The 144,179-nt window shown below is 39.5% G+C and overlaps 5 protein-coding genes across 13 annotated transcripts; 4 read left to right on the plus strand and 1 right to left on the minus strand.

Moving 5' to 3' along the window:
- The first annotated feature begins 4,215 nt into the window (after positions 1–4,215).
- On the plus strand, positions 4,216–6,117 carry sf3b5 (splicing factor 3b, subunit 5). Its single transcript, XM_042433816.1, has 2 exons — positions 4,216–4,326; positions 5,385–6,117. The coding sequence occupies exon 2, from the start codon at positions 5,386–5,388 to the stop codon at positions 5,644–5,646; it is 261 nt and encodes an 86-aa protein (XP_042289750.1). The 5' UTR covers positions 4,216–4,326; position 5,385; the 3' UTR covers positions 5,647–6,117.
- Positions 6,118–16,535: 10,418 nt separating this feature from the next.
- Positions 16,536–70,717, minus strand: phactr2 (phosphatase and actin regulator 2). Of its 4 annotated transcripts, XR_006099820.1 has the most exons (14): positions 70,686–70,717; positions 67,560–67,714; positions 36,432–36,617; positions 34,348–34,422; positions 33,862–33,990; positions 29,693–30,236; positions 29,315–29,493; positions 27,985–28,141; positions 27,526–27,581; positions 24,379–24,440; positions 23,929–24,066; positions 22,262–22,338; positions 20,831–21,009; positions 16,536–20,718 (listed from the first exon to the last, which is right to left on the minus strand). XR_006099820.1 is itself a non-coding variant. In XM_042432615.1 (13 exons), exons 1-13 carry the CDS (start codon positions 70,700–70,702, stop codon positions 20,994–20,996), a joined length of 1,791 nt encoding a protein of 596 aa, XP_042288549.1. In that variant the 5' UTR covers positions 70,703–70,717; the 3' UTR covers positions 16,536–20,993. The 4 variants fall into 4 exon arrangements, 3 of the variants coding, with proteins under 3 accessions (XP_042288549.1, XP_042288550.1, XP_042288551.1); XM_042432615.1 differs by having other exon boundaries at positions 16,536–21,009; XM_042432616.1 differs by lacking the exon at positions 70,686–70,717 and adding an exon at positions 70,012–70,065 and having other exon boundaries at positions 16,536–21,009.
- On the plus strand, positions 70,023–88,644 carry LOC121911291 (pleckstrin homology domain-containing family A member 1-like). 4 transcript variants are annotated; one of them, XR_006099821.1, is made up of 13 exons: positions 74,297–74,521; positions 75,504–75,560; positions 75,693–75,738; positions 78,908–79,005; positions 79,471–79,602; positions 80,675–80,815; positions 81,374–81,442; positions 82,088–82,152; positions 82,291–82,354; positions 82,456–82,545; positions 84,458–84,531; positions 86,057–86,355; positions 86,479–86,569. XR_006099821.1 is itself a non-coding variant. In XM_042432619.1 (12 exons), exons 2-12 carry the CDS (start codon positions 74,381–74,383, stop codon positions 86,842–86,844), a joined length of 1,269 nt encoding a protein of 422 aa, XP_042288553.1. In that variant the 5' UTR covers positions 70,023–70,142; positions 74,291–74,380; the 3' UTR covers positions 86,845–88,644. The 4 variants fall into 4 exon arrangements, 2 of the variants coding, with proteins under 2 accessions (XP_042288553.1, XP_042288552.1); XM_042432619.1 differs by lacking the exons at positions 84,458–84,531; positions 86,057–86,355 and adding an exon at positions 70,023–70,142 and having other exon boundaries at positions 74,291–74,521; positions 86,479–88,644; XR_006099822.1 differs by lacking the exon at positions 84,458–84,531.
- Positions 88,645–94,286: 5,642 nt separating this feature from the next.
- LOC121911736 (serine protease HTRA1A-like) lies at positions 94,287–119,981 on the plus strand. Of its 2 annotated transcripts, none has more exons than XM_042433535.1 (9): positions 94,287–94,973; positions 103,206–103,305; positions 103,545–103,749; positions 116,212–116,406; positions 116,511–116,543; positions 116,656–116,770; positions 117,459–117,516; positions 117,666–117,761; positions 119,331–119,981. In XM_042433535.1, the coding sequence occupies exons 1-9, from the start codon at positions 94,511–94,513 to the stop codon at positions 119,497–119,499; spliced, it is 1,434 nt and encodes a 477-aa protein (XP_042289469.1). In that variant the 5' UTR covers positions 94,287–94,510; the 3' UTR covers positions 119,500–119,981. The 2 variants fall into 2 exon arrangements, with proteins under 2 accessions (XP_042289469.1, XP_042289470.1); XM_042433536.1 differs by lacking the exon at positions 94,287–94,973 and adding an exon at positions 95,917–95,960.
- Positions 119,982–124,188: 4,207 nt separating this feature from the next.
- On the plus strand, positions 124,189–143,061 carry wapla (WAPL cohesin release factor a). 2 transcript variants are annotated; one of them, XM_042433533.1, is made up of 20 exons: positions 124,189–124,452; positions 125,101–125,513; positions 125,652–126,363; positions 127,473–127,780; positions 127,973–128,097; positions 129,259–129,354; positions 130,001–130,165; positions 130,919–131,055; positions 131,930–132,041; positions 132,571–132,801; positions 133,471–133,582; positions 133,763–133,860; positions 134,179–134,255; positions 135,659–135,834; positions 136,044–136,159; positions 136,264–136,494; positions 138,876–139,092; positions 139,701–139,789; positions 139,915–140,010; positions 140,927–143,061. In XM_042433533.1, exons 2-20 carry the CDS (start codon positions 125,126–125,128, stop codon positions 140,990–140,992), a joined length of 3,552 nt encoding a protein of 1,183 aa, XP_042289467.1. In that variant the 5' UTR covers positions 124,189–124,452; positions 125,101–125,125; the 3' UTR covers positions 140,993–143,061. The 2 variants fall into 2 exon arrangements, with proteins under 2 accessions (XP_042289467.1, XP_042289468.1); XM_042433534.1 differs by lacking the exon at positions 124,189–124,452 and adding an exon at positions 124,459–124,704.
- The last annotated feature ends 1,118 nt before the right edge of the window (positions 143,062–144,179 follow it).

Consider the following 144,179-nt stretch of genomic DNA (forward strand, 5'->3'; position numbering starts at 1 on the left):
CACTGTTCTTTGTTTAAACGACGTGTACAGCAAATCTTTTTTTTTGCAAAATGCAATCAGGATGCTGAATGCATAGCCTATAATTTCACAAAAACTTAGCTGATCTCTCGTTTTATTTTATTGTAATGTATTTTTGCATTTTAACTATTTTCTACTGTAGTTATCTATTTTAAATTATGCTGTCTGTAAATACGTTGTACTGTATTGTCAATTGTCCTGTTCTGTGTTATTTTTCAGCCTTGTGTGGTGAAACCAAAGATAATTTTCCACTAATCCATTTAAACCCAAATAAATATTCATTACTAGAAACTTTAATTTCCATGTTGAATTGTATACTCGCCTAGATACAAATTTAACATTGTTGCATGTTCAGCTGACCCGTTGTACATTGACTTAAATAGAGTTGATTGGAATGAATTACTTAAACGTGTACCAATTTATCACCTCTCCATTTCCCAATAATTATAATTCCCAATAATTAGTACCAAATTAAATTATTGTTTCCTGGAACCTTCCTATGAATTAGAGTTAGATATCAGCTCCTCTCTAAGAAATGATATAGGAAACTCTGTGACCTTTAAATGTTTCTGTAATATTTTTTTCAATATATAAATTGAATCGTAAATTTGCATCTTAACAAAGACGTACTCTCTCTTAAATAAGGCCATAACACTACATGATGTAACAGAGCATATTTATTCAACAATATCTCCACAGTGTCCAGTAATTAATATGTAGTACTTATTATGCAAACTCTTGAGTTTTTAAGTTATGGAGAGCTACAGACTGAAGTATAATGGAAACTCAAGGAAAGGCCTGTTAATAATGGTCACGATCACATATACACAAACACACACACACACACACACACACACACACACACGCACACACGCACACACGCACACACACACACACACGCACACACACGCACACACACACACACACACACACAGAATGGAAAGAAGTAGCATAATGTAACAGGCTGTATTAGCAGCACACATCATTATTTTCCCCTTCTATCTCATGCCTCCTTCAAGTGGGTGTCGGAAGACTAATTACACACATATAATTGTACCTTTATTCTCATTCTGATGTAAATCCCACATCTTTTCAACTGTACACCGTTCTCATTCTGTATTCAGCTTCCTTTAGGCCAAGGGGCTATAGATACTGTCCAGTTTTATCCCTTGAACCGTGCTGAACTCCCTCCTTTTTCTATTTAACCTCGAAATAAACCTGAATACATTGTTATAATACAAGACCATAAACGAATGGAACCTAATCAAGGCTAACACAAGACTCTGGGCATTCTCACTTTTTTTCTTTAATGAAATCAGGACAGTATCTCATCTCTCAGTGGTTTCTGCCCAGACATGTACAAGAAGTGTAATCTCTATCCTTGTAGATCTCCTTTGTGCAGTGTGATAAATGGACCTTCCTCTCTTATTACTGTTATCCTTCATATCAAATGTAAGATACTGTCATCGGGTATTTTTCACACAGCACGCAAACTATACAGATAATCAACACTGATGAACAGCAGTCCTCGTGGGATCTAATTGAGCAGTTGTCTAGTTTAATCACACTTGATGAAGTAATACAACATTTGGTGGAGGCTTTTTCCAAACCTAAAATTCTAAGACTTGTAGCTTTTAGCGTATCATTGGGAATTAACTTCTGACGTCAACATTGTTCTGCTCTTAAAAAGTTCCATTATAATGGCAAACTTTATTGATTCTTTCTGGATTTCTAGTCATTTCTATTCATCACAGGCTGAACACATAAAACCAGAAGCAGCACCACCATCAACATTTCCACACAATTCAGGCCCTTTACCACATGTACCTTAACCTGTAAATGCTCAGGCAATTTTCTCCTTGTGTGTCTTGTGGGAACAGAGGCTGATGTCAATTTTCCATGTACAGATCAAGGTCTAAATCTTTCACAGAGGCTCTAGTGGAACAGAGGCAATAACATTTCTAGGAAAAGGTTACAACATTTTTATGTAAGAGCAGTTTATGTAGCCATATGTATGTTGTGGAGGCAGTCCAATGGATGTCAGTGGATGTGGTCTGCTGAGGACAGCAGCTCATCTGCTATTGCAATGACATTTGAGTTCTGCTGCCTTCTGCTCTCTTGTCACATCTCCACTGCTGTTACCAAGGAGAAAACACAAATGAGTTGACTCAGCTAACAGCAACATGCTAATAATGAAAGACAAGAAACCGAAAAACGACACTTATGCACAAGGCAAGTATTTATCTGAAGTGCAAAGTGTTACCATTAAGAGACTGGAGATGGAATTAAGCTTTGGTTATAAAAACATATTAAACACATTCTGCTACAACACTGCTATTGCAAAATCTTATGTGACTTACCTTCAAATAACACTAAATAAAACCTCTCTTGTTTTCATTATGTTTTTATAAATTGATGTAATATTGAATATATTATATTATATAATATTAAATCCCAATTCCCTCAGTAATATTAACTGTATGAGTAAGATTAACAACAAATCTATTTGTCTACTTTCTTTGTGTACATGAAGCAAGACTATGCAGCCATGCTAGACATGAATGTCTACAAAATTTCATGACAATCCATCAACCTAGAGGAAGAAGAATGTCAACCTAGAGGTGACGCTAGAGGAAAACTCTGTAGGATTCGTCCTCCAGGGATGATGAATGGCAGTACAACATTTCACCTTAATCTGTCCAATAGTTGTTGAGATATTTCAGTCTGGACCAAAGTGGAACAACAGACCAAATGACAGACGTTGCCATCCAGAGTGCATCTAATATGGATAAAGACATCAAAAGTGCATTCAGCAGATTTAGGCCAACATAACTTATGTTGCTATTAATATTCAAGAGAGTACTAAATTTCTCCTGAACATTTCGTGAATCTAGTTCAACAAACAGCATGAGCTATGAGTTGTTAACAGTTCCACCAGGTAGTGATTTTTCCCTCTAAACTTCTCACATGGTTTCATTTCAATAAAAGTTCAAATGATCCAATATTTCATCAATAATCAAAGATTAGAGAAAAGGTCCAAAAATTGAAAACAGATTTATGTATCAGAATTTGTCATTTCACAACCCCTCAGATTTATCTAGGTTGGGAACCACTGAACTAAACTAGCTAACTGTATATAAAGTAGTTCAAACTAGGTCCACCTCCAGCAGCTACAACAGTAACATGCTGCTTACACACTGATGTTTCAGTATTAATAATCTAATAGTGTCATATATGATAATATATCAGTCAGAGGGACCAAACCACTACTTTTACAGCAATACTTTAATGACATCAAGCTCGTAACACTTATGTACTTTTACTTAGGTGGGATTTTTCATGCAGGACTTTTACTTGTAATGGAGTATTTTTACCCTGTTGTATTGCTACATTTACTTAAGTAAAGGATCTGATTTAGCACAGACATTCAAACCCTTTTCTTTCATCTGAATCAGAATCTGAATCTGTTTATTAGCCAAATATGAAAGCAAAGAAAGGATGTGTCTTGGTGTTTTCTCCCACAAACGCAACACAGAAGAATAAAAATAGAAAATAGAATGAAAAATTGAAACGTAAGGTAATAATAATAATAATAAACATAATCATAATAATGAAATAAACAAAGTAGTACTAAAATTAAATTTAAAATTTAAAATCTATTTAAAGAATGGAATAATAATAGTTTTGAAATGGAATATAAAACTTGAAATGAAATATTAACTGTACAAAGGAAATATGGACTAATTAAGTGTATGAAATATATGAAGGTGATAAGTGGTGTGCAATAAATAATTAAATTATGTAACAGTGAAGGTTGAATGCAATGTTAAGTCCATTTTGATGAAATATATGAAAGTGACTAGTGCAGGGATTAACTGAGGGATGTGAAATGTAAAATCCACTTTCATGACAGTACAGTTCAGCTATTTAGTAGGGCAGCAGCTTCTGGAAAGAAGTATCTGCTGGAGGTTTTTATGGATCTCAGCCTTTTTCCTGAGGGAAGAAGTTAAAAGAGTCTGTGTCCAGGGTGGGATGGGTCGGAGGTGCTGGTATGGTATATAGTAATCTGATAAACACTAACTTTATCTTGAATTCTAAGTTATTATGCCTACATTGTAAACCTGGTACATCCTGGTTTGGCAACACTGTACTTAATCATGGTATGAAAGCGACAAAAGAAAGTTGCAGCCTGTTTCCCCCCGGTTCATTTTAAACGGCGAACGTACCGGAAGTCGTCACTTTGTTCCAATACGACGAAGTGCGAATATTATTTACACCTTTTATCTAAAACTTCTAACATCAAATCGAGTAAGTGTGTTTTATATTTCGTTTTAAAACTTCTTCATCACAGAGAAACTGATAATCAGCTATAAAGGAGCGTCTTTATTAGGCTAACATCAGCTAGCAAACAGCACGTTATTGCTGGCTATAATTCTATTGAAACCAACGTTAGCATGCTAACTGTCTCTGTGTAAAAGCGAAGAAGGTAACGTTATTTACCGTTTATTGTTGTATTTAATGAAGTACATGAGGAGAACGGATAGAGAAAGCCATCCATGTCCCCCTTTGCTAAATAGCTGGTAACGTCATGACGGAAAATTCAACCAGGTTCACAATTTTTCAAGTATGTCTTGAAACAACAGTTGGGTTCCCATATGAACAATGAACTGTTTCCCTCGCTGTAATAATTCCTCATGTTCATACTGACTATTAAAAGATCCCCTTCTAATGCATTCTGAGTTGTCATATTAAGTGGATATGTGTTTGTGTTTCCCTGTTGGGCTGCGGTGGAAGTATAGTAACAAAAAAAGGGGGATTTCGGCTCTAAAAGGGCTGTAACATTGAAAGATATCTACTTGATTTGACTCGCGTGGACGGTTGAAGCATCACATAAGCTTCAGATAAACTTTTAATACATTTTTATACAGAAGGAGGCTTGTGGATTATAGCCCCCATCATTTACATTGTAAGTGCAGTATGAAGGGATCTTCCAATGGCGAGTATGAACAGAAGGAATGATTATGGCAAGAAACATCTGTTTCATTTGAGCAATTGACTGCTGTTTTAAGATAGACTTGAAAAATTGTGAACCTGTCCTTATTATTCCATATTCTTTAATCTCACTGTGCTGCCTCTGTATGCAGGGTACAATATTAGCAGCAGCCACCAGCCAAATGTTGGTAAAATATGCAAGTGGCTGGTAAATTTGCTTCACTCACCAGCCAAAAAAACAATGGTAATCTATTGAGTGGCTGGTAAAATTTGAACATTTACTAGCCGTTTGGCCAGTGGACAAAAAAGTTAATTTTGCAACCTGTCTGTATGACTTCATTCACATTATGGCTTTTTGTTCCTTCTTTGGTTAGAATGACAGACAGATACAACATCCACAGTCAGCTGGAGCATCTCCAGTCTAAGTACATCGGCACCGGACACGCTGACACCAGCAAGTGGGAATGGCTGGTCAACCAGCACCGAGACTCTTACTGCTCCTACATGGGACACTTTGACCTGCTCAACTACTTCTCTGTGGCTGAGAACGAGAGCAAAGCGCGTGTCCGCTTCAACCTGATGGAGAAGATGCTACAGCCGTGTGGACCACCAGCAGACAAACCAGACGATGCCTAGGTTACACTGGAGTGAGCTGTGGAAGATTTTTTTTTTACAGGATTTTTGGGGGGTTTTGATGGACATTCAACTTGATTTCTGCCAAACATTTTCAATGTTGTGCTCTCTAAAATTTCACCTTTCCATAAAATTAGGACGGCTGTGTTTTTAATACTGAACGGATGGTCGACTTACACAACAGAAGATACCTGGACTCAGATCTTTATATTTTTTGCATCTGGACCACTGAAAAACATTGATTCTTGCCTCTTACAGCTCTGCAGCTGTCATGGAAGTTAGCATCAAAAAAGTCAGAGTGAGGAAAGTAGGAAGGTCTTCAACACCTTTTTAGAGAAAATAATGGAAATGTTTGTTATTGCTACATTACAGAGAATAGAAATTGTTAAGCGACACACTCATCTGTCATGTGTTGGTCGTTGTATTCTTGATTGAAATTTTTGTTTTGATTTAATTAAAATTCGTATTTCTCCATGTTGACTGCATTTACATGTTTTAATATCTGGTGTTTCATGGATCAGATTAGTTAATAAGGTAAGGTATAAGATTAGGTACCTGTTAAGTCTCAAGTGTGTGCCTAAAATATGAAATAATTTCTCATCAGAAGGTCTGAGTGAAAAATGATTACATTTATTCTCTTGACAGATTCTTTTGTCCAAAGTGATGTACAAATGAGGTGCAATCTGAGCTGCAGTAGATCAAGGAAATTCATTTGAGAATAATTGTTCTAACACTCATCAAAGGCTTGCCTAGCAGATCACTTTTTTGAGAGAGATAGAGAGAGAGAAAGAGCATATTAACTGAGTATTTTTTGAAGACAAATAGATTCTGCTGACCAAATTGAGTTTGATAGCTTGTTCCACTACTCAGGGACAATAAAGGAGTTTGGATTGAGATTTCCTGCCTCTTAGTGAAGGTAAGACTAGTCGTCCGTTTTTGAGCGTGAAGGTACGTAAACTTGAATGAGGGAGTTCAGGTACACAAAGTGTAGAACATGCCGGGCCACTATAATCCTCCAGAACACTTTTACTGCTCCTTAGCTCAGAGTCTATACCACTATTCTTTTGGAAGATATTCACAGATTTTATGTTTCGGTCAAGGTGGTGAGAGAGTGCTGTAGGTGTTCAGTTGGGTTGAGATCTGGTGACTGAGGGCCATATAGCCTTTCATGTCATATTTATACCCATCAAACCATTCAGTGAGTCTCATGCCTTGTATGGGAGCATCTGTCATGTTTCTGTATTCATTTGTTCAGGTTTTTTCTCAGAAATGTCCCCTGTCTTCAGATTTCATGCTAATTCCCATATACAGTATGATGTTCATGTTTGATAGAGCTAAAATTGCCGGGTCTGGTGCTTATAATTAACATATCTTAAAAGCAAGTAACAGCAATTAGCTTGCAGAATGGATATTAAATTCTCATGCAGTGGCAGCAGTTTAAAAGCTGTCATGAAGCACAGCTCAGGGTAGACATTAAGAAAATTATTCCAGTGTTGAATATGAATCAGTGCCTTTGATCAACAGTGTCAGCTTTATAGTCTGGTAGACGTGAGAAAATATTTTGATACTGCAAATATCTTCGGGGTAGTTAAAGTTGGATAGATGTTTGAAGCTGCAGTTTGAACTGGAGCAGGCAGCAGGAACAGTGAGACAGTGAGAAAAGAGCAGCAGGTGTGATTTGACCTGCTGACTTCAGGTGATTTTAAAAGCACATTGCTGGCAAAATTCACACACACACACACACATGCATACATATGCAGAGACAGACAGTGGGAAAGGATGCAATGCATGACTCATTGTTGGATTGAGTGATTAGTCAGTGGGTGCCAAGGAAGTTCTTGTGTTGTGCATCATGTCTGAGAGTGTGCGTTAGAGGGTTTCTTAGTAGGGTAAGTCCTTGCCATCTGTCCTCACTGTGAGAGTCGTGGAGACGGCGCTGCCAAGTCAGGCATGAAAGCAGCATGAGGTCTGCCGTCACACACACACACATATGAAACACTCACATAAACTGCTTGACTTGTTCTCACAGAGAAACAAGCACATAAATAGATGCCTGCTCTTCAGTTTCCAGCTAGATCATAGAGGCGGTCTCACCTTTTTTTAATGGTAATAAGGTTCACAGGAGGGTGTAGTTTGATTCTAGGCTTCAAGTACAACTGTAGGTCAAGCACTATGAGAGAAACCTTTCCTAATGTTCTCTCTGAAGAAAAATCCAAACATTTCTTTACATTTATTGTGTTAAGTATTCTAAGAAAAAAATCACCTGCGGATGGGAGAAATGAGAGAATAGGTGGAGCAGGACGCAGTATTCATCTTGAAGGTTGTTCGTTTGCCTTGGTGAGAACCATTCTTTGCTTTTTCAACAGACCTTTTTGTAAGAGAAGTATACTTTTACTGTACTAATATGTAGAGCAGCAGATGCTTTTTTTTCTTTAAAGCATATTTTTAAGGCACAAGTGATAGAGTGTCTTCATTCTGCTAAGGGGAAAAGCAGTGGAAATGAAACAGCTTGTTCTGTCGTTGTTGATTTCTTCTGGAGTCCTTCACAGTGACTATAAATACTGTGTCCTGCCTGCCAACACGCACACACACACACACACACACACACACACACACACACACTATAAAGTGTGTTACAAAGCAGGGACATAAAAACTGTTTTATACACTCACAACAAGCGTCTTGTATTCGCAGTTAAAACTGTTTTGATTATGTCCTGGAAATAAACTGTCATATATAAAATGAGGTGAATAAAGACAATACCAATAGACCACAAGCAAAGGAATGCCCCCTAATACTGTTCATCTGGAATAAAATGTGCTTGGAATATTTAATACTTAAATTTCTGACTTCTCTTGGTTTGAAGGTGTTGATCTAAATCCACAAAACACAATACGACAAAGAGATAAAACTACAGACAAAACTGGAACAAGTAGAAATATAAATATATATAAGTATAATATATAAGTAAATATAAGTATAACACACAAAAACAAAATTGTCTTCCTGAAGATACATGTATATATATCATATATATATCATATATATATCAAAAGTTTGGACACACACACACACACACACACACACACATATATATATATATATATATATATATATATATATATATATATATATATATGCCCTTTTATTTTTCTTTTATACACACATATATATGTATATAAGCTTATATATATATAAGCCCCCAATTCCTGAAGATATTTTGACCAGATGGTTTAAGTTAGTGTGTATTAGTGTAATGCCACAACAACAGAATTCATTTAGGTTTAATAATTGGATCCCTGCTGCATAAACTGCTCATAAGTGCTCATTTATTATTATGATTATTATTGCTTACACCCTGGTATAGAGGATCACACAAGTGAAATACTGCAAGTTGCCATTTATTCCCAGTATTTTCTAAGAAAAAACCCCCAGCTTTGTTCTTTTTCCAATTTACAGTATGTTAGCTTCATTCAGGCCTCAGTTACCAGAAGGACAGAGGTTTAAGTCGTGGAAATAGTTTTTCAAGATACCAACCTTTGTGTATTTAAAAAGACTAGATAATACCCAAAATAATATGTCTGTAAATCTAATTCTATTTTGGCCTCATTCAGACCGTCACCAGGGTCTTTACCTTGAATTATGTTATCACCTACCTATCCTCCAGACCATATATCAACAAAGTCATGTGACTGACCTTAGCAGGCTTGGCTCACAGTCTATAAGAGCAGCCAGATGACCAGGCCTCTTCCTCTTTGCTTCACTTGCCTCATCTGAGACCTGTAGGTAAGATGTGTATGTTTGGGACTCCACTATCAACAATCCTTTACTGTGGTGCAGGTGCCTTGTGTCCCTGAGAATTATACGTGTTTTTTTTTCTCTCTTTCTTGTTTCACTTGCATTTATATAGCAGAGGGTTACACTGGTTGTGTTAACTTCTTATTTTCATTTCAGGTAGCCTCATTTGTTACACCTGATGCTAAGCAATTCCTGTAATTTGCAGCTTCGGGTAAATGCTGTTTGTTTCATACAGTTTTTCCCTCAGGAGTAAGTTAAAGAAAAATATTTGGGTGTAATTACCAAGTAATCTCTTCATATACTAATTTGAGCAGGGTTCACTTATTCTCCCTGTTTACTGTTTGCAGTGGGTGGGTTTTTTGAGTTTACCCCCCCTCATGCATTTGCACAGGGGAGGTGAGTTTTGAATAACTGTTCCTTTATATGTAATTTGCTATTGGCAATTTCCCTTTTTACCTCTGTGTGCAGCAGGTGGGATTGTTTTGTGGGATTTCTTCTCCCTGTATATGACATACATTGGTTGGTTATTATTATTGTTGTTAAGTGCCCTTAGCCCCTGTTCACAGTGGGTGAGCTTCTGATTGCTTCCCCCTTTACCAGTACACACATACAATGGGTGTTTTCAGGTGAAGTACATTTTTTCCACCTTTTATTTTATTGTAAGTAATTGTGGCCATCTGTGAGCAGCCTGATTATTGGTTCCCCTTTTTATCCATGTGTAGCTGTTGGGCACTGCTGAAAAAAAAAATTACTAAGAAATGGCCTCAAGGTTATGTTATTTTTGCCAGGGCATCATGGACCCCCGTGATGGCCATTGTGAATGACCTTCTTGTTTGGGCATGGCACATTTATTGGAGGATATTGAGAACCCGTGTGGGGCAGCAGTTGAACTGCTTGTGGAGGAGCACATTCAAAGAGCCAGTGGGTGGGGCAGTCTGTTCATGCTGGGGCAGTGCAGCCTCCGCCCACCCAGCTAAGTGAAGGGGGACAACGCTCCTTCACTTGGTTCACGGTCAACCTTGACCTTGGGCCCTGCCTGTCAGGGTGGACCTTCTCTCCCAGGCAGAGGGTCAGATACAGCATACCAAACCAGCCGTCTTGCAGCTCTGAGCAAGGCCCCTTCTCAGTCCTTCTCTCAAGGGTTAGATGAGGCTGTCATGAAGACCATAGTCAATGCCAGGGCTCCTTCCACTCATGTTTACCAGAAGTGGAGGGTGTTCTCTGCGTGGTATCACAATAGGCAGGAAGATCCAGCCACTTGCCCCATCGAGCTGGTTCTCTGCTTTCTTCAGTCACTCTTGTACTCAGAAAGGGTGACTAGTACTATTAAGGTGTAAACTGCCGCTATATCTCTCTTTCATGAGGCAGTGGGGGGTGTTACAGTGGGGGGACATCCCTTAGTGTCTTAGTTCATTAAATGAGTGTACCACCTGTGACCGGGCAGGACTCTCAGAGCTTCATCATGGGATGTCCCTTTGGTGCAAAGATCCCTGACTCAAGCTCCTTATGAACCCATAGAGCAGTCCAACCTTGAGTTTCTATATCACAAAACAGCTTTCCTTTTGGTTGTATGTTCTGCCAAGAGAGTGAGTGAGTTATATGCTCTGTCTATAAGTGAGGAATGTTTTAGATGGAAGGCTGATAACACTAGTGTGTCTCTCTGGCTGATTCCCTTATTTTTGCCTAAAGTGATAAACCCTCAGACGGTAAACCAGGTGGTTGAGATAGCGCACTTCAACTCGATCTGGCTCTCCCACAGGGGGAAATAGGCCTGCTTACTTTGTGTCCAGTGAGGGCACTAAGGGCTTATATTGCATGCACTTCTTGCTCCAACTCTGTTATTCGTCTGTGTCAAAACAGTGTTTATTCCATTGGATTGTTAACGCTATCTCTGAGGCCTATTCTAGGTAGAACCTCCTAGTCCCAGGTAATCTGGTAGCTCACTCCACCGGAGGTGTAGCCACTTCCTGGGCTGCTTTAAAAGGGGTTCCTTTTTCAGAAAACCATGCAGCAGCAACATGGAGTGCTCTCTGTACATTTCCAGGTTTTAAAGAGTCAATGTGGCATCCCCTGCACTGTTGGGTTCTGCTGTTCTGCTCCCAGCTGCTGGGCAAGGAGGACGTGAGGGAGTGGAATCCTCTGTTCCTTGCGACGCTGATGGTACTAGTCATCCAAGGTAAAGACTGTGGTGGCGCTCTGAGTGAGGTTGGAGTAGATTATGACTACAACTATGGATCTATGAGATCAAATGATGACCGTCACCATCTCTTGACACTCAGAACAGGCTGAGCCATTCCAGGCAAGAGGAAGAGGCATGGTCACCCGGATGCTATTATAGATGGCAAGCCAAGCCTCCTAAGGTCAGTCACATGACTTTGTTGATATATGGTCTCGAGGATAAGTAGATGATATCATTCAAGGTAAACACCATGGTGACGGTCATCGTTCGGCCTCATAGATCCATAGTTATAGTCATGATTTACGTTATTATTGTGTAATTGGTATTTCTCTTGGATATGCAGAACTTTTTCCTCACCTTATTTCACTTTGTTTCTCTACTCTCCAGAGCTACTCAAGCTAAAACGTAAAGTAAAATTAAGTTCAGCCCCATTTTAAGCAGTTCAACTATGTTAATGCTTGTATTTTGCTGGTGAGGCTCCTTCTTCCTGGGGTTGAGGTCAGGAAGTACTGGCCTGTCTGAACATCTCACAGCCCAACACCCGATGAAACGATCTAGTCTTGCATGGCAGCTCATTATCACCTCACCTCTGTCACCATTCAGGACCCTGCATTGTCCTGATAGTTGAGGCAATTAATTCTGTTCCGACATATGGCCTGTTAAAGCCACTGTTTGAGTGGAAACTGCATTGGCATCGATGAGTGTTTGCATTTTTAAATGGTGCCTGACAGAGTGAATGGCACCTGTTAATAACCACTTGGCCTTTCTGTGTTCATGCTGATGTGAGCGTCTCGTTTGGCTGCTCGTCCACATTAGCTCTCTCCTCTGATTACACAGGAACTCAGCCAAACGGTGAGAAAGTCCAGGAAAAATGTTCACCCTCGTCAAATGTGAATGCCCCCACAATCCAATTATCTCTGCCCTTCTCTGCCACCCACCTGTTTTATCCGTCTATCTCCATCTTGCATTAACTCTTCCTCTCCATTGCTCTCTTCACTTTCATCTTCTTTACTGCTTACACCCTTTCACGCAAACCTCATCTTCTCATACATTCAGCTCCTTCTTTCTCCCTCCATCTCTACAGTTCTGATGGGTTTACCAGTGGAGTGGAAACATCCAAGATAAAACACACCAGTAATCACTCTGCAGCGGGGAAAAACATGTGAATATTTTGTGTGAAGAAAACAGGAGTGCGTGCCTAGCATAATTTTCTCTATTAAATGCAAACAGAAATACCCTGAATAATGGCATTTAGAAGATGAAAGTAAACCGACCTTTATGGCGAAAATACTTAAAGGATTTGTTCATAATTTTTCAAGTCTGTCCTAAAACAACAGTCAGGAGCCCAAATAAACATTGAAAAAGGTGTCCTTGCCATGAACATTCCTCCTGTTCATACTGGCCATTAGAAGATGCTATCATAATGCACTTACAGCGTAAAGGATGGGAGCCAAAATCAACAGTCCTCCTTCTGTGCAAAAATGTATTTAAAAGTTTATCTGAAGCAAATATGAAGGGAAACACAATGAGGTCATTTTATGATAAAAAAAAGACTATAAATGTGGCAGATATCCACTAGATATGACTAACTCAGATTGCTGAAGCCTCATACAAGCTTCAGATTAACTTTTAAATGCATTTTTGCACAAATGGATTTTGGCCTCCATCACTTACACTGAAAGCGTGTTTGAAGGGGATCATTTAACAGCCAGTTTGAACAACAAGAATGAGTACAGAGAGGAAAGCCTCTTTCAGTTTTCATATGGGCACCTGACTGTTGTTTTAAGACAGACTTGAAAAATTGTGAACCTGAAACGAGGGTCTGGTCTTAATGGCTTTTGAAGCGGTTTCCTGCAATAAATGTGCACATTAAAATCACATTTGGGTTAATAAATATGGTTTAACTGGATGTGAAACAACTTTTTGTGAAACACAGGTTATAATCCACCCTTTTTACTGAACAGTTACCTTTTTATAAAATTTCTGAGCACAGAAAATTAAAATCTGACTTGGTTTTAGTTTTTCCCCCTTTCTTTCCTGCATTGTTAAACTTTTATAACCTTTCACTCATTTTTGCAAGTGCAAGTAATTTGAGAAGTGGAACGATTGTAATATGAGCAGTACGACGGGGCGGAATAAACCGTCTCATAATCACATTTTTTGCAACCTAGGGTGGCATCAGACCGATGATTAATCTCCAGCCTTTTCCAATTGAGTAGTAGACCTGCATTACAGCCGAGACCTCTGGGCAAAGTGCCAGGGACAAAACTGCCTTCCGATCCTGCCCGCGAAACTCCATTAACATGGTGTATATGTGTGTTTTACAACTAGTGGAAACTTTTTGGAGACAACTGACTGTTTAATACCTTGAAAAGAGGGCTCAATTTAGATTTAAGGTTTTAAGTTTAAAGTTCAGGTCCTGAAAAATATGGCCATTGTCAATTTAAGGATAAAGTTTAAGATAAAGGTGAGAATTTAGGGGGTGACTGTGGGTCCTCACAGGTAAAAGATGTGTGAGAGAGAGCAGGAGGTTTATGATCACTGTGGGACAGAGGGGCATCTTTCAGATCTTGCTGTCCTTCTTGTGCTCTATAAAACTGATTATCACCACTGTCAAAATGATTTATACCGAACGAGGGAGCTGCAAAGTCGAAAAGTGGGCGTACACCACAAGAAAATCAAAAACCTCAATTTACACCGTTCACCAAGGTCAAGCTGTAGCACATATGTGTCATCAAATCAGTTTAAGCCAACAGGTATTAGAGAAGGCCTTTTCAAGTTGAGCATAAGCCCAACTAGTGATTCACTTCTTCAACTGTCTCTCATTTCCTACCACGTCTGTCCCTTCAGCCCCTTCCTGACTGTCCTCATTCATTGTATCCTTCAATTTCTAGTTCTCATTTCCTTGTTCTCGTCTTCAGAACCAACTCCATTACGCCCACATCCTCTTTAAAAGCGGGCAGGCTCGTATGCTGGATGAGGCTGACTAGATAGGGCTGAAATTCAATACTTTAATGGTCATTCACGTGGAAACCTCTCGCATAAACCAAAATACACACTGGCTCAAAGGTTCAGAGATGTTTGCAACACATGCATTAAGATGACATGCACTCTAAGACCACAAAATCGTACGTACCAGCAAACATGAGGTCATGTATACATTACAGTACAAACAAACGGCATTCACAGAGGTCACATTCATCTGGGGAATTTATTGGAAATCTAATTGGCAAAATGTAGTTTTAATGGCACGGTAGAGTAATGCGGTTCATCTTTCAGTCTCTCAGTTTCTGTCAGATTTTGTTTGCATATTTAGACTGAAAATGTATTCTGAGACCCTGTTTGGGAAGCAACTATTAGAGTTACTGGAACCGTCTTGTTTTGCATTTGTCAAATTAAACTGATATGTATCATGACGGATTTGATTAGACTGAACTCAGTGCACTTGGTTTTATTTGTGTTCTTCCTTGCCATGTGTGAAAAGATAGAGGAGGAAAGACGTAAGCAGACTACCAAATGAGTCAGCTTCAGGGCACTTATTTTTATTTCAGTACAGAGTGTCATTGGACAAATCACTTTTGAGACAAAAAGAGAGAGAAACTGGACATTAGCCTACAGCCATGCTAGCGGCTCCATGAGGCTGTACTTTGAATTCTAACGTCAGCACGCTAATGATCAGCAGGCTAATGATCAGCAGGCTGATGTTTAGCAGATTTAACTGATTCACCACCTTAGTTTAGCCTGTTAGCATGCTATCATTTGCAAATTATCACTAAAAACAAAGAAGGGTCATAAACCAAAGTATTGAAAAAATGGTAGTGGTAGATGAAAAAGTTAAAGGATATGGCTGGCAATTTTCAGTGCTTCACTATGTTGTTGTGCTAAGTTACATATTACAACCTCTTTAACCACTTTATACTATAGCACAACAAGCTAGCGAAGCACTGTAAACTGAACTGCATTCCCACGTATGTGCAGTGGCGTATGCTGTACAAAGAGCTGCTCTCCAGGGACTGAAAATATCATCACTGTTAATTGTCTTTGGAGCTGTTTCTAAACAAACTACAGTACAGTTGTTGAGATATTTCACTCTGGACCAAAGAGGTAGATCAACAGACCCACTGCATCCATAGAGCCATAATAATACAAGTGTTAATTTCACTTTTTGCGTAATCGTTGTTCTATAATTTCCTTCTTTAACCAAAGCAGAAACCCTGCAAGAGCCAAAAGGCACAGCAAGGTTCAACGCAGATTTCTAAGAATAATTACGCTGTCATCCAAGACAATTTTTCAAAACCAGGGCACTTGGAAGGTGATTAAAAAAAAAGCTGAGTTAACGGCTGTATTCATTTTTTTCCCCTTAATATCCTAGAAAGGGCTCAAGTGGCACTAATTGCTGCACCTTTGAGATGCCAGATAGGGTATACATTTTCCTCTTGGTCGTCCTTATAACCTCAGTGGCCATTTTTAAAAAAAAAAAAAAAAAAAAAGGCAGTTTTTAATTATTTTAGGAAATTTGCAAGGAATGATGAAATGTATTTAAATATAAAACTCTCTTTCATTCTTTCCATTTCATGTCTTTGAATAGTGAATAAGGAGATCGGGGCCTTCAAGGACACTGAAATATGCTCCAAGGACTGCAGCCAGCAATAATACAGTGGTTTTGCTTACATGCTATTTGGGCATGTGTAAATGTAATATCTGGAGAGGAAGGTGTGTAGTTCTCTCAAAACAGGTCCCTTTTTTGCACAATTTGCTTTTCTTTTATTCAAATACTTCTGTATTTGACGTATTTTTGCATTTATAAACTGTCCATATGTTTGTGTTTGTGTCCTTATTACACATTTACATTTATACATTATTGTGATATTACTATAAAAGTAAGACTGAAAAGAAAAACCAGTATGACAAAATAGATGTTTTTTCACGACTTTTTATATACAAAAACAATATACACAGTTTGACATAACAGTAGCTGTTTGGGAGATAAATGACATCATTGTATGACTTCAAAGATGAATCTTTTATGTGAAACATACAGTAAAAGGTGTTTGGAGTCAGAGTGAAATATCCAGTCCTGGGTCACATACAGGAAGATAATCTGTTCAGCTGCTTTGAGCGTCTTGCTGCTGTTGTGTTGTTACAGTTAGAAGGTTAATAGTGTGAAGCAAAACAAAGAGTACTGTGAATTTCACAGGACCAAGAAAAAGATTATGTTGAAGATAAAAGGCATTTTATGAACAGCAGCAGCAGTTTGATTATGGCTCCTGTCAAAAGTTAGAGATTTGTTTTGGGGAAAGTAATAAAGGAAGCCTCAAGCACCATTAAAACAGCAAATGTAAACATTTTCATGAACTGGTGGAGCTCTCCAGCACTGCTAATTAAACGCAACAGCCAGGAAAGTAAATGTGGTTGTGAATGTTTTTAAACCAAGTCAACCGGAATTTTAGCAAAATCCTTAATATTTCAAATTTAATGGCAGGAATTATATGTTTGATAATTTTAATTTCACATATACCACATCATCAGCAACACAGAGAAACGTGGCGTATGTAATAACTCTTAAAGCTTATTTGGATCATAATCTTTAATGAGTTTATTTTACGTTTACGTACATATGAGATGAAACAGACTGCAGCCATAAAAGTTTTTACAGGACTCGCTCCGTGTGATTAATACTGACTGGTTATGACTAAACACCAACCTTCAAGGCTCTTTCACGCTTTCAACTGCTCAGTCTAGATGCTATATCTAATTCTGGACTAAAATGTCGAATGATGCATGAGTGTCACAGAAAAAAACAAAAAAACATTTAAATGTTGACCAGGACTCCCTATATGTAGTTTCATCATTAGAAAGTCACCATTTTAAAGAAATAACAACAAGCTCTTGGTAGGATTGGTAACCCTGGTAACACTTTATTTTAATCTCCCCATTTCTTATTTCTAAGCAGTATATAAACACTCCATATTAGAAAGTATTCATGTTTATACAACACTTACAGAGGCTTCATATAAGGAGTTGGTTGCTTAAAAATACATAAAAGTGTGTTTAACTATTCATTAATTATATAGTGCTTATAGTAAACAGGGATGGAGGGTTAAAATAAAGTGTTATCCTTTGTTTCTATTAATTAATGTCTTGTTTAAAGGAAAATAATCTTACTCCAAGCAGCACATTCATGTTTATTCAGCTATGAAGGGATCAAAGCTGCATCACCATATAAAACCTTTCATTTGTGTATCTGAATTAGAAGCTGTCTCGTCTTTTAATGCTGTATTTACTGTTGGTGTGAACTATTTTCGCCTTTGCAGGAGCTAAACACCCACTGAACTGACTCCTTATGTTTACTTACTTATTAGGTGGAACTAGATTATATACTCAAACTAATGGAGTTAAATTTGAACATGTTTAAACACTTATCGTGATTATGGCAACAATTTAAGTCACATTTTGTACTTTGTGAAAGGTGAACTATGGTCATCTGAAGGAATAAATCAAAGTGAAGTCCAGAATGGATTAGAAATAGCTTTTAAACTCTGTCACCATCCATAAAAGACCTGCTGCAATGCACCTGCTGACTTTCAGTTTAAGTGAAGAGATTTATCACTACCTAAATAATGTCTAGTTCCGTATTTGATATGCTGCCCGGAAACAGCACTATATATATATATATAGTGCTAGACCGCTCATTGCACCATCAGTGTCTGGGGATGATAACAGTTAAAAAATAAAACAACTATAATCAGAGCTTAAAACATTCACATCAAATTGTATTGTTTCATATTGGTAGTAAAATTGATTTCAATGTATGCACATGCTCGATATACATTCTGTACAAAACAATCAATATATAACAACATAGAAATTGAAATGAATGAATACTGTTGGTTCTTTCCCGTCACTGTACATAATTTCATGTTACAACCTCTGCACATTCAGAAGCAGAGAGAATAAAGTCCTTTTCAGTTACTATTTGTAAGAACTGCATTGTGGAGGTTGGAGGCCTATTGTGACAACACAAGCCTCAGGACGTCAGCAAGCTCGATCTGTCAATCATTTTTCAGCCAACATCACATATGCTGGGAGGGAAAAATTACAAAAACCCTACTCTTTGATTTGTTTTTATAGGAACATCCAAAGAAATGAGTTAGCCATCAAGTTTTCTTTCCTGTCTCAGCTTCTTATATCATTCACCCTTGTCCTTTTGTAACAGCTCAGCCAAAGATTCTGGCATTCACACAGAAACAAATCATTATTAATTGATCTCCTTTACATTTTGCATTAATATGCAGCTTAACTATTTGGATTTTATCCAGACAGACCACTTAAGAGCAGAAAATCTATGATTGCACCAAAGATGGAAAGAGATCCAACTGCTCAAACCACCTCGGCTATAAATCTACACCCAACTAAATGTCAGTGTATCTGCACATTTAAACAAAGGCAAATACTCTCATGTGTATTCAAGTTGTTGTACAATTGTGTTATCATCTTACAGTCAATTCTGACTTCTAGAAGACACACAATGCATACAAAATATAGTTTTAATCCCAAAGAGCAGTGAAATATAAAATTGATTAATCCCTGTAGTGTGCTAACTGACAAATCAAAGAAGTACCAGATCGTCCCTCAGGAAGTATGTTTACTACATGTAAAAAGTGATAAGTAATAAGATTTGTTTCTGTGTAAATGCCAAAATGTTTGGCAGAATTGTTATCTAGCTTCAAAGGTAAAAAAAAAAGCCTAACAGCACCTCTACAGCTTACAAATTAACATGTTTAATCACCTTAGTTGAATTTGTACAAAAACTAAAATGTATAGAGCCAGGCTAGCTGTTTAAACCTGCTAGCAAGCAAGCTAATATCCTCTCCTCCTGACTCTAGCTTCATATTTAGCATGCGGATGAGAGTGATATCGATCTTCTCATCTAACCCTCAGCAAGAAAGCAAGTAAGTGTATTTCCCAAAATTGTCAAACTATTCCTTTAGAGTCTCTGGTTCATGGTACAATTCTATAGTTTGGGAACAAAAAGACAAAACTGTGCGTTGATAAGAACAGATCCCGAAGTGCTTGATTCAAGGTGCATGTTAAGGCAAGATGTAAAGGGGGCCACTTGTCAGCAAGTCTGTCCTTAAATAGTTATCACCGGCAGACAGATTAGACGGCAGAAGCATGTTAAAGGAAACGGAAAATAAAGTACTCCTTCACTTCTTTGAGAGGGCAGTTGATTGCTTCAGTGGTGGAAATCTCAGTGCCTGTTCTTTATCATAAAACCTTCATATGAAGTCTACCCCCCAAAAAAGAAAAAATTAAATCAAACCAGTAAACTTTCAAATAAAAAAATACCAATGTATAATCAAATGATTGCTACTTCTTTGGCACCAAATCACTCTGAGTAAGAGCATCGGCCAAAAATGGGAAACTGAATTTTAAGCTTGAATCCTCTAAAACAGCGAGTCCAACACTTGGTGAGCAGGACTTTTGCACTTAGTATCTCAACACAGGATAAATGACAGTACATGAGTTTCATGTATCATCAGTGTGCTCAGGGATTAGAATTGGTGTGATGACCATTGCACTTCACTGTTAAAGCCTAAAGTGTCCACCTCTCCCTCAGCTTCAGCAGTTATAAATATAACACTCACAGGTTATTCTTCATCCGCAAAAACACATCTTCATCCTTACACCCTATAATTCTTATGATATAATGCCCTCTAGTGGCAATATTCTTTAAATATCTCTAAAAATGAACTGCAGTATTTCAGATTCAACTCCGAGAGGCACATCGGAGCAGAACAAACTGCCTCTCCTCCCCTCTGAGCCATGACATAGGCACTGACATCAGCACACGATCCTCCAATCACTCCATTTCCTGTCCTAGAAGGATGTCCTTATTTGGCCATTTGGCAGTTTAGGACAAGGCATACCTTGTGTTTTACTTAAAAGCTATAGTACACTTGGGCCTCATTCATATTTACATGGTATTTTTTGCCCATTTTTCTTCATCCAACCTCTCATTGCCTGAAGCCTGAGGTGATCCAAAGAACAAAAAAAAAACAGACAAAAACAACATTTACCAGCAGGTTTCCGGCCATCTACAATAAATAAATGGTTCTAATCAGAGCGCTATACACATCACTGTATTGAATATAGATATGTGCAAATGTTTCACTGGTGGCCACGAATGGCCGAAACCTTAAGACGCACCTGTAGCTCTTACTATAGACATAAATACATATCATCAGGAGTAAGAAGATCCCAAAGCAGAGTGGACTGAGCTGTGTACTGTGGGTCTGGAGGTCTGGGAGATTTCTGGGAGCTGGAGACTGGAGAACTTGTGGTGCTGACGTCCAGCTGGCAGTGAGAGTGCTTAGGGCCGATGAAATCTGAAAAAAACAAACACACAGATCAGACAGAGTAAGTGGCTGTGTGGAAGTACAAGGCCTTTAATTAACCTTACAGTATTTAGAAGTGATACAATTTTGTAAAATGTTTATATAGAATTAAAAAAATATAAAATATATCATCTTGTTTATACAAATTTCTTCAAATTACTGTCACTGTCGTTAAGTTTGCATAGCCAAACAGTTTTTTAACAGGTGCAGGATTAAACAGGAGATGTTCAGGGCAAAAGTAGAATCTGCAGAATGTTTTATAATCCAGTGATGCATTTAATTATCTACTGCTGCGACATTTTGATCTCTTATGGATCAAAACACTGTACAAACAGCTGCAGTTCCAAAATGAATTTCTGTTTACCTTTAGCTTGAAAAAACAGTGTTAATGTAACAGTGTTTTTGGAGTGTTTTCGTGTTTAAGATTTATGACTGATTGAAATGTCGCATCATTAGATAAAGATGTCAGTTTCATGTGATATTACGGAATACAAAACAGTGTTTGCATTTTATTTATTTCACAAATTGTGGTCATAAATTGTATTCACATGCAGTATATTAGGACTTATGTGCTCCTAATACAGTTTGATATGTTAAAAGCAGTTGGAGAAGCCAAAATGTTCCTCCGAGGGATGAAAAAGATCTAAAGGCAGTATAACGCATGCCAGAGAAATTTGCACAAACCCAGTGATATTCACCCTTAACATTTGAAATACCCTTAAAGAGAAAATGTAAAAATATTGACTCTTGAAGTCAGCGAAAACATGAAGAATTGATGCCATGCAGAGTGCAACTACTAAGGTAAATGGACCTTTTTACTCAAGGTAAAACTGAAACCTTGAACTTATATTTGTGAAACCTTATTTTGTATTGTTTTGAAAATATAATTTGATTAAAAGGTGTAGTAGTTCTTCTTACATGAGTTTTACTGGTGGACTTATTCCCGCTCTGCACTTTGCACAAATACAATATAAAATCATGTCACACAGATCTAATAACATACAGGAGAGTGAACCTGTGCTTTATTGGCTATCAATGCCTGAGGCTAATGAACCAGAGTCGACCCCAGGTGCATGATGACTTTAATGTGGTTAGTGGAAATGGGTTTAAGGGACCAGAATAATATAAATATTGATCAATGTGAGCTAATAAACAGCAGTATTTATGGTGATACATTATTAATTAAGCGTAAGTTATAGTCAGGGTCAGGCTAAATGGTTGAGATGATCGACCGCTTGAGTACCTGGTGAACTGTTTGCTGTCTTCATGAACCTCCATCTCTCTGCTCTTAAACTCATTCAGCTCCTTACGGATAGCAGCCTGAGGAGAAGAACACACAAATAAAATGGTAAAAAATACACCCAGCAGTACAAGGCTACCTGTCCTCCTACACAAACACACTGCTTTTATCTCTTTTTGTCACTAATTGTATATAGTATATTTAGGAAGTGAACAACAAAAGCTCAAATTTAATGAACTATACATGAAAAATAAGACCAGCTACAGAAATCCCGACCCTTTCCTCATTCAGCAGGAAAAGCACAGGTGTGATTAATAACATTAATACTGGAATTTCAAAAATCATGGCGACACGAGAGCAGCCTTCACCCAAGTCTTTTACCGGCTGACGCCCCCTTATTGGATATCAGTTATCGATTGAACCGCAGCTGATCGGTGTGATCTGATACATCACAACATCACTGAGTGGAGACAGATTAAACTCAAGTGTATGACTCCCAAGTTTTATATTGTATTTGTTTTATGATTCATTATCTACTTAAATATCTGTTGTTGTCGGTCCATAAACAACTTTCTTCGCTTTTTAGAAAGATTTTTTCTTATTTCCCCCATTAACTTTTATTACGAATAAAATAAATTAAAGTCAGAGAGAGTAGAGGAGTCCATCTGTCAGCAAGAAACACATTTATATTTTACATCATTCATTGTCATTTCCATTTAGTCACATATGAGGCTGAAAATTCCTAAGCGTCGGGTTAGTCGGGTAGTCTAATAAATAATTTCCAGTGTTCAAAAGAGGCCCTAATCATATTACGGGTTATTAAATAATGAATGAATGACAATCAGAATATCAATAAATACAGACGCAAATAATGAATAAATATTATAAACACATTCTGCCAGGAGGAATGATTCATGTGCCTCTGAGCAGGACACAGTATAAATACAGAATGCAGATTTTTATTCATGTGCAGATGTTTGTCAAACAGGTAACAGGCTGCAGAGAGAAAACAGCTGCTCTGGCAGTGATAACTGTGCACCTTTATTAGTATTAGGACAGTGCACATGTGCGCAGACACAAACTCTGTCTTAAGTCGCTACAGCTGTTAAAGCTGCCTGACAGCTGATTCAGCAGCCGCCGTCATCAGAAACACGTCGCTTCACATGACACTTCAGAGGAAAGAATGTCTCATTTCTCTAAAAAAAAAAATATATTTCCTTGTTTCCTCTCTCCTCGCATGGTTTCCTTGTGTCTCGCCATGCATCCACGGTGGGAGGGACTAAGACGCAAGGAAAGGACACGAGCGAGGCCATCGTGGATGCAATTTAAGGGAACTGAGATGCACTTAGTGATTATAGAGTGGTGGTGAGAAAAATGTTATGACTGAACTTTTTTTTTTTTTACTGGTGTCCTGGTTGTGCAGCGAAATGACGAGTGATGAAGGCGCAAAGTCACCCAGGGGGGTCCGTGTAGTGTACATGTAGTGTACTTTGATGTGTTTTAATCACCTGTAGTTCACTTGCATTGTCAGGTTGATATAATGAATAATGAAACAAACTCATAGAATAACTAGTGTCAGGTTGACACGAACATAAAAATGAAAACAACAGTCAATCTATCAAACTAAATAAAAATCAACATTTCATAATGAGGTCTGTAGGCTGTAGTACCTTGTCAGCAGGAGTGAGCCGTGTCCAGGGTTTGTCTGCCCGCCGGTCATAATCCTTGGCGTCCGTTACCTCCACATACTCGTTAAAACGCAGGATCCTGCGAGCGATGAGCTCTGCCACTGTAGGCCGAACACTCAGCTACACAAAAAGAGATTTTTTTTTTAAATTTCTGCACATGTAAGTCAAAAACTTTAATCTAAATGTTACTTTTGTTATCCTGAGAGGCACAGAGACAAACAGGAAACAATGATTTCTCAGCTGAGAGATCAGTTTCCTGCTTCAGTTACAGCTGTGTCCACTAGGTGGGCTAGTTTCACCACACAAAGCATCTTTTCTGTCTCCTACCATGACTCATAAGGTGGAGCAAAACATATTAGCAGCTAATAATAGACTCACTCTGTGCTTTCTGTACTTGCTAATGTGCGTGTGTTCGTTTGGTGTTTACAGTACCTTTCTGGAGAGTCTCCTTTTAATCTCCTGCTTGGCTTCTTGCTCCTCCACTTCATTCTTTTCTGCATGCAGAGGATCAACAGATTCATTTCACACGTACTGTGCCTGCAACAAGCTTATGCTACTATTTATAACAGCGAGATGTGATTCACCTTATTAAAGCATGTCTATGGCTATGTAGCCGTGTGATTGCTATAATATAAACAAAATAAAAGGGGAAATTATGTCCTTTGATTTTCTGCGTGGGTTGAATGAATCATCCAAGCTGATCTTATAATGATTCTACTGTTGTAGATTCTTAATGGATGTACAGTTTACAGTATGCGTGTGTAAACAACTTGAGGGTGACTTCACCTGGGATGTTGGTGAACTACTTGACCTCTGGTGGTCCCATCAGAGAAACATAAGCTGTCTGGGATCTACAACACAGACACCAGCCATCTACAGTAACTCTTCTTTTCCAGAACCAGAAAAACTGTGTAGAACTACTTTTTCTTTCTGTGTTTTATCCTAGATGATGCCAGTTGTTGGTCCTGGTGCTTTATTTTATCTGCATTATAACCACATATAACATACAAAGGCTTTAGCTTTAGCTTTAGCTTTAGGTTTTAGCTCAAATTTGACACATTAGCATAGCTCAGTATCATTACACCAGTCAGTTGTGAAGGGGAAAGTTCATTCTAGCAGTTTACCAGATGTAATTTATTTAATGAGCTTCGTTATATCCTCAAAGAACTGGAAGTGTCCATTAATGGATAAACAATGTTCAGATAACAAACATCTTTCGTAGTCACGTTATACTGTTCTTGTAATTAGGTTTTGTAACAATTCAACTTTGTCACAGTTACTGTGGTTACATATGACCTGGATAATGTGCGGGTTTACTTTTGATTTCACTGTTTTTCCACTGCGTGTGAAGCAACAGTATTACATAATTACTCAGTCTTAAGCAGGAGAAAAATGTATTTGAATGAGTTCGGTTCTTTAAGTCTCAGCAAAAGCAAAAGTTGATCAGATGATTTAAGTCCTGCTTGGACTATATTTAATATTTATCAGTTCTAGTTTGTAGTGTTTATATTGTTCACAGAGCAACAGAACTATCTGACCTATACAAACTCGACTGTTATCTCTGTGGTGTGCTGTGACCAAAGCAGTGAGAAAAAACAAATCGTTTTGAGGCAATCTCTGCTGAGCCCTCTAAAATAATAGTGTGACTGACCACATCAGCTCAGTGTAGGAGACGCAAAGCTTCCAGCAGGCAGGAGCTCATAAATTAGACAGACATATCTGTCTCATCTATCTGATAAATGAGACACACAAGGTCATATCTGTCGATCTGAAAGGGGCAGCAACAGAATAAAACTGGACAGCTGGAACACAACAATACTCAGGAATATAACCAGGAACATGAATTTTCTTGCTCACATATGGAACATAATAGTGTTCTTGCAATTATGACCTACTGTATGTTGTGTGGACGCTCTCTTTGTCCGAAGAATACAAATAGACAGCTTCTCATGCAATGAAATCTGAATTAGCAAGAGTATTTTATGAGTCACTTTTACTGAAGCCATGATGAACCATGTTCCCAGTTTTATGAACTAGACCCCCACAGTGCTCCCGTTGTGTGCAACATGAAGCTGCATCTAGGGCTGCAACTACCAATTATTTTTATTGTCTATTAATCCGCAGGAGAATAAATGTCAGAAAATAGTGAATAAAGCCCTTTATAATTTCCCACAGCCCAAGTTGATATCTTATTATATGCAACAGTTCAAAACCCAAACATTCAGTTTACCATCACAACCGACATAGAAAACCATAAAATCCTAAACTTTGAGATGCTGGAACCAGAAAATACTTGGCATTTTTGCTTAAAAATGACTAAATTTGATCATCAGAATAGTTGAAGCTTAATTTTCTGTCAACTAATCGTTTTCAGCTCTAATGACGTCACAGGAAACCACAACAACAAAAGCAATTCTTTAAGCAAATAATATAATCTTCATTAAATAAGACAGAGGCTGGAAATCTTAACAGTGCTTCCTATACTGTATCTACTCACTGTATATGGCATGTTTACACACCTCCACTATGTATAAACACACTGTGATTAATATGCCTAATATTCTAAAGCCTCTGAAAATTTGGCTTGAAATAGTAAAAATACATATATGATATCAAAGTTGAGTGTCTCATCCACAAAAATCTGATTAGAAAACCTAGTTATAAAAAAACAGCACATTTTGCTGCTTAGACCATCTCTCAAGAACATTTTGATTGACACCCACACAAGCTACTGAGGGCTGGGTAACTACAGTAGCTAACAACTAGGTTTCCATGGTGCAGAGCCGCGCTTCTAACTCACTGAGCCTCGCCTCCAACACGGTAAATATACTACATTTACTACATGTACCGTTATCACTAAAGGAGGCAGAGGAATAGATAAACATAAGACACTCCGAGCAAGAGGGCGCAGGAGAGGGAGAGGGCGAGAGGGAAGCCATCGCTAACTGCTATGCTAAAGTGATTAGCAGATCTGAATAGCATGTAACCAACTGTGGGATTAGCGAGAAAGTTGCTAAAAGACAGAGAGAGCTCAGAGTGCTTGAGCAGAACTAGTGTAAGTTTAAATGTACAGCAGGTAATTAGCCGCAGTAATGAACAATATGGCAAAATTAACTGGGTTGAGATGCAGAAACGCAACCAATAACACAGAAACTGCGGCAACCGGAAGTAAGACAATACGCTTATCGCAGCACATCAGCATGTCATGTCATTTATGATTGGCTCACAGAATTAATTGCATAATTTAAATAATAAATATTTCAAATTTGGATTGAAACTAATTTCTAATACTTGCTTAAAGATGCTTAATATTATGTACATAAGAACCAAAATGACGTAGTTAGAAGGCTTTTGTGGATTTGGTTTCCAGTGGCTTTAAGTTTGTTTTTTTTGTCAAAATGTTTGAAAACTACAGTAGCGACAACTGCACATCCATTTTAACGCGCCTATGTTGATTCATGATATTATCAGAGATATAAAATTACATGATATTACTATTTATGTATTCAAACATCATGATAATCATAAAATAGTATGTCAGAGCACCCTGTGCTTAGGTAATATATTTCAGTAACTTACGTTTGAGGATGTTCCTCTGCTCCAGCTCCTCTGTGGTGGGTCTTTGGCTCAAGCGCCTGAAAGGAGAAAGCTGTGTTCACATACTTTCCTACAAGGAGCAGCAGGAAATTATTTACACATTACACTAACTTCTACAGAAAGACAAGACTTATCACAGTAATATTTATTAAAAAAAAATAAAAACATTTTCATAATTTTACACCCTTTTTTTTCTTGTTGTTAATAAAAAGGCTCTTTGCCTCCAGCCTTTGTGCCTCATCTGGTAGAACAAACTAAACTTCAGCACAGATTTTCACTGTGTATCATTTGTACCAGAACATTGCCCAAAACTATAATTAAAAAATATTGAACAATCTGTTATCACCGCACAGCTCAGCCAAATCTATGATGAAAATTCACACCTAGCTACATTTTCAAAGCATTTCCAGTGCATGTGTGTGTGTGTGTGTGTGTGTGTACCTGACTAATTTGGAGCCTATCTGCTGGCGTAGTTCGTGTCTCTCTGTCTCGGAGCTCCGTGGCAGAATATTTTTCTCTTCCAGCTCCTTCTTGCTGGGTCGGTTCCCCAGCTTGATGTTCAAGGTGTCTCGTCGGCGGATCTTGCTGGCCAGAGAGCCTGAAACGAAGACGCGAAACAGCAAAGTTCAGCTGCAGATAACGATGAAGGCATCACTGAAGCAAATGGCAACATGGTATTTAACTGACAGGTGTAAAAAGGAGTTCAATTCTGAAGTACTTTAATTACAAACATTGCTACAGAGGTGAGTCATATTGGATTAAATGTGCATCCGCCCTTTGATATGAGAGTTTTCAAAGCAACAGCAACTACAGCACAGCGAATCAGTTAAAAGAAGAAATCAAAACAAAAAGGAGATGAGATAGATTTCAAAGAAAAAGACTATAGAGCAGAGACTTGTGGACTTCTTCATTGGGTTGAAGTTAATTGTCAGAACAGCTGATAACAGTACAGCACAGGAAGTGTGGTTTTGGTGATTTGTAAGTCAAAAGACAGTTTTGTGTTTAACTGAAGTGGAGTTTTCTAGATGTTTAGATGCATTTCAATGACTACATGATCTCTTGACCACATTTCTGAAATCCTACACAAACACCAGCACAGATTCACGTTTGTTTACAACCCAGATTAGTAAAACGGGTCGGCACGATAAGCTGTAGCTTTAGCAAACACCTTTTTCAGACTACAGAAATAATTATGTTCTGTTATTGTGTTGTGTTGTTTCTCTTTATATCTCTTTTTTGCCTCTGTTATTGATTGCAGACTGAAATAAATTGCAATTTTTCAAGTCTATAAATCGAGATGACAGTCAACTAGGAGACGCTAGAACCGGTACGGCTAAAAGGCACCATTATAATCACTATGGTCACTTGTTTTGCCCGTTTCAGTGCTCGGCTTACTGATGCTTAAATCACAGGTCTGCCAGATTTATATAACAAACTGCAGGTGCACATGACTATGACTTATTGCAAAGTAGAGGATGAACCTAATGAACTGGCAACTCAGTGTACACTGAAGAGCATGAATCACTGTGTCAAATGTAAATAAAAACCCAGAGCTGCTTGTTTCTACCGTCTTTGTCAAGCTATTCATAAGCCCGTATTGGAAACAATTACTACATGAATGATATATTCTCTATTCTATTCTCTATGTTAAATGTCTCACAAACAAAGTGCACGTTGTAATGTCACAGTGTTTCATTTGTACATCTTTTATCAGAGACGCAGTTTTTTCTCTGTAGTTCCATTATTGTGTGTTACAAAACAAATGCCGTACTGCTTGTGTACTCGTCTTCCTCCTCCTCTTCTTCCTCCTCGTCGCGGTACAGGATTGGTCCGTCGGAGTCCGAATCGCTAGCTTGACTGTCTCTTGGCCTATCGGGGATAACAGTCACCTTGGCCTGCTCTACGTTCACACTGTGGCCCTGCGGCTTTTCAGCTTGGACCTCAGCTGACCTGCAGGACACGTCAATGACACAGTGTGAGATTTGTACATCTGCGACCACCAAATGTTCATATTTGCACATAATTAATTTAAGTTATAGATTTGTTGTCAGTTCAGCACTTGTCATGTGACTCCAGTGAGACTACTGTGTGAATGTACTCTAAAAGGCATAGGGAATGTTTCACCAATGTGGCCTAACTAGATTTTTACCTCGGGCTATTCTCCCCAGCAGTCTCCAGTTCTCCTTTTCTCTTTTCTTCTTCTTCTGCTCCCTCCCCTCCCGTCCTCCCCTGTTTCTCCCCCTGTGAGCTTCTGTCCATTTCTCCCACTGTGAAGGAAGTGTCCTCTGTAACAGTGTTAATATGGGGAGATTGGACAGTGGGCTCCTGGGCTATACCCCTGTGGTTCTCCCCATCTGCGGTAGATGCACCGGTAGCAGATTTAAGCTGTGGATCAGCAGCATGACTGCCCTCTGTCTCAGTGCCCAAGGCTTTAGATGAGCCAGGCTGGGTGTCTGAGGAAAGGGGCGATGATTTTAACTCCCCAGGCTGGCTAGGAGTCTCTGTGGAAGCCTTTTGAGGTACAGAGGAAGAGGTGCAGGTGTCTGCTTTCCGGTTGGTCTTTGCATTTGTCCCATTAGTCTGTGCTGCAGCGCCTGCATCCTTAGACGCACGAGAACGAGGGGTGGTGGTGGAGGTGGAAGTGGAGGTCGCTTTTGTTGTGCATCCTGTCTTCTTTGGATGAGAAGATTTGGCTGAGGAGAAGCAGGAGCAAGAGAGATAGAGAGGGACAGAGACAGAAAATTTAATTTGTCTGTAGGTGTGAACGTGGCTGTGCGTGTGTTTTTGCAATATGACAGACTGCAGGCCTCTTCCACTTGCACCCTATCTCTTGCCCAGTGCATGCTGGGATAGATGGATGGACAGATTCTTTCTATATATTCTTCATCTTCTGAGGTCCAAAGTTCTTTTTTCACTCTGCTGACAGAAGTTGATAAAATAATCTCACCTCAAGGTCCATTTAATAGCTGTTCTGCACAGCTTTCAATCATATTCCGTGATCTTCCTCAGCCGAGGGTTGCTCAACTGTCACTGAATTGTAGATGTTTAAATTTCCATTTTTTTTTAGAACTTTAAAGGAATAGTGCGTAAATACACTAAAGGAGATAATCAGCTTATCTTGGCATAAGGATTAGTTTAGTTAAGCATAAGGACCTCCAGTCTTATGCTATGGAGATGCGTAAATCTTGTAGAGGGTACAACAAAAGTGGTGTCAGTCTCCTCAAGTAACTCCAAAAAATGTTGAACTATTCCTTTAAAGACTTCTTATCCAAATTGGCTTAAAAGAAGATCATGATGACGATCATGTGATATGAACAAAAGTTCCAAAACAGCTACGAAATGTACTTTGGGGAACAATTTTCATATATGATTTCTTCTAATCAATCATTTAATCATTTAAGCCAGAAAAATTGTGAAATTGTCCATCGATATTTCCCAGTAGAGTGTGAGCCAATATTTTATTGACTTGTTTGTCCGACCAAACCCAAATATATTCAGTTTATAGATTCTTTTCATCACTTAGTCACAATAATAAAGGCTTTTTAACTTTTTTACCTTGATGAAGCAGTGTGTTTTGTTGGTATGTATTCAGTTGACAAATATAATAAAGCATAGAACTGTAGCTGAAATCAGAGTGTTTGGCATCTATTTTCCTGATAAATGACTTAATGATAATCTATTATCAAAACTATAAGTGATTAACAGCCTAATTGACAGTATATCTGCATTCCAAAGCTTATATATTTTGACACATACGTAACACGGCTCTAATGGAACATGCTGGCAGCCATAATATTTTAATACTGAATTACCATTTCTTATCACATCTCAAAACTGAGACAAACATAGAATACCTAAGGTAATACTGACTGAAGTAGCCATTTAAGCGTCTGTGAAGTGTCTTTGTGTGTTGGTAAAAGCAGCCCGAGGAACTTAAAATGTTATTCAAACTAATGAAACAACTTTTGTACCGCTTCACCAATAACTCCACATAAAATACACAGAGGCCTTCATAAAAGACTGCATGAACATCACATGCAATATTCTGGCCTTCTGTGCTGCTTATTTTCACCATGCTGTAGGTTAAACAAGTACACACACACACACTGGATGAAGGGTGATGATCATGCCCTAGCATCATGCCATCAATCAAAACCACATGAGTTTTTCAGAGTTTATTTTATGAAGGCCATGCTACACTGACCTCACTCACACCCGCATGCTCTCTTTCTCTCTTTTTTTACTGACAGGAATCACTCATCAATTGTTTTCACTTCTGCTTTCTCAGAAAACAGGCAGAGATCATAAACAAAACACTTCTACGCTTAAATCACATGACACATGGAAATTCCCTCTAAAGAGGAAAGGACACTATCAAAAGGAAGAGACAAGGAAATACTATGTTGACTTGACTTCATGCCACTTAAGTGTACATAAAGCCGTGGTTCACAGGTGCAGAGCGAGCCAGGGCTTTTCTTTCCTCTCTAACAGAGACAGAAGCACATTTTCCATGCAGGCAGGCAGACAGGCAAGACCATCTATCAACTGGCTTCAGTCCCCTACCAGCTGAACTTACCAATCCCACGACTAGTGCTGTTAATGCTGCGCGGGTTAGCTTTAGCTTGTGTGGATGAGCCTGCCTTGCCTGTGGTTTTAGCAGTCTTTTTAGTCCCTGCGGCACCGTCTTTGTGCCTGGTTGTGGCTGCAGTGCCAACTGCCGGTTTGGAAGAAGCAGGCAGAGTGGCACTTTGCTGTTTTTTAGCTTGAGCGTCTCGGGGTCGAACCTGGTTTGCCTTGGAGAGCGGTTTAGTATCACGCCTCTCTGAGAAGATCAGCGGAAGCAGGAAGGAAAAAGTATGGTATTAGAGGTCAAAACAGATTGAATGCAAGATAAAAGATGCACATTTGTGCAAACAGATGCAGAAATGGACATGCAGAATGGTAAACAGAGAGAGGAGATTGTGAAAGATTAGGAATGAGTCAGACAAAGATGAAAATGACGAGAGGATATTTCTATCTGTAGTCATGAGCAGTTTCATTTAGGACTGTATGGAAATGAGTAACGTATCAGGGTTGGGAGGTGAAAGATAAAATGCACCCATTAACCTTCCCAGTGTGAGGGCGTATCACTGTATTTTGCAGTGTTTGTTGCCTGTGCATTCCTGATTATTGACAAATGAACAAACATATCTGCAAATGGCTCAGAGTTCAATGCTAACAGGGTTGAGATGAAAACAGCACACTTAAGGAGCATCAGACAGGAGAACAGCGGCTCGTCTCCTGAGGGAGAGCGGAGCATTAGGAGATGGCTACCGCTCTGTTCAGACTGCGAATTCCTGCTGCAGGCTGATATAATGGGAATATCTATTTGAACACATTAGACTCGGTCAGACATCCCACAGAGGATTCAATGTCAGCCAGAGAAACTGTTGCAGATAGAAATGCATTCCACGACCAAAAGGAAAAGACTTCAAAGCAACCAATATCTAAAAAAAGCTACATTTAGTTCTAGCATATAAAAATGGAATTGCTAAAAGGCTGTAAAAGTCCCACATTCTTGAGTACCACGACGTGTTTCAACAATCTGTGTGGAGGAGTAAAACCACATTGATCAACAATTACAATCCCACGATCTCACAACTTTGCAGCTGCTCTGCTGTCTAGATATTATTTCTAGTGCAGTACGAGCTCATTAGCAGACACAGTAAATAATTATACCAAGAGCAAAAATACAGTATGTCTTTTTACTGTGAATCTTTACTAAAATAAGATAAGATAACAATATCCTAAAAAAAAACATAAATGTTTGCCCTGTGGACACATTACTTTGGATCCAGTTTGTCTTCATGTTCCAGAAAAAGAAAGTCTATACGTAGAGAAGAAAATGGCTGCGCTCGAGGCGTAAAAATATTATCATGACTGGAGAACGAACTGGAACTGGAGAGAAAGAGCATCTTTGTAACAAATCTTAGTTTTTTCTGTCTTTTTTTTTTTTTTGCCCTCTGAGCTTATTTTTTCTTTCTCTGCGTATGCCAATATCTCTGCGGTGGCTTTCACGTTGTATCGCTTTTTGTTTAATCAATCAGCCACTTCTAATTTTCGAAAATGGAAGTTTACCACATTCAAAAACAGAACAAACCCCTGAATAAAGTTCATTGTCACTGACATTTATAATATGCCAGTCACAAACTATTATCCCCGGGCTAAAGCCTCAACTAGAACTGAGATCCGAAGATTAAGGACTCCAATCAGCTTTGGATTAAAGGTCACAGTATAACAAAAACTCATGTTGGACACAATAACTAATCCAGATATTACCTGTTTTGTCCTCGGTGCTGGCCTGTTCCTCCAGCTGTGTTTCTGTTGACTCGATGTCAACTGTGACCTCCTCTGATGTCACACTGGATGTGGCATGGCCGTTCAGATTTTCACTGCTGATTGGTTCATCTAAAAGGGAAATAACAACATTTACTGTAACTGAAATCCTCTGCTTTTTAGTACTACTCAGTTGCTCGAAAGCAGAGTTCAAATTCAAATTCATTCACACTGGAAACACAATCCAACGAGCAGTTTTCACCTACATTTTCATTAAGTGATTATTACAATGAAGTTGAAACTCAAAAGGTGAAGGACTTTGAAAAACACTAGAAAATGGATACGAAAAACAAATAAGTTCCCCATCTGGGTCAAAAAGTTTTGTTTTTTTAATCACACAAGTACTGTCTGACATTTTGCATTTGGAAAAAAAAAAAAGTGGTAAAAATAAATGAATGAACAAACACTTGAATGAATGATCAGACAAACCTTGTTCAGGCATGAGTACTCCTTTCTTGATAAGATCCTCCCTCGTTTGTCTTGTTGAGATTTTTCTCTCAAGAACTGAAAGATCAAGATCAAGGTCAATGTCTGATTCACTGGGGGAACTGCACTAATCAATGTGAAAAAAAAAAATACCTTAAGAAAAACACATAAAACGTGGCATTTTATGCAATTAATTTACTCAGAAATTCACAAAAGCATTGCACAAGAGCCAGGGCACAAAATTAGTACCGGCCACCAGCCAAATGCTGGTGAAATATGCAAATAGCTGGTAGATTTCCTTCACTCACCAGCCAACAAAAAAACAATAGTAGTTCAACAATCACTAGCTATTTGGCCAGTGGACACAAATTGTGCACCATGACAAGAGCAATGTTCCTCTTCCTATTGCGTCATTGCTATCCCCGCCCCACGCTGCACACAACAGCACCACATATAGTCATAGAAGAGGAACTAAGCTAGTTCTTTCCTGCTGCTTTTTTCTCTAAAAGCTCTTGAGAATGAGAGCCTTGTGCTCAATGACAGCTGTGTCACTAAAATCAGATTAGACTCAATGAAGCATGCTCAGAGTTGATCACACAATGACGTTTAAATTGATTTGGTATACCAATCTATACACTAAAATGAGGCTGTGATATTAAGACGGTGTTAAATAAAGATGGCTGGAGCTGGACCTGAGCTGACTACATCACAGGAAGATAATCAGCGGAGACAATACTTCATGAAAAAACTAAATTGAAACACTAAAAAAAAAGAGGGCATTGCAGTTGATGCCCCAGAGTGTGGAGAACAGGTTCAGAGGTTCAGCCATTGAATGTCTACAAACTCAGGGCGTCACGGCTATAGCTAATTCTGACCTCTCACCTGATCTACTTTTTTGCTTTGCACCTTGACAGTAACCTGACACCTACCAGTGGCACATTAGGGATGGGTATCGAGAACCGGCACTAAATTGGTACCAGTTCCTGACTGGTCGGTACCGAAATATCGATAAGCTCCTGAACAAACGGTGCTGCTGTCAGTATTTATGTAACACTAATTCATTCTAACATAGCTGGCGTAGGTGGTAGTAATGCACCTTAACGCTGGTTGCCATCTGCCATAAACCGGAAGAAAGAAGACGATAGTGATGCACAGCCAGCAGCAGGCTGAGGAGACTCACTCTGACCAGGGTGAGTCTGAGACTGAGGCGGGAGCAGGAGAGCTGCCCAGTGGAAGACTTACGCTCCAAGATAACAATATCTTCTGCCTTCTGCTTACAAATGGTGAATTTACAGCTCACAGCAACTTAATATCTAGTCTCTTGTTTGATATCTAGTGTCGGCAAAAAATGTTGCTGACACTAGATATCACAGTGATATCACCTGCTAAGTAGTTAGCAGGCATTAGCTCAAAAGTCTAACTTGGCTTGTTTACTATATTACGTGAAAGTCACTTTTTTTCCTCCATTGACCAATCTGTTAGTTGAAGAGTTGGTAGAATTTCAGTCGACCAAGATTTTCTTCGGTTGACTAATCGTTATAAAAATAAGTGTAGTTATTAACTCAGACACAGCGCTGGTTTTAAGCACTTCTGATTTAACTGTTATATTCGTAAATAAATAACTGTTGAATCGTTTCACATTTTTTCACATCATGTCTTTATTTTTTGCACCAAATTATGGAGATTACTGTCAATAAGAGTATTGATTTTTATTGATAAAGTCCTAATGATACCCATCCCTATGGCACGTGCATGTATGAGGACTCGAATATAACTAGCAGCCATGGAGAAAAGGAGTCTTTTCTTTTTGGATTTAGCTCTGTCCTTTTTTATTTCCTAGCCAAGTCTTCAGGAATGAATCAGTGAGAGCTGCAAACAAATTGTACACTCTTTTCAATTTAAAGCTCTCCTGGGACTCTAGGAACACAAGAACACTGCTCCTGTTCACACTAAATATTCAGCACAAATCCAAAAACGCAAGCTGTGATGCTGTACAGACACTTGATTGAGGAAAGTAAGTCAGAGGCAAACACACACACAAACACACACACACACACACACACACACACACACACAAGACGTCCAACCTTTGGAAAGATCCTGGAACCTGTCGCTGGTCTTCTTCTTCCTCCACTTCCAGGGTTTGAACAGTTTTCCTAGTGACGACAGCTTGCCTCGCTGCTGCCGTGATGCAGGGGCATTCTGGGTACTGGTGGCAAAGTCCACCACCACGTCACAGCTGGCCAGCGATGGTGATTTCTCCAACCCATCAACTAGACACAGAAAAACAAAAATATAACATCAGATCACATCATGATACAAACTCAAAACAAGAACTCACACTGCAGTTCAGTTCTGTGTTTGCACCAGATCAAAGTTCATGTCTTGTAATACATGAAGATAATAAACACACTTGATGAATCACATCTAATTCAAGACAGACTAAACACAAACTCTTTTTATTTCTATCATTCTTTTAAATGTGTGTTTACATAGTTTTAACACTCAGTTTGACATCTTTTTTATTTATTTTAATTTGATATGCTTTAATATTTTTTTTTATTATCCTCACGCTGGAATTTTTATCTAATAATTTGAATTGTTCTGCTACAATATTCTTTTATTTCATTTTCTGTAAAGCACCCTTGAATTGCCCTGGGTATGAAATGTGCTTTATAAATAAAGTTGCCTTGACTATTGAAATACTGTTGTAAATAAATAATTTTAAGAAACAATCTTGTCTACGTCACGTAATGACGTCAATGATAAGCAAATTAGCGGATTATGTCATCTAGCAACTTTTATAGGAGGTTTTAGCTACTTTCCAATGAAAATAGTTGGCAACACTGGTCCAAATCAATAACTCAGCTTTCAAAAGCAAAGCAGGAATACATTTCCAACTCTGTCTCTGTACAGTATTTGTACAGTGTTTGTGTGTGTGTGTGTGTGTGTGTGTGTGTGTGTGTGTCTTGGCTAGATCCATGTCCTTCCACAACTCCTCCTCTTCCTGTTGGAAGATTAGAAGTGCTGTGAACCTTCTGGGTTACTGCACACAGTGTGTCCGTGCTGTATTTGTGTTTATGTATGTGTGTGTGTGTGTGTGTGTGTGTGTGTGTGGGTGTGTGGGTGTGTGGGTGTATCATGTCGGAACATCACAGAGGAAAGAGAGGTGCTGTGTGATTCCTCAGATTCAAGCAGAGGAAGGTTTTTGTTTTTTCAGCTACATAACACTGCTGAATCACTTAGGCCTTCTGACTGTATGGAGCCCAGCAGGGATCAATTTTTTTTTAATCATTTCTGCATGGAAAGTTTTAGTATTTTTTCCCTGAATCTCATAATTTCTGCCCTTGAATTACTTAATTTATTCCCTCGAAAAAATCATTGCCAGTAGGAACTGAAGTTGCAGGTTGGCTTGTCTGGTCAGTTAAGGAGGAGTGCAGGAGGAGGAGTGTTAACAGCGAGTTAGCATCTGTGTTTCAGTGTAGAGGTGTCCTCAAATGACCGATTCCATTCCCTAAATTTAATATCGCTAAGTTATGACATGCGTTCAGAGTGAGTTTGTCCTCTCCACACTCTCTCACACAGTTTGGATGCTACATTAGATCATGTTTTAGCACTCTTGGTTTGCTCAACAGCTTTGGCTCATAGGTGCAAACATGCAGCTGTGTATTCAGCAAACCTACAAATGTGGGATTCAAAAATGGGATTTTCCCATCTTACAGTGTTTTATGGGATTTTTTCTGTTGTTCAAATAGGTTTCATAGATGTTTTCATGTGCAAGGGACACATAGAGGACATGGATTGTGTCTGAAATTACTTCCTGTTTCCTTTATAGAGCACTATATTTACCCTCCACCCTTTTATTTGATTCTGAGTGTGAAATCTATGCACTATATAGTGTCCTCAAAGATTCCCGCAATGCAACAAAAATCAAGGTTTTTTTTGCTAACAATCCCAAAATAGAACGTGTTACATTGCAGGTTACCATAGTGTGACTACACTTGTCAGTGATGATGCCAAATGACAATAATTCATATGTCCGACATCTCAGTTTACTCACTGAGTCAACCACTGCTTGTCCATTATATGGGCAGCAGCGAAAGAGTGAACAAGGGAGTTATTTCCGATACTGCCTTGCAGTACAATGTAGGGCTGCAACTAAAAATTATATTCATTATCAATTAATCTGTTGTTGTTTGGTCTATAAAATGTCAGAAAATGATGAAACATGTCAATCACAGTTTCCCAAAACCCAAGATTGAACTAAATTAAATTAAGCTACTTGTTTTGTCCCAACCAACAGTCCTAAACCCAAAGACATTCAGCTTACTGCCATAGAAGACTAAAGAAACCAGAAAACATGTTCATTTAAGAAGCTGGAACCAGAGAATTTGTACATTTTTTCTTCTCAAAACAATTAATCGATTATCAAAATAGTTGCCAATTAATTTAATAGTTGGCAACTAATCAATTAATCAATTGCAGATCTATTACAATGGCATTAAACAAATTCTTGTCCCTACCATACTCCACTTCCTGGCTTCTCTATGTGTGTTTATATAGAAATTAAATCATTACACCTGTTGGAATAATACATTACTGTAAAAGATTAGTTGTGTGTGTAATTATCTACAGTATGTCTGTGCATTTATTGTCACTCCTTTAAGTGTAGACAAGCAGGCCTGCCCTCATCTCTTCTACAAACACACACACACACACACACACACACACACACACACACTTTTATAATCCAGGAAACAATCTATGAGAGGAAAAAGAGTGAGATGATGAGAGGGATTTCTTTCATGGCTGCCTTCATGGACCGATTCACTCAACATTTGGCTGTTACAAAAATGAGCACACATGCAGACTAAATCAGATGTTCACTGTGGCTGCTGACGATGGGTAAGATGTGACATTCAAAAGTGCAGACAGACCAGCTGGTGATCTCAGCTCATGTGCCTCCAAATAACTACTGACGAAAATACAGTAAAGGTTAGTTGAAAAGGCAACAGTGCAGTTTTGTTCTATTTAAGAAGCTTAAGCAGCAACATAGTCGGCTAAAAAATCTCCCACATTTCAAACAGACCAAAGCTGAAAACACACTCAAATTTGTTGGGATGATCCAGATGTTCATCACATTTAGCTAATAGTAAAGAAATCATTAGCTATTAGGGGTGTAACAGTACATGGATTCATCCTGAGCCATTCGGTTCGATACATGACTTTCCTTAGTTCAGTATGCTCCGTGACGCAAACAATTACTGTCAAAACAGTTTAATAATCCACTTACTCCGACGTATGGAACAATAATTCTAGAGCGCAAGTTCCACCCGGAACATTTTGGCAGCGCACCACTTAGCTGTAGCATGCTCATGAATGTATGCTGGCCGGCTTAGCCAAGGTAGCCTGGTTACCCTGGTTACCATGTAGTGTCTTTGCCGTCAGAATGAATGGGTTAAAATGATCACCTAAAATGTGGTTTCTACTTCCTCAAAGTTATGCAACCTTCATCGACATGGCAACACAGTGTTTCCCCTTGGTCAACTGCTTTAGGGGGGCATGGGGAGCAAATCTCTGGAGAGACTCAGCAGCCGGACATTTCTCTGCTTAGGATGAGATTGACACTAATACGAGAATATCTGGTCCACCAGGCTAACCCATTGTCAGGGCTAACTTCCCTTCAGCTGCAGCATTTATTAACTGACACACTGCAGCCTGTACTGTACATTTACTGCCAGACTGACAAGTTACTGCTAACCTCACATTCACCATCACTGTTCTGCCGCTTGCTCAACCACACAATCGCTACGCACACACATTATGCACTGCCCTATTCCTTAATACGCTACAACAGTACCTTTCATGTAAATGTCCTTCGAAGAATAAAGAGAGGGAGGATGACTCAAAACAATTCCACGGTAACTAGCGTGTTACAGGGTGCGAATGAAAATCATTAGTAGCCAAACTGATATCAATGATCATGTGAAATTTTAGCAGCAACACTCATGAAATTAGGGGAAACACTAGAACAGTAAACACCATGACAGTCGTCGTAACGTTTTTTTTTTAAATGTGCCTTTTTGCCATCTAACTAACTATCTAGCCATCCCCCCAACCTGCCTCCTCCTAATAAGGAAGTCACCCTATATTGACATCATCTAAACTGCATCACTTCCCCGGGTCATAATTACTACAGTCACTAGATAGCGTGAATGTAACTATAGGTCATTTTTGCTGGCCTGAATTTTAGACCTAGAATTTTAGATCTTTGAAGACAGGCTGTTGGCTCCGCAGTGAAACAATATCACGTCTCCCTATCCACTTCCCCTCTCTGTGACGGTCGGCATTTCACTCTGCTTTTGAGTGAAGCCGTTCAGAACAATGATAAAAACGTCGAAAGAACCAGTTCTGAGAGAAAAATGTAGTTAAAAAGTATGAAAGTACAAGTATTGGACTGATATATTATTATATATATGACATCATTAGAATATTAACATTGAAGCATCAGTGTGTAAGCAGCATGTTAGTGTTGTAGCTGCTGGAGGTGGAGCTAGTTTGAACTACTTTATACACAGTATAATAAATCAGCATAAAACAGTTGTCAGCAGGTGTCCTGAGTCCTTGCAAGAAACAGAAAGTTTGTTTTCCTTTTCCACTGCAGCACAACTAAACTGTTTCAGAAATAGTTTGTGTTATTTTCTACCTTTTTTCCTGCTGTTTTTTTTCCTTCCTGCCAAAATTGCACCAAACTGAACTGAAACCCAAAAACTGAGGTACATACCCAACCATGAATTTTGTGTACCGTTACACCCTGATAAGATATTCTATAGGATACGTTTACTCCAGGAAACGAAGAATAAAAATTTAAACTCTTCTGTAATATTTTCTCAAGGGTATATCCGGTGGCACAAATCCACATCCTAACCTTCAGCTCAATTGAAAACAATCAATGCCCCGCTGATTGGTCGGCTCACACCATTACTCACAGACAGCTGATGCCAATATATGATGTTAGCGACCATCTGGTGCTAAATACGCCTCACTGATGAACATCAGCTGAAACTGATGACTCTCTGTTTCAGTAAAAGAATATGATTATTATGTCAAGAAACAGATGTCTCATTATCCTAAATTATAAAGCCGGGCTCCAATAGTGAGAAGAAATAAAAATCAGAGGATGTAATTACTGAAGCAATTTTCTTTTGTCAAAGGTTCTATTAGTAAGAATCAGAAATTCCTTCTCATTAGTGACACCGGTGGCCATTAAGTGAGCTGCAGTCAACATCCTGTCGCCTTTGCTCGATCAGCGGCGCAAGACTATTCCAGCTGAAGTCTTTTTACTTGCTTACACTTTTTTTTTTTTTTTTTTTTTTTTTTTTACCAACCATGTGTACCAGACACTGGTGGGCTCAGTGAGCTGTGGCCAGGGAGCAATGCGCTGCGGTTTTATTGTGAAATATGCGCTTATGACCTTTGGACCACCAACAGAAAAAAACAAAAGGGGTAAGCTATGTTCTGCTATTGCTCTGGAGTTTGTTTTCTGCTCCTTTGTTGAGGAAATAATGTTGTTTTAGCTGTGTGTGCTCAGGAGCGGGCGACTTGTCATTGCGGGGTGGTTGTGAAATGTGTAGTGGTTGACGGAGGCAGCTAGCCATCTCATTAGCTGGAGAGCTAATATCTGCAGTGTGTTTCGAGTCGGATAGCACCGTTTTTGTTGTGTTGTGTTGTTGCGTCGTTATGGCGGTCATTTGTTGATGTTAGCTGGAGAGAGGCAAGGTACTCGGGGGCGCGCAAAAACGTCACATCCTTTGGATTTTCGCAGAAAACCCAGCCCGGGTAGAAATCAGTCCACTGACTGTTAAAGACAACTGAGAAAGTTGGGGAAGATTTCATTTTTTAGATTATGTTAAAACCTGTTCATTCATTGACAATAAAAAAATGATTAATACACATAAATTACTTCACAATTCTCACATATAGAACCTTTAAAGTCTGTATCATCAAATCACAGAGTGACATAAACACTATCTGGGTATGATTGCTCCCAAACAGATTTTGTTTCTTTCACAACTCTGACTGTTGAAGGATGTGACCAAAAAAAAAACAGCATACACATATACAACATGGCATTTAAGGGCACAAAACCCAAGAATGAAGACATGGAAAAGTACAGTGCAGAGCCCAGTACATGCTCTCCCCTGACACCAATTTACTTCTCTCTTACACACACACACACATAAACATCCACACACATACACACACACACACACACTCATTTCCTGTTCCTGTGTTGATATCAAATCACAATAGGTGCATTTCAGCAGCTGCTTTGTGCTGCTAATGATGGGAAAATCAGTAACAGCGATTATCACCACCATTAGCCCAACTATTAAACTTCTAGTGGGAACTGAAGAGGCACAATGGACGGGTTTATTACTCGCAGAGTAGAGATGGAAGAAAGAAAGAGAAACAAGAGAAAGGGAAGAGAAACTGTAGAGAGAAGAGAGGAAGATTATTGTCAACTTTAGGGAACAGAGACAAGATGAAGCCAAAGAAGTGACAAAATACGTGACTCTACTGTAGATGAAGTTGGTTTGTAGAACCGACAGCTTTATCAGTATTATTGATCTGTCCAGGTGCAAATCACACGACTCTGAACATCTATCATCTGCTTCATCACTTCCTGGTAAAATCAGTATTACAAAATGTTTAGATCAAACTGAATAGATTACATTTTTGAGCTCCAAAGCTATTTTTAGTTAACATTTTTTTGGTTCTATGCAGCAATTAATAGGTAATTTAAGAAAAAGGGGAAGATTGTAGATGCATAGTTGTCATGTAGCAACACAGGAAACATATTTTGGTAAGCCTTCATTCTTATGACACACACATTGAGCTCATTTGCAAAAAAATCGCACACAGTAAAGAACAAAGGAAGTGACACCACGAATTTGACCAATAAAGAATACCAGAACTTATGAATACAATACAGCTTAACCTCAAAGCCAAAGAAAGACACGCCTGTACATTGTGTACATATAGTATGAAAAATGACACTATGTATACTGTAAGTCCTCAGTGGTTGAGCTGCAAGAAAAGTTGAAATGAGGGCACTGTAGGGCTTCAGTTTATCAATCTGCATGGTTATAAAAAGGTAAAATATTATGTTATTAACTCTGATTTTAAATTCCAGTGTAACATAATGCAAACTTGGGTCAATTATAAAATTCAAATCCATTCATTACCACAAGAACTGCAGAGGTTTGCACTTTTACAGCAATTCTGCAATTCAGGCAAGACAGATCGATCCAACAAAAGTACTTTTTTCAGCCATTCTTTCCAAAATAATATTAACTATGACTTTTTAATTACAACAATGTGGCCCTGGTCCACCTCAGCTCAACTCAGGGATTTTATTACATATTACAGTCGCTGACTCGACTCCACGATTCCACGCTGGATTTCACAGCGAAGCGTTTTATTTTTGAAACAGATGACTCGCAATGTCATGGTAGAAGGGTGAGTCAGGATTTAGATATACAGCAGCTGTGGAAATGGGCAGGATCATCAGAAACACAACTTGATACACAACAGACATCTGAATGAAGTAATCACACACAGGATTTATTCTGTGAACTGCATTTTAACGTCTAAAATCACCAGACAAAACTTGTGTAACAGCCGTTCAACCTGGCACTGTTTTGTTTCAATACATACATATATTGTCTGGTACAACGTTACAGGACTAAAGCAGCAATGTATTGTGACAAAGTCAGCGTATGTGTCTTTTTCAGACGTTAGAGCAGGAACATGTGTTGAGGAGGAGGGGAAAGGGAGAGGCTTCCTTCCTTCGCTGCAAGTCACCGGGGAGGGAAGAACCCAACGTCACGAAACAGAGGAAGAGGGATGGAGGGGGAAAAAGAGGCAAGGAGAGACAAAAGAGGGAGAAGAGTGGAAGGAGAGAGAGAGAGAGAGAAAAGGAGAGGTGGAAAAAGGAAAGGTGGGAAAGAGGAGGGCAGGAACGGAGAAGAGAAGACGAGGAAAACAAGGCAACAAGAGGTGTTGGACGAGAGCGGAGGGAGGGGCGACACCGGGCATTAGCTGCATTTTTAACACTTGGGTCATTTCTTCCAAATCTTTCTCCAATACAAGTAGGCCGGAGCACGCACAGTACAGCTCAACTCATGATACTCACAGGACCTAGAGGCTTGGATTATGTCAAGAGTAACAGTACAAACAGGAATCAAACAGGAAACCGCAGCTTTACAGTGTTTAAGCATATAACCATGATTCATTGAGCCTCAAAGGAAATTAGTTTTACATTAATGATCTTTCAATAAGGACCATGTTCACTTGCCTCTGCTGCTCTTAGTAGTATAGATTCAGCATTAAAAGTACATCACAGCATCGTTATGTAGCCCATAATGCAGCCATGCAGAACATGTAGATCATTATTATAGACCCAGGTTCCCATGCATGTTGGCTTAAGTGTGCTACAAAACAGTTTGGGTTTGACTTTAAATGCTGACAGCGTCATAAAAGGGGTCCAGTTTTGTTTTCATCCGGAGTCAGTCATCTCTTCCTGTACCTCGCTGCCTTCAAGCATTCCCATAAAAATGTGAACAAATGTCTAATGTTTACTTTATTGCTCACGGAAAAACCAAAGACTACAGACGGCAAGAGAAAATATCCTTAAGTATGGCTGTACAGCATGCACAAACACATTTAACATGGTGTTACTAGGAATACTGAGGCACTGTCAGCTTTATGTATTTAAAGTTTTAAGTCTTATCTTGTAAAGCTTTGTGTTTGTGTAGCTTCACCGAAGTGCTCCATCAGTGAATGAAAGAGCAACATCTCATGATGCATCCTTACATCAGTTTTCATGTAACTAACAATTAACATCAGTCTATAAAATGTCAGAAAATAGTTAAAAATGAATAATTTCTTAGAGCTCATAGTGACATCTTGAAATGTCTTGGTTTTTTTCCCAATCAACTATGTAGACTTCTACAAACTCTGTGTGTTATGATGAGCGTCAGTGATGTTGTTAATAGTCAGGCTGGTGACAGATTACAGCAAAAACCTGAATGAATACTGAGTGCAGAAACATAATGAATGCATATGTTTCCAGACAGGGTGAGGCTGGGTGTTGTCTTAGATTTTCACTACAGATATCAGTGTTTCAGAACTAATACCAACTTTTCTATTACACAGAATAAGCCAAGTAGCTCAAGGTCTACTCAGTAGCTGTTTAAGAGCTTTCAATCAGGACATATCTGATCTAGAGCTGAAACAAGTCATCAATTAGTCTATAACTCTCATTGAATAACGTTCATTTTTACCTGCTTCTTTGACTGAGACTGTTGGTCGGACAAAACAAGCAATTTTAAGACATCACGTTGTGCTTTTGGAAATTGTGTTGAGCAACACAGTTTTCAATGCTGAGTGCAGCAGACACATTTTGGTCGATACCTCTAAAGACAAAGGTATTAAGATTCAATACAGGACACAAGGGGGTCACCAGATCTTCACCTAATTTAACACCTGGCGAAGATTTTGGACCAATGTGTTAGACAGAGCTCTCCACTAGATCATCAAAACACCAAATGAGGGGATAACTTTTGGAAGAATGGTTGGAGTTTGGAAGAATTTGAGTTCCAGAGAGTTAGAAATTCTACACCAAGGACACTTTCTGTTGGTCTTTCCTTTAATTAGTCAAACATCTGCAGACTAAAAATGGTTGTCCCTCTAAAGTGATGGTTCACAGTCATGTGGTGATTACTGAACTGACTTTGTACTACAGGTGTGAAACAGCCCTTGATTAGTCAGCAAGACTTCAGTCACAGGATCTGGATTTAAGAATATATTGAAGGTAGTATATTATTGGAGTGTAACATGCCAAACACGGAAGGTAAAACTGAAATAGAGATCTGTAAGTTGCAGAACTGAAACAATAACACTAATAATCAGCAATAACCCGGTTCCAGCTTCTTAATTGTGAGCATTTGCTGTGTTTCTCTGTCTTATCATATCACTTAGGGCTGCAACGATTTGTCGATTCATCGATTAGCCGATCAACAGAAGATTAATCGGCAACTATTTTGATAACCAATTAATCGTCATCCAAATTCTCTGATTCCAGCTTCTCAAATGTGAATATTTTCTGGTTTCTTTAGTCGTCTATGATAATAACCTGAATATATCTGGGTTGTGGACTGTTGTTCGTGAAAAAGAAGACATTTGAGGACATCATCTTGGGCACTGGGCAGTTGCAATTGACATTTTTCACCATTTTCTGTCATTTTTTAGGCCAAACAACTAATTGATTGATTGAGAAAATAGTCCATAATGAACATAATCATAAGTTGTTGCCCTAATATCTTTTTGATCGGACAAATAAAGTTATTTGTTGGCATCACCTGGGACTTTGAGAAATTCTCATTGCCAAATAATTCAGTTTTCTGACATTTAGACCAAACCATCAGTTAACTGGGGAACTAATCGTTAATTGCAGCCATAGTTATGACTCCAGCACTTCTTCTACTTGGACACAATCAAACACTTCAACTAGATGTGATGACATTTCCTGTGAAGCTATGACAAAGACACTTGTAGGCATGATGTCGTCTAGTTTAATATGTTTCTGGGCTGTGAATTACATGTAAAGATGGACTTCAGATGCTCAAACAAACTGGTTAAAAACTAAGATGATGTACTGGAGTTCATCCGGAACCAAGTGAAACCGCTGAATGCATAAACACAACAAACAGTGCGCTTCATGAGTCTTATAAACAAACTCATCTCACAGTGTAGCTTTAACGTTTCACTACTTTTACTCCAGTTGAGTAACAGCCAGCGAAACATTTAGAAACTGAGTGTGTGATGCAACAGCGTCTTAATTAATTTAACACACATTTAGTTAGCTAACTTCCTATTAGCATGAAGTCGTTGAGCGTTTTGTTTGTGTGCAGCTGTCAGTAAAAATTTCGATCAATTACGCGACAGAAGAGTTTTTAAAAAAGAAAATGAGCAGACTTCCTGAATAAAGATAGCGGAATGTGACACACACACACACACACACATACACATCCACACACTCACCGCTCGCAGGCTGAGACACGGCAGAGACGGCAGTCTGACCCATATTCAGCTTCTCCGGAGGACCGGGCCGGACCGGGCCCCCTCCAAACCCACGATCACGGTCTTCTATAACCGCATAAATCCCGCCCGCGGCCGCCGTGTGAGCTCATTTCAAAAAAGAAAGGTTGCAGACCGTGATGACTGACTCGCTGGAAACTTGGTTCACTCACTGACTGACTGACTGACTGGGACGCTAGTTACTACGTCGTAACTTCCCCTCCCACCCACCACCGCCCCCTCCTCCTGCGAGCAGCTGAAGAATGCCTCTCATTCCGCTGCGCAGATTAGAGGCGCTGCTGGGGTCAAAGGGTGAAGGGTTCCGACACCTTCATACACTAGTTTACACACTAGTTTACACTATGGTTTACACTGAAAGTAATGGGCAGTCAGGGCTGACAGAGCGGGAAAGTTTCGAATGAGTGAAAATGTACTCACCGGGGCCAAAACTGTGAAAATGTACTCACTGAGCGCAAAACAGTGAAAATGTACTCACTGAGCGCAAGATAGAGTGAAAATGTACTCACTGAGGGCAAAACAGAGTGAAAATGTACTCACTGAGGGCAAAACAGTGAAAATGTACTCACTGAGAGCAAGATAGAGTGAAATAGTACTCACTGAGAGTAAAACAGAGTGAAAATGTACTCATTGAGAGTAACACTGAAAATGTACTCACTGAGAGCAAGATAGAGTGAAAAAGTACTCACCGGGGCCAAAACTGTGAACATGTACTCACTGAGAGCAAGATAGAGTGAAAATGTACTCACTGAGAGTAAAACAGTGAAAATGTACTCACTGAGAGCAAGATAGTGAAAATGTACTCACTGAGAGCAAAACTGTGAAAATGTACTCACTGAGAGCAAAACGGTGAAAATGTACTCACTGAGAGTAAAACAGTGAAAATGTACTCACTGAGGGCAAGATAGAGTGAAAATGTACTCACTGAGAGTAAAACAGTGAAAATGTACTCACTGAGGGCAAGATAGAGTGAAAATGTACTCACTAAGAGTAAAACAGTGAAAATGTACTCACTGAGAGTAAAACTGAAAATGTACAGTGAAAATGTACTCACTGAGGGCAAGATAGAGTGAAAGTGTACTCACTGAGAGTAAAACAGTGAAAATGTACTCACTGAGAATAAAACAGTGAAAATGTACTCACTGAGAGTAAAACAGTGAAAATGTACTCACTGAGAGTAAAACAGAGTGAAAACGTACTCACTGAGAGTAAAACTGAAAATGTACTCACTAAGAGTAAAACAGTGAAAATGTACTCACTGAGAATAAAACAGAGTGAAAATGTACTCACTGAGAGTAAAACAGTGAAAATGTACTCACTGAGAATAAAACAGTGAAAATGTACTCACTGAGAGTAAAACAGAGTGAAAATGTACTCACTGAGAATAAAACAGAGTGAAAATGTACTCACTGAGAGTAAAACAGTGAAAATGTACTCACTGAGAATAAAACAGAGTGAAAATGTACTCACTGAGAGTAAAACAGTGAAAATGTACTCACTGAGAGTAAAACAGAGTGAAATTGTACTCACTGAGAGTAAAACTGAAAATGTACTCACTGAGAGTAAAACAGAGTGAAATTGTACTCACTGAGAGTAAAACAGAGTGAAATTGTACTCACTGAGAGTAAAACAGAGTGAAAATGTACTCACTGAGAGTAAAACAGAGTGAAATTGTACTCACTGAGAGTAAAACAGTGAAAATGTACTCACTGAGAGTAAAACAGAGTGAAATTGTACTCACTGAGAGTAAAACTGAAAATGTACTCACTGAGAGCAAGACACATAAAGATGTATTCACTGAGGGCAAAACAGTAAAAATTTACTCACTGGGAGCAAAACACAGTGAAAATGTACTCACCAGGGGCAAAACAGTCTAGATGAATTACATTACAGGGGCGGCCCGTGGCATAGGCCACATAGGCAGTCACCTATAGTAGGGGGGGCACCAAAATAGTGTTGTTTTTTTTCCAACAGCTGTGCACAAGTATATACAGCTCTTGGAAATATACACTTGTTCTCCCTTCTTGCACTTGTTTTTCCTCTATTTTTTCCCCATTGACTTGCATGGTTTTCATCTGGATTGGATTGTAAAGGTTTACTGGTAATTTTTCACCCGACAACCACCAAACTTCATGTGCTACCTCAGGTAATGTCACCACTGAATGGTGCCTTAAACCGACTTGTTTTTTTGTCTGGAGGACTGCACTTCTTTTGTAGAAAAAACATTTAGAGACACTACTAGTCAAAGTAGAGTACATCTTAAAACATGTCTGGAGGGGAGCTTAGTACTTTTTCATTATAAAATTTGAATGTAAAATTAACTTCTTGGTGTGTTTTTACTAACAAAACCTTGTAAAACACAATCATGCTGTAGAACAACAAGTGTTGCCCTTATTTTTTAAAGAAAGATTGACTGTTTTGTGGAATTATAGAATTTAATTGTAAATAGATGGAAGCAAATCTAAAAACAACCATTAACTGTACATTTATAGACACTCAATGTTCTTCAAAAATGTGAAATGCATGTAAAATGTGAAATTTTACCACACATTGTATGGAAATTAACGTCTTGTTTTTTTACAGTGCAGGATGTGATAGATTGATTAATCACTCATAGCTCTTAACGAGCAAAAGTATGTTTGTGTGTGTGCAGACCAGATTACAGTCTGTATATCACCAAGATCCACAAATAGACCCAGCTCCTTATTCCTTAAAACACTGAGATACAAGAGAGGAAGTTGGGATAATGGTTGTTAAAGGATGGGTTCAGGTCAGGTCTCCATATGATCACTGAAACATCCTCGCTGTACTCATTCCTCCTGTTAATACCAACCATTCCAAATGTGCTCTCAATGTAACCGATGGGGGAAATAATCCACAGCAAAAATATATTCTACTATATATAATATTAGGCCTCAGCCATCCAAATTTGTGTTGCTATCCCTCCACTGCAGCTCAACAGGGAAACACAAAGAGGGAATTTTGTACTAAAAAGAGATTTGAACTTTTGAAGACTTTTAAATGAGCCTTAGCCTATATAAGCTCCAGATAAACTTTTGAACACATTTTTGCAAAAAGTGAGGACTGTGAATTTTGTCCCCTATTACTTACATTCAACACACATTAGGCAGGGATCTTTTTAATGGTCATTGTGAACAGGAGGAATGATTACACCAAGCAAAACCTCTTCCAGTGTCAATATTGTGACCTGACTATTGTTTTAAGACAGACTGGAAAGACTGCAAATCTCTCCTTTAAGGCAAAGTGTAGGTTATGGTGTAATACTGAAACAATTCGACTCGATTAAAGCTGCAACTATTCATTATCGTCATTATTTCATGCAGATTATTTTATGGGTTAACTGATTAATCGATTGGTATATAACATTTCACTACAGGTGAAAAATGCCCATCACAATTCCCTATGATAGCCTATGATACCATCAAATTGCTTGTTTTGTTCTAACATCAATCCAAAACCCAAAGTTATTCTGTTTATTATCATTTAAAATAAATAAAAGCAGCTGATCCTCAACATTGAAGCTGGAATAAGGGAATGTTTAACATTTTAAAGTGAAACAGACTTCAACAATCGACGATTATGACACTTAATTTTTAATTTTCTTTTGATTGACTAATCAATTCATTGATTAATCCTTTTAGCTCTATGGTCAATACATTTTTTATTGAATTTGTGCTTATCTTTACCTTCTTCATATGTTATTCTTTTTGATGTGTCTTGTCTTTTATATTCTGTCTTTATGCCTTTCTATGTCTTGTTTGAAAATGAATGAGATGTCAGATCAGGCTAAGGAGTTTACAGACCCCAGCATGTCACAATATTTTTGGCTTACACTGTATAATGAATAAATGAGTGCAGAGTCTGGACAATGTCTGCGGCTCCAGGGAGAGGAGGGTCGCCCTGGTGGAGCAACTTCTACCCTGGAGGTGATTTATTTTTAAAAAGAGACGATGACACTAAACCCTGGTTCCAGTGAATGGGTCAAAAGGGAGCGAAGGCAGAAATCTGTCAAAGTTTGTCAGCATGGCCATTAAATCCTTTGATAGTAAATAATATTTATTTAATATTAGCCTCATGAGCTCACTCCACTTCTCAAACAAGCCAAACACCTTGGACTCTCAATATGGGAGTCAACTACAGTAGAGTGTAATGTGATTGTGTGTGTGTGTGTGTGTGTGTGTGTGTGTGTGTGTGTTTGTGTGTGTGTGTGTGTGTGTGTGTGTTTGTGCCTGCTGTCTGACCACTCAATTCTGCCAAGCTGGGTTCTGCAAGGTCTCATCTGACACTTTGTTGACAGTGATGACAGATAAAACTCTCTCTCTCTCTCTCTCTCTATCACACACACACACACACGCACACACACACACACACACGCACACACACACACACACACACACACACACACACACACACACACACACACACACAGACACGCAGATCTGGAGGTGAGATGATTTTCCATTAAGACCAAGACTGCCATCTAGTGTTTCCTACACAACTGAAATGACTTCTTTAGATTAAAGCACAGGTTCACCATTAATGTCTTAAAACAACAGTCAGGAGCCCAAATGAACACAAATGAAAGATGTTTTCCTCACTGTAATCATTCCTCCTGATCATACTGGCCATTAAAGGATCCCTTCATAAAGCACTTACAGTGTGATGATGGGGGCCAAAATCCACAAGCCTCCTTCTGTGCAAAAATGTATTTAAAAGTTTATCTGAAGTTAATATGAAGCCTCAGCTGTCCAGTTAGTCAAATCTAGTAGATATCTTTCAATGTTACAGTCTTTTTAGTGCCAAAGTTCCTCTTTTTGTTACTATACTTCCAACTCAGCTTGACAGGGAAACACAAAGAGGGAATTTGATGCTAAAAAGACTGTAAATGTGGCAGATATCCACTTGATATGACAAACAGACTGTTGAAGCCTCATATAAGCTTCAGATCAACTTTTAAATGCATTTCTGCACAAAATGACTGTGTGGACACACTGTAGATTTTGGCCCCCATCACTTACATTGAAAGCACATTTGAAGGGGATCTTTAAACAGCCAGTATGAACAGGAGGAATGATTACAGTGAGGAAAACCTCTTTCAGTGTTCATATGGGCACCTGACTGTTATTTTAAGACAGACTTGAAAAACTGTGAGCCCGTCCTTTATCTAGATCACTAAAAATATTTTGTCATTAAACTGTTCTTGTTCATTCGTATCCTAAAACCCTTGTCTCTGCTTCTTCATGCCACTGCCGTCCACCCCTCTTTTTAAAGAGTAAATGCATATAATTGCATAAGAGAGCACATTCTCGCTACAGATTGTTGCTGGGATAGGAAATATAAAGCCAGCAGTGCCCTCTAAATAAACTAATTTGGTATGTTCACAAAGGACAAAATGGGGCCATCAAAACAAAGCAGTGCATCTGGCTTCAACAGCAGCGTGTGCAGACTGAAATTGTTAAAATGTCTGAACGAGATCACCTGACTCTGGCTGCATTTTTATTTTCCATTTCGAGTGTGGCATATTTCGGTCTTCTCATCCCAGTGTGGTTCAACATGGTCATCTTGAGTATTCTGCATTTGGTTGTATTGTGTCATGCACATACAAGAGTCCAGCCCACGTGTACTTACAAGACATCAAATACAGCTGCAATGGTGAAACATTTGTCAAACATAGACAAGAACAAAACTTCTTATGTTACATTGCAAACAAAGAACTTTGTCTTCTGTACCGAGTGCTACACATAAAATCAGCAACACAAAAGGTTCCCTCCCTGAAACACAGCTTCATTTTCTTATAATTTAATTTCATTCATTCAGAAAAATCAGAAATTAAGGGCATTTTACTAACTAGTGTAGCCCTTAAATCATCATATAATGAGCAATAAAAGATAGAATGGACTTTGGTCTTCAGTCTCATCTAAATCACATAGCAATCAGAGTCTTTTCTCTTAATGGAGAACAGTAAACCTGCCTGTTTCTATAGCTAATGGTAATGTACCTGAACATAATTGTGCACACAGTGATCTTTGACATTTGGATAAATCCTGCTTCATTAAGGCTCCACACTGTAGTTCTTTTTCATCAGACAATATGTTCTTAATTTAATCAACAACCAATCTTTCTTTGTACATCAGCGAATATTACACTGTAATCTGTTTTGAAAGATAAAAAGAAAATTTATTATACGAAATAACTACATTTGACAGATGTTTGATAGGCTTTGCAAAGACTCAAAATCCTGTTTTGTTTGCCAACCTTAAACACATTCACACCTGCCAACTGCCAGGGGAACCGCCGTCTTACGGGACTGCCGTTAGTGAATAAGATTGGAGTGGATAATTGACACAGGAAGGAAGCCAGTGGAGAGGTGGGAGGATAGAGACAGGACAGGAAGATGGAAGTACTTAGAGAAGTTAACAGAGGAAAGTGACTGTGTTAGCATTGACGGGGAAGTAATGATATTAACTTGATGCATCAGCAACGCATGTTGAATTTGTTGGAGGCTACACATGTGCTAAAGAGACAATAAGGACAGTGGAGAGTATGGCTATGATGGCACAGAAGAAGACCTGAATTAAAGAGGTCTGCAGGTGTACTGGCCCAGTACTCCTCTGTCATGTGTATGTCCTGTAGATACTAAGTGTATTTCTTTATAGGACTAATTAACACAGATCCAAAGGGAGTAATTACAAGAGTGTCTTGATTGTCTCTTTTATTAGACACTTCACCACATCTCTGAAACTCCATGCTGCCAGTTTATTGCAGGCCTTTTTTAAAAAAAAATTACATCTCCAAGATCTTCACAGGTTGATTAGATTCAAAATTTTGGACCCTCTCCAAAATATGTCTGTGGAAAACCTACCTGAACCCGACGCGCATCACTTTTAAAAACAAAGAGAGCCAATTCACGAGGGACACAAAGAAAGTTACACCTGACCCAAACAGACTCAAACAGACAGTTTGGAGTTTGACATGCAGAGTAGAAAAGGCCTGGTCCAACATGGTGATGATAGAGATGTTTTAACCATTGATGTTTGAGTTGGATGATAAATGGGTTGGATGCACTATAGGTTCCATGTCAGCTTGTGTGTGTGTGTGTGTGTGTGTGTGTGTGGGACCTTATTTTATCATATATTTTTATTTATTTTATCATGTTTTATGTTCAAGTCTTTGTGTGTTCTGGCTGCAGCACAAATTTCCCCTTAGGGACAATAAAGTTTAAGCTGAGGTTGAAAAGAGTTTTTGTTTTTTTTCATTTGTCCCCAGGCACACAGTGCCTAAAAAAAGCACATTTTCCCCTGTGATGACTATGCTGCACCATGTGATCATGGATCCACTTGGGTATCACACATACTGGCACCCGAGAATCACAGCAATGACTAAAGATAATTTGGACATGACTTCCTTTTTTAAGCTCAAGCACAAAGGACCCTGATGATGTCATCAGGGTAATCTTTTAGTAAGCTCCAGAGTTGAAAAGGACATTATACAACCATTTTCACAGGCTTAGTAGTTCTCCCCATTACGAGTAAACTGATCGTCATGTATAAAATCTGTGGAGTTCATCTCCTTTTATTTTGTTCATGTTATTCAACATATCACTATTGTCTGTATTCAATTCTTGTATAATATTAATTTCAGTACAGTCCAGGTTTTCTTCTATTTGTTTCTTCAATTTAGAAAATGCATTTCAAGAATCCAACATTCAATAGTTACTTTCCATGCACTCAGTATCCCTTGTATTTACTGTATTCACTTTAATGATATTCACCTGATGACCAGAAATCTATGTGTATGTATGAAAGAGAAAGACACACAGGTAAAGAAAAGAAAAGTCAAAGATAAAGACAACACTGGTGGCACTTTTTGATTGTAGACTTATCTGTTCTTTGGGAAGTTCACAATGGTCACAATCTCACTATTGACCCGTTTGGCTACCGCTAGCTGAAAGCTCCCTCTGGATTTAGCTTAGATCAATCCCATGCTTTTAAATCTGTACAAGAATACACCATCCAAAGCGGAGATCTTTGGGAATATAGTCAAAGTCAAGAGGACACCTCTTCCAGTATGTTAAATTTGTACGTCAAGGTGACACTTTTCAGGAACCAGGTCATGTTTGTCCTGACACTAAATAACAGAGATCAACTGAGGGAGCCTGACCTTTTCATTGACTGGAACAGCAAAAGGAAAGACATGAGAGGTGGAGGAGGAGAAGGCCCAGAAGAAAGGAAGGGAGTCATCAAATATTAAGTAGTAGCCTCAGCAGAACAAGGGGGTAATAATTGTTTAAGTGCTACTTCTCAGAGCCTTTCTCCCCTCCCCTTGATTTATTTATTAAACTCAGTTTCTGCCAGGGTAGAGTCTCATAATATAGTCATAGCCAAAGTACAGGGAGTCCGTGTGTACGAGTGCTAAAAATGATTTTCTGCATTCATGACTGTTCAGTGATTGATTGTCCGGAAAATAAACGAGCACTTTGAGTATAAGCTATAACTTACGATGATGTACAGCTGCACACCTCTCTTGCATGCATAGATTCAAACTGGTTTAGGTGTATGAAGTTACACTCATATATTTTGCATGTCTGACCTTTTTGCAAGTGTAGGACTGGACTTCTTTTCATCAGGACCATGAATCAGACCACAAACTGTCATAACAGTCAAGTGTGACTCAGCGAGGAACGGGCTCTGTTATTCAAGCAAACCAGTCTCAGCTGAGAGGAGCTGAAATGGTCTCAGTACACAATCAGTGCAATCTCACCAGAACACTTGAACTTCATTTTGTGCAAGTAGTAGTTGTCCAAGTAGTTTGCATTATTGTATTAAATAAATGTTAAATTGCATTTGAGTGTTGAGATTGTTAATCAATTCTACTAAATTCTACTAAAGACCATTCAAGTATGCAGAGCATCAATGTATATGTGGGGGATTCCCTGTAATAGTCACATTTTTGCTATATTAAGTATGAATATTAAAGCCCCTAAAAACGTATTTTCTCAATCAGTTTCGTACTACAAGTGATGGTATCCTATATGAACAAACCCTTTTCTGCCAAAGTTAGAATAGTTTAGGTTATTTTAGGTTATTTCACGTGAGTGATTTCTGTTTTCTGTTCTCTCTCTGCTCTTCTCAGTGGTTTGAGCTGAGAGTATGAGGAGGCTTAACAGGAAAATGACAGTTGGTGGTTGTTTGGTCACTCCCAGTCAAAACACAACGACACAGTCCTGATGAAGCAGATTAACTGAGTGTTAAACTCTTTAAAGACTTTAACTCTAAGAGAAATGCTTAAAGATCCCCTCCAGACTTGTTTTAAGATGTATATAAAGTACTCTACTTTGAAAAATGATTTGTGTTTAATATGGTTTTTATATCGTTCATTACAAAAAAGTTGAACTGCTGTGAACACAAGATGTCTCCTACTTCATTGCAAAGTCAGTTCTCAGTGTATAGGCCCTGGAGGTTTCAAGTTTCCACAGCTCGCGAGTGTAGGATGTAACATGTGAACACTGGACCCCAGTTGGCTCCAAACTCGTTGTGATGTCACAATCAATGATTGTATGTACACGCCTTATACTTGGTTTTCGGTAAGCACAGAGGAACTTTCCCCTGGGAACAAGAAGAAAAATATTTTTAAGTGGAGTGGAGGGGGGCTTTAAAATTTGATTTTTCAGGGGCTTTAAAGTGAATTTTCATCCAAAACTAGCTCTGCTCTCACTAGGTCTGACTTTTTTCATGCTTTTTCAATGTAGCCGCCAGATATAAATCACTGACTGACATTTACAATTCACCTGCGTTGGCTTGAAATTGCTCTGAGAATAAATTGCAATGCTTGTGGCTAAAACTGTTTCTTAATATTGTGCGCTTAAGTTCCTGCAAATGCTTCCACTAAATACAGTGAAAGTAAGCCTGTATACAATACCTGAATCCAACCATTATCCAATAATTCCTCCTTTCATACATGACTTTGTTCTTTGTCCCCTTTGTCAAACCCTTATACTTCCCTAATAATGGGGTAGTGACCTTATAATATTAAGTGTACACTTGGTTTGCAGTGATACAGTAGTGGTTACTGTCATTTCTCTTCCTCTTCCCATCTGCCAGCCAGTTTTGTCTGAAACCTGATCTCCTGTTTGTTGTATTCTGCTTGGCACAACCCATAAGCCGCCATCATTGCTAAAATGTTGCCTGTATGAATCAATAGTTGACATCCTGCCAGACAGGCGGCCAGAGAGCTTGAGAGAAAGCGAGCTCGAGAGAGGCAGAGAGTGAGCGAGACAGACAGAGACAGAGAGAGAGAGAGAGAGAGAGAGAGAGAGAGAGAGAGAGAGAGAGAGGGATAGAAAAAGCTGGAGAAAAGATTGATATTGAAGTGTGGGGTCTTAATAACCACAGAATAAAGGCCACAGTTGCAGGAAAATGCAATAGAACAGAACATTACAGACACTATGTTTCATAAAGAAAACACAAGCCATGGCTGTGTGTGAGAAGTGATGGGAGGCTGTGAGTGCGCAGCGGAGAGTAAACAAACAGCAGCCAGCATTTATTTCCACCCCTTCATACTCAAACTATATAAGGCCATATCTGAACGGATTTACTGGAGAGTCGCTGTCAATTGCAAAAACAGCTGTCCTGAGCACGTCAGTCTTGTTTGCTCAATTGTGTCGTGTGGCTTTTAGTCAGGACATTATTACTCTTATGGAGACTCAACATGGTTTGTTTAAAAGCACATGGCCACTGATTGATGATGGCTGCTTTGGCCAACATCCAGCTATAGCTCTTACCGACACACTGAGGTCTGTTTTCTTGTGAGTGTGGCTCAAGAGGTCTGGGGTAGCACCGCATGCTGGCCTTAAGTTGTTCAATGAATCATTATATTAACATGAAGACATTTCTCTTTTAAAAAACATGTGAGTTTGAAGGAAAGATCAACCTGTCAAACGAGTAAATCCATCTGTCACACTGGAAGTATGTTGTTTTAGCAGGGCAAATCTCATGAAATGAATGATATATCTTATAAAGACTGTTGCAAACTTCAACCTGACACAGCATTTGAAGCATAAATAAAGTTAAGATTAACCTTATATAGCCTTTTTTATTTGTCCAGAGTGTATATAGTTCCAACTGCAATGCACAGTTTTAAATAACATCAAATGACCTTATGCAAATTTGCACATTCAGTCTTATCTTACATTGTTTCCTAAACACACATAGACACAAAATATGAGACATACGTCCAACAGAAGGCAGAGGTAATACACTTCATGCTCACTGCAGACAAACACACATCACATATGCATGGCTGAGCACTCACAGATGCTGCTTTGCCTTGCAAAACGCAGTTTCACCGATTCACAACAGCGACAATTTGTTGTGCACCCATTCAGTGCCCAGCCCATATCTCAACAAGGTCAACATGGACAAACACACACACACACGCAAAGGAGCATGGATAAAGGTGGAATTATTGCTGTAAAGCCTACCTGAGACAACAACTGAGAAAAAAATCAACCAGAGTAAAAACAATGTCTCTACTACCCAAAAATTCTGGCTTTTTAAAATTAATTAACACGTGAAAACAGGATTTTTTTTTCTATCAAACACTATGATATGATACCACAATGTTAGCAAACAGTAATTAAACTATATTAGATAACATGGGCCCGATATAGCCTGCCTGTCTCTTCTAGCTGACTGTGACACCAACCAATACACTGACGTATCATTGTCATTTAGTCTAATACACAAGATGGCCACCAGCCAAACCCACATGGAATTATTGGTCTGAATAAGAAGAGCTGCACTATACGTTCCCAGAACTGTTGACAATAACTGCCATTAGATGTGGCTTTGTCTCAGTCATAGAAGAAACTCTAATGCTATAATGCAACCTTGGGCAGACTTACAAAACCAATATCTGCTTTTAAAGTTAAGCACACAATCATCAATTCTTCATAAGCATTGCCAAAGAATCTTTTAATAAAAGTGTTACGAGCAAAACATACCAGAAGCCTGGTTAATGTAGTCTACCTTAATGTTACAGAGTGTTCTCCCTGCAGCATTAGCATCTTATAAATATTGCACGCAGCGTAGTTGTTTGTTCCTTGATATAATGCATGACAGTGTGTAGTCTCAGTCTCATTGATAAATGCTGCATACTTAATTTAGATCATGACACGAGGCTCCGGCTCTGTGTTTCTCAGACAGATACAGTGACAGCCACTCAGCCAAATGATCTGACAACAATGGTTCAGACGCTCACACAAATTAACTCAGTCAAAGGCATCGATACTGAGTCATGTGCACATTTAAATGGATTATGACTCCTACAGTATTTCCTTTGATCTGATTTATTTAACTGAGAGATCTGTACAGAGTCAACTTAAAATGAAACACTGACTCTGTAAGCAGTGAGGTTCATAACTCAGTCAAGATTAAGAGGCAATACGGGCTGAAAATTTACAGCTTCACCGGTTAACAGGTGACATCTAAAGCTACATATAAGGAATGTAAGACAGAGCAAGTGGTGGAAAGAATCTCTTCCTGAGTCTACCATGCCTTTCAGTTACATTATTATGCCTTTCAGTTCACTATTGTTCAGACACTGAACAATAGTGAAAGAAAAACACAGAAGAAGAAGAAGAAGAAGAAGAAGGAAGCACAGCAAATTATAACAGAGAGAAAACTCACCGTCATGTTCCATGACTTGACCCAGGGAATATTATCAGCAGTGTGAGTTGATCGTTGCCTCTTCCCGACACACCACCTCTCTGCCTCCCCCCACTCTCCCCCCTTCTCTTTCTCTCACTGTCTCCCTACTTCTCCCTTTCTCTCTCTCACTATCTACTTCCCTCATTCATTGCTTTGCCCTCCCTCCCTCTGTCTCGCTCTACTCTCTGCTACTCAGTCGCCCCTCCCTCCCTCCATCCTGCCTCCCCTCACTCCAATAAAGAGCATTAAAAGTTAATGTTTGTTTCCATCTCAGTTCCTCATTCTCCCTCTCAATCTTTGTCTCGTTCAGCGTTTATCTCCATCTCCCTGCCTGTCAAGTTTTTCCTCCGTCCTCTGGCTACAGAGTCTGGCTCCAGTCTCATTCTTTTTTTTTTTTTTACTCTCCCTCCTGTGTTGAGGTCCCACTGTGACGCAAGACATGAGGAGAGGAGAGGATGCAGATAAGGAGTTAGCGTTAAGGATGAAATGGGAAAAATGGGAGGGTGACGCATCATATAAGCAGAACATGCGTTGCGTGTTTAGTGTGTTTGCTTTTCCCTGTCACCTTTTTCTTAATCTAAATTTTTATTACAGTCGGTTATCTGCAGCATGTGTAAAGCACAGTACTGAAAAGGTAGACAGCAGACACACCGGTTGTATGAAAAGACAGAAGTCAAGATTCTGTCCATCTAATTAATTATTTAAATGTGATAGCTGTCTGTCTGCACAGGTGATCAGCATCACATGATACTAATTTTTAAGATCATTTAACTTTATTTTAATTTAATTTCAACAAGAACTCCAAATAATTATTATTTTTTCACTATTGAGTCATCTGTCAGTTATATTTTTCATTAATTGTTAAGTCTATATATATGTCTATATGTCTATATATATATATATAATGTCAGAAAAATGCCCAAGAACCCAAGGACATGTCTGAATTTCTTGTTCTGTCTGGATCCAAAACCAAAAAATATTGTATTTACAGTGATACAAAAACACACAAAAGCACCAAAATCCTCTCTGGAAACGGAGAATATTGCCATTTTTGCTTAAAAAATTATTTAAATATTGAATCAATCATCAAAATTTTTGGTATTTAATTGTTGTTGATCGACTATTCATTTCAGCTCTAACCTTAATTTATCCTTTTTCATACCAGAATAGAAATATATGAGTTTTACAAATAGTCTCAAATCAGACATGAAGACTCACAGTTAAAATTGAATTTTTACAATAATGCATCATTCATTTTCTTTTATTAAATGCAAACTGCTGAATGGAAAGCAGACTCGAAGACAGCGGCGCCACAGGGACTGCACATGATAGAAACAATGCAGATATTAAACCCACAGATCATAAACATAACAACAATAATGCTCACAATGCCAAATAAATCAATACACACAAACTCTGAGACAGATACACACCAAAGGAGAGGAAGAAAAATACAAACAGAGAGAAAAAAGAGCACTAAAAGAGGCAGGCAGATGGCTATTTCCTCTTTTTTTTTTGCTGTCACACACACACTTCAGGTCCCTCAAGTGTTGTGAAGAGCCACTCAACACAGTGAGTTTGTTGTAAGTTGTTGTCAGTAAGTTTGATGCTGGCTGGTGTCGTAGCTCGCTGTGTAGCACCAGGTAAATCACAATTGGTATTGCGTGTCCCCTTCAAAAAAACTCTACACACACACACACACACACACACACACACACACGCACACACACATTGCTTTATCTATGTATGTGTATCAAGCCCAGATTGTTGATTCTTAATTTCCTGTTCTTTATAAAACATAGTCTCTGCTGATAATAAAGTTACCACCTACATAAACCACATAAACGAAGCACGACATTATAAAACACACTGATGGACTGAAACTGAGAGGAGCGTGTGTGTGTGTGTGTGTGTGTGTGTGTGTGTGTGTGTGTGTGTGTGTGTGAGTGTGTGTGTAAGCCAATGTAAACTGGACTAAGAAGAGACATAATGACCATACGACCATTAGGTTATTGACCATATAAGAGCAGCTAGTATTAAGCCATATAGTATAGTGCTCTTTTCCTCTCTGGTCAATTTATTTTACTGCACTGTAGATGTTCTAGTTTTCCCCTTTTTTTCCTTTTTTTAAAAAACATTTCCTCTCTTTTCATGACGCTTCTCATCTTTTATCCCCTCCCTAACTGTCCTAATGTGTAAAAATCTTAAATCTTAAATCTAATCTTGATATTTTTTTCACTAATGTCTCTTTGGTCTATTGGCATTAACCCTTCAAAGTGTTTTTTAAATTTCCATTACGCGCACACGTTATGTACACACCATTAGAGGCTGTACAGCATCATGGTAACATCCTGTTAATTTGCTGTTGAGGCATTTTGACAGATTTTAATAGAGTTAAAGGCTTAGTTAGTAACTTAGACACTGAGTTACTGATAGACAGATGAAAGAGGAGATAAATGGAGAAAAGTGAGACTTTGACTTTTGATGCAGTCCGATGAAATGGCACACATCAGCCAAGAAGAAAAACAACTGGGTCATCGACTCCAGCAACACCCACCCACACAAAACAGCAAACAAAAGAAACAAGACAACTAAGTAGATGAAAAACATGAAGGCGTCGCTACCTCAAGAGGTCAATTGGTATTTGAAAATACAGTCTAACCCTCTTGTGTCACCGTAAATGTGAGAACAACGGGCAGAGACGATAACATTCAGCAGTGAGAGTGTGATTGTAACAGAAAGGAGGAAGAGAAAGTCAGTTTTCAAAAGATATTTAAATATATGTGCTCAGAAGGACTGAAGGGCGTCTAGACATAATGTTTGTGTATCAACAAGACAACACATAACACAGCTGTGTGTCATCAAGCATCAGCTTAATTATTGCATTACAACCACCTGTTGTTTGCCTACCTGTATAATCATGCAGTGTAGTGAATTTAAATAGCAGCAGAGTCTTTAATGAATGCCAAATGTTAATAATTATGTAAAACATGTGAGATAATTATTGAAGATGTGATTATCTAGCTGCCAGCAACGTAGCTCTAGGAAAGTCAGTCCATCACTTTAGTCCAGACTGAAATAACTCAACAACTATTAGACGGATCGCTGTGAAATTTAGTACAGATATTCAGTTTTCTTCTAGCGCCACCATGAGGTTCACATTTGTAGTTTTGAGTGAAATGTCTTGACAATGTTTGGATGAACTGTCATGAAATGGTGCCAACATTCATGCCCCCCTTCGGAGAAATTGTAAGTTAATAACTATGGTGATCCCTTAAAGTCCCCCTCCACTCAAAAATATGCTTATCTTCTTGTTCCTACAGTTGGAGATTCTGGGTTTTTTAATGAGGGAGCAGGAGGAGATGCCATTTTAATGATTTTAAAGTGATAATTATACTTTTTTAAAAATTTTAAAAAACCATATCAGACACACATTATTGTTCCCAGCAGAGTATTTCTATATGCCTTAAAAACATGTCTGGAGGTTCTTAATCTTACAACTATATACTATATACTCTTATAACTTTTCATCTAGTGTCATCATACTTTGGTTTATGACAAAATTCCTGCAAAACTAGTGACATCAGCCCGATCTGTACTTTGCATTTAGTGTTCATTAGCAAATGTTAGCATACTAACACGCTACACTAAGAGGGTGAACATGGTAAACATTATACCTGCTTAACATCAGCATGTTACAGTAGCAATATCATTGTGAGCATTTTAGCATGCTGACATTAGCATTAAGCTCACAGCTGTGCCTAAGTTCAGTCTGACAGAGCTGCTAGCATGGCTGTAGACTTGTTTTGATACACGGTGGAATCTGTGACTTTATTTTTCACTGAATGTACATTAATTTTAAGATTTCAAGAAGACTTTGACTTGTAGGTGACAAACTAAAGCTTATTCATTGCACATATTTCTTTATCTCCAGCTTTTACAAACTGAACAATCTGCAAAACATATGACAACATATTGTATGTAAACTTTACCTATGACAACTTTGATTCACGATATCGCTATGAAGCAACAGACGAAGGTGGTGATAATATGTGAACAGTTCAGACTACAACACACTCATAGATAGGGCCCCTTTAAATACGGAAGAAAACCTTAACCATAACCCTTGGGTATGTCCGTGACTGATACAGTAGCTATAACAGTAGCCAAGGATAGACAGTGTGTGGGCGGCGAAGGCAGAAGTGCAGCTCTCTGCATTACAGTACATTTTAACAAGTAGTTATTGCAGACTAAAAGGGTATGTAATCAATGTTATTTCGAGCAGAGTACCCGCAAGGAGCAGAGCATATCAGCAAGCTGACACTCCTCTCTTGTCCTGTTCTTTTCTTCAGCCTTTCCATCTGTCCTCTCCTCCTCCTTAATCATCCTGTCCTTGCATCCCTTTTCGCCTCCTCTATTTGCTGTTTTCATAATTTTCCCTTGTCCTCTTAAAACTGTCTCCTTTATTTACTACATTTTCACTCTCCTCTGTTTGTCCCTTTGTCTCAATATATCTCTTCTTGCTTCTTGAACGTCTTGTCTCTATTTTTCACCTCCTCTCCTTTTCACCATTTTCTGATAATTTATCTCTTCTCCTCCCCTTTCCTCCCCTCTCCTCTCCTCCCCTCTCTGCATCTTTTCTCTGCCTCTGTAATTACAAAAGTGATACAGCACCCATCTGGAGGACAGCAGGCTATTTGCAATGGACATCTCAGCCTACACATGATCCTAAATAGATTGTTTTATATATATACAAATGTATGTGTGTGAGCACACAAGTTCACGGGTGGACACACACATGTAACATGTATTTCCACATTGATAGTTATAGAAAATAGCAATTAAAATGTATACTTATTAACATGATAAATGTTCGGTGATGATTCAACATCATTTTTAGAATATTAACAATAATGCTCTTGTCTCTGATGTTTAAGAAGTTTCAGTATCTTGCAGTTGACTAAAACGAGCTTGTTTTTGCCAGCTGTGGACTTCAAATCAAGTATCTTCCGAGTTTTTTTTAGGAGAGGAAATATCCTTCTTTACACAATCTTGTCTCAAAATTGTTGACATTTCTGTGATATTTATTGTACCTTACCACACAGTTTGGCAAGAATAGGCTTCAAAACAGGCACTGCTTTTAAAATCAAGCGAAGCACTTGTATTTTATTAATAGCAGAAAGTGCGGATAACTGCTGACACATGTGGGCTTATTAGTTGCACTGGCTTTTCAAAAGATCAAAGTTCCATCTGTGAATTGTCCTTCATAACCCTAAAAAAAGGATGAAGAGGACATAAGGAATGACTAAATGAATGAAGTGGGGATGCATTGTTCTGAGAGTTCACTGTCACCTAAACTGACCTACTTTATAATTGTTTGTGCTTTCTGTTGAATTGCACATTATAAAGTCAGTGGGCCTCGGTTTCTTTTTAGTCTTGTGTTTTCTTCGGAGAAAAAGATTTCACTTTTGTAATATCACACACAGGGGTATTTTCTTTAAGCAAGAGAGGTTTCTCATCAGCAGAGTCAATACACCCCTTTAAGTTTACAAAAGAGTGCTGCAATTCATATGTTTTTCAGAGAGACATGTTGTTTGTGTCATTTAGATAATTAAAAATTGTATCTAAATTTCAGATACTGTACACTCAGACATGTATCATGAACCCAGTCCATATTTGAAACTACTCTGTAGGATGGATGTGAAAAAAGTAACGTAACCATATGTGTAAGGGGCCATTTTTATGCACATTGTTTTTCAGGAACCCTGTAAAAAAGATGGATTGGCTCCCTCTGTTGTTTAATTTACAAACTGTGCTGGTTGAGTAAAACCTGTGGTGAATTTTAGTGAATTTAGTTGGACCATGAAATGTAAAATACTACAAAATGTATGATTAAAAACTGACATAAAAAAAACAGATTGTGTGAGAATTGTATATGAACATTGATATACAGTATCTAACAATATTTGTAGAGTACATTTTCAGATAGAGACATAACTGAAGCCAACTTAACCGTTAAAACCATTAAGATTTTCAAAATCCGAGACATAAACAACTGTAGACATCTAATTTCCTAACTGCTCTACTCCATGATCATTTCCTGTAATTACAACTCTACTATAAACACAGAACACTTCCTGTGGCAACTTAAGACAAGCAAGATAACTGCGATTTATCATATGTATTAGTGTTTGTACCACTGTAATATTCAAAGAAATGACTCAGACTCATAGCCCTCGTGAAAAAGCAGTATATAAATACATATCATGCATGTAGTGCATTATATGTCAGAGTAGGCAGGTGGTGGGAACCGGACAGAGTGCACCCCTGCAGGCTGAGCTCGAGGCTTAAGTGTTGAAGATGGGTGATAGGAAGTGGTTCTAACCACCGATTCAATATATGAGCCTGTAAGACTGCAACAGCCAAATGCGTCAGGCAGCAAACTGTCACACTGACATTTAGATGAGATACTGAGGGTGCATTATCGGTTAACACTGTGGCTGATGTCTTACAATACTTGTGAAGAGTTTTCATCCTTTTCTCTTGGACTCCATGTTTTATTGTTTTACAATTTTGAATAAAAGTGGATGGAATCGGGCATTTTTGGCGCTGATCAATATAAAAATACAATGAGAACTATTATACACATGAATAGAGTACAAATATACAGTAAAACACTGAGTTTCTGCCAGAATATTGACCAACCAGCAGTTGGACGTACCACATGTAACTAGTGTATTAACCTTACAATCACTTGTCACACCTTAATTACACACAGGTGATTTCTATTCAAGTTATTATGTGACTTCTGAAAGCAACTGGGTGAAGTAGTAATGATAGGAGAAACTCTTTAAAAACAAATCATTATTGTGTTGTATGGTACTTTTATGGCCACTGTGAATACAAAATAGAGAAGAAAGTAAGGAAGAAACGTGTTGAGCTTTTCCTTATTTGAGGTGTTGGAGAGACAACCAGAGAGAAGAAGAGAGGGTGAAAGTTTTTTCTCTGTTCAGTGAAGTGTAGGAAGGCAGGAAGCAGCCGCTGCACTATTAGTCATTTGGAGATGCGGTCTACCAAGGAACGCTTAAATTAGCACTTGCAACACCAAAAGTAAAGAGAGCCTTAGTACTTTATGTTAGAGGTTGATGAAAAAAGAAGTTTTCTACTTACATCCTGAGCTCAATTATAACAAATGACTTAAATTAAATGAATGAACTACCAGCATATAGTCTAAAACATGTTTCCATTATGAGTGCTTTATGTTGGCCTACATATATATATATATATATATATATATATACAGATTTTGTGTGTGTTTTGCAGTACCTGAGCGGGCTCCCCGGAGCCTGAACAGCACTCTGGAGCGAAAGCCGGAGGTGTCACTATGAGAGCGGAGCCTGGGAAGAGGCCACAGCTGAGGAAAATACTTCATCTCCGGGTGTGTATCCTCGTCCTCTTCCATGGTCGCCTCTTCTGTCAGCCTGCAGGCGAGGGATGTCAGACAGATACACAGTACACTGACAAGAAGACCAGAAACCTCACATGAACAGTAGCAGCAACAGCAGCCAGCCCACTCCTCCTCCTCCCCCTCTTCTGCTCTACTTGCTCAAAGTTTTCTTTTACAGCAGGCAGACCGTGTGTGTTTGTCTGCGTGTCTGTGTGTCTGTGTGTGTGTGTGTGTGTGTGTGTGTGTGTGTGCGTGTGTGTGTTCCTGTGTTAGTTAACGCCCAACAGCCTCTGAAATTATAACGACTGCCTTTAAATGTGACCTGATTACTGAGAAAAGTATGGTGAAAGTTTTTGCTTGCCACATGCAAAACCAATGCTTCCCAACAAAGATAGAATTCACTATAAAATAAAATCAATAGCTACAGAATTATTTCGGTGTTTTGACACTAATTGGTGATTATACAAATGAACAAAACAAGGTGTGTTTGCTTGGAGGGAGAGTTCCTGAATTACCAAACGTTACGCAATGACTAATGTTAGTGTAACATCATGGGAAATAAGTCAGTCCTTAGTGGCTGCAGCTTTTAAACGCTAGATGTCGCTAAATCACCACTATGATGCTGTTATTTCCCTTCCCACAGCTAGACACACCTAGAGGTTATAAAAAATAAAGAGCTCCCACTATGATCTCTTTTTCTGGGAACCAGAAAGTGAAAATGTTTAGCGGTTAACTTTTAAAAGGTTTGCATGGAGCAAGTCACAATAAGAAGAAATTACTTTTGAAATGTTCAATCAGGCTAAAAAGCCTGATACAAACTAAATACTAGATTTATTTGTCATGTAGCTTCACACCACACTAATGTACCATACATTTTGGCAGTTATCATCTTACTGTATATCATGCAGGCAGGAGGGTAGTACTCCTAGTACTGATTTTAATGTGGTTGCGTAGATTGTGTTAGCTGGACAAGTCGCCACAATGTGAAAAACATATAAAAAATCCATAGAAATATCTCAAAATACTACTTCTATGTGCTCAGTTTACTCATATTTGTGCTAAAATCTGGGTAATGCATATTGTTTGGTTTGTGCACCTCACATATCAGGCAAAACTTTTTTTTAACATGCTAACTTTGGCTAAAAATACTAGCATCAAGATGTCCAGGGAAACTCATCAGCACAGTCCACTACAGCTGCAATGATATGTTGATTAATTGATATTGGATAGACAGAAAATTAATTCTCTACTATTTTGATAATTGATTAATAATTCTGAGTCAGTTTTGTTTGTTGTCCGAATTCTCTGATTCCAGCTTCTCAGATGTGAATATGTTATGGTTTCTTTAGTCTTTTATAATAAGAAACTGAATATCTTTGGGTTGTAGACTGTTGGTCAGGACAAAACAAGACATTTGAGCCTACAGGGGTTTATTTCTACACCAACAGATGTTTAGTGAAGTATTACTTTAGTTGCATGAAATAGTGGCTCCTAAGTAAAAATTAATTATCTGAGAAAAACTAACTAACCATATTAATGTAAAGAACATAGTGTTTTTACAATTCATTGGCAGTGGTGGAAGAAGTACTCAGATCCTTTACTTAAGTAAAAGTGCCAATACAGCAATGTAAAAATACTCCATTACAAGTAAAAGTCCTGCATGAAAAATCCAACTTAAGTAAAAAGTACATCAGTATTAGCTCTGATACACAAATCTGTTTTCAGTTTTTGGACTTTTTCTCTAATTTTTGATTTGTGGTGAAATATTGGATAATTTGAACAGTTATTAAATGGAACCATGTGAGAAGTTTGAAGGGGAAAAAAATTGGTGGAGCTGTTAACAACTCATAGAAATCTTAAATGTGACCCGACTACACACTGCTTTATGTAAGACATCAAAAGCCAAAAAGGTTGGAAACCACTTGTTTCATCTTTCACAATGTTTTGTATTTTAAAAGCTTGTTATATTATCCATTGTGTCAAATCTTCATCTTAAAAGTAACTAAAGCTGTCAAATAAATGTAGTGGAGCAGAAAGTACAATATTGCCCTCTGAAATGTAGTGGAGTGGAAGTATAAAGTAGCATAAAATGGAAATACTCAAATAAAGTTAAGTACAGTACTTGAGTAAATATACTTGGTAATTTTCCACCACTGTTTACTGGATTCCCCCTCGTACATTAACTACCAAACTGGCAGCATCTAGCGGGTTTACGACAGACTGCACTTCCATATTGTTATTTACGTTCAGCCACTGTGGTTAGTGCTTGGTTTTTTCACCACAGCATAGAGTGATCATCTTCGCTGTAGACAATCTCAGCTCCACACTCACCGCCCGTTAGCAGAACTGGAGCTCGTGCTGGAGCAGTTGACGGTGGAGATGGGCTGAGGCGGAGAGGACGACCCAGCAACACTTGTGACCGACGGCCGCTGAGAGAAGCAGCTATTGAAGGCGAGACTCGGGTAAAAGCTGGTCCGGAATTCAATTACTTAACACTAGTAAACGTAGCTTTGTTGTTTCCGTACAGTTAAAGTCGCCAGTTAATATTTTACGACGCTGTATAAGAGGAGTCGTTAGTTAGTTAGCTTGGTTAGGTTAACGTGTATGACAAAACTTGTTTCCCAGAACGTCATTTAACGTAAAGCGTTATCGTTTTTTGTACGTTGGTGCGTTAATGGCAGTTAACGGTGATAGATTAATATGTTAGCTAGATGTTGAATCGGTTCACATGTTCATGGCGTGAAGTAGGTGCTAATGGCAAGCTAACCTGAGCCATATCTACCAGTTAACTTGAGGCCAGCGAGCCAGAGTTGCTGCTGCTAACACAAATGTTCTCAGCCTGTTGTGGGTAGTAACGACCAAACTGAAATGTATAATGATAGCTGGCTAGCTAGTTTGAGAATAAAAGTGTTATATTGACGTTATTTTGTGGAAGCTCGTCGGCTAAGTCGTTTGTTTTGGTAACTAAAGCCATAGTCAGTGTCACCAGTTAACGTTAACATTACCTAGTGGGCATCTTCATCTTGTCATGCTAAGCAGAAACAGAAACCCCACACTTCTTTAATGCTGTGTGGTAGACACAGGACCCTGCCTGAGGAGTGGTGAGGAGAGAAGGCCAAAGCCTGTCAAACCTGCTGGCCTCATGTGCTGCATTCAGAGCCAGAAATGACTCTTTTCAGCTGAACTGGAATGACCTGTCCCCACCTCTGACCTGTAGAAACCCTATTAAGCCCTTTCCTGAGTTACTCCTGGTCCATTAGCATTTGTGCCTCCATGGAGTGTGTCTCAAAGGATTTATTTCATTGTTTTTTTCATAGAGAATGGGTTCACTGTTTTTCAAGTCTCTGTCAAAACAACAGTCAGGTGCCCAAATGATCATTTTAAATAGACTTTTGTTGTCATGATCATTCCTCCTCATCATATTGGCCATTAGAAGATCCCTTCATGGGGCTCTTACATTGTAAGTGATGGGGGTCAACACGCTGTGCAAAAATGTATTTAATAGTTTATCTGGAGCTAATATGAAGCTTCAGCTGTCCAAATTAGTCAAGTAGATATCTTTCAATGTTACAGTGTTTTAATGCCTCTTTTTGTTACTATATTTCCACTGCAGCTCCACAGGGAAACATAAAGAGGGAATTTTATGCTAAAAAGACTAAATGTGGCAGGTATCCACTTGGTTGACTAACTCAGACTGCTGAAGCCTAATTTAAGCTTCAGATAAACTTTTAAATGCATTTTTGCACAAAATGACTGTGTGGACTGTGTTTGGCCACCATCACTTACATTGAAAGCACATTTAAAGGGGATCTTTTAATAGCCAGTATAAACAGAAGGAATGATTACAGATTGTTTGAAGACAGACTTGTAAAACTGTGAACTTATCCTTTAACATAAATGTGTGGCTACTACTACTGTAGTGGACAGAGGAATTAGTTTAGTGATTGTCTGTGTAGTTCATACATGGTCTGCATTGAAATAACATAAGCTTTCTGCTCTACAGTTACATTACCAGCTGTCGTGTTACTTTTGACAATATGGCAGTGCTTTGAGATCATGAAATGACAATATTGACCCTCTACTGGGGTGTCCAGCTGGCCCATACTGTTGTTTTATGGCCTGTCCTGTGTGACCAGTTGGCTGCCATGTGATGGTCGACAAAGCCTACCATGAAATGTAAAGAGTGAGTTTTCTGGTGTTTGACCTAGAAAGAAGTCAACAAATGCCGTCTTTAACCTGCTGGTCCATACTTCCTTCTGGTTTTCAATTCCAGTTTCTTCACTTCATTAAATTCATTACACAAAAAACCTGTTCTGTTAACCTCCACTTGTAAGCACAGACAGACTTAGTTTGTTTCTGCACGTATAGCCTACTGTGTCATGGAAATACTTCATGGTTTCGGATCACTGTCTGCCATGTGTGCAGGTGCATCCTTGACTTGAATTACATAGTGATAAGCCGCAAATTTTTAAATATCTATATGCTAAATTAAGGTCAAAATCTTTCTTTTTTCTTTGCTGGTAATAAGACAGTGAAGCTAAATCCGGAGCAGTAGTACATGTTGCTAAATTAGGGTAAACATATCTTTGGCATTTCTTGACTCCAATTTCCTTGTTACTTATTGGCTGACACATGCACTGGGCGATTTGTCTTGTCATAGCATCTAGAAACCAAACTGGGTTCATCCTTAATTACCAACATAATTCAGCCAGTACACTAATGGGGGAGATTGCATGGATTTGGAGGATTCAAAGACTCAGCTGCACCAACTGACAATCAGAAAACCTTCATAACGCTATGATCATGTAGGGAAATGAATAGCCTGGTTTTTCATGGTTTATCCAAGAATACGATAAAAACCAGGAGGCTGGTGTGCATATCAACACACTCAATGTTGTCTAACATGAGTGTGGGGTCCGCCTAATCTAAGGGATGTCATCATCTTTTCATGAGTTGCCCTTAGCAGGAATTTCTTTTAGAGTTTAACATTTCCACCTCAGGTTGGGATAGTATTAGAGCTGGACTGATATATCGGCTTGATCAGTATGTGCAATTGGCAGATACATTGATACAGCCGCCAATTGCAGATATCAGAAGCACCAAAGATGATGGTACAGAAATGCCAAAAATATGTCTTTGGTCATTTTTCAATCGTAAAATGTCCCAATCAGTACGTATCTCAATCACATTTCTTTAAAAAATAATAGCCTAACTTTAGAGATTTTTATTAAAGATGTTTCTCTATATTATGCTCTACCAGACCTAAAGAAATTAATTATCAGGCTATAGAGCAGCTATTTTTTCCACAGGACCATTTTTAAAACTAGACCATCAGTCTACCTGTCTTTGGATCAAAAGCATAGGAACTGTACATGGTTGCTTGTTCACTTTGTTTGGATTATGCCTTGCACTATCTCTTACATCTCATCTAGTTTGCATCACTGAAATGCACAGGCATGCATGCAGATGAACTACTGCACAGCACCTCATTTACAGGATCACTAAACTCAACAGAGACATCTCTCACAGTCACATGACAATCAGTGTTTGTTTTCGTGTTGAGATAGTCGTCTTTGACAGTGTTGCTCCTTTCTCCTGCCTGTGTGTCAAATGGGATGACTCAAGTACATGCAGGGGCTAACTGAGACGCTCTCAGCCCAGAGTCCATGCACACAACAACCGGGCCTTTTGTCCCTGCTTTGCCCCCATCAACCCACACAGTGCTCATAATGTTACGGAGAAAGAGCGTCTTTATCTTTGCTTTCCAAAGACTCATCTCACTCACATATTTTAGGCTCAGCCCAAAAAGACGGCAGCTTAAACAGGCAAATGCGACAATATGCCTACAGTAATGCTGAGCCCACCCACAAGGGTTTGACATTGAGATGTGTGCAGTCACACACGTAGGACTTAACAGATGTACTCTAATCATTTACTTTTTTTAATTTGAGCTCTAAAGTCTCAGGGATGTGTCAGATGTCTGCAGGTTAAATATTACACACTTGCTTCCGCTCAGCTCCTGAGGCTGTTTGTGTTGTTTCTTTGTGTCGAACATGGCTGAGCTCAGTGGCGTCTTTTTATTTTTTTTTTACCATGCTCAAGTGGGTGCTCAGCTGTGGAGGGAGGGGATAGAAGGGGCAGGCCAGAGGCTTGCCAAATCGGATGAGAGAGCAGTTGGGAGGAGATAGCACAGAAAGTGAGAGAGAAGAGGACTGCATGAGAAGAAGGAGAAAGAAAGAAAGAAAGAAAGAAAGAAAGAGAGCAAACCAGGGTGGGTGGAGGAGATACAAGAGAGAGTGACAGAGTGGAGTGTGTTACAGGGAAAAAAAAGAAGAGGGACACAGAGAGAAAAAGAGGGAGAGAGAGTGGGTGAGGCTGATATAAAAGGATAAAGGCGGGGTTGTGGTTTGTGTCACATGATCCCCTGGCAGGCAGTAGCATAGTGAGCTCCAGGTGGCAGAGAGACCAGAGATACAGTAGATACAGAGAGAAAGAGAAAGAGGGAGCGAGACACACTAGCGAGGCTCACCACAAAGACAACTGAAATTCCTCATTTGCTCCCTCCCTCCTCACACATCTCTCTTTCCACTCTTTTCTCTCTGTCCTGCAGGAATTTCTCGCCCGTCCCGCTTGCCCCTGCTCTTCTCCTGCTCCTCTCCACCCCTGGCCCCAGCAGGCCAGGGAATGTCCCGGCGGCGAGATGCCTTACGTGGACCGTCAGAACCGCATCTGTGGCTTCCTGGACATCGAAGAGAACGAGAGCAGCGGCAAGTTCCTGCGCCGTTACTTCATACTGGACACACAGCAGGGAAGCTTGGTGTGGTTCATGGACAACCCGCAGGTAATTACACAGGGCTGTGCTAGCTTAGCTCTTAGCTTTCTGTTTGGAATGAAAAAAATCCTCTTGGTAACTGCACAGGCTAATGTTTAATTCGTTGATGGCAAAGTGAAAATTTTACAGGCATGCCAGCTAACGTTAGTTAGTTAGTTATAAGTGTGGATAATCAGCTTCCATGCAATAGAAGGCTAACTACAGGCCAATGCTAGCTAAGCTGTCTTCATTCATTGTGAACACAAAGCTAAGTGCAGGCTAAATGTTGCCTGCACCAGACAATCCTACAAAGACGGGAGAACCTGTATTAATGTAATTCTAGTTGACAGCAATTAAAGAGCACGTATTACATGCACAGGAGTAGGTCAGGCTTCACCGTGTGTCTGAGTTTTAGTTATCAGCAGACATTTTTGTAAATCAGTTAAAATGAGGAAAGAATAGTTTGACTCCAAACCTGGGATTTGTTTTTTGTGTTCTATTTGTGGATGGGTCCATGTAGTGAGCACTGATATTTGCAGGTACTACAGTGGTCATCATTTTCTGCTCTGTGACCCTTGCTGTCAAAGTTATTACAGTGTAACTCGTCATGGTTTGTACATCATGCTGGTTTGGAGATCCTGTATTTGTAAGTGCGCTGTTAGATGAAATATTCATAAATCATGTAGTGCAGGAGAAATTTTAAATAATTCAGGCCGTCCCTTTCTTTTTATAGAATGAAAAAGCTTAAATTTTAATGATGTTAAATCTGGATCCCAGAGTTTCAGCAAGACACTGAAATTAACTATCATGGAGTGTAGCCAAAGTACACTGTACTTACTCTATAATATTGACTTGCTTTGCAGGACTTTACTTCATTCTCCCACCACATTGCATTCTGTTTTAATCCACAGCTGAAGCCCTTGCATTAATCTAATGGTTTATTTATATTTTAGGCCTCCTCTCTTTGATTATTTTGTTCTTTTTGCCTAAGTTTCTCACCATTCTCCTACAGAACCTGCCTGTTGGTACAGACTGTGTTGGCTCCCTCAAACTCACCTATATCTCTAAGGTAAGCACATATATTGGCAGTGAAGCTTATCTGACATTAACTTGATAAGATTATGTATAAATAGAATCCATTTACAGTATTTGGCTATGGTTAACTGGGAAGCTAACAACTGTAAGCTTTGTCCTCCTCTAGGTCAGCGATGCCACTAAGCTGAGGCCTAAGGCTGAATTCTGCTTTGGTAAGAACAATCTTTCTATCTGTTATTAATTTCTCAGCATTAAAAACACAAATTCTATAGTTTACTGGAGAAGCAGGACCCTAAAAAAATATAAATCTATGTAGACAGTATTTGCTGATCTCTTCTTCCTTTTTACAGTCTGGCATGATGTAGCTTATGGATCATCAGTATTAATCATATTAAACACCAACCACAATCTTTCAATAAACTTGGGTCTTGCAAAAGAATAGAACTTAAAACTTTGCTGCAGTACTTTGCAAACATCAGCAGTGATCGTGTGGTTAATCACATGTTGACCGAGCTGAGTACACTTAATTTAACCTAAGGGAAGAATGGTTGCTGTCCTTGTCTGCCCTCTAAACTTGGTCAAGCACTGCTCTACACATTTTTTCTCCTCCATTGACCAGGCGGCCTCGTTCAACAGTGTCTGTTTAGCCAACACACAAAGATGCAGGAGGCTACAACAGTTGATGGTCTGGGCTTGCAGTTATTTTGGGAATGTTTCGTCATTCATGTATTATTATCTTAATCAGTTAGATGGTTGGATTAGATGTTATTTTTTCACAACTTACATATTTGCTTCAAGGGGCTTTACAATCTGTACAGCATACAGCATCCTCTATCCTTAGACCCTCAAATCGAGTAAGGAAAAACTTCACCCAAAAAAAACTTTCAATAGGGAGAAATTGGAAGAAACCTCAGGAAGTGAGACAGAGGAAGGATCCCTCTTCCAGAACGGACAGACATCCAATAGATATTGTGTGGAAAGAATAGACCAAGATAGCAAAATTACAGCATGGAGAATCATAGATTATCTATCTATGATTCTCCATGCTGTAATTTTTTTATAAATACAGTCAGAGGCTCAGCAATGAAACATTTTCCCCATCAAACTACTTTTTGTTTTTCAGATTCTACTAAGGAGATGCGATGTATTCCAACTCATGTGTCTTTCCTATTAATCTAAAAATTAAAGGCACCCTGTGGAGTAATTATTGTAAACGTTGTATAATGTATAATGTATTTCCTTACTCGAAAAATGTTTTCCAAACCTTTTTTTAAGGTTTTAAACCTTCATTGTTTTCATCGGCTTGTGTTCTTCCTCTTCTTCGCTCACACTGGTGCATTACCAGCTTTTAAGGTACATCAACTGTCGGTACACATACTTTCTACAGTCAGCTGAAGTATGTGTCACGTCAGTCCTCAAGCTCGTGCTGGTAGAACATGAAAAACAAAGAACACAGAAACCTCATCATTGCATCATTGCTGCTGCAGAGCCACCAATAGTAACACACCTCCATAGGGTACCTTTAAGCAGGCAGGAGACTTAAGGACCTTTAGGACTTAAGAAAATGTTGATTAATTTAAATTCTCATTTCTAATTAACCCCAGAATAATACAGTAATACAGACTATTTTGTGAGAGAGAGACACGACTTGAAATGTGTACATAACGTAAGGATTACTTTAGACAGACCAGTGATTGAAATCTGACTTGCATAATTTCAATATATTCTAATAGTGAATATTTTGCAACAAAGAAACGGGTGTATCCTGATATTTGTCCTTGTTCTTTTTACCTGTATGGTTAAGACAAGAATGAAAAGTGTTGCATAAACATGAACCATCACCCGCAAGCAGGGCATAGGCAATTTATTTATGAGTAAATCTCCATTCCCTGTTATTGTTTACTAGCTCGTCTCCTCCTCCTCTACCGCTTCAATAGCAGGAAATACTAGTGTGTGACAAGAAGCTGACTACTGGGACTTTGTGTGTCAGGCTGTGTGTGCGCACCACTTGCCTTGTTGAGGTTTCGACAGGATGCCGGCATCCTAATCGGAACCTGATTCTGAGATGTATGAAGTTATTTTTAAACTGCCGTTTGTGCACCACATGTTTTGCTGATCTCTATGAATCTTGCTGCTTCCCCTCTTCTGCATCTAGAAACTTAAAAAGAAACATTCTAGATACATTAGAGAAAGGCGGTTGCACCTACAGGTGTTTTTTACAGTTAGAAGGTAGAGATTTAAATACAGTCTGTGATTGATTTATAGATATAAGTCTTTGCCTTGTGTGTTGCGGTGAGAGGCATCAATAGCAGAGCATTTGTGTACCATGTGAACTTGGTTGCTGGGCTGCATTTCTCAGAACCGCACATTGTTATATTCTGTGTAACTATGAGTCAGACCAGATACCCACACCCCCAGATTTGTCTCCCCAGTACCCTAGAGACCACTACGCTCTAACCAGTACCAAGCAGTTTACTTCTCCCAAGCAATACAGCTCAAGCATTTGAAGAATAATCTTGTTAGATAAATTCATACTGGTCATCTGGATGAGACCAGACATTTATTTACAGAGAAGTGGGGAAAAAAGAGAGAGAGAGGTCTTGCATGTGTCCAATTGCTGGACCAGATATGGACACACACATAGTGCAAGGAAGAATGATCTTCATTGTGCCACAGTTTGAGCTCCCAGTGCCTTCTACAGCTCGCCCCCGCCAGATTTACCAGTCCAGCCTTAATGTAATTTATTCCCATGGTGTAGAGAGGAAATAGATGAGACACAAGGACGGGTTGAGCTGCAGAATTGAGGGATTTATGGTGTAGAGAGAGAAAATGTGAGACTAAGTTCTTTCAGTGCCTAAATCCTGATCCATAGCTAATCAGCATTTGACCCAAAAATGTCTTTGTGATTGAAAATGGGGTATGCTTATGTTCACCTGGGTGTGAAAATATGCGAGAATATTTGGTGGTAGCCGTGGGTTGTTTTTTTTTTTCTTTCTTTCCGTCATGGTTAGAAGTGGGTAGGTGGTTGCAGTCTGAGGCAGCTGAATCTAGCTAGGTCATCGTCCACATGGAGAGAAAAAGTTTCTGGTGGTGTGTGGGAGAGTCCCTTGGCTCCGTTGTTTTTCACTCCCAGAGAAATCTGTGGCAGATGATCTGCTCTCCTGAAACTCCTTTATGTTTGATGTAACAGAAAGGCTTAAAGCCAAGTTAGTCAACACCCATTTCATAGAACATCTATGTACTATGTGCTTATGTTCATGTGATTCATGTTCAACACCGAATCATTCAGATGAGGTAGTGTTTATACAGTCTGGCTGAATATACTGTCTCTTACTTTAACTCATACTGTTGTTCCCACTGCTGTTTTTTATGATCTGTTAGTCATCAATGCGGGGATGAGGAAGTTCTTCCTGCAGGCCAATGATCAGCAGGACCTTGTGGACTGGGTCAACGCTCTCAATAAAGCCACCAAGATCACTGTAAGACAAACACACACACTAGATATGCAATCCATCCCTGATTCATGTGTACTAGACTTTTCTTTTTGGCTCCTGTTTTATTACTTGGAGAAAGTTTTATTTCTTCCTACTCTGTAGAAATGAATGAGTGTTCTAAGACAAGAAACTAGATAGGAGTGAGTCAGAGCATGACTAACAGGATGCTGTATTGTTACAATGAGTGCTGGGATAAAGGACTGTTCCATTGTTCTCCATGAAGTCTTAACCATCCAGAAAGGAAATGGATATAAAATGTGTTAAAGCTTTGTCGACTTCTGCATGTATAGAAGTGACTCTACATGCTCTATTTCAACTTGGTCTTCATGGAGGAAAATTTCCATCCTACAGCTGAATTACACAAAACATCTATTTTTGTTTCATATTCATGTGTTTAATTAACAATTGTCTTCGAGCTTCTCAAATCTGGTGTGTGTGTGTTTTCTTAAGGTGCCAAAGGTGTCTGATGGCCAGCAGAACACAGAGAACCACAAGGCTTTGCCAGATGTCGTAGGACCCAAGAAACAAGTCTCCTATAAGACTGAGATCATAGGAGGAGTCCCCATCGTCACCCAGACACAGGTAAACATGACCCAAATATGTACTTCACAATATGTATGCATGCATGTACATATGCACACTGCTATTTCTACAGATGAGGTTTAAAAATGTATTACATCAAAGATATTGACACTAACAGGGAAGCATGAGCGACAAACTGCTGTTAACCATAAGTTACTGAAAGTATATATGCAAAACATTACATACCGATATAAAGTAATAACTCAGTCTTTAACGAAAGTAAAAGAATTGAAAGATTGGTCTATAGACAGAAAAAGATTTGCCGAATATTTAGACAACCAACTAATCATTTAACAAGTCATTTATTAAGCAAAATGCCCTAAATTCACTGGTTCCAGGTTCTCAAATGTGATGATTTGCTGCTTTTCCCTGTTTTTATAGAATTGTAAACTGAATATTTTTGGGTTTTTTTATTGTTGTTCGGGCAAAAGCAATTCCAAGGAAAGAAAAGGAAATCACCATTGGCTCTGAGTAATTGTGACGGATATTCTACAATATTTTCTGACATTTAAATAACTAAATGTTAAATGTACAACAACTTGCCCCCGCCAGATTCATTATCATTAATTGATAATGAAAATTCCAGCCCTAGAAACTATTAATGTAAGCTGTATGTGTTCACGTCAAGTGTTAGTAATTGATGTGTTTTTTATTAATAGTAATAAATATATATATGATGGAAAATTACCATACCTTTTACTCCAAATTCTGTTAAAAATGGATTGTGACTGATTTGTTTTGTTGTCATCAACAGGGTACAAAATTAACTTTTTTGTCCACCAGCCAAATGGCTGGTGAACATTCAAATTTTGCCACTCAGTAGTTTACCATTCTTTTTTTTTTTTTTTTAGCTTGTGAATGAAGCAAATCTACCAGCCACTTGCATGTTTTACCAGCGTGTGGCTGGAGCTAATTTTGTGCCCTGGTCGTAAATAGCTTGTTAGCTGTAGAATCCACAACATAAATTAGCCCTGGGAATGTAAAATATGTGGGTTTTTTTTTTTTTTTTTTTTTTTAAATGTTGTTGGATCTTGTATTTATTATATTTCTGATGGTGTCCTTCACCCTCCAGCGTGAAGGGGGTGACGGTGCAGACAGAGCAGAGCGTGAGGCCATGCATCGCTCCCACAGCCAGCTGCCGTACTTCTTGGGCAGGCCGTCTCAGGAACACACTGTCATCAAGTCGGGCTACTGCGTCAAGCAAGGAGCTGTGGTGAGTCCCTGCCACTCTCTTGGCTCTGTTTTGGGTTGATTTGGCTTCACTTTGCCTTCAGGTATCTTTCAGAGAAGTTCTTCAGTACAATCTGAAGCAATTTGGACTTTTTAAAGCATCTTTAAAATCAGGCATGTTGTAGTTGCCGGCATCACTGGCTGCACACAATGCAACATCCCACTTTTCTGAATAATCCAGTGCCTTTAATAAGCTTCACCATGTACATGCAATACAATATATGATGAATGGCATAATGACAAAGTGACATACACAAAAACAAATAGCAGCTTAATGTGGGAGGAAATGTAATATGAGACGTTGAGATTGCAGTTTGATAATAGTAAAGAATTTGGTTGCCTAAAGAAATGCAACTCATGCATACAATTCTGCACTTTATAAATACCCAAGGATAATAGACTACCCATTCTATATATAGACACTGCAAAACGTGTTGGAAATTTAGCTTTTGTTATTGCAGAAAACTGGCACCTATACAGATCTTGTTTTGCCAGAAAATTATTCCAAAGGTCTGAACATCTCTTTCCCTTTTTTCCCCAGATGAGGAACTGGAAAAGGCGCTACTTCCTTCTGGAGGAAAACTCAATGAGTTACTTCAAGTCAGATTTGGTAATTAACTTTGATCAAGTTATGTGATGCCTTTAAGGAATGTTTTTTATTGATGTTACATGTGGATTGCATTCACCCCCACAGTCTGAGGCAGACTAACAGCAAACACACACGGTCCTGAGTTCTGACATGTTTTATCCGCAGTCTGTGGAATTCATTGCCCTCACTTCACATGTCCTATCATGCCTCGTTCCCCCCCTGGCCTTCCTTACTTATACATACACACACACACACACACATACACACACACACACACACACACACACACACACACACACACACACACACACACACACACACACACACAGAGACAGACAGTCCTCAAGATAACACTGCACGTCCCATACCCTGTCCTTGTCAGGGTCTGCCCTTATTTGACAGCTTTATCTGTTTATTTGGCTATCAACAGGCCCCAAGGACACAGACTCTCTGTCTACTGTATCAAATAGCCAGGTCAAGAAAGTTACAAACACCAGGGATCTTCTTTCCCTATGAAACAGAAGACAAAGTCAGCAAGGCAGCTGCATTATCAGCCAACATATTCATGTGTAATATACATGCAAATAGAAACACTTATCCTGTGTATTTCAGTTGTTAAATTGTGTCCTCTTTAAGCATTATGAACGGTTATTTTCTTATCTTTAGGAGAAAGAGCCACTGAGAATGATCCCACTGAAGGAAGTTCACAAAGTCCAGGAGTGCAAACAGAGGTATTTAACAAGTCCCAGCATCTTCCCAATGTGTAAAAAATGTCTTTTGTCCAAGAGGATCGCATTTACTTTTTCTGATATAGATAAAGATATTGATAAGGTGATTATGATCTCACTTGTTCTCCACTTTTTTTGTAGTGACATTATGATGAGAGATAATCTGTTTGAAGTCGTCACCACATCAAGGACATTTTACATACAGGTATGATGTTTTCTACAGTAAAAGGAATGTACAGTAGATTGTCATCCACACGCTCCACATTCCTCCCTCTTTGTTTCTCACTCCTTTTCTGTCTCCACCAGGCGGACAGTCCAGAGGAGATGCACAGCTGGATCAAGGCTGTCTCAGGGGCCATTGTGGCCCAGCGGGGGCCGGGGAGGTCTGCTGCTACAGTATGTATCAAACACTACAGTACAACACAGTGCCAGAATTAATTCAAGTCATGATAATTAGACTTTAGTCTGACTACAAACACAAATCTAGACCTCAAATGTACCTAAGGAAAAAAGAAATGACTTCAGACTTGACTCAGTCTGGCATGTGTGTAACATGAGACTTAGTGACCTGTGGTGGTGTGATGACTCATGTGAAAACTTTTGAAGACTTATTTGCATTGTTATGTTGTTTGTGTACTATGTCTTTCTTTCACAAGAGCTCATACAGTAGTAGAAACCACAGTAGTCTGGCTACAGTGTGTTTCAGATGAACGTTCCCTATGACTACCTTATTATTGTATTTTAACACTATTATGCTGCCCTGGCTGTGGTTAAACAGTCTGTATATTGAGGACGCTACATTCTGCTCTGTGTGGCCTACACCAGAGGTTCCCAAACCCTGAACATTTGTCACAGACCACAAGGAGACAATATGATTTTGTGAAAAAAAGCTGAATAATTATATAACTTCAAGCTATTATTGTATCTAGTATAGTGTATATATAAACCATATACTGATCTTTGACTAAAGTAGGTCATCATAATGAGGTAGCCAGTCCATCATCACCTCCTTTCAGCACTTCATGAACTCTGTGTGAGGTCACTACAGGTGTGTTGCTGAGAGGCATATCTCATTTTTTTTTATTCAGTAAGTAACAATAATGAAATACAGATGAAGTAAAGTTCAGTTTTTATGCTTCCTGTTGTCTCTGTGTCTCTCCCCCTTTCTGTCATTTTTAACTTGTATCAAGACTTCATTGTATGTGTTGGGAGGATAAATTTAAAGGAGATCATGTTTGAATCAGAACTTACATGATGTGTGAACAGGCATGTGAACCCACAAACAGACTAATAGAGGATCTTATGTCGTAATGTTATCCTGCAGTGGACGCACTGATGGGATGTGTAACTATGCTCCCAAAAAAGGTTGGGAACCCCTGGATAACAGCTCCTCATAAATCATAACATATCATATAGTTAAATGATAAATCTCACTATATTATTTTACACCTAAAATTGATACTTTTGCTTTATGTACATTATATTTCAACTACCAGAGATTGTAGTTTGTACTCTGACAGATATCCAAGTGGACATAAACTGAGCATGAATTGATCTTACGTGTACCTGATTTGCATTTCTTTACAGGAACTTGAGACTTCTTTGACTTTCGTGACCACATGACTTTTTACTACTTAGTAGAGGGAGTGAGGATCATGAAGCCCTCACTCTGCTCTACTTATAAGTAGAGAAAGAGGGGAGGGGTTTTCTGCATGCTCTGTCTCTACCTTTATTTCCTAGAATTTTCTTCTGTGTTTCTACACTTGCATCTCAAATGGTTTGTGGTGCTTTTGTAAATAAAGGCGTGAACATTGTGGCACGGCTCATTGCCACTAACTTTTATCCAGTGAGATGTGAGTAAGAATCATTTAACCAGTTCTTTCAACAGTATACATATATACATACATTTTATATATATGTATATATATATACATATATATACATATATACACATAATACATACATTATACATAGGTAGGGACAGTGAGAATAAACTAGCTCTTACCTATTTACTGCAGAGAAGTGTGTCCTCTGCTGCAGTCGGTCATTTCTGGTTAGACTGGAATCATTCTCAGCACCTGTGCGCTGCCTGTTTCTCTACAGTTCCCTCTTTCTTGCCTTCTGTGTATTTCTCTCTCTCTCTCTCTCTCGCTTGTTTTTTTTTTTCTCTCCTCCTTTTTCCTCTCCTGTGCCTCTTCTTTCAGTCTTTTCCTTTTCTTTCTGTCTGTCACATTCTCTCCTTCTCCTCCTCTCCCTGTGGGCAGATGGCCCATCTGCTCTAATCCTGCTTTGCACTGTGTTGTTGCAGATGCGGCAGGCCAGACGGCTGTCGAACCCCTGTATACAGAGGTATACGTCCCGAATCGGGGAGTGCAGCAGCACGTATGTCAGCTCGTCTAAATCCCCCCTTTTTAAACTATAAGTTCCACCTTTTTTTAATACTGTTTTTCCACTCACTGGCTGGCCCTTTGTGGTTGTAAACAATATGAGAGCAGATCAGATCTGACGGCACATCTGATGCTCCTTTTTCTAAAAACCAACCACACCCTAAGTATGGCTGTGATAACCCAACAAGCACTCCTCCCTTCACGTCCTCGCTGCCTCTCTCATCCACTTCACTTCCTCTTTAGCTTTTCTTTTCGTTTTCCACCTCAGCTCAGGTCAAAGTTTAGGTTCATTGCATTCAGATAGTTACCAGCTAAACGGATAAAAAAAAAAAAAAAATCTTGTTTCAGGAATTTTAAGACTCAAGGTGTGTTTGATTTAGCTTCTCTTGCATGTGATGACTGTTGCCACAAGCATGGCAACTGAAATCAAGCACACCCCAAGTCAAATGCTATAAATAGATTTCTGTTATATTTGTGTCCAGGTGTAGAATGACTCTAAACAGCTGGAATATGACCATGTAACCATTGGAAAGACCTGCAGTCACTGCCTCCCTCCCTCCTCCCTCCCTTTTTAGCTTCACTTGCATAGCTTTTACCTGTCCTCACCATTATTGTTGATGCTTTCATATAAAAGTATTGACATATTGAGTACATGCACAACCCATGCACAAACACACACTCACTGCATGCACTGCCTGACCAGCTCAGCTATGAATACCTTGAAGCCTGTTTCTATCTCTGTCTGTATTACTGGGTACATGTGTCTTTCACACCTTGTGTGTTTCTCTTCCCTTCATGCCCTGTTATCTCTGCAGCCTGCTGCAGCTGTGTACCTGTCTTAGATGTGTGACATCCTGCTTGTCTCTCCTACTCCCTCCTGTTCGCTGCCTGTATGTTTTTTTTTCTCTCTATCTCATACATATGATGATAAGACACTTGTTTCCATGTTGACTTCCTTTCTCTTTGTGTGCTAATTGTTAAAGCATTTTAACATCTTTGAAATTCAGAGACACCAACGCTGAATCCACATGTCCACAGTCTCAAAGTATGGTTTTTACATTTACATGCTACTTGTCAATATTTAGGTTTGTAAGAATCCTTAAAGCATACAAAAGACTAATGGGACATGTCTGTGTGATGTAATATCAACAATTTCTTGTGAGCCTGATTTTGGACCTTTGGATCACTCATAAAGCATCTCTCTATACGTGTTTGACTCTCCCTGGGACTTTTAGGAAACTGATTCTTAACTCATGCAATGCTTAAGTGATACTTTGTGGGTTTACTGGTCAGAAGTTTCACAAGCTGCAGATTCACATGGTGTCACTTTATCACTGTGTGGGAGAGGAAACCAATTTGTCAAAACACGGGACCTTAAAGTTGACAGATATTTGTATTGGAGTCTCATGATGCTTTATAGCTGTGATGTTTGTCTTAACTGCTCAGTGGCTACCACTTTTTTGCTTTCACTATCTCTGCTGCATTTTTCTTTCTTCCCATGCATCTGTTCTGTGTTTCAGAGATTGAAATCTGACAGTGAAAAGCTGTTGAATAATGAACAACAATCAACCACTGCTTCCTAAGGCACTCTGCTCTTCCACTGCAACCTGTTGAGACTACCAAAACTAAAACCTGCTGACACTACTACCACTACTCCCACTACCTCTTCTGCTACTACTTCTACTACTGCTACTACTACTACTACTGCTACTACCACCATCTCCACACTCTATCAATGCTACATTCTTCAGCACCTACAACCTTCAGTACCAACTCTGCTAAAGCTGCATCAGGCCCCACATGCTGGTGCTAATTCCAAGTCTGTAATTCACTCTCACTCCTCCCAAATAAACTATAAAACAAGTTCAATTTTCCTTCTAATGCCTCAACTCTACTTTCTCATCCTTGCTTTTTCTGTGTCCTCCTGCTGTTTCTGCTGCAGGAACACGGCGGGCGTTCCACATTCTACCGCAGCCCCACGGGTCCCCCAGTCCCTCGCTCGCCCATATCTGCCATGCCACCATGCTACCCAGAGTGGGGGGCTGCTGTCACGTGCGGCACACGCTCGCAGCTTGGCATGGGACAGCGAGCACTTCATGAGCCTGCTGCCCCGGCCCAGTCACAGCCACACGCCAGCACGCCTGTCCCTGCAGGAGACGCGCCTGGCAAAGTGACCTGCGACCCACCTGTGACCACCATCATTGACTCAGAGGAGTCGCCGTGGCGACGGCGGAGCAGCTTTGAGCCTCACATGCCTGAACCGCCCCTGGATCTGGATGACGCTGACCTGCCAGTGAGCGAGGTCTGAGCCGTTGGACTGGATGTTAAAACTTGCTAATCTTGATGGATGTTGGCAGAGATTGCAACGATAAAGAGGAAACGATGTGCAACAGATGTTAAAAAAAAAAAAAAAAAAAAAAAAAAAAAGAGCAGGCATTGCCAAAGCTGTTGGCGGATGACAAGTGCACAACATCACAAACTCAAGTTTTGAGCTCCTCCGTCAATGTGCAGGAGAAAACAGTTGGGTCACCACTGAACTGCACTCGTGTGCCAAAATGACCCAGTCTTCACCCATCCCCCCTCCGCCTGTCTGCTCTCGCATTTACAGCGCTGTATTTATTTACTAAGAGTTGATGTTGACAAACAAAAATACAAATTTTAGTTTCTTTCTGTTGATTGGAAATCAATGAGAGCTTTATTTCAAAACTGTACAGGCACAATGATGTGTTAAGTGTGGAAGGAGGATTTTCTAAACCACTTTGTGCCAAGTAAACAAGGGAGCTTTTAAGGGTGCAAGATATTTCCTCATGTCTGAAAAGAGTGCTCAAATTGAGGACCGGCTTTTCATCACATCTCTAATCTACTAATTTAAACAGTGTGGTCTGTTCATACACTCATTATTGTAACACTGGATTTGTATACTATTGTTGGCCAGAGTTAGTGATATGGGCTCAAGCCTGGTCTGAGATCAAATCCTCACTCCAGTGCAAATTATTATTCAAAGATCATGGACTGATTTTAGGACTAGATGCAAAAAAACCCCATACAAATATTTGTGTATTTGTGACCCAGTGTGTGTATAATAATACAAGACCAAATGTAATTCAGCCACATTTAATCATAGTTTTTTAACTGTTACCAAGACTTTTAGTTACATGTCTTTTGAGGAAGGGTAAAGGAGACTTCAGTCATACGAAGGTGTCCTTGTTGAGTTTGTTAGTTGACTGTCATTGACTACAAACAAAAGAAGGATGCACATGCTTCTACATTGATTAGTTTTTACTGTTAATCCACTTCTGGTAGTAAAGTGAGAGTACTGTGCAGGAGCGCAAAAGAAAAACAACATTTTGAAAGCCATCACAGTACACGCATCACTTCACAACCTGAATCAGCCTCTTTGCCAACTACATTTCAGCGTACCAGACTTTGTGGACTCCTGTGACACTGGACAATGTGGGAAACTACATAAACAAACACCAGATGTACGCTTGTGTGCTTTTTGTAATTCATATTAATAAAAACTTCAACATTGGGGCTGGGTAGGTTATTATAGATCAGCTCCGTGCTCTGACAGGCAGGGTAATAACAGGTTCACATGAGGTAGCTAAACCTGCAGTCCTTTGTTTGAAGATGATTATACTGTATGAACACCATGAAAACGTTTTGAATCATGTTTTAACAGAAACAAAATTCAAGCTCAGACATTTCCGTTGCATGTTAACATTTTAAAGATTCCTCACATTTTGTTTATCTACAGGACAGCCGCTGTGTGTGTTGTGTGTGTGTGTGTGTGTGTGTGTGTGTGTGCAGAATAGAGCTGTGTGCAGCAGATTTATTTTTTATATGCTTCTAGATGTTTCCTAATATTATTCCTTCTACCTGTGTTGCCAAGGTTTAATCCATTAGCAGGCAGTCGCCTCATGGTTGTATTTAAAATGTCCCACTGTAGTCCTGCTAAACAGTATACACTAATCTTGTTTTTTTTTTAAATGCCTGATTCATTTCAGCCCAACAAAGCCAAGCTATTTTATCCCGTTTCAGTCTGGTGTAATTGGTTTGAATTGTCTCTATTTATTATGTGGATGAAATAAACACAATGAAAATGTGATCAGGATTCCTGGATTTAGTACTATGCTTATCCATTTCATGTGGGGACAATCAGTCGGTGGAGGTAAAAAAAAGCTTTTCAAAGTCTTAAAAGAAAGAAATTCAACATTGGTAGTATTCACTGCTCCAAGTGATTCTTCAGTGTAGCTGCTGGCCTCTAAGCAAGGCTCCTTCTGCCCTCTTGTGGTGAGAGAAAAATCTTCATTCTGCTTGGCTTCTGTTTATAAGCCACAGTGCTCTACAAGTCATGAGTTATGTATTTATCAATGATGGGATGATTTAGTCATCAGAATGGACACAAATTCCAGCGGTACAAAACGCCATACATGAAGGACCTCAGAGTAAATAATCAGATCAGAAAATATAAGAAAACAACAGCACACAGAAGACTTAACATCACTGACCAGGAGAAGAATTTGCTTCACTGTAAGCAAAAAAAATCCACCAAACCTTTAAAATAAGTGTTTCTGCCTCATTCATTTCTCTTTATTGTATATATTTTTCCACCAAATACATTAAAATGTGATCTGCAAATTTCTACACTTTTTAAAATTATAATTACATGAATTAAGACCAGGGTGCAATGGAATGATTGATCAGTGTCACAATATTAAAGAGAATATTTTTTGTTATTAATCTACAGTGTATTATGGTCTATTATGTATGCAAAACAATACATTGTGATGTGTTCCAGGATGATGCATTATGCAACAAAAGTTTTCTCACGTAAAAAAAAAGTGTTTGTTTCAATCGTTTTTAATTACAGTTTGCTTGAAATTAGGAATTAGTATAATAGAATTTTGTAAAATTATAGCACAATATGATCATGTCATCATAATATGATTCATAGTTGAAATAAGCCCAGCACTAATTAAGAGTTGACCTTGCTCTCTGTGTTTAAAATTATTTATGACCAGTGTAAGAAGCAATGTCAATAAAAATCACTTACACATTTCAACAAGACCAGGTCAAACCTAGTATATGGCTGTACCATACCATGTATGAAACACTAGAGGGCTTTTAAAGACCCAGTGAAAAACATTTTTGAGTATTTTTATATCAAAATCTTTGTCTTTCCTCTTCCTGTAAAACGGTTTCAAATGGTAAATCTTAGATTGGATCAGCCGGAGGGACGAACTCTCGTGAGTGCAGTTAGGGTCAGGTAAAGGTTAAAGTTAGTGTACAAATCTTGTGAGAGTTTCACACATCATCCCTCAGCCCCATCCAATCTAGCAACAACAGTTTCAAATGTTAGATGATTCATCTTGAACTCAGGGGCATTTCCCAAAAATTCATCCAATTAAATGTGACTTTGGTTGACTAGCTAACCGCACCCATCGTATAAAACCACACTTGAAGGCTTGTGGGTTGTAGTAGCTAAGAGAGCAACATGGACAGAGATGGGAAGAGATGTGCATTTGGACATCAGTGGGCAAAAACTTTCCAAAACAATGTGGTTGAGGTTTAACTCGTTCATCTCTCCCTCATCCTCCTGATCTAACAACAGATGTGGGTGTTTGTGGAGCCAACAATCCTCTGTAGCTCTGTTTCTCTCTGCAGCTGCATATTGCACTTAACTTGCTAAGCCCCACCCAATTTTAGTAGTCCAATCAAATACGAAGGATTTGATTAAAAGACCAGTATGTAGTATTAGTGGCATCTAGCGGTGAGGTTGCAGAATGCAACCAACTGAATACCTCTCACCCTCCCCTTCCAGGTGTGTAGGAGAACCTACAGTGGTTGTGAAACTGGCAAAAAACGTGAAAGGCTCTCCCTAGAGCCAGTGTTTGGTTTGTCCTTTCTGGGCTACTGTAGAAACATGGCAGTGAAACATGGCAGTGAAACATGGCGGACTCCGTGGAAGAGGACCTGCTCCCCATGTAGATATAAAGGGTTCGTTCTAAGGTAACGCAAACAAAATAATTCTTATATTCAGGTGATTATACACTATTTAAAACATACTTATGAATATTATATTCCATTTCTGCCAAATCCGTTCTGCTAGATGCCACTAAATTCTACACGCTGCACCTTTAAATCCCTCTTGTAACTGTACGCTGCTCAAATATTCTCTTTCACTGGGAAATCCGTCACAGTACAGAAGTTAAAGACGCTCTAACTTCCATTTCACTGGCAGTGCATCCAAAATCGCATACTATGCACTATATACCCAATATGTGTACTATCGTTCAACATACTTCTGTGTAAGTAAACAGTAGTATGTATCTTTTCAGATGCACTGAGCTGTAATTATCATGTCACTTCTTGAGAGCCTCCTTGCTGGTTGGAGATGCGTAAACATGGTAACCCATGCCAACCATAAAGGCTTAACTAATTTGAAAGATATATTACGCCTAGCAAAGTGAAACCTTACACTTACACTTAATTTGAAGCGTTATTGACATTATGCCAGAGCTGCCTAAGTCGCTGTCTGCCATTGTCTGTTATGTTGTTGTCGTCACTACTGCATTGCATTGTGGGATATATATGCCGACGCAGTGCATACTGTAACATTTCCCTGTAAATAGTATGCAATATCACGTACTATTGGTTTCATACTAAGGTTTCAGACATACTAAAAAATCTCACATACTATTTTATTGTACTAAATAGCATGTTAGTATGGAATTTTGCAAGTAGGTTTATCTGCGGACTCGCAGTATCTACACGACACACCCACTTGGTTACTGTGTGTTCAGACTATCGGCGACAAAGCAACAGGCTACAAGTCATTTTCAATGGAAGCTGGCAACATGAAGCTACAATCTGACACCCGACACTTGTATGATGCATCTGATGCGCTACAAATCAAAGTTGAGCTGGCCTCAACTTTTTTCAGTGCTGCAATAACATGGTGACGCGGTTGTGTAGCATGCCGTTATGGTGACAACATCAGGGGGGTGTCTTGTGTAGTGAAGTGGGTGTGTCATGTTATAAAGTGGGTGTGCCATGTAAGCCAGCAAGAATGCAGATAGACCCATCCCATTCAGCTGACCAATGGTGTAACTTCATCACTCAGCTGCTCAGTCAGTCAGTCACGGACATCTGCTGTTGAGGTCCAGCCATAAATAGCCTACGTACCTATCAAAAGGAAAAAAATCTATTTTTCTCTGAAGCAGTACTCAGATCAGATTTAAGTAGCAATACCAGTGTGAAAAATGCTCCATTTGAATTTGTTACTGTTATACTACTTTTTGCTACGTTTTTTATGGTACCCCCAGAAACAAGATGGATGATACATCTCAAGAGATATAATTAATTTTCTTTCACTGTTAGAAGTAAAAGCCCTGCACAGCAAAATGTACTGATCCTATCAAAGGTAAAAATACTCACAATGCAAAAAAAAAAGGTCCCATTTCATTTTTCTGTTGTAATTGGTTGAGGTGGATCTAATTTAAACTATTTTATAGGGCAGTTTATTTTAATTTTTAAAAGAGCACCACATTTTTAGAAGCTGATTATATGTTATGTAGATAAAATCTTAATCTGCAAAGTAAATACAGACTAAGGCTGTCAAATAAATGTAGCGGAATAAAAAATATGTCATAATATTTCCCCATGAATTATAATGGAGTAGAGCATGCATTTCCTCTTAAATACTGGTGATTTAGTCATTTATAAACAGTTTTCTGTCATCAGTACATAATGAGGTGCTCGCTACAAATGGAGCCTCTGGTGTGGATGGACTTACTGTGTGAGGTCATGCAGCAACACTAAATATGTAAAGCCTCTCTAATCAGTCAGATAACTAGCTATGACATATTCTGGGCTTCAGTCCTTGTATACACAGTGTATTGTGTCAACTGCACTACAGAGTTGATAAGGATGTGAGGTGTCAGGTGGTTCACAGAAAGAGGCAAAAACAACATCTGTAGCTGGCTGCTGTGTTGAGATACAAGTCTTTGAATACACAGTACGCTGAGCAGTTCTTCCGTCTTCACATACAGTAGTGACTGGCCTCAACCGGAGGGTGAGGACTTTGGTGTGGCTTCAAGCGTAGAAATTAAAGTCCTAGTTGGACTCCCCGTGGCCTTACTCACAGCCAAGACATCACTGCAGACTGGAGTGGAGAGACCACACAGACTTCAGTGGCGTCCATCCTTTTGGGCTCAATGGCCTCGGTTTGAGAAAGGGTGTTCCTTATAGATGAGGTTGTTTTCATCTGTGTATTTTCCCACCGCCCACTGCTTCCTTCTCCTCTGCGAGTATTGCCACATAATGTGTCCGATGCTGCTTTAAGGTCTTACTTCCGTTGTATCTCCTAATGAGTTTCATTCAAATCAGTCAACAGTGTGTGTGACATTTTCCTCAAAACAAATACTGTGAATTATTGCTTATAAGTCTACCCTGTACATTCTCTCTGTTTCCTGTGTACAAGGTAGTCCAGTTGTTGAGGACAAAATCCCCTTAATGCCCCTCTTTAATTGCCTTTTGGATAAAGAGGCTTGTGTTACCTTGAGTCTTGCACACCACAGGGTGCCTCGTCCCTCAAGTCCCCCCATCCCCAAACTGAAGCTCCAAGAAGTGCTCCCCTGCATCCAGCCACTACATTTAACCCAAGAGCCATTAAAACAACTATGTGCCCATAATCAATCATCATTGTGTTGAGGCGTTTTATGACACTGATTCATTGCCATGGTCTTTACTGGACTCTTTTACAGCTCACCACAGACATCTTAACCTTAAAAGAGATGTGTTGTTCGCCAGCACGGTCAAACTTGGCCCCTTAATGTTAGAATTGTAGGTAATCTCAGCAAATAATCAGTTTTTAAGATTATTTCACAGCAGTTCTTAAGAAAATGAGTTTCTGTTTGACTGATTTGCAGTTATATTTGTGAAGTCATTATTTAGTTATCTGAATATCCCCATTAGATGCTGTTTTTTTACCCTTGTTTTTTTTAACCAATGGAAGCGGGATAAGATCATTATAAATGGATGGATGATGTTCTTGTGCAATTTTCCAATTAGAGCAAATTTAGCTGTTTTATAAAAGGCGACGAGAAAACGCTACATTAACATCCAGAAATCCCATAATCCACCCAACATTTTTTCCACCACTAATTACCCACATAAAGCGTGTGTTGATACCAGGAGTAATTCATAAAGGGAGTAGTAAAAAAACACACGCAGGAAATAGGCCTGCAGGATGTGTGCAGCATATAAAACATCTGGGCTGCATGGCTCCCTCTGTCATTGTTTTTCTATTTTATTTGTTTGTAAATATTTACAGCAGGGTAATATATGAGCAAACATGGAACAACTTAAATGTCCTTGAGTCTTCATTTTATATGTGAGGAGCAGTTAGATGATCTTGACCTTCCTGACCTCCTCAACCCCCCCTGGATGGAAGCAACAGAAAGGAGGATTTCCAAGCAGAGATCAATAAAAGATCCCATTATTAGTTAACGCAACTTTTTCTGGAATACTGTTACTTAAAAAAAACAAACGATGAAAGCATTGTGGCACTGCTCTTCAAAAAAAAAAAAAAAAATTCTGAATCCCTTCCCGTTTACGCTGATTTTCTTCTCTTTCTTATTGTTTCTATTTCACGCTTCTGGAAACACATGAATAACTCAGCTCTTCCGTTCAATACGTCATGTAAACGCACCAATCACCAGGCTTGTTGTGATTATCTAGAAAGTGAGTTGCCTTTAGGATGTGGTGCCAGCCAAGGACGTAAAGTCGCGTAATTGGTTGTGCAGTTGAGTTTCAGTTAAATGCCTCTCCAGCTGAAGTGACTCCTCTCCTCAGCACAGCAGCACTACTGAGCTCTCTCATCCCATAACACTGCAAGCATACAGCGAACTTTTTGAACTCTCTTGAACTTTCTATTTAACGTTTTTAATACTTATTTTTTACTTTAAATCATGTTTTGGTCACCGTTGCTGTGCGTAATCGTCGCTTTTGCGTCTGTGCCGGCTGATGCGCAAATCTCCAGCCGGTATGTTATCGGATGTCCCGCTCGGTGTGACAAGTCGATGTGTCCTCGGCTACCAGCGGATTGCCCGGCGGGACAGGCTCTCGACGCCTGCCATTGCTGCCCGGTGTGCGGTTCCGGCGAGGGCGAAGCCTGCGGCGGCAGCGGGAAGCTCGGGGACCCGTTGTGCGGAGAGGGGTTGGAGTGCTCGGTGTCCGGCGGGGTGGGATACAGCGTCACGGTCAGGAGGAGAAGCAAGACTGGGATTTGCGTGTGCAAAGCCACCGAGCCGGTTTGTGGCAGCGATGGGGTGTCCTACCGGAATATCTGCGAGCTGAAGAGGGTCAGCCGCCGGGCGCAAAAGCTGCAGCAGCCACCTGTTCTTTTCATTCAGCGGGGAGCCTGCGGGAAAGGTAACGCTCACATAGGTCGGGTTGTGTGTTAGAAGTGGGATGATTATTGTTGATGTAGCAGCAATTATTGCTCATGACAGTGGGTTGAACAATTTATATTTAGAAAGGTTTCTGCTGAATTAAACTCATGTGAAATCAACATTCAACACCCAAAATCAAGTTTATCAAAGACCTGCACTGTAAGATCCTCTTGGCTGGAAGAAAAAAATCTGTAGGCCAGTCAGAGCACGTCCAGATTGGCAACCTTAGGTATCTAAATTGTCTTTTTTTCGTGAGTGTGTGTTTGTCATTCCACCTAGATTCTTCACAACTTGCTCTTGATCTTAAACCCCTTCAATTCTAACTGGACGTTTATTGTGGTCTTGACACAGATGTATCACAGCTGCATTCTGTGGCACACAATCCCTGTGTGTCTAGGATAACAAGAGCCACTATTCAAGTGTTTTTCCCCTCTTCTTCCTGCATTACAATTAGACCCGATCAGAGAAACGTTTTCACTTTCGCTGGCTTGATGAAGTCATGAGCTCTCTGCAGATGCAAAGCTTGATGTGGGCCTTTGGATTATCTCTGGCATGCATAACCAACACTCACATGGTCATAATCTGCTCGATTGTTTATAAAATACAAGCCATGCCAGAGCGTTACCAGAACAGAAAGGAATTTAAGTATGATATAGGCTGCTATTAACAATACTCAAGTGATACATCTGTAATAATTGGTATATGTGAGTGTTTCAGCGTAGACCTGCACTTTATCAGGGTGTCATGTGAAAAGTATTTCACCCTAATCAGTGGAACATAATAATAAATAGACATCATTCTTCACTTCTGCCGCTCTATGAAACAGAACAGCCCAACTGAGACTGAGCACTCTGTACAATATAAACAGTGAGGCATTCATCATCATTAATGCTTTGTGTGTGTGTTTGATATGTCTCAGAATGTCACATGAGAGGGTCGAGGATGAAAAACGGTCTGATTCAAACAGGTGGTAAAGGCATTGTATCTTTTTTAGGTTTTGTGTGTGCATGTGTTTCGCATATGTGCATCTGAAGTGGGCACCATGTGTGCAGTTTGAAAACTTCTGGATGGAGAACTTCAACACCTGTTGCCTCAAAGACCTATAACTTACCTCAAAGCTTGGAAACTTACTGCACCCACCTAACCTTCTACTCCTTCATCTCTCTTCTTTCTCTCTGTGTGTGTCTCTCTTCCTCTCTGTGCGTCTGTTGTCACCCATAAATCACACTTAACAGTCACATGAAAAAATGCCTGGCTCTGATTCAAAGCCACGATTCTTCCTCTGTTGAAGACAGTTTAGAACAAGCAGGAGACACGGAGGAAAACACAAAATTAGCAACCGGTATTTTTGGGAAAGGTTTACATGCACATCTGAAAGCATGTGGGCGCAGTGGTGGGGCAGACTGTATCACCACATTTGTTTGTCAGTCATGTAAGCAACTTGAAATGGTTAAGACGCTCCCAGGCAGCTAACCATGTCTGAAAGTGACACAAAAAGAGCAAGACTGCGGTGAGTGCTACCAATTTTTTTTCCAAAGCTCACAGTGAAAATTTCCATAGCTGCAATAAAAATGAGTCTCATTTAATTTCAGATGCGTCTCCGTCCGAGCTGTCGGTGAATAATGCTTTCTGTCGTAGCATATCTCCTTTTTTAAAGTTACTTTAGAATAGAAGGCAGGACTTTACTGTAAAGAGAAATTCAACCCCCTCAAAGCGTCTTTCATTAAGTACCCTGCAACCTGGCCTCACGTTAAGAAAACACATGCGTGCACACTTTGCATGATGTCATTTCGTGTCTGGACTGTAAAGATGTTGATTATGCAAGTTGTTCGTTTTGGCTAGGAGAATTAGGCCAAATGTTGCTGCGTCTTGGGGGTCATATTTGCTTAAAATGACCTAATTTCTAAAAAAAACATGAGGTTTTTGGCATTTTTAAACCTTCATTGATAGTGATAGTGGAGAAACAGACCATTTAGGGGCTGCCTGAAAAAGCTGACGTGAGGAAGTTGGTTTAGAGTTAGATTTGGATGAATTTGAGCATGCAGATGATGCTTGCAATAGTTTCCTAATAATATGTTTATACTTTATTCCAGTTACAGTTAGTAGCTGCTGAGCGATCGCACTGCTCGTATTTCTCCACTGTTGCAGAATGCACTCTGTGACTCCAGCCAGTGACATGCGCTGAATATGCACATTCTTCCCCGACTTGTCTCAGCCACTCATAATATTAAACGATTATCTTTGTGCATGTGTCTTTTCCTTTTTTTTCCCCCCATGTTATTCTATCAATCAGTCTCTGCTCCTGTTTGTGCATGTCTGTCTTTTTTTTCCTTCCCGCTTATCCTCTTTGTCTTGGATTAATGATGCCTTTAATTCTCTTGATCATTAGTGGCTTGTTTCTCTATCTACATGATCATCCTTCCAGAGACACACCCTGACTCTTAGGCTTTTTTCTGTATTTCATCTCATCCTTACTTCAACAAGAGAGTATTATGTTTTCATGCCCCCCTTTTCCCAGATCACACTGACAAGGCAAACAAACTTAATGTCACTTCCTAAGCCTATGATACCCCTGTTTCTTTTGGATCACAATAAATCTTACTTAACTTTGGTTCGACTGTTTCTTTGGCACTAAAATCTTTCAGCTGAAGAATCATATAAACAAATTAAGTTATTATTTTAACAATTTCCTCAAAACTGCACAAAATAATTTGACAGTAAATTTATGTATCTCCTTCATTTTCATACTACTCCTCAACCAGCCATATAATAAGAGAAGTCTTCAGTCTAAATAAGGTATCTAACTGTCTTGAGCGATGACGTGTATTTTGAGGTATAATGGACATTATTGTCTCAGCAGTGGAGGATTTGTATGTGTGTGTGTGTGTTTCTGGTTGAAATCCCTAATGGAAAAAATAAAGTTCTTTTACTTGAATTGAATTAAAATGAAACAAAATTAAATATGGACAAATGATAGGGTTACTTACAGAGTTGCACTGCAGGGTCACCCTCACATTGTTGCCAACTTGTCATTGTAATATTATAAACTGCAGCAGCGCTCGACTATATCTTCTTAACTGTAGAAAAGCAGAACCTCATCAAAACTAAATGACTCATGATCCTACACTCTAGTGCCCTGACATTCACATCTGGTGAGTCATTGTAGGATTTGTATTGAGCCAAAATCAATGACTTACTGGAAATGATTTTATAATAGCATACACATAAGTAAAGTTACTGTGCTTGCCATGGCTCTCTGCCTCAGAGGCGCAACAAGACCAAAGAGCAGACACAACTTGCATATTATTCGCCTTTTTCAAAATCTAATATCACACTTCTTTGACAATAAATCCTACCACTATAGAAATGTCTTGAGTTATTTTCTTCTATTTAAAATGTTTTGCATGACCCCGGCTCTGACGGGCCTCATTTTGCCCAACAGTAGCAAATCTGTGAGTGTCAGAGTGTGAAGAAGAGGAGTTGACCTTACTGTATTCACATCTAGTTTCTCTAGAGAGTAAGAAAAGGCTGCTTCCGCCTGCAGGCGCCAATAAAACAGCGGGTACTATGTATGGGAAAATTGAAACAGAATAGAAGCTGAGATCTTGAGCGGGAACCCTTGTGGTGAAGGTGTGTGTGTGTGTATGTGTGAGTGTGTGTGTATGTGTGAGTGTGTGTGTGTGTGAGAGAGAGAGAGAGAGAGGGAGAGGGAATGAGTGCCTTTATATGAATTTTCTCTTTTAAAATGTTGTGTTTGAATGGTTTCCCCTCATTGAATAGTTGATTTGATCCAGAAATAATCTTTTTGACATCTGTGTTTTGTTAACCAATGTGTTACTTTATTAGGGTATTTTATTGGGAGTTATTTTCCCATGATTTTCTTTTTCTCTCAACGTTTCTTCCATTTGGGTGAAATCTTAACTTCATCAGGTCACAGCAGCCTAAAGCTAATTCATCTCAATATGTCAGAATGTCAGTCAAACTCTGTGTATAGGCATGTTTTGTGTAACCTGATGCACCAGATGGTTTGTTACACAAAACAATCTGAGAAGTCGTCAATAGAAACTGTTTGGAAAAGGGCAGACACCTTCAAAAAATACTTGGCAGGTGATTGGATGAACCATCTGTCTATCACCGTCTGTCGCCGTCTCACCTTGCGAGGCAGCTGGTGATCTTGTGAATCCAGCTGCCTCGCAAGGTAATGTTTTGTGAGCATGACTCTGCCAAAGACCTCTGCAGACACTTTTTTATTTGACTCACTTAAGTCAGAGCCTTTAAGTTACTGCAGAGTTTTTGATCATCTCCCACATGAGACTAAAGTCTTGAATCATTTTTCACCTTTCACCTTTAGAACATCTGCACCACATTTCTCCTTTTAAATTCTCTTTGCCATTTCCCGTATCTGCTCCATATTATAAGTGCCCCCCTTGTCTTTGGAACCATATTTCAAACCAGAAATAGTTCACCCATTTCTTAAAAATGCTAGTTTTGACCCATACCTCATATACAACAACCTTTAAACACTTGTTAAATGTTTACAGGAGCACTGTTTATCACAATATTGTCAGTGATAAACTGAAGTGCTGGACAGTGGTTCACATCCTATCTGTCGGGCAGATGTTGTTTGAGTCTCTGTAGGGGATTAATCTGTCCTCAGTCGAGCCTTTGAGGCGTTCCTTGTGGCTCAACACTTGGTCTTCTCTTTTTCACCATTTACATGCTCCCACTTGAACAGATTATTAACATTTTTGGTTGCATTTCCTAGCATTGTAACATTTGTACCTTTTAAACTGACACGTTAGCAGACTTTAAGGCTGCTTATCTGCAATTAAGAATTTGATGGCCAATAACATTCCTCGGTTAAAAAAAGAAGCCTTCATTATGGGCACTAACATTATTGTGTCACAGTTTTAGCTGAGTTTTGGTTCACTTTTAGCCTATAATCATCAAGAACCTAGAAGTTACTTTTGACCAGTCAGACAGTGAAGTTGCTATCATGTTCTCATTTTTTCCCAACAATTTCTAGATTAGTGTCCTCACTTTTTTAGTTGTTGTTAGCTGTTTAGAGTTCGTCATTCGTGCCTTTATAACTTGTTTGTATGCTTTAGCAACGTGAATTCGTCTGGCTTCCTGGCTGTCCTTTCGTCAAAACTCAAGGGTGACCGAGATTTTTGCACCAGACTCAGGGACGCTTTATTGATCAGCAATGTTTTATAACCATCTTGTACAGACGAGACTTTTGTGGATGTTTTGTGTTGTGTCTTATTTGTTCTGTTTTTTCCTGTTTTTTATGGATTTGTGCAGCACTTACTGACTTTTGCTCTTGAAACATAGCTTTTTTTTAACTTACTTTAGGTTTCAAGATGTCAGCTTGTTGTCTACCTACAGTAATTCATTCATTGACCACAGGATAATTTCCACATTACTTAACAAATGTAGTACACGCAAGCACATTTGTAGTGGCTAATTATAGATAAAGGTTTGTAATTTAATGCCTGCTATCTAGTCAGCTAGCTAAAATGTCTAATGAGCTGTTAAAGTTGAGCTGCTCAACAGTTCAGTTACAGTACCCTGTAACAGGGGCTGGGAGCAGTTTCCAGTCTCATAGTGACCTACAAGCGTAAGCAACTCTACTGTTCACTTTTACTTACATTTCTTAACTAATCACCACCTACAAGTAACTCCCTTTTTCTAGCACTATTATATGCATATTGAGATGCAATTTGCACATACAGAAGGTGCCAATTCTCTTTTTATCTGATGGTGCCTGATGGTTGATTCAACCACAGACCTTTAAAGTCAGCCTCCGGCAAACAATTTAGTAGACTGAGAGATGTTACAAAAGCAATATGTCAATTAGATAATAATCAGAAAGCTTTATGGCTCCACTTTCTCTCCACACATCAGTGACAATGAGGACTTCAAAGTAAAAGATGACTTAGTCATTTTTTGGCATTTAAGGAAGAAGCCGCTTTTAATTTTGGCTCGTAAATCAACCTAACTCTACCATAGAAAAGCCTTTCTAAGCTCACTTCAACTGTGAGATAATCTGTCACAGTATATGAATCAGACAACAATAGTCTGTCTGGGCTCTCTGAGCTGAGCTATGCACAACATTTGATTTACGATCACCACTGAGCCTTTAAGTTTTCTAACAACATATTTGCAGTTTTGCAGTGGTCACAGTGTGTCTCTGGAAGTCAATTTCTGCATGTGTGAATGGCGGCAGGAGTCATGATAACATGGTGAAGTGGAAGAGTCTGAGAGCCTGTTTGGAGGCTCCAGAGCAAACAATAGTTCTGGACACTGGTCCTGCTCTCTCTAACCATAATCCCATCAGAGCTGACCACCAACACCCCAAACTCCCCCCCGAGTGTGAAGCTAGCACGGGGAAAATTACTCCAACCTTTCCATTACCTCTCTGTCCTACTGTGTTGAAAAGTGTGGCATTTATCAGATTAAATATATTAAATTCAACAAGGAAAAAACATGTGGAGGTTTGGAAAAAAGTGGTTCCATTTCTAGAGTCATGACTTTCTAGTGGCATGACTCAAGGGATGGGTAGTGTCGATTGGTTGGTTGGATTGCTATGAAATTTTTTACAGACATTCTTGATCCCAAGAGGATGAATCCTGCCAATTCTGGTGATCCACTGTCTTTTCCTTGAGCGCCACCATGAGGCTCACATTTTGTTTTTGAGTGAAATGTCTCTGCAACTCTTGGATGGATTGCCATGACAATAGAGACGTTTGTGTTCCCAACAGGATGAACTTTGGTAATCCCTTAACTTTTCCAGAGCGATGATGAATCCTGCTGACGTTGGTGATCTCCTGACTTTTCCTCTGGCCTCACCACAAAGCTCACATTCATGATTTTAAATGAAATGTCTTGGCTCGGCGTGACATTTGGTACAGATATTCATGTTCCCCACAGGATGAATTATAATAATATTGGTAATCCACTAACTTTTCCTCTAGCTCCATTATCAGGTCAAAATTTCAATTTATCCAATTCTTTGGTTTATGACCAAATAATTGCAGTAATGTAATGACATTCCCTTCAGCCTCAGTTATATTTTGTATTTAGTGTTAACTAGCAAATGTTAGCATAGTACCACGCCAAACTAATTGGTGAACATGGTAAGCATTATCCACATTGTCATCATGAGCATGTTAACATGCTGACTTTAGCATTTAGCTCAAAGCATCACTGTGCCAAAGTACAGCCATACAGTGCTGCTAGCATTGCTCTGGATGGATGGATGGATGGATAGATATACATAAAATACATACAGTACACTGAATGTATCTGACAGATGAGTGATTCTGTGTTATATAATCCCAGAATTTTCCCCCTGTGGGTTGAGAAATCATTTCATACTATATAATTTAGTGACCTTCATTGCAGCAAGGTGGTGCTGGTTGTGTTAGCTTAACTGCACCTCAAATGGAAAAGTCTCTTTTTCTCCCTTAACCCTTCACTGCAATCAATAATACCCCAGGGCTTTTGGGCGCCTTTGACGTTGGCAAATTTTGTCCTGTAGGAGAATGTAATGACTGAAAATTGTCCTTTTGAGACAAAGAAGTTCAAGGTACGTGGCAAAATAAGCGTTTACAAATGGAAAGATGAAAAGCACAGAGGGAAAGGTCTGCGGAGTCTTGATTCAGAGCTTCAGTTAAAGTGTCTTATGGGTAAGACTTAATTACCAGGTAAATCAGTCAACATTTCCTGACTTGCCCAACACTGAATAGACAGTGGGATGGGTGAATCAGTGAATTTGGCAGCTCTTATGCATACAATGCGAGACAGTGTGTGAGAGTGCTGTCATATTTATGAGGACCGATTGGTTGGATTGGAAATGTCGATAGTTTAAGAATTTCAAGTCTGTGCTTAAAATCAACCATGACGTAAAATAAGGGTGAAGGTCAAGGTCAAGTATTTATTTATAAGGTTTATGACCGTGGTTATGTGTTTGGAAATGACTATGTGTGCGTGTATGTGTGTCAGACCTGACCTAGACAGTCTCAACCACAGATGAACTGTCATCATTTCATTTCCCCACTGTGTTAGGATAAAGGGCAATTTTATTTGGTGGTTTTCTATTCTGACACAGTTTCTTACATCATTGCAGTATTTCAGTGTGTTTTCTGTTTCTTTTTACTCGTCTCACATCCTCTGTGTGCATTTGTGTGCGTCTGTGTTGTATTTCCAGCTCAGGACAACCCAGACAGCCCGAGACACAAATACAACTTCATTGCCGACGTGGTGGAGAGAATTGCCCCGTCTGTGGTTCACATTGAACTTTACCGCAAGTAAGAACCATTTGAATACTTTGAATATTTACCTGTTTTTACCTTCTGTTCACAAAATCTGCGCAGACACTCCTGGGCTTTAAATGTTATTTGCTTTCCACGTTTGAGTCTTACACTGCTGTTACATCATGGATCCGTTCTGATGTCTTTGGGTTTATTTTTCTAGAAGAGGAGACATGGTGAAAAAGTGAGGTGAAAAACAGTATGCTAATCTCCTCTCACACCCGTTCCCCCCGCAGGATGACTTATTCTAAGCGAGAGGTGGCGGTGGCCAGTGGTTCTGGCTTCGTTGTGTCAGAAGATGGCCAGATTGTGACCAACGCCCACGTAGTGGCCAATAAACACCGTGTGAAAGTGGAGCTAAAGAGCGGAGCTTCCTACGATGCCAAAATCAAAGATGTGGACGAGAAATCTGACATCGCCCTCATCAAGATTGATACCCCGGTCAGTAGAACCACCAATGCAAGTCAATACAAAACTGTGCTTTTGATCCTAGTTAGTTTCCTTTTTTCATTAAAAAACAGCAATCATTTCTGATATATGTGTCAAAGAAATATAACTTTTTGAATTGCCCAGTTTCCCGCATAAGAACAGATATGGACAAAGTTAGAGCTGCAACAATTAGTCAATTAGTCAATCAACAGAAAATTACTCACCAACTATTTTGGTAATCAATTAATCATTTTTGAAGAAAAAAATACTGAAATTCTCTGGTTCCAGCTGCTCAAATGTGAAAATTTTCTGGTTTCTTTAGTCCTTTATGATAGTAAACTGAATAACTTTGGGTTGTGGACTATAGGTCAGGAAAAAATATCTTGGGCTTAAGGAAACAGTGATTGACATTTTTCAGCATTTTCTGACATTTTAAAGACCAAATGACTAATCTATTAATTGAGAAAATCAACAGTCAACAGATTAATTGATAATGAAAATAATCGTTATCGCAGCTCTACAGCAGAGAGTTGGTTTTACAATTTAGTTTTTACACAAAGATTAGCACAGGTGCTCTTTGACACCTCCAGTTTTCTGCTTTCTCTCAGACAATGCAACAAAATAAAAAAGTTAACTTTATGTTGTGTTACTTTCCAATTAAAGTGTTGAGGAAATTTGAAGACTGGAGTATTGAAGTCTGGCATTAAAGCGTTCTAAATCTAGGAGATTATTCAGAGTGCAAGAGAAGTAAAGTGAGAATGCAGGTGCAGCCAAATGGGCCTGTAAAAGACAGCTGGCTGGCAGTCAGTTCAGATCCCTTTGGTTCTTAGACACAACGCGCATCAGAAACTGTCATATTACACAACTTCTTTCAAGAGCAGCTTGCAGCTGTGGCATTGCTCAGTTTAAAATCCAGATACCTGTGTTGATCTTTTATGGAAAAGAGATTAAATTCTTCTCATCTTTTTTACATTTTGTTTCACTGGACATATGTTTGCTACATTTCTCTGCTTTTCTCCCCACATCCCTTTCCGTCTGTGTTTATTTCTCTGTCTGCTGGACTAGAGGGATCCACGTTACACGTTAATCGCAGCCAACAGTCATGTGAAGGAATGTGTGGCAGAAAGCCAGTGTCAATTGACTGGGAGTTATCGCAGAGCAGAGTGCATTATGGGGCTCACTCTCATGGCTGGGTGGCGCAGCTGAATAGATGTTCATGACAGCAACACAAGGTGCATTACAAAGACCTCCAATTCTGAAAAGAGGATGAAACATTCATGTTTTGTTCGGCCTACAATGTGAGCGAAGAGTGTGGAAAAGAGCAGTGACAGACGCTTTGTTTTTGTTCATCCTATAATAGAAGCTGTTCCGTCTGTTGATGACAGGCTGGTCTTCGTTTTAGGGGCTTTCTTGTGTTTGTTGCATCACATGCTCAATGTTTTCAGTTACTTCATATTCAGGAATGAGTGATATGTTGTAAAAGCATATAAAATATATGTATGTATGTGTCATCACTGCAGAAGTCCTTGTTTAGGCATACAGAGATATTTCCCAGTCATCCCCAACAGGTGATTGTAATAAAACAGGTTAATAGTAATCAATTGACAGCCAGATATAGTTTCAGAGTGTCACACTGATACAAAACACATTCATCATCATGAGTATACTTGTTTTGATAAAGAGTGTAACTCATGGTGTGAAGATGGAGCAGATCATCCAGGCAATGAGTCGGTGATGCAACCCATTAAGACCAGTCGTTACTTTGGAAAAGGCCACAATTTGGATGGAACTGGCACTTGTGCTAATTAGGGGAAGCTGGCATATGTGTGTGTGTTTGAGGGAGATATTTGGAACTAATTAGAGTTAATACAGCGGGAAATTAAAGGATGAGTGGGTTATAATGAGAGGGCAGAAGGGTGAGCAAAGTTGTCAACTTGGATTACATATAAACGGGAAAATGTAGTCATCCAAACCTATAGCTACAGGGTATTTAATTTGGGCACCTAAAGAGGAAAAACTATGAGTGTCAGCTTTGAAATACTCTTCCCATATTGAAGGCCAGCTCACTGAATTTAGAGGTACCACAACATCGCAAGTGATTGCAAATACAAGTTAAGTTTAAAGTCTTCATGAGCAAATTATAAGTTAATAATTAAGTTAAGTTAAGTTAAGTTAATAATGACCATTAAAATGAGAACATTTTCCTCTTAAAGCTGCGTTAATAGTTGAGCTTGACAGTTCACTCTTGACTTTGAAAACAGTAGTTGACAGGACTGGACTAGGACTACAATTATAAGAAGTCAATATGGGTTCAAAGGTGTAAAGAAAGGAGCCCTCGATTTTCTCTTTTTGTCTTTAGTTTAAAATGTTTTTCAGATTAGAGTTTTAGTTTTTAGAGAAACCTCTGTGTCCACACATGGGACACAGTTGGGCTATTTCATAGCAAAATTACCATTTGTGGGTTCATAAATTAATATACTGCATAAATCTTTTTTACAGCAGACATTTTGACTTGTCTTAGCAGGAAAAGCATGGGTGTAACTAAAAACATGAACGATGGCTCTGTTCCATTTAGACGTCCCAGTAAGCCATGACAGTGAGCCAGCATGTATAATACAAGGGACCCATGGGCATCTCCTTGTCTGGGCATTCAGGTCATTGGCTCCGAAGATTTTTTTCTTTAGCCCCGAATAATTCTCCACTCTTGAGAAAAAGTGGATATACGAAGTTTTTTTTACTGCTAAAGGGATTGAAGCTGAGGCAGTGGCACAAACATCCTCACATGCTGAGCCAGGAAAACAGGTTGTGTAAATATCTGTATGAGTTCCAAGTTACGTGAACATGATATGAGCAGAGCATAAGTTATATACAGCTAACATACTTTGCATTGCACTGTAGCCAGCTATTAGCAATGATAGCTTAGTTGTGCTTCCCCATAGCGACACCAAACTAGCCTAGTCTAGTGTTAGATAGCCAAAAAGTTGTATATTTTATCAGTCGGGTAGTCCTACAAACAGTGATAACACCTGAGGCAAGTTTTATGACCAATCCAACTTTTTTTCTGATCATGTCATACATTGACAGCTAAGTTACCACAGCTTCCATAAAACAAACCTTTAGCCTACTAGCTGATGACATTAGTTTTAAAAGTTAGCTCACTCATGAGAGATGTCAGATTAAACAAGGAAATAAACTGAATCTAAATGATTTAGATGTATCACACACACACATCACTGTAGGTCAGTGTCAGCAGTAATTTACAGTATATTTGTGGTTCATATCAAGTAGCTCCATCAGCAATGATTATGCAACCAAATTATGAAAGTTTACTCAGTCACTTTGAGTAGTGAGCTGTTTTCAACTCTCATTCATGAAATTACTGTTTTATTATGGGTTTGGAGGATTTTCCATCATGCAGGCCCAGTAATAATGGTAGTTGGTATCTGATAAGACGCTCAATTTGGTTTGAGACATTCAAGTGGCTGCAATATTCATGTGCAGATTATATGACAAATCAAATACAAACCCTTCCTTCCTTCTCCAATTTTCACATTTTTTAAGCAATGTGTAGCCCTCACATGCAAGAAAAATAAAATGCATAGAAACAGTCTATTTAGAAGTATGTTTTTAAAAGTTTTCTTGGCTCAGCCCCCGATGGTTAAGAGTGCCAACAACACCCCCTGGAGAGCTTTGACATGTCAAAATATCTGCCATAAAAAAGTTTTGTAGTTCCTCATCTTCTGATCTCCCTTTCCTCATTTCTATCTGCCATCATTGTTCCTCACTTTATTCCTCACAGTTTTCTCTGTTCACGCAAACAAAAAGTCAGCACTCCAGAGGCAGCCACAGAATTTCAATAAACAATTGCACCAGTTTATGAGTGAGAAACTTGAAAGTTAACTTTTCCCTGAGTGTAACGACTCTTTTCTTTCTTATTTCTCTTTTCTTTTCTATGTGAAATCGGAGTTTATTGGTAGCAGGGCCGTCCCCGGGGCAGGGGCTGTGGTCTACCCCTCCGCTCTGGGGAATACATTAGTCTGTCTACAGCAGCTGGAACTTCAGAAGGGACGGAAAAGGGGAAAAAGTGCTGTACTCACTTGTTCCTGTAGAGAGTACGGGGTGAAAAGAGAAAGACAGAGGGACAGAGAAACAGGGAGCAATGTGGTCAAGGCCTGGAAAATGGATCCATATGTCTGGAGGACTATGTGAGCTAATAGGCTAATGAGTGCACTTTGTGATGTGGCAACGGCACGATAAAGATAGAACTCATCGTGCTCAGGTTTTAAAAGGCCTCTCATTAACCTCACTCTGTTACTCAGAACTTGGCCACGGTCTCATTCACTTGGAAGTGCTCACACTGAATTGGACGCGGTCACTTTTACCTGGAAGGACTCACTTTGATTTGAAAGCTCGCTGACTTGGAAAACATTGATTTAATCATATTGACGTATATTGACCCCCGCGACTTGAAGGTAACCATAATGTCTTGGAATGACTTCAAGACACTTAGATGTACTGTGCAGGGAATTTTCCATATCATTCAAGATTTTACATTTTATTGCATGGCCTGTGCAGTCAGTAACCTTGGGTTTGGATACATTATACTGCAAATACAGCTGAATGCATTGATCCTTAGCTTTGTTCACACTGCAGATGAAAGCTTATTTCACTGGTGGAATTGACAGTTTGCTAAACCCTTTCCCCAAACAGCAATTATCCAATCATAGCCTAGCAACCATAAGGCTCAGCAGTCCTATCAAGCTTTGGATTTCTCCACATGCTGTGGAGTGCATTGGAATCTCGTAAAAGTGATTCTCCGCATAGAAAGAGTTTGGAAAGTGGTGTCATTTTTTAAAGTCTTTCCAGCACCAAAAACACAAGAGCAGAAGTATAAGGAATTGATTAAACTCTGTTTGTCAGCTGTAACATAAGTTGCAACTTGCGGTAATGCAGCAAAAATCCTCTGTGACCCAAAAAGCCCCGTAGACCACCATTATAAAAGAGACGTCTATAAAACTGTTGACAGGACACCTCCATCTGCAAATAAGGTCAATTATGACTCTTTCTATTATTAATTTTTGTTCCATGAAGGTTTTATATTTGTAAAACTTTCCTAGAGCCTAGAAAAGCTATTTTAAAATCTGCAGGCCGGGCCACCGGGGAGAAACACTACTGCGAATATTCAGTGGGCCGCACCACCCGGAAGCTAGAGACTTTTTTGGCTCATGCACCAGGCGAGCAATCCTCATTTGATTGAATAGACGCCATCTTTGAGTCTGGTATCCAGTTCTTATAATACGTCCATGGTCACTAGCTTATGTTAGCCAAAGACATCGGTTAGCCTTTATTCCTCAAAGCCTTTTCTCTCTCAAAAGTGAAAAACAGTGAAAGTATCAACAATATCTAACATTAGACCGTTGCTTGTCTAGTATGCTTTTCTTAAGGCTAGACAACCACAATATAGAACCACAATAAAAGAACAATGCTGCTCCTTCATTTCTGTGTCTTCTAAATGGATCATGATCTGGTGAAGATGCTGAATATTTGCTGACAGACATGGAGTTTTAGCCTTTTAGCATGATATATCATGTACATCGGCATCGATTTGTATATTTAAGAGCTTTTCACAGGGTTCTCATTTCAAAACAAGTCAGCTGGAAACAGTTTCAACCAACTCATGGAACTGGGCTAGCTAGTAATTTAGCTTGCTAGCCACAGCTGATAAAATCAGCCAGTGGCAGTTGGCAAAATTGACAGACGCCAACTAAAAATGAAAAGCAGGTTTTGTGTACTGCTGTCTGAAATAAAGGACCCATTGTTTCAAAATATTACAACACATTCTGAGTGGTAAATCTGCCACTGTTATCATTGTAAACTGCACATGTGCAGTGCTGAAATTGAATGGTTGACATGGTTGGCTTAGCAAAGGGTAAATTGATATTTTTATCCTATTTTCAAATTCAGAGGCAGTATAAAGATAAGTTGCTTTAAAAAGACTTAAATCCCACTGAAACTGTTGGATGAAACTCCAGTAAATGAGCCCTCATGCTAAAATCAGCTTTACTAGTGTTACAGTGTGGCAGCAAATCTGGTCTCATGTTTCCCATATGGTCATCCTGTAACAATGGCACTGTTTGTCTCTGTATTACCCATCACCTAGTATTAAATCTCAAACCATTCTCTCTGGGAAATTTGCCTGGTGCTTCTTTGGACTAGACTATTATTGGAATATGTGTGTGTGTGTGTGTGTGTGTGTCTGTGTTTATGTGCAGAGGGGAAAGAGAGTAAATGTGCCTTCAATGTAGCAATGCACTCCTGCATTTATCTATTTGTTTATCAGCAACATTGGGTAAATGTTTCCCCAGGAAGTATAACATTTCTACATGTAATCAGTGGTCCCTAGATGAACAGCACTTACAGACAAATGCAAACTGGCAATCAGTCATTCAAATCAGTGTGTAGTATATATATGTGTGTGTGTGTGTGTGTGTGTGTGTGTGTGTGTGTCTATGTGCATGTGTGTGTGCATGGGTTTAAGATGACTCTCTGTCTTCGACTGGGGGACGTGGAGGACATGCTCCACTGCCAGTGGAAAGACACCGCATGTTGTCCTTCAGAGACAGACGGAAGGGAAATGAATCACATCCTCGTCTCCTCCTCACCCATCCTTTCTCCTTCATCCCTAGTCCATGTAACCAAAATGGTTCCCATGCTTGAGGGTGCAGTTTGGTTGGACATGAGCCAAGGAAAATACACACACACACGTTTGCCCTGCTGGGTCTTGATGCATTTTGTCTTGGCCTAGTTTTTGGCTGCGTAGTTGTTTCCCAGTCCAGCTCGAAAGGCAGCAGCCATGCCCAAAACTGTGGCAGCTTACCAGCCAATGACGTCACTTAGATGCATACCAGAGTTATAACCAGATGGTTGATGAAGTGTATGTAAGACATTCGCTGTTTGTCTGAGGATTTTATTTTTGCATTAAATGGAGACAAGGCTGTGTTGCATCTTTGCAGCTTTGCAATTCTAGCTGTTTTCAAGGGAGTTGGGGTCCTAAAGGACCATGCATTAAAGGTTAAAGGTTCATCCAAATGATACAAATTCCCACACATTTTCAAACATACTTCTAGTTATACATAGCATTAAATTTTATGATCCTCAGTGGAGTTGAATGGGGTTTTTCACAGCATTGACATTAAAAGGTCAGCAGCAACATTTCTTTCCGGAAACTAGTGTACTCTGCATAATCCACAGATATCACTGTGGACAGTTTTCAGTGGAACCACTTTCTAGAGAAGATATTGTCCTCATGAAAACTGTTCTCAGTAAAATTTGCATTGTTTCTAGACAGAGACGTTGCTGTTTAAATCTTTAAATCTACTTTTTCTATGTAGTAAGCACCATGAATGAAATCGGAGGCAGATATCTTAAAACCTACTCAACCTATTGATTATGAACAAATTAATGTAAAAGATCAACACATGAGGTGATTCCTTTTGCTTTATGGAGTCCTGTCCTTCTTCCTGACTTTGTTCTGGAGAATTACAGATGCAAATTAAGCCAAACTACTTTTCTGCAAGGAAAGATCAGAAGTAAGTGAAATAATATGTTTTTGGAGTTTTTTTTAGTAATTTCGGTGAATGGGCAGCTTTTTATCTACAAACTCATTTATTGCAAATGACTCCTCAACTTTGGTGTAGCCTTTAGTAAAGTGCAAATACAGCCAGAGTCTATAGCCTCTGGTTCTTAAACTGGGACAAAGGGACCCTTAAGGAGTACTCCTCCAGCCAAATAAAGAATAGTCTAGACTACAATACAATTGCTCTAGACATATAAAATCTATAGGCATTACGATTACTGTCATAGGTTTCACGTTTTCCACTGTCATCTGTGCATGAACAGTGCAGACAGTTAAACATCTATCCATTTTCTGAACTTCTCGTCCTGTTCAGGATCACAGAGAGCTGGAACGTTTCCCAGCACACACTGGGCAAGAGATGGGGTGAATGCTGAAAAGGTCACCAGTCCTCACAGAGCAGTTAAACAGTTCGGTAAAAGTATGACCTAATACTTAAAGGTAAAAGAGAAATGAAGTTCATATAGTGTATGCAGTCTCTCTGTAGCAAATGAGAACATAAGACCTCATCCCCTCTCATCATTGTTATTTGTGCAGTTTAAAGTTTTGTGGTGTCTCACCAGAGCTAAGACGCCCTCAAGTCCTCCGAGCTCTCATGCAAAACTACACTGAGTGGAACATACACACGAAACTCACAGACATATGTTTGCTCTTATACAGACTAAAAACCTTCCCAACAACATATGGAAACTATATTGGTTTCCGTACTGGTGTCAGTAAGGATATGGTTTACCCAGCATGATTTGGCCATGTTGATGTTACCTACAGCGTGAGGAATTGCTCAGCCAAGCAAAGACCTACTTCGTGCTCTGATTAACACCTACCTCTGTGATATTTACAGTACATGCTGCATTTAGACACTCAGCTGCTGTACAGTTACAACGTTCACCCAGGTATCTTTTTTTCAGTCTACCAAACATGCACAAACAGGAATGCATACACACATAAATGAGCCACTTACATACCAAACAAGCATCCAGACTTCCCAGACAAACACACACTTACTGTCCCCTTTCTCCCACCCCTCAGCCCGATCTTCTGAACCTCTGTCTTGATGTTATGTATGAGCATGCTGAATCCTGCCCTAGTTTTATCTGCATTAGCGAAAGCTCAAGGGCACAAGTTCAGACGTCAGCAGTAAAACCCTATACCTTAGTGTACCTATGAATTTTGCAAGGTAGACTTTATAAAAGTGTGTTTCCTGCTTTGAAGTTAGCTGTATGAAAGGAACAGCAGAGATTAAGTGACTGCAGTTGAGCTCATATACAGTTCAGGTTACAGACTAACCCAACCAAAGCAGCTTCTGTGTCTGTATTTGTATATTTTGAAGTGGTCGGGCTGTATATCTAACCAGTGCCAGGTGTGGGGGTTTAAATTTATAGACTTGAGTTTGTGAGGGTTCATGCCCAGGCAACCTTCTCCCTCTCTCTATGTGTTTATATGTGTGTCTATAAGAACTATTAAGCCACAGTCCATCCCAGCTTGACTAGAGTTAAGTTTGCACCTGGCCTTCTAGTCATAAAACGGCAGTTAGCTTAATGGCTTTTAAATGAGCCTCCAAACAACCAAGGCTGTAACATTAAACAATGACAGATCTCTATAGCAGCTCTGCGGCTATTTCCAAGGCGATCCGTCTGCTTGTCTGCCTGCTTATCTGTCCATCTGTCTCATTGTCCCTTCTCCATGGTGTCCCCGATGAACTAACTGTGACAAAATATGTCTGCTTGCAGGAATCAAAACTCAGCTCAGCGACAAAAAATGGAAAAAAGACCGTAATGTCTCTCAGCTTGTGCCCCTTGCAAACTGTTTATTCAGTCACAGCAACCAAAGCTGTTTAGTCCTCCCACATTTAATTTGATGCCCCACTTTTTCCTCTCATCTAAACACTAGAGAACTTGGAAAACATAATTTCCTTTGTGACATGGGAGAGAGAAACCATGGTATCATACAGAAGTTCGGCGACAAAGATGTGAGGCAATAAAGTGGTCTCCTGCCTAACAAAACAAGATGCTTTCATTTTCAGAACCACATCAGAGTAGAGATTTTCAATAACTGCAGCGGGTATGGTTTATTTTTCCGAGATATTCTCAAATTGGTGCTCTTTTGGGGCTCAAACCAAAAATATTTGTTGGTCATTAGCTCGTTTTCTGCCAAGATGGGCTGCATGCATCGACGTAATATCAAACAAAACTCATTCAACTCATTCGTCTCATATTCTCAAACTCTCTTCCTGTGGTTTTTGGTGTTTGATGCTTCCTTCTTTTCACCTTGCCTCCTTCCTTTAAGTGTGGCTATAGTGTCTTTGGATGAAGCCCCAGTGCATCATAACCTTCATCTGAAATAGCAGTGTGAGTCACTTGGGTGGTCAGGAGAGGCGGACTCACATGGCGAGATGATTTTCCAGAAGTCATTCCAGGTTGCTGACTAGTCATGATTAGTAAGTGATATGTAAGCCGAGGGTCTTTCAAAAAGTTTAGCAGTCTGCATCTTCAGTGTTTGTTCTGCCTTTGCATTGAGGTGCTGTTTGATTGCCAGCGAACTGATGCATTTTGCACTCTTTGTTCATGATTTTTCTGTATGCACTGAGATTTTGTGTGGGTGTGTGAGAGCATGGGATCGGTAGCTATAAGTTGCAAAAAACGGAGTTGCTGGCATTAGTTAAACCCCGAGGTCAAGCTAAAAACAAAGCTGTTCCTAAAAGTTGATATTGTGGCGATAAAAGGTTTTCACCTGATAGCAACAGTCACCGTGAACACCACCAGTATCACTAACTGTTATTATAATAATCATGAGTGGCTGTGGCTTAGTCCTGAATGTCTTGGCAGTGACTCACATCCACCTGACGTCCTCTCTCTCTCTCAGCTGTGTGCGGTTCTCTTGCTTCCTCTCTCCATCTGGTTATACTCTTATCTCATGTTGAGTGTGAAGGGAGAAGGGGAGCAGGGGTGATTATACAGACTTCTACTCCTGTGTCAGGCGTCTGTGTGTGTGTGTGTGTGTTTGCACATGCAAATATGTGATTTCTGGTTTCTGTGCACACCGTGCGGCCTGTTTGTGTGTACCATATTTGCTTGTAACACCCCGACAACATCTAAATAAGACCGCAGTAATCAGTAACACGGCCTCGAACATTTGCGTGTGTGTGTGTGTGCATATTTGTGTATGTGTGTGTGTGTGCGCACGCATGAGAGGTAAGGTGGAAAGTAGAGTTGAAAGGTTCCCGTCCTCAGTTACTGGCTATCACTATCTTTGTCATCTTCTAATAATAACTTCACCTCGAGGGTCGAGATTGTTTACAGCAAAGTCCAACGCACATGTGACTGACTCAAAGGTGTGCCTCAAAAGTATTCCCAAAATCCATTTTTCTAATTTTGTTTAATCAGGTTTATGGAGCACATGACTGCTATCAGTTTGTCTGCAGACATCCATGAACACAGGGCAACATGGTGCGTGTGTGCATGCATGGGCAGTGAGGTGTCATGTGTTTTGATTGAGAATAATAACTCATTTGCATGAGTGTTTGCATAGCTCACATAGATGCTTTTGTCTGCGTGTGCCAACTTGTGTTGCTGTCTCAGTTACCTTGAAGCTTCCTCTGGCTCCTATTTATATCCCTGAGTAAACAAAATGGATACACAGGAGGAGCTCTCGGGACAGGTCTTTTTTTTTTTCTTAGATAGTGCTTGCCTGCTGTCAGGGCATTGGGTACAGTCTGTGCACAGAGTCAACGTGATGTGGCGACGTGTGGGCTTTGACTGCGGGCTGCCCAGTAAGAGATGATTTCACTCAGAATAGGAAACTGTCACTGCGGATGGATAAATATATCCTTTCTGTGTGTGTCTGCAGAAGCTTGGTTTCCACTGCCTAGTGTAACAGAGCTAGCCAGAGCTTAAGGTAGTCATTATTTACCTCTATCAGTCAATTTTCCAGCATTTGTGGTCTGTTGGCACATACATGCCATTAGGCTTGATTTGTCTGCAAGGCTACACTTTCAGTCCAACAAATAAGCTTTTGATCTATATTATTAGCATTTTGAGTTTGAGTTGTTTGGCTTAAATATCACTTATCCTTGCTGTGGAAAAGGAGTAATTGTTTTTGTGTGGGAGCATTGCCATGCATTGAGTGGGTTGTGTTTAGGAGACTTGTGGTTTTATGGTAATTTTTTTCCCACTGTCCACTCATAAAACACATGATAATGACAAGTCCTTAAGGCTGAGTAGAATAATTGAATTCAAGTGACACTTGGCTTTGTGATTTTCTTTCAGAACTCTGCTTGTAAGAAAAGTTTGAAATGCATTCCCCTTTGTCATGACATCAAACACTAAAAAATAAATACAATATTAATTTATTGTAAAAGACATTGATGTAATTTTGATTTATAAATGGTTCATTTTCACTCTACTTTTATTCTGCAAAACATCTTGACGCATGCTTTGCAGTATTGGGTTGTCATAAAAGTTAACCAGTGTCAAACAATCAAACACATTCTCACACATATAAAGTGTAATAATGATTTGTAGTCATGTGTTTTCTGAACTCAGTCTAAAGGGGAACTCTAATTTTACACATCAAAGTTATATAAAGCCTTTTGTGGCTCCAGAGAGAGCTGCACAAAGTCTAATAAATTGCCTCAGTATCCATCGTGAGTCCAACGATGTTATAGGAGTGCACTTTCAAATCTGTGCAATACTATTTTAAAGAGGTTTTTTCCATAAAACACTGAGTGTCAAATTCCAAAAATGGCGGCAAAGAAAATACATTTGTGCATTTGACATTTTTCTCATAAACTTTGGATCGCAGTAACATGAGCATATTCTCCCTCCTGTGTTTCTCACTTGCAGACCAAGCTTCCTGTGCTGTTGCTTGGCCGTTCATCAGACCTGAGACCAGGGGAGTTTGTGGTCGCTATTGGCAGCCCCTTTTCCCTGCAGAACACAGTTACCACAGGAATCGTCAGCACCACTCAGCGAGGGGGCAGGGAGCTGGGCCTTCGCAATTCTGACATGGACTACATTCAGACTGACGCTATCATCAATGTGAGTGGAGTGAATACAAATGCATTATCATTACACACACTGACAGATGTTATACTGTAAGTGCATGCATACAAAATAGTGATGTATCTTTTCTTGGTTCACAGTACGGCAACTCTGGAGGTCCTTTGTTAAATCTGGTGAGGCATTTTTCATTTCAGTGGCAGATACAAAGCCTTTTTTACATCCATGACAAGTTAAAATCCCTATATTTAGTTACATCTGACACTAAATTCAGGTTTGCTGTTTTAGGATGGCGAGGTAATTGGAATCAACACGCTGAAAGTGACGGCTGGCATTTCCTTTGCCATACCCTCAGACAAGATTCGACAATTCCTGGCAGAGTCCTACGACAGGCAGTCCAGAGGTATGAGCTCACACTGACACCGCTGATTATTTCTTCGTTTTATTGCTTTTATTCAATCACCAAGGCAAAGTGGTGGAGGCAAATTTTGAAAATTGGCTGCAAGAATTGGTCAAGAGCCCTTGTGCTCATACAGTTAAGTGGCATATAATTCAGCACACCATCTCTGTGGTTGTTATTTTTCATCTCTGTGCACTCTCTTGAGATTTATTTACTACATTTGTAGCCCTACAAGTCTGTGCCCAGCATTACCTAACAGGATTATGACATTGCAAATAAACTACAGAGAAGAAAATACCGGTATATGTCAGGATTCTTTATTTATTTATTTATTTTTACTGCTTTTCACCCTTCCCCTGGTGTAGTCCTTTGGAACGGCACACTCATGAATTTTATCTGCGGCTGCCAACCTGGCTTCTTTAATATGATATGTCCGTATGATGAAATAACTTGAAAACAAGACTCAAAATTTACGATGAAACCCACGGAAGATGGAGTGTGTAGACGTGCACGCTCTCCTGTACGAGGCATGCAAGATTAGTGAGACAATCTGTGATCCACTGTTTGATCTGAAGCAATTATTCTTTCTATTTTTTTGAGGTCAACAAACAGCCTCATAAAAAAACTAAGAGACTGTTGCAGGCGAAAGGATGATTGATTGTATTTATATTCTGTTGTTTTCCGTCTCTAGGGAGAGCAGCTGCTAAAAAGAAGTACATTGGTGTTAGGATGATGACTCTCACTCCATCGTAAGTTGCCAGTGAAATAGCAGCATTACATCTCCAGAAATGTGTTCAATGATTTAATTTATTATGCTTTAGACAACAGGTTTTTACATTTCTTGTTTTGTACTGTATAAAAAATGATGACTGATTATATCCTCCTTTTCTCCCCCTAGATTGGCTAAAGAGCTGAAGACTCGACACCGTGACTTCCCTGACATCACCTCCGGAGCTTACGTTATGGAAGTCATTGCGAAGACACCAGCTGCAATGTAAGTAAAAGATATTTTTCCCATATGGCTCCAAAAGTACAAACTAACTTGGTTATAATATGATGGTTTTCAGTTAAGACTCTTTCTCAGCAACGGGATATTGTCTTTGGCACATGCTACACACGTGCACCGAAGTCACACGAGACTCTCATCACTCTCCATGCAGCTCCTGCTCCCTTCATGCAAATAGACATTATATTTCATTTCCTTCCTTCATTTTATTTCTCTCCTCTAACTGTCATGTGCTCGCGTGCGCTCACACACTCACTCACACACACACACACACCCACACCCCGGCCTCTGCTGTACAACTGTCTCTGTAGAACGTAAATTCATGGCTCACTCCAGCGTGCCTGGAGTGCCTGGCGCTATAAAATATCCCCCTCCTCCCACAATGGCAGCCCACTCCAATCAGCCACCACCACAACTCCAACAGAGTGGAGCTTGGGAGACGCTGAGGTCAGCTATTTCCTTCAAACCTCATGCAGGGAGGTTACTAGCTGCGCTGTGGTTTTCCTGTGCCTGCTCACCCAGCCCACTCCAGAGTGGTCTCTGCAACAGGGCCATGTCAGAGTTTACTCATTGCTTAAATCACCCTGCTTTCTGCATAATAACATTTCTGTGGTTCCCTTTATATTTGGTGTGCTCTTTTCTAGGCTGCACTTTCATGCTTTTGATCTCGCTCTTTTTCGTGTTGGTTTACGGCCTTTGGGGAGCTTGACCTGGGCTATAGAAAACCTGCCATTTGCTTTATTGGAGGTGTCAGAGCAGCTGAGCGTAATGAAGGCAATACTGAGCTTCAGTTGCGTAAATGGATGCTGTCACAAGTGACGGCGTGTTGGTCTGTGTGTACATATGGCTGTGATTAAACAGTTGTACTGAGAGTCAGCTTTTGATATCAATGCTGGTTACCGCCTTGGTCTGTGTGTGATTTCAAGTTTACTAGTTTGTTTGTTTTCATCATGGGTGTGTTTGCCTGACATGTTTTTATTCGCTTCGCACTCTGACCTTGACGTGCTGTCATTCCATCATGATCGATCCATCATTAACATTCTTACAACAGATGTTACATCGATCCATGTTGCCCTCACAGACCTGTTAACAAACCTGACCAACACAGAGGCAGGATATGTTTATATAAAACACTTGAAACACATGAGATAACTGGATTTCCTTTCATTTTATTGTGTGAGTGATGTGTAGTTTATTAGACATTACAGCTGTTGGGCAAGACTCAAACCATTAAATGAACCTGCTGTTTTTAGTCTCTATATAAAGAGGAATTCCTAGTAGCACTTTAATCGTTTTATCATTAAAGGATATGACTGGTGATATTTTTGTTAGTGTTAACTAGTCCCATAAAAAGTAGCTGAATTTGTTTGATTGGTCGTTATGTACGCACATTCACAGCTCACTCACATCTGTCTGGCTGATGATTGGTCGAGTTAAGGTCAATTTCAGCCTGCAACATGAAAAAAAACATATTTTTTTGCTGCTGCTCATACAGCAAGTACTTGCCATTTATGAAGACCTTGTTCCGTCATCTCCTCTGCTTCTTCTCTCTTCCAGTGCTGGACTCAAAGAGCATGACGTCATCATCTCCATCAACGGCCAAAGGATTTCATCCGCGACCGATGTCAGCACTGTCATCAAAAGGGACGACACCTTGAGAGTAGTCGTGCGTCGCGGAAACGAGGACGCTATCCTCACTGTTGTCCCCATGGAGATCGACCCTTGACCTTTCCAGATTCACAACACAGCTGGAGCTAGGTTTTACTTATCACCAGTGGACCTAATATCGGAGGAGGGCTTTTACTGACATGCCCTCCTCCTGTGGCTAAAGGCCAGTGTCACCACACATCCAGGAAAAAATCTGGCTCTGCCTTGAAAGGAACGACTGTACAGATGCTCTAAAAGCAGCGCTGTACTTTGTTTTCCATGTGTGTTTTCACTTTAAGTCTTTAATGCTTTTAATCAATGCTACTACTGTTTGGTCACAAACGTTGGCATATTGTTTTTATCTGCTTTCTCTTGTTTTGTGTCTTTTTTAATATGGACTTTTTCTCAGTCAGGCCTTCAACTAGACTCTCGCTGGGCAAATCTTATTTGTACAATTGTTGTTTTTTAAAACTCCTTTTTAAAAGTACTGTAGAATGTTTTTGTTGATTATGTGATGTATACTGAGAATAAAATAAAAGATTTAACTTCTTTTTGTTTTGACATTCCCTGTTCTAGCATTCTCATTTCCTTTCCATCTTTCTTTCACTCAGTTTCACACACATAAATACAACACGCACACACATTTTGAGATGGATTGCACCCAGGCTGACATTACAGTATTTTCTTTGTGTGTGTGCAGTGTTTGTTCAACCATTGCTCACACACACACACACACACTCACACACACACACAGGGGACATAAAACCAATCGGGATCTGGTTTAAATTTGATTTTATTGCCTTCATATGGGCTTGATAGCGGTCGGGTGTGATTGTTGGGCCAGGGGCTCTGCAGGCTGACCTCAGAGACGGGACAGTGAGCCAAGGAGAGATCCGACCCTCGATGCAGTGGCCGCAGATGTTGGGCTTGCACGAAAACACTAAATAATTTGGTGCAGATTTTTGTTTACCACACACATTTTGGATGAAGATGATGAAGTTGACCTCATGAGAACTAGAAAAACTACCACACACTACAAACAAGATATACAAGAAGCTCTCTTACCAAACACTCAGTTGCTAAATGTAAATTCTGCAATGGAAAATCTGTGCTTTTCTTCACTGTAATCCACCATAACTCAAATGAAAGGCCTGTTATGTTCTACTGTCAACAGCAAGATCAAATCAGACTTCAGAAGCATGTGGAAGGACAGAAGACATATTTTGTCATTCAGTAGTATGGCGACTCTGGTTTTACATTTGAATTGCAGACCATCCCTATAAAAACCAGTAAATGTTTATCCTTCACCCCCTTTTTCCATCCTGAGACACCACATGGAAGCTGCATTACAGCAAACAGCTTTCCCATGATGCAAAGTAGCCCGCAGGCATGTATTATAATCACACGATATTTTAAAGATCGACTGGACATTTAAAAATATTTTGACTTGTTCTGGTAAAATATTATCATGTACTAGGCACCCTGCTGATAGATATATACATCTGTGGTCAAAGGCCAGAAGTGCAATTTTGGGGGAAAAAAAACAACAAAACAAAACAAAAAAAAAGTACTGAGACAGAGGCGTGACAGCAAGTGTTGCTGCCATCTCATGGTTCAGTATTAGTGTTGCAACCAATCTCACATCTTAATTTACCCATTAGTAAAACATCTGTGTATCATTTTACCTTGACCACTTCTTTATTTTGACTATGTTGCAAATGTCTTAGGCAGATGTTACACACAAAGCTGATTTTTTATGTTTTTATTTCGCTCTGCGATTGCAGCAGATCCTGACTAATTTATTCCCAAGCTGCAAAACATGCAGAGATATTACATCTTAGACTCAGCTGTAAAGTTTGCTTGTTAATGAAGAGATGAATGCCAGACTGCCGAGACTTGAGCTGAAAACCATCAGTCATCCAGGGCATGGCTGTATTACCTCACCACCTCTGAGTCTTGATGTGGAGTGACAGTGTCTCTCCCGGCTCAAACGATGCCAGAAATCTGTATGTTCAGTCTGTATTTTTCATACTCTTTTCTTTGTCCAAATGTTGTATAATGATGGGCTTTGGTTGTCTGATTCATTATGATCTAAGACAGGACTACTCCTAAGTGAAAAACTGAGACATATGTTCATGGATTTAACACTTTATTCTTGGTATAATGGTATTAAAGAAATAAAGACAGCAGCTGTGAGACATAATTGAAAATATAAGGCTATACGGTAGCTTATTTGGGTGAAATAAAGAAAAAGCCTAACACATACAGCAGATACTTAACAAAAACATTTCAAATGCCACCCATGAGATATTAGCAGCCCTCTGTTTCTGACTGGACACCATCCATTACCACAAAGGTGTCCCATGTTTATGAGGACTTCTGTGCTTTGAAGGAGATGTTGTGGTGTCTGTCTACACTGTGTAATGGCCATTTCAGTGTTGATACAGTTGGGACCACTTTACCCTGCAGACTCGGGCTCTTCATAACACACTTTTCATTCATTTGACACCATCTGCGCCCCAGACCGAGCGCCAGTGTTGGTGATCTATATGCTATCTGTTTTCAACATGCTGCAGGTGTTTGAACATTCAATCTAGTGAGCACACAATGATCAAACATAGCAGTATAAAATTCCATTTTTATTGATTTTATACTTTATTATACTTTATTGAGGCCACGGGTTGTAGTTATGTCAAAATAATGCATTTTAAATGTAGATTTTTAAAAAAATGTTCTCTTATGTTTTGATGGGGCAATCAATATACTAATACTGTGGGGAACAGAATCTCTTATTGATGATTGAAGTGACTTGAGCATGAACCAGCCAGTTCTGGGAAGCTGTACTTTAAGTTCTGAGGTGCTATGAGCTAAATGCTTATGTCAGCATGCATCTTAGTTATGTGTGTTAGCACACTTTGCTAATTAGGATAAAACACAAAGTGCAGTTGAAGCTGATGGGAATGTCATCACTTTTGCAGGTGTTTGGTCATTAACAATTTAGTGCAGACACTAATGTTTGTACCAAACTTCATGGCAATCGATCCAATGGTTGTCAATCTGGTGGTGACACTAAAGGAAAAGTCAGCGGATCACCAATATTTCACTGGATAAGTGACAAATTTGACTTGCAGATGGCGGCACAGGGAGAACCAGGGGATCACAAATGAAAAACCAACCAAAAAATGTTTTTGTTTTCTGTGAACAGTTTTCACTGGAACAACTTTTTGGTGAATAAATAGTCAGTATGCCAGCATGTTTTGTAATTTGAGTGAACTGACCCCTTAAACACTGATTCTGTTATTCAGTTTTGGCCAACTCTAAGATTGCTGTGTAGATATTAAGAACTACTATGAATCCATCTGTTTAGGTCAACTATTTTAAAGCCATGTTTGAAGAATAATGAAAGCACTTAAAGTTCCTCTCCACTCAAAATGTGTTTTATCTTCTTGTTCCTACAGTTGAGTATTTTAGGTTCACTGTGCAGAATGATGTATGTGCAGAGTTTGTCACTAGAAGCTGTTTTCACATTTATCTGACATCAGTGGAAAGTTTCTCTGTGCTCACTGAAAATCTGATTTTAAGGGCTGGGCCTACGAGCAGGATTTGTGACATTACAAATAGTTTGGAGCCAATCGTGGTCCAATATTCAACTTACACAAGTGTTCTGTGGAAACTTGAAGCCTCCAGTGCACAAATACTGAGAATGGACTTTACTGTGAAGTAGGAGACATCTTGTGTCCAGCAGGAAAACTTATGAAATGAACAATATTTGCATATTCATAGATTCTATATTTTTAATAAGGGAGAAAGAGTTGATGTAATTTTAAGGATTTTATCATGATAATTGAACTTTTTGGGGAAAAACCATATCAGACACAAATTATTATTCAAAGTATTTTGTATACATCTTAAAATATGTCTGGAGGGGATCTTTAAGGTAATTAGAGATCATCAGATTTGCATGAAAATCAATCTTGACTTTGTGAGATATCAATATCTGCTTCTTGTAAAACTCGTTTTGTTGTCATTAAAGTAAAATCTACATACAAGAATGTGAGAGAATAATAATAAGATTACTAATAAGAAGGCTGTAAAACCTGTTAATGAGTGTATTTTTTGTCTTTATTTAACTATTCTGTTGTTTTATGTATTTATTGTATTCATTATTTTCATTCTTTACTATTGTTTTGAAATTGTATTTGATTTTCTATTTCTTATGTGATGTTTGAGCCGGTTGCTCATTTGACATGTCCCCCCTAAATAGGCTATTACATTTATCTTCTAATAACAGTTTAGTCTCATGAAATTAAGACTTTTTTGTCGTAAAATTACCACTTTATTGTCGTAATATTACGACTTTTCTCTCAAAATATTATGATTTTATTTTCGAAATCTCAGATTATTTCCTCTCAGTGTGGCCCTAATACTCCGTCGTGTCAAAGTACCTCTTCAGCTCAATTTTAAAAACAAACAGGAGGGGCCTAGACGTATTGAATTTTACATTTATGTATGTAAAATTTAGCAAAAATAGATATTTATTTTAAAATATATCTTCATTTTCCTTTTGATAATCAAAAACAGCACCGTTTCTGTTTAGCACGTCTTCAACAGTTTAAATCATATGGTCCTCCACTGCCCCCTGTCGTTTATTATGGTTTCAGTTTTAAACCAATCAGAGTCACGTTTACTGACTCAGCCTCAGAGCTCGGGGGTGCTGATTGGTTGTTTCCCTTCGTGCAGCGCACTATATGGGGCTCTTTGCCAGGGAACGAGGAGGGAGGGGATATTTTAATGGCCGTCAGTCGTACTACAACATGCAAAAAGTCCGGATTATCCACTATATTTAGACTATATTAGCTACGTGTGCTTTTAGGCTGGTTTTCTTTGGTAACGAGCATTACCTTTGAGACATATTCCGACCAGAGACGTGTTCCTAGTGTTGTTTCTGCTGCGATTTACAGACTTTACCCGCTTGATTTGTGCGCGAGTGGGAGATCAGGCCTAGCCGGCTGGCTAAGAAACAAGTTGAAAGGTAACAGTGAGTACTGCGGTTCTCCTGTATTCACGACGATTTTCATACTTAAATCTCTGCGTCCTAATGCATATGTTTGATTGCTTGATCATATTTTTAAAAAAGCAAGATTCCCGACGTTTGATGAGGTCAAATATGAAATGTAAACAGGGGACTAACCTAACGTTAGCGTAGTTTAGCAGTGTCGAAGCTAACGGCTAACTTTACAGTAACTTTACAAGTAGGAGCAGGCCTAGCGACACTTAACAGACGGTAAGTCGACTGTGCTGACAGAGTATGACGTTAGGTAAACCCCAGTTTCATTAAAGTTAATCTACATCGCTTCAGCTACCTTTCGTATCGCGCATAGATGACCGATCATGTTGTGTGAAGCTGCTCTGTTTCAGCTAGCGAGCGAGCTAGCTATGCTAACTTTGTGTGCTATCAGTCAGTAGTTGACACTTAACTTATGAACTAGCGCCAAGTTAATTTACCTAACATTCAGTGTGATTGATGAAGAACATATTTTATCTCTTTTGTGTGTTAGAAAACGTGGTAGAATAATTTGTGAGTATTGTCATATTTAACGTGTTTTGCGCAGACTAACATTTGCACAGTAAACGCTTGTGTGGTACGAATGTGTTCAATCTTGTCTGCCTCTTTTCACAGGGAATATGTAACAAAAGCAACCGACATGACATCCAGATTCGGGAAAACATACAACCGTAAGGGAGGGGAGGCTAATTCGAAATTTGAAGAGGTCTTCTCCAATAAAAAGCCCACACTGACCACCAAATGGGGAGAGACCACCTACAAGGCTCAGTTGGGGGCCAAAAGGCCTCTATTAAAACAAGAACTTACAGAGCTTCCCAAGAGGCCCAGGCTTGAGGACAGCGACAGTGAAGAAGACCCATTTGGGTTTGACAGTGATGACGAATCCAAGACTGTAACCTCTCACAGCGTGTCCCAGTTAAAAGTCAGTGAAGGGGATGTAACGAAGACGGCCGCAGTGCAGGGCAGTGGGATAACCGCTGTTAAGGCTTCTGCACAGGCTACTGCAAGCTCAACAGCCACAATCCCAAGTAAGTAATCAATACGTAAATCAGAATAATGTGTCTGTGCCTTGAAGTGCCCTGCTGTTTCATTATACCTCTCTATTTTGTTGCCAGTCTCTGGATAGCTTTTATGTAACCATGTGTAATTTTCTTCTCCATTCACAGGCAGGCAAATATCTCAACAGAATGATGTTAAAAATAGCAAGCCCTGGTTCAAAAGTACATCAGATAGCAACCAGAAACCCACGTGTGTGGCCTCTTTGTCAAATACAGCCCCCTCTGGTGATCACAATTCCTCAGGGACCCAGAGGTCCATCTTCTCTACTAATATAGAGACCTCCCTTAAACAGTCCACTGATGCACCAGGTGGTAGCAGAGACTTCCAAACCTCTTCCTCTTATGATGGGCTGCCATCAGAAGAGATGAAAAGCACTGAGCTGGAGCCTCCCACAGAGCCTCCACCAGAACCAGTGGACAACATTCCCCCTTCCCCTTTTACCCTGAGGACCTCAAACACCAAGAAATACCAGCGGCCCAACCGGCTTAACAAAACATCCTCTGAACCTCATGAAAACGACAGCAACAAGCCCCCTGTAACAACGAGTGCCCAAGATAAACCCAACAGTGTCCTTTCTGCTAGTGCAAGTAATACTGCTGCCAATACTAAAACAGCAGCCAAGCCCGCAGGCAGGGGCGGTGGGAGAGTACGGGACTACACAGTTCTGCACCCTTCCTGTCTGTCGGTGTGCAACGTCACCATCCAGGACTCTATGGAGCGGAGTATGGATGAACTGGTCACCCCGGCTGCACCTCCTGACCTCGGAGAAGCAGGCCAGATGAAGAAGAAGTCAGACGCTCCTCCACCTAAACCTACCAGGTAAATTCTTTTTTTTTTATTCCTATGTCGTAGCAGCATTTCTTGTAGAGAAGATTACTAAAAAGTTGTCTCCAAAATTCTTTTCAAAAATTGCAGTCATTCTGGTTTTCATAATTGTTTGGATAGGTAATATGGAGGTATGTATTGTACCTCATTGTGCGCTTATCCTTGCACAGTGTGACACTGAACAAAGCATCTTCAACTTCACTTGATCCACAATAAGGCCTGGATTGTATGAAATATAGTTTACTCAGATGCTGAGGAGTAAAATGCACACTCTTTTATAGGTATAGGTTTTAATGTAGATGTCTAAATGGGGAACAATATGTCACTAAGCTTATGGTATCAGGTATGGTGTTGCTGCAGTTACATAACAGAGTCAAACTGGAAGTGCAACTGTATAAATCCTTCAAGGCTTTTATTCTAAATGCATGTGATGAAAGTCAGGGTGTTAGGCTGAAGTCTAAGTTGTTGCTTGATAGTAGTTAGAAATCAAATAAAAGCTGGTGATCTGTACACTTTTTGCTCCTTTTTTCTCAGGGATTTGTTGTAAAGAGGAAAAGGATTTGACTTGACCGAGGCTTTAATTTGACAGATGAATGTTAAGTCCTATAAATGAGACTGCTTACCTAAACAAATCTTAGAATGGTACATCTAGATGGGTATGTTAATATCAATGTCATTGCATATAATGTCATGTCACCCACTCTGACTGAAGTGACTTGAATGACAGAAAGGAATAATTTTAGATTTCAGACACTGTCTAGGTCTTCTGTTTGGAGACACTGCTTTCAGTATATCTAATACATGAAATGTGCCTTCTCAGTGGGTCCATAATGTTGAAAGCAGTTACTGAAACAGCAACATTGTGTTGTCTCTCTTAACTACTGCTGGCTTTTTTAAGTCAGTGAGTTGTGCATAAGTTTGGATGCCTACTTAAGAATCTTTTTTTATGTTTGTAACGTCAATGGATGTTTTTTGTTTTGTTTGACCTTCTCCAGTTTCTGCATCTTTCCCACAGTCTTGGCAATGTTGATTTAAAAAAAACAAAAAACATCAATGTAAACAAACATTTAAAAAAAATGAATCCTCTCACTGTATCTTCTTAGATTCAGACCCACCCAGACCAAGACCAAGAAGACAAAAACAGAGACAAAGCTGGAGTTCTTTGGCTTTGAGGATAAAGAGGACCAGGAAGGTGAGGAGGGTTCAGAAGTCGGCATGGCGGGCAAGAGTAACTATAAGATCAAGTACTTCGGCTTTGATGACCTGAGTGAGAGTGACAGCGACGAGGAGAGCTCTCAGGCCAAAGACAAGAAGGCCAAGAAGGCAGCCGCGGCCTTAGCTGCTCTGAGCTCCAGTGTGGACAGCCCCCATACCAGTGACTCTCAGGACAGCCAGGCCAGCAGCAACACAGGTGAGCTGGCCCTGAAGTTACTGAGATGGAAACAGATTTGATGATTGAGATTTCTGATCATATAGTTTACCGCAGAAGCTTCTAAAATGTTTTAACTTGGTAGAGGTTGGATGACTCACTGTGGCTATTGTCCAGTCACATTGACATTTTGAAGCTTGTTTCTTGCCATCAACAATCTGGTTTCTCCAACAGATGCTTTTGACTTCTCTGATGACTCCAGTCCTGGGGGCACTGAGGGGCAGAGAGGACGCTCAGGGAAGCCAAGTGATAAATCCACTGGCACTGGACTCAAAAAGATCTTCAGTGGACCCAAAAAGGTGTTTATACTATGCTAGAAATTCACTGTGTGTTTGTCTGCCTGTTTTCACTTCATTTTGTTTCTTTCGTGTAACTGCCTGTTAGACTGCTTGTTTCGCAACTCCACAAACTGTAACACAGCATAGACGGGAATCTCTTGACCTATTCAGATTGATGCAGGTTAAACAGAATTCTGCGATCAATGTGAATGGATCAAGGTTCATTATGTAACCCGCCTTCATGATCTTCCTCCCGACCAGGGTTAAACTCAGGTCTGACACTACTTGGCCTTGAACTCGCATCTCTTTTCAATGTTATTGATGTTTAAATGACACTTGCGTAACAGAATACTTAGCTTGTCTAAAAATAGATAATAGGAGAGAAGAGCAATGGAAGAAAAAAGGGAGCAAGTGGTCTATAAGGAAGTTAAAGTTTGGTTTTCATTTTGTGCTATGTAATTCTGTGATGTATGTTGGAACTACAGTTGCAGCCTCTGAATGGTGATGCCTTGGCATTAACTTGTGACAGCAGTATCACGTGAATGCGTTAAATGTGTGTTGACTAGCATATGCCTTAAGCACTCTTCCAGTATGAAAGAGCTTTGAACGTTACCTGACCCCCTGGTCAGGTTCATATTGTCAGAATTGCTCAGCTTCAATTTGTTGTGTTTCGTGTAATGTTCACTGTTTATCTGCGTTATGTTTTGCAGTGGCTTTGGGTTATTTGTGGCCTGTCTTCCTAATTCTGTGTGTTTACCGTTTCTACATCATCAACACAGCCCCGTACATTGTCTTCATATTATATAATTGAGTCGGAACAATGTGTCATTTTCAGGAAATGTTTTGCACTGCTTGCGGACTGTTGTGCTCCACAGCGAGGCTGCTGTTGTCTCAGTCTATCATCATGATAGCATTATACAATATTTATGTGTTCAGTCTCGCTAATAGACAGCAATAGCTTAAGCTCTGTGCTTGAAACGTTTATTGAGATCAACATGGACGTCCAGTTTTTCTATATAGTCTTTTCACCTGTGGGATTGTTTTTGCTGCTTTGAGTTAATCAATATTTCACAGTTGCACGTCATTAAATGAATATATGTGAAACACTGAAGTTTGATCTGGTTTTAGGATCCATCTCTGTTTTGCTAACTCACAAATTCTTAATTTTTTGCTGTGTTCTAGTCTCCCGCTAAAGCTGTGTATAACGCTCGCCACTGGAACCAACCTGAGCCTGAAGAGATGCCTGCGCCTGCCCTTTCTCAATCCCAAACTGCTCCGGTAAGATATCACCCTCCTGATGGTTCTGTGTGTGTGTGTGTGTGTGTGTGTGTGTGGCTTTGTTTTGTTATTTAGAACACTAATCATGGGGCAGCTTGTCAGGAACGGGGACTAGAATGGCCGACTATGAAATTGTGATGTTTTAAAGTTTTTCATTTGAAATGTTTGCATTTATTTTGCACACAAAGCAGGGCCACCATATTACAGAGTATATTATGGAAAGTGAATGCTAATTACCAGTACCATTTGTTACAGCATTCCCCATTCACTACTGTCCACAATCCAGGATATTGTTTATTGGTCTCTTAGTAGTCAACAGGTCTGTTTTTAATTGCTCTAATTAGTCTCTTTCTATTCACATGGAGATGTTTTCCCTGACAAGTGGACCTGCGTTTACTAAATTCTGTGCGTAATTTCCCTCATAGAAATAAATGCTTGCTCAGAGACGAGCTAATCAGAGTCTAGCAACTGGGATTTAAAAGTTGTTGTTAACTTTGCACTACCTCATCTGACATCTGTTAACAACACTTATTAAAGACTTGTGTGCTTAACAGACTATTCAGCCGTGGTAAATCTTGCGGACATGTCATTAAACAGATTTTGTTGCTTTGGTATGAGCCCCATTTCTCTGCCTTTTTTTCCTCAGGCCATTTTATCGAGCAGCAGCAGCAAGGACAGCAACTCCCATAAAGATGATGGCCTGTTCAAAGCCCCTCCACCGCCGCCCAAAGTCATTAAGTCAGAGACCATCCCCACGCGACCCAACCAGGATATTGTCACGGCTCTCAAATGCAGGAAGGAGCACAAGGAGGTGAGTTCAGAGCACACTGAGATGTTGTGTTTTCAGACATGCATTAATATCCCTACTGCTGGGCAACAGGAAAAGAGGAGGCACTCCGTCTTTTGCAGCTAAAAGCTTATTTATGTTCAGTTCTCTCTACATTTGTTTGCATGCTGTTTTTAATAAATCTTTCTTTTTTATACTCAGCCAAGCTGCTTTTACCCATTTAATCTAAGTTATACAATAAAGGGATAGCATCCATTTGAATCATGTTGTCAAGCTTACCATTGTTTATTTGAACCCCAGTACGGGTTGGAGGTAGCAGTGCGGACCGTTGCTGTTAATTTAAACTCCCCTACAGCTGGTGTCATTTACAGATGGGCCCCCTGGCCTCAGATCAGGCTTTCAGCTACAGATCCCCTGAGGTAAATTGGCTTCAGCTAAGCTTACACTACACAAACTCAGGTCCTCCTTCCTGGTGCACGCTGAATGCACACACAGCATGGCTGTTGATACCAGTAAACATACCAGTCAACCGCTGATCAGGCCCCACCTCCACATGCTGAGCTATTATTGATGAGAGGTATTAGCACAGTCAGCTATTGCTGCTAATGGAACCAATGTAGGGGATTTAACAATGAGAGCATTTCTCTCGCTGTGTTTGTGTATATATATATATATGTATATGTGTGTGTGTGTGTGTGTGTTTGAGTTGATTGTGTCTCTGGACAGATGCAGTGCTTCCCAATTAGCTGTAATTAACCCCATTCCCCCTTCCACCAGCTGTACACGGTGGTGCAGCATGTGAAGCACTTCAATGACGTGGTGGAGTTCGGAGAGAATCAAGAGTTCACAGATGACTTTGAGTACCTAGAGACAGGGTTGAAGAGCAGCCAGCCACTCAACACAAGATGCCTTAGGTAAGTGGAATAAAACACTTAGCGCTGCCTTCTTAGCGATGTTCTACAGAGGAGCACTAAAATGCTTTAAGCCTGCTCTGACATAGATTTTTTTTTTCTCCTGATGGCAGGTTGATGGTACTGATTTGTATGAGTGCCAAGTACCTGACTAAATTGATTTGAATGGTACAAGCACCTGTCACTTAACATTTGTTCATGTCACCTAGTATTAGCCTATTAATAAAGCAATTAGAGGAACAGCTGCTTCGGTTGATCAAACCTTTTAAAAAATGTGCATCAATCCTGAATTATATAACAAAACAATAATAATTATGCTATCAGAAAGCAGCACAAGGTAGTTATACAAAACTGATGTATTTAAAGAGACCACAATGAATTTCTTTTTTGTTGTATTGTTAATTCAAAGTTCACTTGTTTTGACTACAACAAAACTGATAAGCCCTATACAGGCGCTGTGTACCCATATTTTTTCCTTCCTTTCTGCTCTCTGTTTATCCGTATCACTTTTCTTTCTATCATCTTTGGTGGTAATGTGCCGAGATAAAGTGTGTTTTTCTGTAGTCTGATAATGCATGCAGCCATTCTGCTGTGAAAATGGAATCCACTCAGGGAAGGCAATGTTGGCTTCAGTGTTTGATCAGAAAAAAACTGTAGGGAATCCAGCCTCCTTTAGGATGTTTTTTCTTCAGACAAAACAGAGAGGGGGGAAAAGAGCGTGAAAAGAACATGTTGCTGATGGGAATCACAAATGGTGATGCAGATTTGGAAGTAGTCGGTGCTACATTTATCATAGTTTTTTTTTTTTAGCAGAAGACTGATTGCTATTGGATCCGACGTTTGTGTAATCCTTCATTTTTCTGCTTCCCTGCTACAGTATAATCAGCCTGGCCACGCGGTGTGCCATGCCCAGTTTCAGGATGCACCTGCGTGCCAGAGGGAAAGTGGCGCAGGTCTTCAAAATGCTCAGTGATGCTCCGCAACACCCGGTCAGTAGATCTCTTTCCTGTCATCTGCTTCTCCAATCTCCACTTGACTAAAACACCAATGCCTTTATTTTAGAAACTAATCCCTGATATGTTAAAATATGTCAATACGTTTTTGTTTTCTATTATCTTTAGAACTTTACAAAGACATAAGTCATCTGTTCAAATACACAGAGCAGCTTTATAGGCACTCAAACGCTACATATAATCAGGAGAGTGATGTTCGTTTGAATGTCTTGATCAAAGACACCTCTGCAATATTTGCTGAGGAAGATGTTTAATTTCTAACAGCCTGCAGTTATTTAAAAATTATAATTTATTTTAATTTCTTATATTCCAGTCAAAGCCTTGAGGTTTTAAGTACAGTTTTAGTCATCATTTAAGTTAACTGTTCTTGGTGTGTAGTATTTCAAGTGAAAACTTTCTTTAGTTGTGCATTCAGATACTGTTCCCGATATATATCTTCCTAATAAGTGTCAAACTTGGGAAAAAGGGTTTAGTAACCACGGACACATTTCTGTTGTTCTGTCAGAACCTTGCTCTGTGCACGGCCGCCCTGATGTACATCCTGAGCCGGGATCGTCTTAACATGGATCTGGACAGGGCCTGTCTGGAGCTCATGATCAAGCTGCTTGAGCTGGACCAGGACTACTCGGGTCACCAGGATCAGCTCACCGCTAAGGAAGTGGCAAAGGTCAAGGAGAAGATCAGGAAGCTGTGTGAGACTGTGCACAACAAGCACCTTGACTTGGAAAACATCACGGTGGGTTGTCCTTAAATAATAAAATACAAAACCTAAAAATCTCTGGATGTACTTTACTGCAAATAAGGAACCACATTCTCTGAGTCAGACCTTGGTATTTATTTTTGGTCAAATATTTTTAGTAAAATCTCAATCTAATCTGGCTTTACTGCACCACACTCCTTTTTAACTCACATTTGTGGAAAACCTATTGTGTTATCTTAAAAACTGGTTGCATGTAGATACACTTCTTGGGATTTAGGAAAATCACAGCTGTGGGTGTAGAGGTTACTGTGAAGTTGACGTTGAGAACTGTTCACATGAAGATTATTCTGTTGAACTGTACTCATCTTTTTAGAGAGAGAGACTCATATTATCGATCCAAGAAAGGCATTAACTTCTTTGTATGCCCTTGTTATGTCGAAGTGATGTTTCTATCCATATTTGGTGCTTTATAATCTGTATCAGCCATCTGAAATAGATAGGAGAGGTCAATTATACTTTGAGAGTAGATAATATGCAGATTGTATGATAAATGCAGGGATCGAGGGCAGTATTATGAAATAATTATCAAAAATGTGCTCATGTCCTCATTACGCTGTCAGATTTCCCAAAGGGGGAAAACAGAATTTGACAGATCCTGTTAGGATATTGCAGATTTTTTTTTTTATGTTTGTTTATGTTTTGTAGACGGGCCACCTCGCTATGGAGACATTGCTCTCTCTAACCTCCAAAAGAGCCGGGGATTGGTTCAAAGAAGAACTTCGACTCCTGGGAGGTTTGGACCATATTGTAGACAAAGGTAGGTGTATGGGAGGGTGTTGTGCTCATGTTTAAGTACAAAGGTGGGTGGTTTGTTTTCTGTAGTTGTGTTTATGCGCAAAAATGTTCTTTTCCAAGGTCAGGTTTTCACAGCTGTTGACTTTCATGTAGCTGTCAGTATGTGTAACAGTTGTGCACTTTATGTCTTGTGTTGCCAAAGTTAAAGAGTGTGTGCAGAACCTGAGCCAAGAGGATGACAAGGAGAACCTTGTAGCGTCTTTATGGGGCGCTGAGAGATGTCTAAGAGTGCTTGAAAGTGTAAGTACTTCTCTTGTCAAGTTGCTTTTTCTCTCTTACCAAATTCATGCATGAGTGACCCTCAAAGGCGAGAGTAATTGAGTACAGAGAACCGTTGGAGGCTTACTTTTATTGTTATCTTATGAAAGGCGCTTCTTCTTTTTTTCTTCAAAATTGGATGTCACTGATCGACGATCCCTCTTAAAATGTCATTGATCAAAAGTCTGAAGCAAACATAAATGTCTCCCTCACTTTCTGTTTCTTGACTCCTTTTGGAGCCTTTTCGCTGTACTTTACCCTTTTTATTGATTTTATTTCTCTTTCATCTTCTGCCAACAGGTGACAGTGCAGAACCCAGAAAACCAGGGTTACTTGATTGCCTACAAAGACTCACAACTCATCGTCTCCTCTGCCAGGTGAGCACCAGATACAGCTCGGAGCTATTATTGACCAGACATGGACACACACTGACTGTTATAACTAGGGATGCAGTGATTAACCGATTTCACTATTAACTACTCTTTAAAATGTTACGTTTTTTTAACTGTAAAGGCTCAGCTATACAGAGTGTTTCTGTTCTCACTCTCAAAAAAAAGGGATATTGGTACGTTATTTTTCCAGAACAATGGTTGTACTGTAAGGAAAATTAAACAAAACTAGACAGTTATGTTAAAAAAAATGGGGTGTACTTTGGCGTGCAAGCCAAAAACTGCAGACTGGCTGTTCTCATGTTTATTTCTGCTCTGTTTGATCTATCTATATTGAGTAAGAAATGTCCAAAGTTTATCGTTGTTATCAACATACATTTTATTGCAATCCCGTATCGAGATCATTTTATGAGCAGCCCTACGCTCAAGTGAAGGTAATAAACTAAGTAATAACTAAGTAAAAAAAATAATTACTTTAGTGGGCAGTTACTTAATGAAACATTGAGCTGGTAGGGAATTAAATATAAACGTGTCACTTACAATCAACAAAGTAGTGGTGAGTTAAGAGGTGCAACAAAGCAGGAAAAAGGAGCATTGCACCATTTATAAATTAATGCTCACCAAACAGCATGTAGTCCCCTCAAGGGCTTCAGTGAGACCATTTACATCCTGTTGCTTCCTCCCAACTTAACACTAGGATCTTCTAGCACTACACCATGAGATCTAATTAATTGCATTTCAGTGATTAATAGCACCTGCATAAGAGATGTTCTCTGTTTTTTCTTTCATTTTTAGTAAAACAGCAAAACAAAACAAAAATAGAAGGAAGAAATTTACTCAGATGTAAAATTAGATTAATTTCTAAAATAAAATGAATAAAAAATGGGGGCATGGATCAGAATTGATAATAATAAAACAGTTTATTACCTACATGAGTAATATTTTCCCTTAGGGGATCAATAAAATTCATCTCAATCTATAATGAGCAACTGTTAAAACAAAAGCCAACAAAGAAATGCTTTGGGGAAAAAATACAATAAAACCTCTAATTAAAAATGCTCATGTGATTTTAGCCATCTGCAGTGTTGAGAACTGGTATTGAATTGCTACCAGTTCCTCACTGGTCAGTACCAAAATATTCATAAGCCCCTGGACAAACAGTGCTGCTATCACTATTTATAACATTAATTCATTCTAACCTAGCGGGTGTTTTCAGATTCCTAGCTGCCGGCTAAGTGTCTCCAACCTCTGATAATGCTTGGATTAATATCACATGTATTTATGGACATACAGTAGCACTGAGAGCCATGTCATAAAGTCAATCTTTTTCATTTCTCTTTCACTTCGCTCTTTGCTTCCTCTCATCAATGTTTTTCTGACTTTTCCCCCAGAGCTTTGCGGTACTGTGAAGATATGATCCAGAGGTACAGCAGGGCCCTGAACAACAGCTCCCTGTCATCGTCAGGTGCAGCGCTGCCTCACTGTAGCTTCAGTAACGTGGGAAAGGCAGTGGAGGACTGCATGAGGGCTGTCATAGGAGTGCTGCTCAACCTTACTCATGACAACGGTATTATCATGTGCAATTTCTGACATCCAGCCAAACCTAAGAGTTTTTTTTTCAAGTTTTCCTGACAGTATAAATGAAATAAGGGCATGGCTCACATTTGGGGCATAGTGATAATAATACTGCCCATATATACTTACAGATTACATGGTGAAATGTATTATTAAGGAGTTATGAGCAAAGTTTAATAATGGTGTAACTTTTGTCTGCAGAGTGGGGAAGCACAAAGACAGGTGAGCAGGAACAGCTAATAGTAACAGCTCTGAATTGCGTCCTTCGGGTCCCACGCTACATCCCCCAAGAGCAGCGCTTTGACGTGCGAGTACTGGTGAGGCGATCTTAAACAAAACAACACCAAAAAAATTGTTTAAAAAAGACCAACCGGTGTCCTTCCCTGCGTGTCTTATTTGTGTATTCTGTTCTGTCTACCAGGGTTTGGGTCTACTAATTAACCTTGTGGAGTACAGCTCTAGAAATCGCCACTGTCTGGTGGACATGGAGTACTATGTCGACAACACCTGTCTGGAAGACAGCCTGATGCAGCCTGCTGACCCAACACAATCGGACACAGCAACACAGTCAGCATCGCCAAGCACAGCTGAGACTCAGGGAGATGGGGCGGATAAACCCAAGACCTTCGGTGCTTTGGCTGCCCTGGTGAAGGTAGGAGTTGTGCCAAGACTCATTAATAAACATTTTAGCAGTCATTGTATTTTTTTTTTCTTTTTTTTTTTCTCTTGGCTGGAGTTTTTTCGTGATTTCTTTTTAAGTAGGAATGTGAGCAGAAACTGTTATGAGGAAAAATCAGTGTGTTGCATGAACAGATGAACCAATGTGTGACATGTTTTTTGTCACACCGTTTAGACATCCCTCCCATTGATGAATATAAATGACACTATAATACTGTCATCATTTCAAATTTCCCTGTAAGCTGTGTAGGAATAGCACGATACTTTGAAATTAATATTATGTGCTCATAAATTATAGGGGCACCACCTCCTTTGATTAATTAATTCCTTAATTATTAACTAATAAGTAAGGAATTAATTAGGAGGAAACATAATTAAATTAATCAGTCTTGTATCTGAAAGTCATGAAGTCTGAAGATATTAAGGAACAGACAGATAACTTGGCTACAAATCAAGATATTTGTTGCAGAGAGATATTGATGAATGGGGAAAGACTAAGCTCATGTACATCTAAAGTGGATGCATGAATGAATGGATAAATTAAATTAACAAGTTATTGTCGACAGAATGAATGAATTAATCAATGAATGTTATCAAAAATGAGTCAAAAACACATTGAGGGGCCAAGACTCTAACTACAGCCAGTAAAATTGAATTTTTTTTTAATAGCTTTTGCATCAGCTCTGAGACAGAAGCATTTTAGATGGTTTTTACTACGGTTTCTGTGAGGATGAAGGCTCGATGATGGCCAAACTCCCAGAAAGCACCAAGCAAAGAGAAGCAGACTTGGTGATCCTCGGGTTGGCAGAGTGACAGCCAGATGAGATCCGCTGCAGAAGGTTCAGTGAAGCACTTTGGTTCCCCGGAGGATGAATCCAGTCTCAGACTAGCTGAGGCCGTGTGGTGGACACACACACACACACACCAGAGAGGTGTCTCAGTCTGCAGAGTTGGAACCATGGAGCTCTGAACTAATCAGAAGAGTCGTTGGAAAAGATGTTTAACTACACGATAAAAATAAGAGATTCAGATGGCAACTGGCAAGCGATGTTTAATGGTATAACCAGGCTTTGGCTTGTGGCTTAGGCATTTTTACAGTCTTTTTTTCTTAACTGAGTCTCTTTCTGGAGCTTTCAGCTCTCAGCCATAGAAAAAAAGGACAACGCCCAAATTGCATGGATGGCTATCATGGCTGATACGGCCAAAGAGAAAACGGAAGAAGCAGCAACGGTCTGCAAGCCAAAAGGGCAGAAGAAGAGCAACTGCTGCCTGATAAAGAGTTGTAAAAGTTTTTTTTTATTGTGTAGGAGGCGTGTTTTGATAGAAAGAGGATGCTTGGCACTCTTTTGAGGGATGCATTGATTACTAATTCATTTCTTTGTGTGGAGAGAAAATTCTATCCCTGTAGAATATTTGAAGACGATAACGCGCTTGCAAATTGAATACTCACTCATTCTGTCGTCGGTGTCGACACATCATGAGAAACACTTTGAAAATGTAATATTGATTAACCAAATACAATACAGGATAAAATCAATAAACTTTAATTTACTAATCAATAATTAAACCTATTAAGAAAGCATTATCCCAGCAATCGAACCGTAGCTAAATGATACTTTTCCTCCTGTGGCTGGTGGAGGAAGGCGAAGATTTTAGTTGTGTCCAATGTTTCCTTGACATCCTTATGCCTTGAGGTCAGAGGTCTCTGTGTGTGTGTGTGTGTGTGTGTGTGTGTGTGTGTGTGTGTGTGTGTGTGTGTGTGTGTGTGTGTGTGTGTGTTTGCTCCTGCATCTACAGGAGGCATCTACACAGACTGTAGGAATCATGTTCTCTTATATTCCTGGGTTTGTCCCCCTACAGATGTACCCTTCAGTCTTTTTTTAAGTAAATGCACAAATGTGAAGATCCATACTTTTGACTGTGCGTGCACATTTGAGCACCAAGTAAGCAAGTGTAAATCAATGCACACTCATTTGTAGATTTAAATAGATTTAAATTTCAAATTGAAAATGCCATCTTGTTAATGTTTTGCTTAATTATTGATATTACTTAAACAAACTCCTCGCCCAACTGACTCATTAGCACAAAGTTTCCAGAAAGCCTGAAATGAACCTTTGAGAATAAATTGGTAATTAACTCTCAAAATTATTTTGCACTGTCAAGACTTAAAGGCTTGTTTCAGAGTATTTTGCATCACCCAGTTGGTCTCTGACTCCGCTATGAAGAAGTACCTTGGCTCTCAAGCTCAACAGCTATTACTTTATTGCAATTGAAATATTAAAAATCTTCTGTGTTACTTGGCTCCAGTTAAGTTTGTGTTTTTGGAGTTCAAATCTGTTTCTCTCTACATCCTAGCTCTTCCTGGAGAGAGAGCGTGCTGCCATCCTGGCCGAGGCTAAGACAGACGACCTCATCAGCGAGGCGCCCAAGCCGGCACTGGACCAAAGCGGAGAGTGGCAGGAGACGTCAGGAGAGATCCAGTGGGTGGCAGCCGAACCCAACGACAGCCAAACTGAGAAGAACGAGAGCGAGAAGAAAGAGGAGGAGGATGAAGAATTGGACCTAAATAAAGGTAGGCATTTGTGTGTTTTGATGTTGTGTTTGTGTGCATTTTTTTAGTCTTAACTTACAAGGATTGGAGCAAGAACAACTTGTGCGTTTGAGGCAGCAGGATGAGGTTTCTTGTGTCCCTTCATGTTTTGGTTCCACAAAACTGTAGCACAGCACTGATTACAAATCCTTTAAACAGAGTATAAACTCACTAGAGCTGAAATAATTAGTCGTTTAACAGAAAGTTAATCTGTAACTAATTTGATTATTAGATAATTGTCATTTTTCAAGCAAAAATGACCTGATGTTACCTAGTTCCTGCTTCTCAACTCAACATTTTTCACCATTTTCTGACCTTCTTATAATCCAAATAGTTACTGTACTTTAAGGTCATGTGATCATAATCACAATTCAGAAGTGCAAACCTCTGTTTACTGAGTTTTTGCACTATTAGCAGTGTTTAGGCCTGTTAGGTAGCTGAGCAGTGAATTACAGCTACACACAAAGCTTCTCTCATAAGGGTTTTTTTTCCAGGCAAAATTTCCTACCATGAAACGTCTCTTCTAAAAGAAGCAGTGTATGTATCTGTAACTGTCAATCTTTTTTCTTTCTCCCTTATGTTCACTGTAGCTCTGCAGCATGCAGGCAAGCATATGGAGGACAGCATTGTTGCCTCCTACACCGCTCTGCTGCTGGGCTGCCTCTGCCAGGGCAGCCAGGTGAGAATATAAGACACCCACATTCAGACATATACTGCACATAATATGAGTGGTGATTTTTTATTTCTTTCTCCTACTCAAAAGACATTTATGTCATGGTTCGCTCACTTCTCTGCCTGTTTCAGATAAATGTGACTACTGTGAGGGAACACCTACCTAAAGGGGATTTCTCCATCATGACAGAAATGCTGAAGAAGTTCTTGAGTTTCATGAACCTCACCGTGAGTATGACTGGAAAGACGCACCTTCTGTCAGCCATGTTGCATAAAAACCCACAGACATACAGAAACAAGCTGTATAATTTTCTCGTGATAAAATACTAAGAATACTGACATCAGAGGTATTTTTAAACCCCCTTAAAATGTTGATACTATCCAAGTTTAGGACAAATTTTATCAAAGTTACACAAAAGGCATCTGATCTGAATCCATTGAACAAAAGCACATTTTTGTGTTGTGTTATGGCCTTAATCAAATAATCATTTTTAAGGACTAGTGATTCTGTACAACACATTTCCTGCATTAGTTTCAAATGCAATTGCAGTTTTTACAGTCTAAAACAACCCTGCACCTCCATTCAGCTCTTTTCTGATGAAATACTAGAATTCGGATGAAAAGGGAAGATTTATTTCATTAACAAAAAGATCAATAATGTCTGAAATTGCTGTAAAGACCAATATATGAAAAGGCTCTCTTGATTGTCGCTCATCTGAATAGCTTCTGAGCAGCTCTGAAATCAATTGCACCGCCTCAAGGGGCACTTAGCTTCCATATAATACTGTGGCAGTAATGTGCCATTATACATACAAAATGTGATCAATAAATTGTTATCAATTAACCATGATTCTTGTGTATCTCAGCAGCATAATTCCAGTAGCGATATGAATTTAAAAATGATTCACGCATGAATATTAAACCCGAACAGTCAGTCATGCAACAGATGTGCTTTTTGCAGCAGCTTTGAATGTGACTCATCCCGTCTCAACTGAAGACTGTAACCATCTGTCTCCTAAATCGCCTTTTCAAGTGAACAGAAGCTCAAACATTCTCAAAAATCCACCCCGCCTCAAGACCTCACAAGTACAGTAGTACACGTACGCACCCTCACACTTTTTTGTTTTTCTGTCTCTTTACACAGTGTGCAATGGGCACCACAGGACAGAAGTCCATCTCGCGGGTCATCGACTACCTGGAGCACTGTTAACAGTCAGCTAGACCCCCAAACTCTCACTCTGACTGCACATTAAAGGGATCCCAGGCTAATCTGGTGCCCCCCCACCCAACAGGAGCCACAAGGGGTCATTGGAGCCTCAGCAGCATTCCCTTGACTTCACCTGATGATCACCATGTGCTGTGATCGCTCTGGATTTTCACAGATAAAGGCGCACACACACACACACACACGCACTCACACACACACATGCACAAATATAAAAGTTTCTCTCCCTCTATGGAGCACAGCCTGAACCAAAGCCCTGCTAGCTGACAGACACACAGATTCCTTCAGTTCCACTCGACTAGCGGCATATTCAGAGTCAGATAAACTCTGGAGGTTCAAGTTTCATCCTCAGGTAACTGGGAATCAGGCAGAGGGCAAGGCTAAATCCTCAAGTTTCCAAATACTCTGTGGAATGTCAAATGTGAAGATGGACTCAACCGCGGACCTCTTCTTGAAACGTGAAAAGGTTTAACAGCAGCAGGCCACTGAAGGCGGGAGTCTCGTGTCCACTGTCGGGTCTCGATTCCTGGTCGCTTAGCTGGAGTGTGAACCTCTGAGTCAAATTTCATGGATCTTTACATTTTAATCTCTTGCTCGTCCACGTCAAAAGCCAAGGGTGAAAAAAATCATCAATTAGCATGAAAAAACAATCACTTTCATGGATGTCAGAATGATGTCTCTATATGTAAACTTGTGTGGAATGATTTTGAATGCATACATCCATTTACCTACGTGTTTGCAGTTGGCTTGAATGTTAAGGGAAAGAGTATTTTTAAGGTTTGATTTTTATGTTCTCATTGTGCCCATTAATTTTTGTAAACTGTGCGAGTTAGCAAGTCACGTAGGCGTTCTCTCTGATATGTTTTTAGATTTTTCTTCTTTTCCCTTTTTGAGGGCATTTTTTTTTTTGTCCTCCAAATTATAAATTACTTTTAAAGAAACCAGGACTAAGCGACATGCCAACTTTAATAGAATGTCCTTCATTTGACTGATAATGGCACTTGGAAATGATATGCTGTTATGAAATTTGGATTTCCTCCCTCCTCCTCTTCCCCCTCGCCATTATCAATTTGGACACATTTTTAGTATGTAAGGCTTATTTAAATTTTAATCAATTCAACAATATGTAATTACATTATGCATCAAACTCACAGGTATAACAGATGTGATGAATTACTCTAAAAAAAATTGATTGCTGTGCTTCCTTTTTTTGAATTTTTAATCAAATTAATTTTTTAACATATTTAATTTAATGCTTCCTCCTACTTTGTAAATGCAAAGTCTTTTACCTAGTGAGATGATCATGTTTCGTTAAAGTATACCCCATGTGACACAGCTCAGTGGCTGGACATAGTACATGTATGTGACAGATTGTGCTGAATTATGGTTTCGGCTTAAACCCGCGCAAAATGTCATTAAAAATGTTTGCATTTATTAAAATAGGAAATGTTAAGTTTTATGCTCCATGTTAATCGACGTGGGTGTTTTCCTGATGGTTTCATGTTTCTGTATGTCCAGCCACCTGTAGCGTCATATTTTTACTCATTGTATCATGATGTGTCTGCGTCGGACAACATGCATTAAGCTCCCATTTTATTTATTCTTTTGTGGTGTCATTTTACCCGTAAACGATACACCTGAACCTTCTAAACCTTTGAAGTCTTGTACTGCTCACATGTACGATCACTGATTGAATGACAGCCATACCTGTATAAGCAGATTAGTTTTATCTGGTTTGTAGGGCTGCGGTGAACATAACTGCAACTGTGTTTACTGTTAATTACTTTGCAAAATTCTGGTCTGAATGAAATTTTAGAATGTAAATACTCCTGTACATACTGGTTAATGGACATTTAAAAAAATGCTTAGACTACTTTTTTCCCTGAAGCTGATATTTTTATTTTATACAATATTTCTGAGTTGTCATTTGGAAAAACAAAAATCGCAGGAAGAGAAAAAATAATTGTTTGTACCCGTTTCAATGACATTATCTTTGGTTACATGTAAATAGTTGTATCTCAAAAAGAAAAAAAAAAAAGTTGCTACTTTCAGTACATGCCCTATGTGTTTTCTTCCTTGAATTGTTTGAACAACAGGAATGCAGCCTTTCGTTTCCAGGCTTTTAAATTGAACATTTTTATGCATTTGGAGCCATGGGAGGTGAACACTTTACTAAACAGAGGTGATGTTTAGTTTCCTTTTGGTATTCATGCGTAAAGCAGCCGCTTAATGCATAACTTTGTATTCTAGCTTGTCTCGCTGCCTGTAACCCTACAAGGCTATAAGTGAAAGTGTATGTGAGATATCTATCTGTCTGTCTGTCTGTCTGTCTGTCTGTCTGTCTGTCTGTCTGTCTGTCTGTCTGTCTGTCTGTCTGTCTGTGTGTAGGCAAGCGGTTCTCAAACTTTTTCACATCAAGGACCTGACAAAAATTAGACCACAGATCCCAATATGATAAGATTACAGAAAGTGTATGAAACCCATGACCAAAATAGTCACACACTGTCACTGTGTTACTCATGGATGGAATTATAGTAAAAATAAACTATTCCCCTTTTTACTGGGGCTCCCTGGACCCCACTTTGAAAACCACTGGTGTAGTCCATACACCCTGGTTTCTTTTTCATCCCTGACAAACTGGCTTGGATGGAGTGAGAGTCCAAAGCATGGTCGGTATACTTAACAGCACTCAGCAGTGACAGTCTGTGGACACGGCCCCTCAGCTTGACTGACTGCTGCATAATGGAAACAAAAGATTCTTGTTGCAGTTGCTAGCCGAGAGTCAAACTTACAAATAGCTGTGGGAGCCTGGGGAACGCAGAGAAATGCCATCTGACAAGTCTGATTCCATGCAGGCGACAGCTGTGTCAACCGTGATACAACAAGCTGGGCGACAAATGCAAGCTTCAAATCTGAAACGTCGGGGATTGATAAGGCGGCGTAGGTTTGGTAAACAGTGCACAAATAGCATGTAATTATGTCTTTATGTCTTTCACCCAACATGCAAATATATGATTAAACTCGAGGTGGTAGTGCAGATTTAAATTCCAAAGAGTAGGAACCTTGCATGTAGATGACAGGGACCTCCACCTTTCATCTGCCTCCATACATTATACATGACAGGTCTTCAGTTGTAGGATGTCAAAGGCAGAGAGAGCATTTGCCCTGTGAT

The sequence above is a fragment of the Thunnus maccoyii genome, chromosome 14, assembly GCF_910596095.1.
Source record: "Thunnus maccoyii chromosome 14, fThuMac1.1, whole genome shotgun sequence".
NCBI classification, from domain to species: domain Eukaryota; kingdom Metazoa; phylum Chordata; class Actinopteri; order Scombriformes; family Scombridae; genus Thunnus; species Thunnus maccoyii.

Excerpts from the sequence above, each read along its gene's own strand:
- wapla (XM_042433533.1), top strand. The coding sequence starts at position 125,126 with ATGACATCCAGATTCGGGAAAACATACAACCGTAAGGGAGGGGAGGCT. Across the intron at positions 132,802-133,470 it reads TTGACTTGGAAAACATCACG|ACGGGCCACCTCGCTATGGA; the intron begins GTGGGTTGTCCT and ends TATGTTTTGTAG. Across the intron at positions 136,160-136,263 it reads GCTTTGACGTGCGAGTACTG|GGTTTGGGTCTACTAATTAA; the intron begins GTGAGGCGATCT and ends TCTGTCTACCAG.
- sf3b5 (XM_042433816.1), top strand. The coding sequence starts at position 5,386 with ATGACAGACAGATACAACATCCACAGTCAGCTGGAGCATCTCCAGTCT.
- phactr2 (XM_042432615.1), bottom strand. Across the intron at positions 28,142-29,314 it reads GGAAGACGAGTACACAAGCA|GCTCTCTGGCCAGCAAGATC; the intron begins GTACGGCATTTG and ends TCTTCGTTTCAG. Across the intron at positions 24,441-27,525 it reads GCAGAGGAACATCCTCAAAC|AAAAGAATGAAGTGGAGGAG; the intron begins GTAAGTTACTGA and ends CTCTGCATGCAG.
- LOC121911736 (XM_042433535.1), top strand. The coding sequence starts at position 94,511 with ATGTTTTGGTCACCGTTGCTGTGCGTAATCGTCGCTTTTGCGTCTGTG. Across the intron at positions 103,306-103,544 it reads CACATTGAACTTTACCGCAA|GATGACTTATTCTAAGCGAG; the intron begins GTAAGAACCATT and ends TTCCCCCCGCAG. Across the intron at positions 116,544-116,655 it reads GAGGTCCTTTGTTAAATCTG|GATGGCGAGGTAATTGGAAT; the intron begins GTGAGGCATTTT and ends TTGCTGTTTTAG.
- LOC121911291 (XM_042432619.1), top strand. The coding sequence starts at position 74,381 with ATGCCTTACGTGGACCGTCAGAACCGCATCTGTGGCTTCCTGGACATC. Across the intron at positions 74,522-75,503 it reads GGTTCATGGACAACCCGCAG|AACCTGCCTGTTGGTACAGA; the intron begins GTAATTACACAG and ends ATTCTCCTACAG. Across the intron at positions 82,355-82,455 it reads CAAGGACATTTTACATACAG|GCGGACAGTCCAGAGGAGAT; the intron begins GTATGATGTTTT and ends TGTCTCCACCAG.